Source organism: Pagrus major, chromosome 5 (genome assembly GCF_040436345.1).
Source record: "Pagrus major chromosome 5, Pma_NU_1.0".
In the NCBI taxonomy this organism is placed as follows: Eukaryota; Metazoa; Chordata; class Actinopteri; order Spariformes; family Sparidae; genus Pagrus; species Pagrus major.
Genome location: NC_133219.1, coordinates 9,585,511 through 9,729,689, shown reverse-complemented (window position 1 = coordinate 9,729,689; position 144,179 = coordinate 9,585,511). Strand labels below are relative to the sequence as shown.

Genomic DNA, 144,179 nt, shown 5'->3' with positions numbered 1-144,179 from the left:
AATTTTAATGAATTATTTGAACATTTTAAACTAAAATTCTCACGTATCGCATCTTTAATCATTTTTGCAAAGTCACACTTACTGTGCTCGCATCAGCTGTCAAGCTTCTCTGATACATCTGACCAGAGCAATGTCAACCAAACCTTGTCATGTATCATCTCCCTTTATCATTTGTATTTCTGTGTGTTGAAAGGCTATGACGTTGTATTTTAACATATTTTGCCAGAGAATGGACTCCTGTGGTAACACGTCCTTTGATGTAGTCATCTTACAGCAACATTCCACCTTATTTGTTTCTCGGTGAACAAAATGATGGATGAGGAGATGCAACCGATGCATCCTGAGAAAATAAGGGCAGCAATCACTGTGAAATATTTGAAATAAACATGTATGCTATGACAGACTGCTGCATCATTATGCAAGCTTTTGCCAAAGTGTGGAGTATTTGTGGGTTTGTTCTTTCATATAGAATTACAAATGGAAAGCTGAAGTTGTGTCATGAAAGTGTTGTAACTAGTTTCAGCCACTAGATGTCTCTGCCACACTGCGTTAATTCCCAGGGCTTCATTAAAAGGATGAATTTATCCACACTTGATGATCAATATCATTAATTTATTGTCATTCAGCGTCCTGCAGAGTGCTGTTGAGTTTGCACTTTATGCTCAGTACACATATTATAGAACAGGCAGATGTTATTCACTGAATTCACAAACACTCGGAGCTTCTTTTCAGACTAACACAAAATCAAAGTAGATACAGTTAATATAAATATCTTCATCGTTCTTGAAATCTTTCTCTAGAAGATCCTACATGCATGTTTCTCATCTATGGTCCAGTCTTTTGCCATTGGGTCCTTGAAGTCTTAGCATTTCCTTCACGTCTTACAGAAAGGCTAAGTCATAGTTCAAGTAAGACAAGTGCAATCGGCACTAAGGAAAGCTATGACTTATCTCTGCTGAGCATTATGCGGAACATGCCTATCTTTTCGACTGTTCAGTTGGAGAGCTGTTAAAATAGTCAGGTGCTGCAAGAGAAAGCACGATCTGAGAGCGTTCAAGAGCATTTCAACCGCTCTAGTGAAGTGACTGAATATGATGCTCAATTGGCTCCATCAGTTTGATTGGCTAAGGCAGTAGTTAGGTGCACAAATAGCATAGTGGTGTAAAAAGATTGGGACAAATTGCATTGAACCTATCACTTACTATCCATCTATCTGACTGTATTATCTGTGCAACTGTGCAGCCAGAGTAAATGTTTAGTTTAATGTATTCAGCATATCCAGAACCAGAAACTGCATTGCATTTGATTCCAAAGACAAATCTAGAGATGCTTTGGCAGCGATGGAAAATGCTCTGTTTCATCTCTTTCCCCTGCCACTCCAGCGCTTTCTTCAGTAAAATTTGATCTAATTTTCTTTCCCGTCCTTGGGTATTTCCCCACAGAAATGAAGGGATAGTGATTGCTGGGTAAGATTGGAGTGGATCTAATCTTCCACTGCTCTCAGTCATACTCCATTTCACTGCACATCTAATTTGTCACACTGCTGATGAATATGCCACAAGTTTCATGGGAAAGAGAAGGACATAATGAATATAAAACACACTGGGAGAGAGGAGAGGCAATCGCCGTACCACACTAACCACAGTGCATTGTTCATTTGTCCCATCAAATTGCTGACACTATGCATGCACTATGGACACATTGCTTTCCTCCCTCAGAATTTACCAAGAGGTTAAAACAATGACAAACAATAGCGGTTTGTTGCTTGCCTGCAGCTTGAAGGCAAAAGCTCCAGGGCCATTTATGATCACTGACTACAGGGTGCATGCATTTACCGCTCATATTTCAGAGACACTGTGAGCCTTGCAGACGGATGTATTTTAGAAATGCATGTGCAGAAGGTTCGTGTTTGGAGGCATAAGGTACCATCACGTTGTATCTGATTGCTCAAATGGAGCACAGTTTCATTACCAGCGTTAGAAAGCATTAACATCAAATTAAAAACACACAAGCAGATGGTATGAATTGCATCTGCATAATTACATTCAAATTCGGTCATTATTCATTATTACTCTGGTTGCGATTGTCAGGGCGCTGATACACTCGGCAGCAGTCCAAGCAACAGGCAACAAAGTGAATAGACAGGGTCAAAAATCTGTTCAAATGTTTCCTGGCAACAAGATGTTTCTGTGTGTTGAAAGCAGTAATTCCATCCCAATTGCTTTTAAAAGTTGCCCACTACATAGCTGCTGATGTAACTGGGCAAAAAGCCTCAGCCAGAGACAGATTCTCAAACTGACCATATGGAAACATTCAGCAGCGTTTTGTTCTGTCCGTCATGCTTGTGCTAAATTCATTGATGAGCGGAGAGTGAATGTCTCTTTAAAGGAGGAGATGATAGAATCTGTGTGCAGAGCTGCTGCATCACCTATCCATGAGACTGGAGAGCGGCTGATGAGAAAGCCCTTCAGGACTCTTCTCTAAATAGGCATGAAATTATATCTCCCTCTGACTGAGATTAGCGTCCATGGAGCCTCTTGCGTTCTGCCCCCTCTTTTCCTCAGGCTCTCCAAGCAAACAGGCACTTTGCAGTTTCAGCTCGTTTGTGCTCAAGTTTAAGAAAGTTCATTTTCATCAGGAGGTGCTCTCAGTGCCCTTCATCTTCCTTCATGGGTCCTGCAGGATTTGTCACATACTAAAGGGATGTGGTAAACCATAGCAATGTTAATGTGCTTATGATTTGTGTTTGGTAGAGCGGATACTTTATCACTCACAGGAAGGAATCTGATTCACTGCGAGTTTCAGGGTACACAACAGATTGTGCAGAACTTTCTTTTACCAAATGAAGCTCAATGAAACGGATACATAAAAACATCTTCAGGGAAAGCTTGATGGCAGATTTGAATCCACATGTGGCTCAAGTCACACTAAAGTCATGTCTTAGTCTGAGGAGGAGAAAAGACGAAGCAAATCTTAAAGTCCCTATACTGTATAGCATATTCTCCTTTTGGATAATGGGGGATGAACTGAGATATATGTGCAATGTGAAAGGGGTTGCTCAGAGTGATGAACCCACAGAGAGTTATCACGACCCAACAGTTCCCTTCAGCTCTGCCTTATAGCTTCTTTCAGCTCATTGTTTGGGTTTTCTGGTTTGTTACCACTGCACATTACCTGGCATGCAATATACAGCAGACAGGCAAAATTAGCAACTAACCCGAGAATGTAGCGGAGAATTTAGCAGCTAAAGAGACAGATATATTTCTCAGGAGTTGGTAGGGACCAAAAGCAGAGCTTAAAGGAGAGTGAATATTGGACTTAAACTTGTAAGGCAGCCAGAAAAAGACTCTAAATACAGGCTTATCCATAGGTGTTGGACAGATTCCTCATCAGAGTAATGACCATATAGGTTTACTTAATGCAGCTTATTAAGATCCACATTGATGTTTCTTGGTAGACTGTGACCTCTCGTGGTTGTAGTAGTTAGTACAGCTGCAAAGGAGAAGTATGTAAAGAGCACAATGCTCCCAGGAGACTGATGTTCGTGTCCAGTGTCAAACCCAACCCAACCAAACTAAGACCGTACGACAGTTTGTTTTGCAGATGGTGATATATGTCATTTTATGAGTCACTGGCTACCGACCTGTCGGTGGTTTTGGTATGAGGATGTGTTGTTTTGTATCAATACATTGTTTCTGCTGCCCCCAAGTGGCCAGAGAATCAGTAACTGCAGGTGTAATATATCAGTTCTCTGCTTACTTTTACCTGCAGCCATACTGAAAGCTATGCTGCTGCTACATTCCTCATGCCTAAACCTCACCAACCTAAGGCAACCAATCAGAGGCAGAGAGGGGTGGGTCTTGGCTAGAAAAGCAGTGGGATTCATGGAAATGCTGCTGCTATTGCTGATGAAGCAAGCCTCAACCCCAGCACAGACCTGAAGGTTACATTGTCCTATGAAATTGTCTCAAATGAAGATTTGGGGCACACTTGGAAAGTCTGTAGCTAAAATGTGCCTAGATACAGCCTGAGGCGCCAGATGGTTTGTTACATAGAACCATCTGGAAAGGTGGCGCTAGAAATTTTCAAAAAATACTTGGCATGTGATTGGATGATCTATTTGTTTGTCTCAGTCTATCACACTGCAACCAGTCAGATCAACAATAGGAGAGCACTTGCTTCTGTTGCTGGTTTTCACACCTAAATAACTCCCTTAACCGCCAGTAGCTCCTCATAGGACGCTGTCTGATTGAACCACTGCGATGGATTTGCCAGAGCACATTATCACCATTTTTTTTTTTTAGAATAATTCCAACTTTCTTTCAAGCTTTCACTTGAATTTCATAACAGGTTTGAGAGTTGGGGCTAAACCAGACATAGATGCAGCTCTTTGAAAGCTGGTGGGAAGCATTTGGGATGACAGCGACTTGAGGACTGAGCCTGTTTCCATATTTTATGATGCTGAGAAAATTAGAAATGCTAACAACCCTGGATATTATCATGGTGTCATGGGTGACAAATTTATTGTTGATTTTATGAAGGGGCGTGAATGAAGAAAATCCAGAGTGTTTTAGAAAACAAACTCTCATCAACCATCTGTTGGTCTCACAATACAACACTTTCACAAATGACTGTGAGTCGTTTTATGTTTCTTGTGGTTTTTGAGGAGACGAACATGTTCATAAACATCTTTTAGGGGGTGTTGTATTTGTACTGTCTGCCACTGCTGTATACAATGCAGTTACCTTCCATCCATTAAAAACACCTTTTAGACTGTAGAGGCCAAAAGTACTGGCAGATGTTGACGAAATCTGCGAGTGGTGATGGATCCAAATAAGTGAGAAAAGAACACAGCAACATGTTTCATACCATATCTTGATAAATATTTTATTTCTGATCAGCAAAAGACACACAATTGATGCATTTGTATCTTTCATGACTTTTCAGTACAGAGGAAAAACCCAAACATATACACAGTATGGGTATATATGTATATGGGTATATTTTAAAGTGCAAGTGATTTACAAGGGTCAATCATGCGTTACATAGCATCAGAAACTTCAGTAATCTCCTTAAATCCTTGATAACTTTTTTTTTAATCTGATAGTAAAATAACTGTCACTTATATATGAATACAAAATAAACTTTACAAGTCACTGAAGCTTTTTTGATTTTGTTTAAGCACGACATTTATCAATCTATTTCAAGTCTTGAGAGGAAAAGAGTACCATGAAGTGCCAGAAGTGAGGGAGTCTTTAGTCTCTAGTGTTGACAGGAGGAACAGTTTCACAAAACTCACCAGGGGTCAATTTAATAATGCTCCAGTACCACCTTAAGCACCCTATACTTGAATCAAAAAACAAAAAGTAAGTGAACTCATACTTTTTCTCACTTTTGTTTTTTTCCAAAGAGCCTTCATGGATCACCTAACCTGGGCATGTCCTCGTCGAAAAACAGACATTCAGTATACAGGTACATTCTCTGAAATTACCATTACATTTGACTTGGTGAGGAAACAGTCAATTTGCCCATGCCAAATATGTTTGACACAAGAAAATAAATATGAAGACATGGATAGACATTAAAATGTTTCGATGTAAATGTGGACTGATGCTGAGCTCACTGTGTGTTGACAGATCAGAGCGGCCACAGTAGAGGGGCATCTGGACAGCATCATACAGGGAAGTAACAGTTTAGCAGCAGCTGTTGGGTTTTGGATTTACCAATGGACAACGAAGATACAGACATATGAAGAAGCCCTGACCCTTCAGGATGCAAAATATTCAAACTGATCTCCATTCACTGGGTAAATAAAACATGTCTCAATTGCACATGTGCTGAATGTTTCAATGCCCTTTATAGTGGTTAAGATGCAAAGTGCATATTTAACATAAAATAATAAGCTTGGATATATTACAGTGTGACTCTAGCTCTTAACTTCCCAAGTGATTCCTTCAGAACTGCTGTCTTTTTTCGCACCAAATGACACAAAAGAAATGATCATATTCACAGAAACAAAAAGAAACACCAGTTTACAAAAAACCACAGAAAGAGAAAGCAATACAGAGGAACAATGCCTTCACACTGTGAGTGCAGTATGAGAGCACACATGCTGCTGCTTTATTCACACAGCATCAGCTGGCACTGAATGAAATAAAGGTCAATTTCTGTGTTGCTGTGAATCCTTTGTATGTGAGATTATTGCATAGTTTGGAATTCTTAACATAGCTGTTAAATTGACACTGACATCTGTTTTTTTCTGGTCTGTGCTTCACTCGTATCAATATAGGACAATATATAAATTCACTCTTTTTCAAACAGGACTGGGTTCAGTTCCTTTCATGAAACTATAATGGCAGTCAAAATCAGGCAAGCAGAACCTTTTTGCTCAGCAATCCATCATGATTCTGAGTCAAACTGCTTTATTGTTAACTGAAGCCAGCCCTGGTTCCAAGTTCATCTCTATATTGCATTTGTAATGTGCACAAACATATGCAGAAACTAACTCACGCCATTGATTAACTCCTCGAACCACCGTCTATCTCCCAGGTATAGATAAAACAAACACCAGCATGAAGACTGTTCTCAGTGACTGTGACTCTGCACTGATCTACTGATTCTGAATGATTGTCTCGATCTCCGAAGGCCATGCAACAAGCAGTCTTATCTGAAAAAAAATGTAGAGAAAAAATGTACTTTTTGTTACACTGATGTTCATGTACAATGTCCCTTCTCACTTTGACTTGTGCTGCTTGTTTGTAGCTAAATCCCTGTGCAGTCTTGGCAGAAAAATGCTTTATCCAAAGTCAACCGAGTGTATGAAACTTCTGGACCTTAGACATTGTCTGAGAACATTGTCTGTCGAGTTTTTTTCCCCCCTCAATTTCTTTGTCATGTAACAAAGAGAGACACCGTGTGGTCTCTTCAACCTACTGAGTGCCTGCTGGGTCGGAGCACTGTCATCCTGGAACACATCATTCCAGTAAATGCCCGGAAAACATATTTTTAACTTCTAGCTATGACTATTTTCTGAAAACTTTTAACAGTTATGGATATTTATCATGATAGATTTCAGTCTGTACTGTTGGGTCTGTGCACATCATGTACTTTCAAGCACCAATCAGGTTTTAAAACAATAAGCCAATCACGTATGATCGCATATAATTCACAAGCGAAAACATTAATTTCTGACATTGAAATTTAAATTCATATGTGAAAAAACCCAAACAGTTTTGAAATTATTCACATGTAACATTATTTGATTGGGTCATGTTAAAATTTCAGTTCACATGTGAAAATAGCCAATCAGATATGAATGTATGTAATTCACATGTGAAAAAAGCCAATGACGTTTGAAATAGCCCAGTCCACATGTGCCATTATTTTATTTTGACATGTTACATTTTTAGTGAAAATGTGTTAAAATGTGGAATTTGAATGGTTACAATCAAATTTCATGTTTCCATATGTGGCAATTCTAATCCACATGTGAAACAAAGCACATCACACATAAATGTCCTGTTGGTAAGATAGTAATACTGATGCTTCCCAACTCGTCAAGTACTAAAGCTTTGGGATCATAGGTCGGATAAGCGTCAGTATTTGATGAGTTGAAAACAAGACTCAAAAATTAACTATTTCACTAAAGTTTGAAAATCTTCATTTATATGTGAAAAAATCAATCAGTGTCAGATTGTCAAGTCCACACGTGACACTATTTTACTGTGATATATTAATATTTTACTTCACGTGAAAAAAGCCTTTCACTTGTCAAAACGTGATTTCACACGTGACAGTAACTGCTGCTTATTTAGTTATTAATATTAAATGTTGCAAGAAAATACTACATTTTCAGGGGCTTTAAAGAAAGCATGCATGTCACCTTTCCTATCTTTTTCTCGAATGTATATCAGAATCAACAAAAATCGTATAAAACTTAGACAATAAAGGAAAGAAATGCAAGGACGAGGATAATTGCTGACACTAGCTACAGTTAGAATCTATCTATATGTAGCCACCTAAAGGAAGAAAAGCACCAAAGACGAGGACAGAACCATCCAATAACCTCCCTACAAGGATCCTTGATGCTGGTGTTTGTTTTACTGTGATTATACCTGACCAATGTTCAATATTGTGCATGAACCCAGCACTGTATCATCTAGCAGCTGCAATGACAACCTTTCGTTAGAACCAGAACGTGTGTCAAAATGAAGCTATCGTTTTGTTGTGGTCCCTTGTAACACCCATAAAGTAGATCACCTGACTTGAATGACCAACCTTGTTCCCCTATGGCCAGCACAGAGTCATTACATGGGTCCCATTCAGTCACCGGAGTGTCAGCTCACCTGTTTCTTTTTTTTTTTTTTGGCATAGAGCTCATGTTCAAATAGGAGCCATGACTGAACTGCTTGTTAAATCTGTAAACTAATTAAAACTACAATAATGCATTCAAATAAAAAAAACATTAAATAATATAGTAGGAAAATAAATATCATTCCAACAAGGCTTTTTTTTAAATAGTCATTCTCTATCTCGACACTGGAAGCCGGCGTGTATGTCACGTTATTCACCTCAGAGAATGATGATCATCAGTCCAAGAAGATGGCTGCTCTCAGTCTCATCGGTGAACGCGCTAATCAGCTACTGCACATACACTACTGCTTCACGCTCGCTTAAGAACACGGACACAGATTCCACTAAACATGGTCCCACATATACTGCGGAGCTCAACAGTCATATGCATTACAAGTGTCTGGATACAAAATATGCAAAATGGACTTTTTTTCTGATAGTTAGACTTGGCCGTGACCTGGACAATCCTTATGTGCAGGATGACGATTTGAAACACGTGACCATCAGAAAGAAACAAGAACATTTATAAGTGCTATAGCTATACACTATTTTGGTATTTCATGAATAGCATTCAGGGCAGTTTGTAGTTTTTTGGTCAGTTTAAGGTAACCTCTTAAAGGTTATCATGAAACCTCTGCAGACCTCACTCCGTGTAAGCACTCTCTTTTAGAGGGCTAGCTATGGCTGTCTCAGATAACTACAGTACATTTATCTGTTATATTAGTGTCAGAAAATAGATATGAAGCTCCACATCTCATGCTCACAATTTGACTGGTCTCATCGCTGAAATATTAAATACATCTACCAATAATTCCCTATCAATAAACTACTGATTTCTATTCATGAACAAATGTCTAGATTATGAGAGTCTTTTCTTTTAAACTTGTGCTCTAGAGGCGTGAACCACTATGGCTGTTTTTTTTTCTCTTTTTTTTGCGTGGCATCGAAAGACATCTTAAGGATTCATCTCTGTTGGAGGAGGTGAAGAGGAGTGAGCAGGACCATGTTGCACAGATGCAACGAGCCACATGTTCAACACTAACTGTGAGCGGACAGTCGATGGAAGGGGGGGTTCTCTCAAGCCTAAAGTGTAGGATATACAATATAACAACAATCAAACTCTGATATCAACTCTATGGGCGTTCCGGCATTCCCTAGAGGTGCATATTTCTGTAACTTCCAGTCTAGCGGAGGAATGTATTTTGTCACCCCTAGGGAATAGAGGAGCTTTAATGATGTTTTTGAGGAGTGTGTGGAGTTTTTTGAATCTGAGTGGAAGTTAGGAGCTGTCACTGGCAGAGCGCTTTTTGCCAAAATGACTGGCAGAGTCTCTGTTTCGCAGATTAGGCTGGATCTTGTACATATGGGGACCCATGGACCAGCGCCAGCTCCCACGGCCCTCCACTCCAGTTGGGATGGCGGCAGCTGCAGCCACAGCAGTGGATGGGCAGGGCTTGTTCTGCAGCAGCTGAATAAGCATGGTCATCTCTGGGCCCAGCCGCGACACCATGCTGGTCCTGACGCGGTCCACCGTGTCCTCATCGCAGTCCATCAGGCTCTGTAGCAGCTTACCGTAAAACCTAGGAAAACAAAGCATCACAGAATGTCTTTGTAAGACGCTTTAAGCCAAATATTTTTTAAAAATGTACAGCATGGCCACATTAAGAGCATGATTAATGAATTGCCAGCTATTTTGATAATCAATTATTTGTTTCAGTCATGTTTCAAGACAAAATGTGCTCCAATGATGCACTTAATCACTTCCTTTGCATCTTTCCTATCTCTTTCTTTGCTGTTTAAAATAGAAATACAGGTGCAATGATAAGTCAATTGATCAAGATCAATCGAATTAAAATCAATTGCCAGCTGTTTTGATAATAGATTCATTGTTACAGTCAGTTTTCAAGCATAAATGACACCAATACTACAATATGTGCTCCCATGATGCACTTAATCTCTCATCTTGCATATTTCTTATGTCTATCTGTCTCTACTAAATAATATCAGAATAGAGCTGCAACTTTTAGTCAATTGATCAATTTGTCGACTGAAAATGAATCAATTAACCTTTTTTGTCCTTTTTATGAGCACAAATATCAAACAAAAGTACCGACACGATGAGCATTTTCCCCAATTTTTTTACATTTTATAGACTAAACGATTAATTAGTAATGAAAACAATCATTAGTTGCAGCGTTAGCCAAAATATATTCCTCTTGTACCCTCTAACAGTTCAAATCCTCACAGATATTTCTACGTATCTGCACACGTGCTCTGACGTCTGCTGTCATCCATATGGGAGAGACCGTACAAAGCCTCGTGTTCCACCCTCCGAGCCCTTTTGTATCCGCTCCCAAACTGCAATCCTTCAGGTATTACAACAACAATGGGAACGAAAACATGCAAACTTGATATGCCTGTTTCATTTTCTTTTCATTGTACGGAAGATTTATGAAGCAGATGGTAACCAAAACATGGAAATCAATACAAATGTATGCATGCTGCAGAAATCAGGGTCAAATGAAACGTGCCAGGCATGTATATTTATAATTTTAAGAATGATTTAAAGATGTCCGGCGGTCTCCTTCACTTATTTGACCTTAAATGGAGAAATAAGCCTTGTTTTTAGATCGAGATCAAGTTTCTGACCATCACAAGCTTCAAGTTCTGAGATGACATGCCATGCATCATCAGATCCTAACCTCGATCACCTTGTTTTCAGAGTATTTGTAAAACATATTCAGCTCACCTATTCGGGAAGTGACTTGGTAGCTGTGCCACTTCGCCAATAGCATCTGGATTCGATCGGGCCACAGTGCAGATATCCAGCTTGCTGTAGCACTCCTCTTGGACTTCAGATATCATTCTTTGGAAGGTGGAGCAGCGGCGGATGGTGGGGAATGCCTTCGAGGTGATGCCATTGGCAATGCACTTAAGGCTCTCCTTCACAAATGCTTTACCCTGTAAAAAAACAGCAGTGATTCACACATTCTTGCCCCGACTGTTACACCCATGTATTCCTACACAGCTCATGTGCACGCAGAAAACAGAGAGAAACTGTATGTACGTATGTAGTGTTTGTGGAATGAGTTTAAGTGTGTACCTGAGTGTCAAATTTAGCAGCACTGTATAGGAAGGACTTGCAGATGTCATGCATGCCATCTGTGTCACAAGTTGAGTTTTCCAGGCAGGCGAAGGCTCCGCAGCCAACTTGGAGGGCACTGTTGAGACAGCGTGCCACATCTGCTGTGGGCACAAAGAATGGACCATCAGCAGGGGAGCCAACAGTGGGTTCACTGGGAATCACTGCACACTCAATGAGCTCATTACACAAGGGTTGCCAGGGTTGCAGCGAAAAAATGTGGCGGACAAAAGAGAATTTTCATACTTTGGTGATTCACAAAAGACGTACAGTCACTCGGGGCAAATAGTGACTTGACTGGAGATTGGACACCTTACAACTCGGAGAGGCTCAGACACTATTTGGCACAAGTGCACTTTTCTCTTGGCAGCGGCCTATATTCCACTGTTTGGTTCTTTTCAGCAGAGCTTGGATGAACAGCACCAGAAATACCGAAGAGTTTCCTGAAAATTGTTGGCGTGCCTGTCGAAACACACAAACATACACTTGTACCGCTGGCACACATGCACTCATACACATGCACGCTGCCACAAGTCTTCAATTATTACAGAAGCTGCAATTGTCAAGCTGAATTTGAGGACCACTTTAATGTCCTTGACTATTAACTAAGCACACGTCACAGTCCAGTTAAACTGATACGTAATGAAATACATGTTCAGAAAATGCTGTCATGTTCATTCCAGGAGCATCACATGACTGGAATAGTTATTAAGCTGATTAACCCACAACTAACCCTGATCCCCATCTATTTAAACAGCTACCCTTCATCATCGGTCAATCCATTTCCAAAAAACTGATCTCAGCCATTAGAAGCACAGCTCTAAGTCCTTGCAACCGACTTGAAATGTTACACCGAGGCAGAGCTTTAAAACATAATCTGTAAATCAGTGTATCCAGATAGTTGGTTTCCCTTCGTCTTCATCCAAGAATCCACTGCGATGGCAAGCAGCCTGACTCAAATCCTTTGTAATAACCATTAAGAAATGTCACCGCGGAGACTAAGCCTACTTGGCAGTCTTCAAATCTGGGGCCCCATGCTGACCTGCACAGTCAGATAAAGTCAGCCTGCCACCAGGGACCAGAGATTGTTCTCAAAATACAGAGAGTGAGCTGCAAATCTTATGATGATGAAGCAATTCCTGCAGAAGCGAATCAGCATCCCTGTTACCCACTGCCTTTTATCACTGGGCTGTACCTTTGTGTTAGAGAGGAAAAGTCCACATTTGAATGAAGACATGCAGATTCTTATGCTTCGCAGTGTCATTTCTGGATGGGGTTTTAACTCTTTCTCTGCTTTGATGGATAAGAAAATGACAACTAATAGATTTGCATGTATTTGTCCAAAAGGCACAGCCCCAGTGACAAACAGTGACAGAAGCTTTTACTGAGGCACACTGAGATGGGAACATAATGGTGTAGCCTACTTCTTTTTCTGCACATTAAGGCTACACAGGAAGCTTTATGTTTAATGCTCTGAAAAAAAAAGTCCACTATAATGCAGCAGGCAAAGCCGTGAGAAAGAGACTCAGATCAGCATGACACAGCCTGCACTCTCAGGTGTCAGCACCAAGCTCCATGCTCATCTGTTGCCGGCAGGACACCGGCAAAAACCACAGCGTTAATCCCGCAGCCTTCTCCGTGAATCAACGCGCTCGTTCAGACAGAAAAAGGCTGCATAGGCCAAGAAAAAAAAATTATGAGGGATTTAAAAAAAAAACCTCCTCATAGTAACCGAGCAAAGGTAAAGGCTGTGCATTGTGGAAATGGTGTGTAAAAAAAAAAAAAAAAAGCAAGCAGTGCACTCTGAGATATGCAGATGGGAGCAGCGTGTTACTTACAAGGGCTATTGGCAGAAAAGCGTGCTCTCCTGGGCGAATAAGACTCGTTTTGATCCAGTTCATATGCAGATGCGTTCAGCACCATCAGGAGAAAAAGTCCGGTCCTCAAAGGCATCGTCCTCTCAACACAGATTATACAACTAAATGTAAAGAGACGCCTCCTGCTTTGTGTGTAATTCATAAGAATGAAACGCTCCAAAAAAAAAAAGAAGCTTCTGCAGCGCCGGAAACAGAACAAATGTAGGCTATCACAAGTCAGCTGCCAGCAATTTCTTTACATTGGACTCCTCACTATCCTTTTGACTTGCATGACAGATAGAACCGATGTCAAGTCTGCATGGGTTTATATGGGAGCGCTGAACATTACGAGTTCTGCGTTTGGACCAATCAGAACGCAGGATTCGAGACCGTGGTCCTGGTCTCTCCACTACTAATTGATAAAATCATTTAACAGCGGCCAACACTGAGGATGTTACAGCTCTGCGTGGAGAATATGGGGATTATTTCTTACGAAGACAAGAACGAGAATATAAATATCATTTTTATTCCGTTAGTTTCACATTAGAGACTTTTTAAATGACTGCATGTTACATGATATTTCACCCTCTCTGTCCACCTGTCACTGTGGCTTCACAAACACTTCCATTCAATCCTAAAGTAGATTGAGAAGTGACTTACGTTCATCTAATCATTCCTAATTTACGGAATAATTTGGCTTATAATGAATCGTCTTATGCTATAAATGATTTAAATAGCGAGGAGTTGCACCTTTTTTTCTGACTGTCCATATTGTGTGCTGTAATCCCTAAAGTATGTGCAGACTTACATGAAATCAAGTTAACAGGTAAGGGACTGTAGCTAAATTATTTGATACCTGAATGGAGTTGTGTGAATGAGTGAATGAGTTTTTGGGAGTGTACAGGAGAGTTTTTGTTTTTTAAAGGTGCAGTATTTAAGAATTTTAGCTTAAACCTTTCAAAAAATAGCTCAAATTATCAACATAATGTGAAGAAAAACCAATAGTAGCGTTATGTCAAAGACGTCTATGTATTGTTTTGTACGGATATCTACTGAAGTTAGCATGCTAACAAGCTAGCCCCGGGCACAAAAACCTTTCTCCCGGCTGTCCAAAAGTTCCTTTGCCAACAGTGTAAACACCAACTCCCTGGCTAGCTGCACGGCTAACTGAGCTAACAGTAGCTACAGTCATAAAGAGTTAGCAGCAGTTAGCTGATCTGTTGATTTGCTGCCCCTATCTGTTTGGAGTTCAACAGGTGGCCAGATTCACACATATTGCACTTTTAAATATCTGATTTCAGCCTTCTCTTCTTCTCTTGTCAAAGTGCTCCCGCATAACAGAATTAGTACATTTGAATATGTTACACAAAGTTAGTCTATAAAATGTTGGCAGGTCACGTTTCTGCAAACCACTGATACATTCACATTTGCACATGTCACAGGCTACGTACTATATTGACATTTCCACACTACCTGTCATATCACCACTGGATATTTTTAACAAGACCTCGGGACAATTTCCAGCTGTGTTTGTGGCAACAAAGCCAGGTATTTCAAGCCAAACACGATCCTTTCCAAACCAAGTGGTTTTTGTGCCTAAAGCAAACCAGAGCATGAGCACAAAACTTCATGAGACCTCCAGACATCTCCAGCTTTGTCAACTAAAACAGGTATTTTAAGACAAAACATGCCTTAACCTAACCAGAGCATAGGCAGTGTTGTCAACATATCCGTGGTGTGAAGAAACGTACATTGCCAATGTTTATTCTGTCGATTAGGTTGAATCTAAAATGTTAAGTTAAGCATCAAATGTTGCTGTCTTGTTTGTCTAGTTCGGCAACTTTTGGAATGATACGTTTGGAAGTTACACTTATATTTTCTCAGTTTGGGAAAGTAACTAATATAATAAGATCATTAATGCACCTTTGCTTCAGTCTTAACACACAAACAACGTTCGTACACATTGCCTTGTGGCTGTAAATGGACTGACAGAAATTGGTCAATTGATAGTTTCACTCTTTCTCATGTGTGTCTTGGTGGCTATTGTGAAAAATCATTATCCCACAAAGTAAAGTGCACATTTACATTTTTATGTTTTGCCTCTTTTAGTTGTCAGTTACTTTGTGATGTTGGTGGAAGGGTGGTGCATGTTTTTCTACGAGAAAATAAATTAAATTAATAAGACTAGGGACGAGCTTGCTTTTTTATGGTCTCCCACCCCAAATCATTTTTCTACACTCCCTAAAGTCAACAAATGCAAACCCATTTAACCAACTAGTATTTCAGTCAAATGTGTTGCGATCTCAGCCAGACATGAACGCCTTTGTCCAAATATCAAACCAGAATATTCAAATGATTTTTTATCACTCTGGCATTTTCCTGAACCGTGCTGAGTGATGACAGCATTGTTGCTTTAACTTAAGGGAATCTACTTAATGTGAAGATAAACTACCCGTGTTGTTGACATAAAGTGCGGGTAATGATCACTGTTGACCTAATTCTCCATTCTCTTCTTCCTAAGTTGGTGAAATGTTGGCTCAGAGTCCACTAACTTGCAGCTGCACGTGCCGGCATACAGAGGATGATGTGTGGGACTCTAAGCTATCATTAATCATGGAGGCCTCACGCCTCTTCACCCGGAGAAACGCTCGACTATAACAGACAGTATCAGACACTAGGAAGCTGAATTGTCCTGATGATAACAATGTGGAATAAAAGAAATGTTGTGCAGTAACAGATGTATAGTAAAAAACTTCTTTATTTGTGGAAGTAGCTTTTAGAAATTCGCTCATGCTGGATCAAGTGAACAGACCAACTTCCCATCAGATATACAGGTTATTACAGGTGTTACTGTGTGCCAAACACAAATCACCCCATTAGTTTTCCCATTAGTAGAAGATTTATGATATTTTCCTTGCATGTTATGTCAAATCATTTTTCCTGAGAGGAGAAAAGGCCTCTTTGTGTCTCTCCTCCGTGTTCTGGTTGTCTTTGGCAATCATTTGTGCTGTAACCCTAATTTCTCCCGGAGCGTTGTCAGTTGGGCATGATGTCAAGCTGCTGGCACCTTATCTCTGCTGGGGAATCCAAATATGGCCCCCTGCCAGCAGCACCAATAGCCTTTCTAATGGAAGGAGAATATGAACGTAACAACCTAATGAATGCACCATTATGTCCTGTCACAATCAATCATTATCAACACTCCAGTCCCCGAAGGACATACGTTACATGTCAAACTGATTTCTTCGAATTTAGACAGCTTGAAGACTGATGACTGTTTAAAAAATGACCAGACATTACGGTCTATAATCTTTCTGTACTTTAGTGGAACTATTTAGACAGTCTTCAGTCTTTTCTGTCCATATTTTCAGTTTGACTGTCCAACTTTTAGCATCTCTTTCCATTACAACAAAGGAGTTTCCAGAGCAGCCCAGTCGCCAGGATATAATGTTAGCAGTCAACGTTTCTGCAAACCACAGATACGTACGTAATGTTTGACATTAGTAGCAAACGTAGCATATCACGTTCACATTATATGCTTTTTAGCTGACTTTCACATGGCAGGTGACGGGGACGAAGGTGCCGTTATTACAACAAGGCTGCCAAACGACCGACCGCAGCTTGAGTCACACCACTGAATATGTTTAAGGACATCTGAGGAAGTTTCCAGCTGTTTTTGTGGTGACAAAAGCTGGTGTTTTTTCAACAGACCTACCGACATCTCCATCCATGATCATGGCGACCAAAACAGGTATTTTAAGCCAAACCATGATGTTTTCCTAACCCTCACCAAGTGTTTTTGGTGACTAAACCTAAGAGAGGTAAATAGAAAATCCAACCTAAACAAACGTAAAGTTGCAACATAAAGAAAACATTCAGTTTGAAGTTATCTGTGGTTTTGCAGACACACACTTAGCAAACATTTATTCTGGCGATCGGGTTGTTCCAGCGTGATGACTTGTTCTCCTCTTTGCAAATGAGGGGAGGAAAGCAGGATGTCAAAGACGAGCCCACTTGCTGATTGGTTATGTCAGCACTCCTAAAAAAAAACCTGAAGAAAACAACAATCTGAACAATGTTTAGATTTGAGTCAGATGTTGAGCTGATATTCATGCTTTCCATGAATATGTTGCTGCTCTTGCATTTATTGCTTCCCTGTGCTTTTTTCTCACTCAGGTGGGTGGGGGTTCGGAGCGTCTCGGCTGAAACTGAAGGCGTGAATTGAGAGTTTATTCATGAGTTTGGAAGTCGGTCTCGTCCTTGTTCGCACATCACTGCAGATTCTTCCTTTTTGGAGCGGCGCCACACCACAAACACATTTGAGAAGACCACTTCTGCGTCCTCTGGGGGAAAGGATAATGAATTCCTTTGTCAGGTAGAAGAAGGTGATTCGTATTGTTTTCAGAAATACAGCAGACAACATTGGCATGGTGCTGGAAGTAGAGGGCAGAGTTCACTGAAAGGACAGATCTGTTACAGAGAATGAACACAGTTAAGAAAAAAAGAAAAAACGGCCTGCTGCTTCAGTGTGAGAGTTTTGCATTCATTTACATTGAGGTGGATGAACTGATTCTCTGATTAGAGGTCACTTTGCATCTAAGTTGAATTTTGCCCAAAGCTTATTGCTGTTTGCCTGACAGCAGCTTCCTCTATAATTATAAGATTATGAGATTGTTCATTATGAGCAAGAGATTTGAAAACAGTGTCATAATAAATGGGAGGTTCAACTTTTATCAAGCACAAGCTGATTAATCACAAATATTGCTAATGTCTGCTTTAAAGCTTTTTAACAAGTTTATATAATGAGTTATGTAAAAACACTCGCAAGATGTCACCTGAAGGACAGTGCTAGTCTACCTGTGTCCACAAGAGGGACTTCTGTCAGCTATTACCCACATACATGAGCTATTACAGTGAAGCAACACCTTTAAACTGTCTAATGCACTGGAGGGATGGAAGGTATGATTTGTCAGATTTGAGAAGTGGAAGTTACCCACATGTAAAACCAGTCGATGTTGATGTGTTCGCACCTGCCTTTGGATTTTTCTGTGTGTTATTTGGTCTGTGATGTTTGGTCGGGGGATAATGCGTTTTGCTTTCTAGTGACAGATGCTTGTGGTGTTCACATGAGAATAACACTTCATTTTTGTGGAAATATCCTGAACAGGAGGTGGGCTGTGGGTAGAGCTCTGCACGGTAATGAGAGAAGATAAAAGGTGCACTTCAATGCTGGAAAGATGGCCCTTGCATAAAAGTGGCCAGTCTTTGCAGTAGAAAGTAAACAGGTGCTACGTGACGCGAGCAAACAGAGAAGAAAGGTTATGGTATTCCCTTTTGCACAAAAGGAAGGAAACCTATACAAAACCAGAATGCACTGCGCTACACCGGACAAACAACAGCTCACGCAGATGGGTGACGTACAAAAAGAGTTGGGCAGGGCTTGGTTTCTGCTTGAAACAGGAAATAGTAAGGTGGCTAGCTTATAGCAAACAAGATCGTATTAATACTAAAAAGTACAGTAACGCATTTAGAAACTTTTATGATGAGACAATAGAAGCGAAGTCACCACCATGGGGCCTTATTTAAGAAAAACTCTGTATGGTAGTAAACAGTGAGAGACAAATATTTTTTTGTATCTTGTTTGAATTGTGCCATGAATTACACATATGATTGTCAATATCTATACATGTCCTACTCGTGAAAGTCGCAGTTTGTCTTAAAACTAATCAAGTATAAGACTGTGAAAGGACTACACACACAACAGTCGTGTAAGTGACATTGTCTGGTTTCACGCTCACCAAAACCTGTAACTGAAAGCTTGCAGGAGTCTTTCCTGTATATTAGTTAGCTCACAAAACTGACCGACTCTCCTTTTAAAAATTTTCTTTAAAATTGTCAATTTCATGGCACGCTTCTACTGTAAAGGGATCAAAAGTAGATTTGTATCTGGCCATTGTCTACTGTACAAGTTTGTTCCAAAATAAGGTCCCATGGGGGACACCAGAAAGGGGGGGACTTTGCCTCTCTATATGGCAGCCACTTCCCGTTCATGAGCTTTTGCTTTTGCAGCTAAATAGTATGCTAAAATATGTTTCTGAAAGCATTTTAGATGAGAAATAGGCAGTGTAGTAACAGACTATACTCTTTGTGTCCGTGAATGCTCACATACAAAACATGGAACAATCTGTTGTTGATACACTGGCCCTAAAATTCTCCAGATGACATGTTAAGACACAGCAGCCAGCAGTGCCAACAGCCAATGGGTGACCCCCAAAAGACTGACAGTATGACTTTTAAATCTCAAGGAAAGACTTGAAATAAGCACACACCAATCTGTAAATGTTTTTCTCTGCTGAGAAATTTGATGAATTGTGAGAAAAATGTTAAAAGCCCCTATAAAAAAAGCTTCCATAAATCAAATGATCCCGTCCAGTACTATTGAAAGTCTGTTGAAACACCAGAATTAGAGCAACCAAATGAGATTTGGTTTCTGTGGGCACACTGAACAGCTAAACCCATTTACTATTATAAATGGTATCCACCACTCGGAAAGGCTGACATTAGCAGACACCGCTGTGTATAGAGCTCTCATTTTATTGTGGCTCTGTGGAATTCACAATTCTTAGAAAAAGTATGAGCGACAGACAAAATACTCATTGTCACATCACCAGAATGGAGGGTGTACTGTTTCTGTTTATTTTCATAAGAGCGTTAAATTCATCTCTTCCTCGGTAGTATCGGTAGTAGTGATGGCTGGTGTTTTTCCTCAAACAGATGTCTGCATGACTTGAACATAACGCAAAAACTCAGGGGACCTGCATTCCTGAATGTGTATCCAATACGAGTTGCATAGTGGGGCTATACATCTGGAGGCTGGAATGAAAACACGCTGCAGCTCTGCAGCATGAAACATGAGGGCCAAAACATTACATAAAAAGATTCATTGCTACAGTTTGTTTTTTTTCACGTTGTACAAGTGCTGGGGAGAGGTGTAGACTTCCTTAAGCCAGTGCTCAGCGAAGGGAATGAGAGTTAAGAAAATGTAGAAACATACTTGAAGACTGTGGAAGCACACTTTTCTTAGTATCAGTATTTCTTTTCAAAACAATCTTACAGTCTTCATTTTAATCCAACTGCTGACACTTGATATGACATTGACTGCAAAGACAACAATGTATTCTAGTTAAGTACTGGCACTACATGCTTAAGGTTGGTGTGGAGCGCAAACCACAGAAAATGTTGAAACTTTTACTTATGTTACAGGTTGTTCTGCTTAGATTTAGGCTCTGAAACCACTTGGTTAGGGTCCGTAAAAGATCATGTTTTGTCTTAAAATACCCTTTTTGGTTGGCACAAATGCAAAGAGACGTCTAGACTTCCTGTCAAAAATATCAGTTTTCTGTCGTCACAAACACGGCTGAAAATTGTCCCAAGGTGTCCTTACAAATATCCATCGTTCAGTAGTGTCAATCCGTATCACTCCCTCATCATAAACATCCAGTAGTTTCTCACTTACTTGGCATTGTTCTTGCTTCAAGAAATGTTAACATTTTATTCTGGTGAATTGGCTTGCATGCCTTACCATTGCTTTCACCCTCTCAATGCTGCTTGCATTCTATCCTGAATTCATACTAACATAACTCTATACAAGCCTGCATATTTGAAGTGATCACAAATACAGATATGAATGCAAAATAGCAAAATATTATATTCAGGCTGAAAAGATGTGAAGCATAGACACCATATTGCTAGCGCTTCTTGGGTTAAAGCTCAAATGATACTGTGTACTGCTTTGACTTTTTCACATTTCCCTACCAAATTTTCTTCGTAAAGCTGCCAACAGTTTTATGACCTGACCTTTGTGTCAGGAGTTGAAGGAGATGGTGGTGATGGTGTGACCACGGGACAATTTGCAGCCATGTTTGTGGCGACAAAACTGTATTTTTAGCGAAACCATGGGACATCTCCAGCTGTGTTTGTGGCAACAAAACCAGATTTCTAAGCCAAAACATGATGTTGTCTTCAGCCTAACCAGTTTTTTTTTTTTGCCTAAACCTAACCAGACCATAAGCACAGTGTTTTACAACATGAAATTAAAAAAATTGAACCCCAGAAATATAAAGTTGCAACATATCTGTGGTTTTCAGACATGTACACTGCCAACATGTTTGCTGGCAACTTGGTTGTTTTTTGCAAGATTTTTTTCCTACTGTCATCAAAGCAATCACAACATCATTTTTTAATTATATATGTCAATCCAGATGTTCTATATATGCCTCAGGTTACAACCAGTGAGTAGTATGTTACATTAATGTTCATCCATGGCTTCAGCATGTCGGCTCAGGTAAGGTGTAAAGTCTTGTAGTCACATACAGGCATGTGTGCTGCTGTAGTGTCCTCGAGCATGACACAAAATCTGAGCTCCATCTGTGTTGTTCTCTAGCTGTCCCTGCACTTTTACTTCCCCCTAAGACAACTGAAATGACTTATGTCTCCTCAGGGGATTAAAAGGATGTTGCTCACCCAGATCAGGAGCCGGAAGACAATTTACAAGGACAAAAAAGCTGAGTTTTGCTGTTGTGTGTGCTTGTTGGGCTTGTTTTGCTCCAGTTTTCTGTTGCAAGCAGCTAATTCTGATTGGAAACATTTTAACAGGAATGCTTTTGAAGTAAAACGCTGGAAATAAGTATTGTGTTGTTGCGTGAGCCTTGTTGTTGAAGATACATTTGAGATGCATTACTTCCCACACTCTTTCCCGAAGGGTAGAGCCATTCACAGAACTCTGAATCACTGACTGTACTACATCTTTCCCAGAATTTTCTGGGATTTTATGTTTGAAACACCTGCTGCCTGGTTGGTTTGATGTGGGTAATATCTTCTGGTGCACAGGTGTGTTTGACAGCAGCAACAGTGATTTCAATGCAATAGACTGACAGTTTGTGGTTTCCTTGAGCACCCTCCACAATGGATAAAAATGACTGACACATTTAGATACTCCCGATCCAGGGAAACTTATAGCATCACAGAACTACACAGACAGTACTGATGTATCTGCCCAGTGACCTCTGGAACGTGCACATCAAGAAGTCAAAGAAATATGAAAGAACATTTTGAGATTTGCACCTTTTCAATGATTTTTCCTTGTGTCAGACCTTTTAAATCCATTGTCTCCTCAATTGAACATTTCATGCTTGCGGATCAGTCCAATGTTTAAACAACAAAAAAGTGTCCGTTGCAGCCAAAATGACCTCAACAAGAATGGTAATAACACTTAAAGTGTAACTTGAAATTTATACTTAAGCTCTCTGAAAATGACCATTTCAAAAGTTAATGCAGGATTTTCTAAGTTAAACGAGACAGAAAGGCAAACATTTAGAGGAAAAAGTGGCCATTTTAAGCAAAGCTTTGAGCAAAGCCTCCACCTAAAGGGATAGTTTGGGTCTTTTGATGTGGGGTTGTATGAGGTACTTATCCCTGTTCAGTGTATTACCTGCTGTAGATGACCGTCAGGATGCAGGGCATTGTACTGCTGTAAACTGAACCAGCAGCAAGATGTATTTTAGCCACCTAAAATAAGTCCCTCCGAATATATATATATATGTATACATATATACATATCCGTGTACATTGGCGCTACATTCCCTTAACCATACAATGTCCGTATTACTAATGTACACACAAGTGCCAAAGTTGTTGTTCTGTTGGTGCTCCTGTATTTTGTTATTTAGCTTACTGTGTCGTGTGTTTTCAATGTAAATGTCATTTGATTTGTATGTTTATTTAATGATGGGTTTGCATGTGTGAAGTTAGCTACACCACAGCTTTATCATTAATTTTTCGTCCTCTGAGATGAGCTCGTTGAATAAGGCAGTAGATGTTCTGTAATACCTCAATAAGTGTCATCAAATTAACTTTTTCCATCATGAATTTTTGATGATTTGTATGTTTTCTCTTTACATTCCACAGCCCAGGCACACACTTGCATTTGAGCATTAATGCTTCAGACACACACACACACACACGCACACACACATGCACACACGCACACACACACACGCACACACGCACACTAAGCAAAACCACAGTGTTTGTACCGTAGAAGGAGTCTGTCTGTATGCAGCATGCAGTTGTACCTAGGCTATGCTCCCTTCACCCAGCCATCTGGTTTCAGTTCAGACCCATCTGGATCTGTCTCCAACTCAGGCATCTCAGGAATACATTTTGGAGGGGTGCCCACATCCGTTCACACAGACAAGTGTTTTCAATTACTCAATTTTAAATGTCTCTAAAACCCGAGTGATTGAGCTTTTTTATTATTATTTATTTTTAAAAGGTGGCAGTGGTGGTACTTTAAAAGCGCTTCTTCAAAAGGAGACGGCTGACCAGTATGTAAGATGTCAGCTGTGTTACAGCGTGACGACTGGCAGGAGCATGTCAACGCTCAACTCTGCAAGCAGAAGCACGACCACAGCTCGCAGACTCCGGGTCACAACACATACTTGTTTGCTGATTTCAGAGCTACCGCAAATATCCTCTCAGCCAACATGAAGCAACTAGAGAGGCGAGATGTGATGAGAACCACGCAAAGGGCTCATCTAATATTGTGACTGACAGGATGATTCCACCAGCTCCCACAACAAAAGAGCTGGATTAGCTTTATGTGTAGTTGAGGTTTGTATCATGAAAACCTTATTTCATTTCATTTATACGACTGCTGGGCTCACACTAATTGGTATGAATTGATGAGTAGCTGATGTTTGTTACCAATTTCTTAATTATAATTAATGTAATTATAGTTAGGCGAATATAGAAGGGGAAAAGTCTAAAGTGGTCAAAACTCCAAAACACTGTGCAAAGTGCATAAATCAACTTTATCATTAGACCAACTCATTTTGGCTTGTGGCCTTTATCTTGGATGACCCTGATGAAGACCACAAGCCGTAATGCATTGGTCTAATTCTAAGTGCTGTATCATAGGTAACTGGACTTGTTTCAGTTTCTTGAAGACGTTTCACCTCATCCAAGAGGCTTCTTCAGTTCTAACTAACTGGAGGGGAGTTCTTCAGTAAACATCATATCCCAGTTCACTTCAAACCTACCAACACGCTGAGGCAGAAACTTGTCCATCCTAAGGACAAAACACCCAGGCATAAGCAGAGTAATGTAGTTTATGCTTTTTCAATGCAGCCAGGACTGCACAGATTTGTACATTAAGGAAACAAAACAACCTCTCCATAAACGAATGGCACAGCACAGCGGGGTCAACTCCTCAGGTCAAGACTCTGCTGTCCACTGACATCTGAAGGAGAAAAATCATTCCTTTGAGGACAACAATGTAAATATCTTGGCCAGAGAAGACAGATGGTTTGAGAGAGGTGTAAAAGTATCCATCTACGTCGAGCTGGAACTACCGTCTTTGAACAGAGGAGGTGGCCCAAGACATTATTAATCCCCCACCTACAATGCAGTTCTCTCCCCAGACAGCTTAACAACCATTCACACTTGGGCTCACCTAGCCCTAGCAACCCACATGAAGGCTGGTTGGGTCTACGACCCACAAGTGGCCCTAACGACTCTGAAATTCAGAGCTGACATGTGTCCTTAACGATTCTGTAAGGACACTCCCACGCAGAGTTTAAAAGCCTGCAACTCCCCTCCAGTTAGTTAGAACTGAAGAAGCCTCTTGGATGAGAGGTGAAACGTGTTAAAGAAACTGAAACAAGTTGCCTACGATACAGCACTTAGAATTACCAAGACGTGGATGACTGAGAACCTTCACCAACACATTGATCTAATAGTAAGTTGTTCTGTATATGTTGGATAAACGATACTTTTGATTCACCATCTTGTACATTCAAGTATTCTGTTGTGCATTTTTTTCTGATGTTTTTCTTGTATGTCTTTTGTCAGGACAGAGTCATAGCCGATAAACTAACATGCAACAAAACCAAGTCAGTTTGTATGCATCATAGACAGATGCATTTTCTGTCACCAACAAAGAACTTTCCCATTTCTGTGAGATTTCGTGTGTGTGTGTGTGAAAGAGAGACATCCTCACACATTAATCCATCCTGATGAATTCTGCTGTGTCAGAGTGATGCTTGTACCTGAATCTATTTTAAATTGTGACTTACAGCACATTTTAATGACTTCGATGACTAAACCAGCGGAGACCTTCCTCAGGATGCCCATGGGCATGTACTCACACAGCTACAGTATTTCACATGGCTGTGATAAGGGCTATAGTGTAGCACTTATACACTGTCACAGGCAGTGGCAGTTAATCCAAAGGAAATACTGCCCCTTTTTTCAATTTGCATGCTAATATCATTGCAGATTTAATCTGATATGAGCTGCACAGTGGGAGCCCTCATATAAGTTCCCCAGCAGGCATCCAGTCCTGCAGCAGCTCCCAGCACCCTATTCTTTTGTCAAATGTTGTAAAGCCTCCTTCAGACCGACAATAGCACTGCGTCAAAAATGTAGCCTCCTCATTAATTTCAATGAGATTACTGCGTTGTCATAGAGAGGGGCCTGCTAAAAAAAAAAAAGAAAAATGAAGAGTGTGTGTGTGTGTCTGTATTTTTGTTCGCTCAACATTTGTGAGCACAGTGCCATGTCATCCAGCAATGCACATTGTTGACCAATCAAATACTGTTTTGAATTAAATATGTATCATTCAAAGCAATGTATGACCATGCTGGCAGCTGCATTCAGGCACAATGGTGCTTTGAGCTAAATGCTAACATCACACTGATGTTAAAGCAACATTATTGGTGATTCGTATTTAGTGTGATTTGGCCCCCCTCTGTTTCTGAGTGCAACACAACTGTCGTAAATACAAATAGTAAACATGCATGCTCATTGCTCAGGCATTTTTTCCATGCAGCAATCAAAGTATCCACGAGTGGTGCACACAACTCAGAACAGTAAGAGCATGCCAAGCTAACATAACCTGAACCAGAGACAATAACACCTGTCTATTTCGAGGACTCCCTAAAAACAGATGGGTGTGGGTTTGCAGGACGTAGCACTGCATGTGTCAGCGAGATCCCTGACCATCTTAGCTGGAAGAGTGGAAGGTGATATCTGCCTTGTAAGACCGTTTGGTTTGGTTTGTGAGAAGACTTTACTGAAAAACCATTTGGAAAGGTTGGCCTTTAGGCGATAGAGTAAAAAACTGCTCAGCTAGTAACGTATTTGAATGAGTGAGTGCTTAATGCAAATGACTTTTGCGTGGGCGACCAGCGTTTGCGTCCCAAGTGGCAGTAGAGTTTTGTTTGATGGTTCTCTACACTTTGTAACTTTTATTGTTTTCAGGTATTTAAAAGAATATTTCTAATTTCACTCTGAGTGACACAGGACATAAGGGAGTCCCCTCCATAACTAGCGAGTTGACAACATTGTTAACACAGCCAAACATCAAGATAGAGATGCAACACAAGACATAACTTAGCCAGGTAATATTATTACTATTCAACAGCAACAAGTCCAGCTTTGCGTCTGTCTCCAGCCTCTTTATACTACTGCACTAGAGGGGCAGGGGACTTTAAAGCGTAGGACCACTGACCAGGCTGATGTATTTGACATGTTCACCTAAAATGAAGCCAATGAGACCAATATGAAACTTGTCTGCTTATGCATGGCTGTTTTTGCTTACAGTCTGTGGTTAAGTTAATTCCCACTATGATTCAGAGGACTGTACAGATGGGTGTTACTACCTGCTGGACATTAGTGCCTGTTGTACCTCCAACAGCAACACAGGGTCAGCTGCAGGGTCGTAGGCAGATTGCACCGCTCACTCTTGTTTCGCTGCTTTAACTCCAGTACATCTCCTGGTGGTGGAGTGGTGGCAACAACACAATCGCCGTACCATCCCCCCCTGCAGCTGCCTGCTCGTTTGATGGATCCCACTTCCTGTCCTTCCTCCACAGGCATCGCCAACAGCTGTGCCCCTCTCTGCCTCCTCAGCGCGTTCTTTAGTTGAAGCTTTGCCCCAGTTCTATGGTTTCCATTACGATACAGTTGATGATGAGATTAAAAGTTGTAGAAATTGATTGTGCAGCTCTTGTTGTCCACCAGAATGTGTGTGTGTGTGTGTGTGCTTGTGTGCGTGTGTGTGTGTGTGTGTGTTGCTGAAAGAGTAAATAAAGTCTAAACTCCCCCCCCCCATACACCAACAAGCCATAATTCTCGTCATTACACTAATTCCCAGTTGTTAAATGTGTTTTATACACAGCTTTAATTCTAATGACCAGAACTGAACAGAGCTTGAAATCTGGAGGATCGTTGTGGTTTTGATTTATGATACTGGAGTGTTTCTCAATGGTCTTGCGGTATTCATTACATCTATGCGTAATCCCTAATCAGGGTTATGTACATAGCACTCCATCAAGAGTCCTTCAACATCGCTCAGAGAATGTTGACTTGGTAATTGAATTTGAGCGTAGCTTATGATGGGAACATAAGCCAGATGCCAGGATGTTTATGGCATTGTTGCTTTGTGGGCAGCAGTGTACACAACCTCTGTCTCTCGCTGCAGCCAAATTTTCCATGCTCAGTGCATCCTTATGGTCAAAAACATCTTGAGTAATGTATAGTAATGAACTTGGTGTTAGCACTGATATGCATCATGTACATTAATTACTGTGTTGTATCTGATGCTGGCAAAGTACACATGTCTGATTATTGCACTTGTTTGGATGTGTTATCTTCTACAGACAGATTAAAGGGAAAGCTGAATAAAAGGGTGAAGGAACAGAATGAATACAGATCATGAGGGGGCATGAGGGTCACTGAGTTCAGCTGTAATTCCACAAATGTTTGGATGTTGTGTAAATCATAAATAAAACAGAGTGTGATAATTTGCTGACCCTTTTTTGACATAAACCTTTGACATTTTTCTAAATAAATGCTTATTCTGAATTAGATTCCATCAGCATGTTTCAAACAAGTTGGTACCGGGTCAACAAAAGACTGGGAAAGTTGTGAAAAACACCTGTTTTGAACATTCCACAGGTAAACAGGGTTATTGGTGACAGGTGACAGTATCGTGATTGGGTATGAAAGGGGCATCCTCGAAAGACGTTCACAAGCAAGGATGGGTTGTGGGTCACCACTATGTGAAACGCTCGATTGTATAAAGGACATGATACATGGGCTCAGGAACATTTCGTGACGTCATCGGTCAACACAGTTTGTTTGCAAACGATTGCATTCTGGTTTCATTTATGTTTTACTTTTTTGGAATCAGGGTTGTAGTTTGATGTGTACAGAAATCATGTCACTCATCAGCAAAACAACAAATATCTTTTGGAAGAACGGTGTTCAGTAGAGTTACCGTGACAAAACCCAGTGTTTTTAGCAATTACACATCGCTGGATTCACATCTAATACCAATGCTGAGTGTCAATGCAGGACAGTGGAAGGTGACGGTGAAAAGTTGTGTAATGGAGTTTGCATGCACTTTCCCTAATGTTGTACGTTTCTGCAAGCCACGAATATGTTGAAGCTTTATATTTCTTTATGCCGCAACTTAACATGTCTTTAGGTTCAGTTCTCAACACTGTGCTTATGGTCTGGTTAAGTTTAGGCACAAACAATACTTGGTTAAGCTTAGGAAAAGTTCATTTTTTGGCTTAAAATAGCTGCTTTGGTCACCACAAAATCAACTGGAGATGTCCTGACTTTCTGTCAAAAATATCAGTTTTTAATCCACTCAAACTTGACTGGAAGACCTGAGGTCCCCTTAAGAATGTCCAATGGTGTCACACTTATAATTGTTGAAACGCAGTCTTGAAATTTGGTTGCTGGCTTTGCAGCCTTTTAACTTAAGGTAACTCCACCACCATCCCCTCCACATCCTGACATAAAAGTCAGGTGCTTGGTGACTTGGCTGTCTTAACCATATTATTATCATTATATTATTTAATACGAGTGCAGATATTATGGAAAGCAAGAATTCTTCTCTTCTGGATGCTCATAGCTGACATGCCCTTCCTCTACACGGGCAAAAACAATGACAGCTTATGTTTTCTGAAGCCTGTGGCGATGTGTAGACTACAGTATGTCAAGGAAGCAGTCGCCTTCTCCTTTCAAAAACATTTACCTAGCAAAGCGATCTCCACTCAAACCTCCTGCTCACCGTGATTCTGCTGTTTCCAGCAGTGAATAAAAGGAAGTAAAAACTCAAAAATCCAAAATAGATAAACTGAGAAATAACTGACCTTCAGTCATAAGTATGGAGCCCAAATCAAAAAAAGAAAAATAAAAACAAACATGTTTCAGTGTAATAATACAAAACAGCACGTACAGCCTGTTGTGTAAATAACTATCAAGTTTATTTGATGAGGATTCTACAACCACCATGACAACCTCAAATTAAAGCCACATTACTACAATCAAACTACTGACATGACATGTAATTAGACCGTAAAGTGTAAGTGAAACATAAATCAATCCACATAGTCAAACTCTGAGCTGATCACAGATCAACACAAGGAACACGCAGCTCCAATACCAGCATCTACCAGTTTTGCACCCATAACAGCTGAGAGCGCAGCCACCTCTGCACCCAGTTGTTTGCCATTAGCTGTCGACTTTATCGATTCTTTTTATTGTTCTATTTATGCTCAGAACCGAGTGTGGGTTCCACTTTCCCAATGCTCAATTAAGACTGATTACACAACTTGTTTTGGGTTATGCAAAGTGCTTATGAAAGGCAAATTAGATAGTAACAATGTTGGTGATTACAAAAGGGCAATCATTCATTTAGTGGCAACATAAACTTTATAAACTGCTGCAGTGATCTCGGCCTGCACAGCAGAGCCTTGACCTGCTTTTGCAAAGTTTTACTCAAAGCAACAAAAAAAAAAAAAGCAAGCTTCTTACCAAGCCACAGCCCACTAGTTTCATGGCAGACACCCTAACCACACAACCACCGCGATGGATAATGGAGAAAGCAATGGGATTTGTAGTAAAAGCGCCGTGCATCCTCACTGAAACACAGTATTCCAGAGCCTCGGCAGCTTGGCCGATCGCTGTGAGTGAACGCAGATGGGAGCGATGCCTAGCAGTGGAAAACGGGGAATAAACTGGCTTAATGAAAGCATCATGGCACAGTGAAAAGCCAGTCTAAGCCATCAGTGAGAATGCCCCGGGGGTAGGAAGATGTGCTGGTGTGCGTGCTGGGGGCTGGAAGCTTGCCTAAATCCAGGAGCTCTGTTGGCCCTCTGTGGGCTCATGGCAGTCCACTCCCTCACCATGCAGGCCCTCCTGGGAGCAGCCAGAAAGCTGATATGCCATGTTACAGGTAAGGCCCCAAGGTACCAACTACAATATCAGGAAAATTAGATGCTTAGTTGAGAATGGCAGTGGCCCAAGCTTGTCTTTTACAGATAGAGTTGCATTTGTCTGTCCTCGTCCTTGACAGCGTCACGAGAAAAAAACTCTGAACATTTATGTCTTGTGTTACAGAACAGACACAACAGTTTTTTGTTTTTGTTTTTTTTTACAGAGCTGCACGACTGATGTTTGCCATCAGCTGTTCAGTTAACAATTTCGGCTAACCAATATTTTCCCCAGCTGCTCAAGGTTGCGTGCAATTGTCGCCTGATATTCATTTTCTTTATATTTCACAGACAATGCCTCCGAGCATTTAATGTAACTCATGCAGTAAATGTTTTACCACTGCCTTTGTGGACAGTTGGGTGTCTCATCTGGAGAGCAACATGTGAGCTACGACTTCTGATTTGTGTATTTGGCATGTTTTAAAGCTGCAGTTATCAACACTTGTATATCAACTGTATTGATACTGACTATGCCCTATTAATGCGCTGTTATGCATGATTTTTCCCACTGTATTTGTCCACTGATTCCCCCATTACATTGCTTAAAATCACATATGTTGAAGACCCTTCACAGTGACGCCCTTGGAGAGTGTAAATAACATCTTTTCAAACCTAGAGACTTTGATTACCATTTTATAGTTGTTTTTATTAATGCTTCATAACAAGTCCCCATCTCTTTCAGTTGTTTAGGAGAACACAGCGATGTTGTTTTGCTGTGAAACTCCAGAAATGTTGTGTGGAAACTTCACCAACTTTCCATCAGCATGGACGTAGGTAGATAATGACTGAATTTTCAGTATTTTTTTTATATATAGCGTTATATAATTTTAATTCACAGTATGATAAAGTTCTTATTCAGTGGAAAAGGGAAATTATCTAACGTTTAAGTATAAGTCTCCATCAACACCCTTTTAATTTAGCATACTTGGTTTTAAGTTTTTTCATTTTTTTCTCACCAACTTCTTCTCCAAGGTTCTGCCGTACAATGTACCTATTCAATGCTTTCTGCTGTCTCACTAACTTACCTCATCACCCATTTATATCCATGTAGGCTATTTCATTTGTGTAGAAAGCACATGACTATATGGTTTCACTTGAATTGTATTCTGAAATCTTCAGATACCACAAAGTATGGGTCTGAAGTGTTCCCAGAACTGTAATTCTCACTCTTTAAATCCTTCATCCACACATCAGTACATTTATATAAAATGAATGTACTCAAGTTAGATTGCTATTCCACATTAGGCTCTCCAGTAGACATATGGACACATCTGTCATATGGATGGACAGCTTCTTATTCAGTTCAGGGGAGGGACAGTTGTGCATTGTCCAGAAGGCAGAGGTGAAAGCAATGTTCAACGAGACATCTGTGAATCGTTATATTCATATGAGACGAGGATATAAGGAAGATTGTCCCCTCGTAAATGGGTGAAATTGATAGACGAAATCTAAAAAGGTGCAGGCTTAATCCTCCCAGGAGCCAACACTCTGTCCATCAACGGCCACGTGTCCTGTCAAACTGTGCCTCAGAGCCAGATGGTGTTTTTTCACTCTGTGTAAGTGAACTCAGCTAAAAGCCTTAAATGTAACAATTGCAGTATGGAGAGCTTTCCTCAGTCTATTCAGCGGCAACTCTACTGACAGAAAGGCCATTTACAACTTCCAAATATATCCTCCTGCATCTCTGTGCAACTGGCAAAGATGGTGAAGCTGCCGTGCATTTTCCACTGATCTATCAAGAACTGAATCAAACCGTGAGAGCCAGGGAAGTGCAAACAAGGCACGGCTGGGTCACAGCCTCTCTCATTTGTCTCTGTTAGCGGGATGGCGGATATTAACCCGCAAATAGGAGATAAAGCAGATAAATTAAAAGGTGACACGAAGAGAATAGCTACGTTCAGGAAAGACACGCTGGGTTATTTTTTCCCTTATCACTCATCTCTAACAAAACAATTACTCTCAAATGAGATTGTTGAAGCGGTGTAATATTTTCCAGGCTGTCAAAATGATAAATCTTCCCCGTACGTTATTCCATGCATGGTGATAAAAGTTGTTTAAGCACATGCCGCTGCCGGTTTAGAGTCAGTTTAGAGGTGGACTTGAAACAGTATTGATAGATTTCCACTTGTACAGTTGAACAGGGACACAATTGAGGCATCACTTTATAGAATTTATGTAGCAAATTTGTAAAGTAAGCAAAGTAAAAAGTTATTTACGCATCAAGCAAACATAGAGCATTAGCATTCATTTCAAGTGTATTTCAGTCAACCTGAAGTCCCTGATGCTCCCCTATGTTCATCAGCTAGTCAAAGACTTTGTTTGATATTTGGTGTTGGGCAGACAAAGAAGGCTACAGCTGTTTTTTTCGGAGCTTTTTTGCTGAAAATAGCTGCCTGCTGCATCTGGAAACGAGGTTAACAAGAGTGGTGAAAATGAGACAAAAGTGGATGTGTAATATGACAGAACACATACAGTATTTAAACTGATTTTGACATGCCATATTAAAAACAAATCAAAACAATTTTGGTTAAAGCCTGTACACAAAATTAAATTACAAGACAGCATGACTGGAAGCCGGTCCATATTCTGCATGGAAACACATGAAGGAAGCTAATTTAATAAATAACGGCGCTTACTCGAGCATTTTTTTTAACAACCTGACTTGAACACAACATACCTGACGGAGAAAGTTCAAACTGCACCTCCAAGTGAAGCAGCGGAGAGAGAACGACAGCTTGTTCATCATCATAGCCGTTACCAAGTATGATTGGCCAGAAAGAGGTAGATGCAGGATCCATCTTTTGCCATCCTGATCATGTCAGGAAATTAATTATAACAGGACAGTGCAGACTAAAACCAAGTACTAATACAAGTGTCACAAAATGGTCAAATTACCTTACACTGTGGCTTTTTTGGAATTACTGATCGTGCAGAGGGCAAAATTATCACATTTATTTTCATCTCCGTTTTAAACCCGCCTCCTGACTGGAGTTGAAGCACCCAGTAAAACGTTCGTGAAGTGCACATTGGCCCAGTCGCCAGGATAAAATATTAGCGATTAACATTTCTGCAAAACACAGATGGAGTCAGATTTGGACGTGTCATACAGTAGGCTTCGTAACGCGTTAACACACATAACGTATCATATCACGCTCACATTACATGCTTATTACCTCCGACTCTCATGCAGGGGATGGCAGTGGAGTTGCGGGCGACGCAACCAAGCTGGTGACTGCAGTTCGAGACTGTGTTTCGGCATCAGTGCTGTTCTGTTGAAAACGTTTGTTCACTTTGGAAACGTTTGAAAATTCTGGCCATATTGTACAAATTGCTCATTTACGTGTGTAGTGGTGGCAGCTTCAAGGTGTGAGAGTCAGTGTTTAGATACTTACCAACATGCAGGACTGTATGTTGAAAGGTGAAAGAGTTTGGTGGAGGGAAATAAAGCACATACAGTCCTGGTGAATGGTTCATTGTTTAGAGATTATCATGTTTCAGTTGGACATACCTCGTACGGCGGACGTGTTTGATCAAGGAGTTAAAACCCAGTGGCTTTGGCGCGTACTCTCAACATCGCTCAGTCTATTCATTAGTCCTGTTTTGGAAAGTTTGAGACCAGTTTACTCCTCACTGTCTACAGCCATTAGATCTAGAAGAAAGGGGACATGCGAGTCTCGCTGAAGGTATTTTCTTGCGTGGCTGGTGTGAGTCAAAGGGAAAGTAAATGAGTGCTGTTTTTATTACTCCTTTTCTGTAGCACTTTTGGTCCCGCGGGTTTATACAACTTTGGCGTACAAACCACATCGAACACTCAGAGTGAGTGGGACGAATAAAGAAAACAAGAGGGGTCCTTGTAACCTTTCATGTGTGCATTCTTGGCCAAATTCATGTTCACCTCCCTGAGACATTTTAAATTTCAGCTGCCCAGTTGGAGAGCTCTTGAAAGGGCCGGAGCTGTGATGCACACGTATTGCTAAGGAGCACGTGTGAAGTGCTAACTCACAGTCAGAATCATATATTCGAAGTGGCAATAGGCCTGTGTGTGTCCGTTCTCTGCTCCTGCATCTCCAGAAAGGGTTTGATAAGTTTTGGTTTTTTTTACTCACAGAGTAAATTGATGATCTGACCAAACTCTTAATCCTCGGTTAATTATTAGAGCTCAACACACTCCAACGGCAATGTTCATGGCGTTCTCGCCTGCTATTTGTTAGCGAGTGTGTTTGCATTCTTGTCTAGGATGACAGATAAACCAGCTTTGCTTGCATGGAAAGCAGCATTGAGGAATGGCTTCGTGCACAGTTGGGAATGCGTAAACCACAGTGTCTGCAAATGTCCTCACTGGACCCTGCTGAGATCCTCGCAGTTTCAAGATGTAATGGTTTACATACACAGCTGGCAGTGCGGCGGGCCGTCATTCGTAGTTATATTTGATTTGACACAAGTGGATTTCACTTCACGTTATTTATACATGGCTCTTTCTGGTTGGAGGTTTCGGTTTTTCCTGGTATAACGATAATAATCTCTTTTACTTACTTTTCTTTCAGATTTTTGACAGACATCAAGCTTTCTAATACCATACATGGACAAATCTATGACAGACACAAGACTGGAAATAATAATCATGTTTGTGAACATTCATTATAATCTAAGAGCCAACAGATTTTTACAGCAATCATAAATCTGATCCCTCATTTTCTTTAGCATGGGGGTTAATAAAGTACTTGAATCTACAATAAAAGCTTTGAAAGTCACAAACTAATGTCACATAATCTGAATACCAACAAAAAAGCAGACCGACACTGTCTGAAGAGAATATTCATCTGTGTCTTTTTTTGTTTGTCTCTTTCAGACGATGTATCGCAGAGAAAAAAAGACCTTGTAGAGGCTAATGTGAAAGTATTTAATTCAAATAGCATATAATAAGCTTTTGATAAGTAGCCCAGGCAAATTAGTGGTAGAGTTGTTTCAGTTTGGCACTCTCTTTAGTGGTTGAATAGACTCAGAGAAGGAAAAGAGAATTTTAAAAATAAGAAGGTCGGTCCCATAAAACCTTGCGAATTAACCTCCTCATGTTCAATCCACTTGCACAACATCCACGTGTTTAAGTTTAGAAAATAATGAAAAGGCATCATAATACAGTCTCATGTCTGTTTGTTTGGTATTCTTCTGTTTTGCTGCTACTTCCCCTCCTCCTTTCTCTCCTACTTCCCAAGTGCACTGACTGAGGACGAGAGCCGATAATTCAAAGGAGGTTTAACTGAAAACTGCACAATTTAGAGACGGCGGTTTTATGTGGAAAAGGAGAGGCGTGCACTTAGTAACACATCCAACAACACTGGCGGTGACTTTGTTGGGGGCGAATATTTTCCATTAAGAAATTCATGAGCTTGTAAACAGCTCAGGTCCTGGGAAGCATGGTTACATCTGGAATGATAACCAAGCCCTGCTTGGAGAAGTACCACTCACTCATTCTGTTTTCATTGACATACCCTTTTCTGTTGTTCTGAACAAGAATAGCTCCCGGCTCACTTCGCAATAAGCCCGACACTAATCCCGGAGGAAACACTGTGGAGGCTCCTGGCCCAGGATTCACCTCCACTCCAACATTTTTAAATTTTTTTAAAGACTTTTTCAGTAATTACAGATTAAGTAAGTGTTACTGTGTGTGTGTGTGTGTGTGTGTGTGTGTGTGTGTGTGTGTGTGTGTGTGTGTGTGTGTGTGTGCTCACGTGCTTGGCAGCCTGTGCCTGCGTGTGAGCATGCAGGTGCACACAGAGCGGTGTTCTGGTGAAGATGAGTCAGTACAAAGTTACTTAGCAGCTTTATAGAGGATGTTTGTAAACTTTAAAGGGCCACCTGTGAGCAGCCATAAAGCGGCCATTGTGCCAACCGTGTGTGAGCTGAGTCACATCATTTTGCAGCACTCTGCAAATTTCTCATGCCTTGTTCTTTGAGGTGACACTGCTCGACTGATGAAAAATCCCCTCATCTGCGGATGATGACTCCTCAGCTTGTATGCAATTTAAAAGGCTATGTATCCGGTTGTAAAATTAGACTGAGAATAGTTTGCAAAGTCCAACTGTAAAGACGGACTCGTGAGTAGATGGGTCTCTGTGTTCGGCGTGATGACATCTAATGTCCCAGACAACTTCTGTAGTCTCATTTAGTCACTTGTTAGCACCGGCCTTTTTTAAGACATGTCAACACTCTATAAGTCACGTGTAGTGCATTAACTGACATATTTTGAACATAACGTAACATAAAAATTTAAACAAAAACCCACTGACTTTCAGAAAAAGGGACCTGAAGTGCAAATTTACTAACTTATTTCTGGGTATTAGGACTCATTCGGACACTCTGCCTCCTCATGCTGTCTGTACAGAAAGTTGGTGATGGAATATAACGAAGAACATTCACTCAAGTACTGTAGGCACGTACAAATTTGAGGTATTGTCCTTTACTTGAGTCTTTTGTTGTCATGACACTTGATGCTTTTATGCCACTACATCTCAGAGGAAAATAGTGTACCTTTTTCTTCACTACCTTTATCTGATAGCTTTAGTTACTAGTTAATTTGCAGATTAGTATTTTCTACACACAAAGCATTTAGGGTTTATAAAATATGATGTTTTGGGCAGAACAGCTGAAGCAATTAGTCGATGAATCATTTTTTTCATATTAAACGTTTTATGGTTCTGGCTTCAACAATGTGAGGATTTGCAACTTTTCCTACTTTAAGTACTTTTAATACTTTAAGCACATTTTCCTTATTATAATGACATACTTTGACTTGAGTAACATTTTCAATGCATGATTTTAGTTGTAACAGTGTACTTTTACTCAAGTAAAGGATCTGAATACCACCACCACTGAAAGTGATGACTAACAAATGCCATGTTGGCCCATTAGATATATAGCTCTATAAAGCATGATAACACAAGGTCATAATCTGGATCCAAATCAAGTCTGCATTACAGAGTAATTACTTATTTTAGTGGATATTTTTATACTATATTTTATTTCTTTTTTTATATCTTTAATTGGGTGCAAAAGTCTGGCATTCATTTTCTGTTCCCCCATCGCCGTGTGTGGTGCCAGGGGTTTTCAAGTTAACCTTCCTGGAACGTATTGGTTATTTTGCTAAATATGAGGCCTGCTGTTACTTACTTTAGTACCTCTCATGCACTTTATTTGCATTCTGTGGAAAGTCTGGGCTTTTATGATCGAGAATAAAGATGATTCTTGGAAAAACAAATCAGATGGCAGAAGAAGAAGGTGAAATAACAGCAGCAACACACCTTTTGTTATGAAACGGTCAACGATTAAATGACGGAGTATTGCATTGTTATGTTGGAGAGCTTTACTGATAAATGTGCGCAAATACCAAGAAGCTGTGAACGACTGCCCTTTCAGCACTCAGAATCATTAACAGCAATTATTCGCATCTTGAATGGGAAGCTGGGCAGCTTCCTGTTCACTTGACTTCATTTCCTCCTGTTGCTGTTACTGTATTGTTTTTCCTGTGTTTCTTCCTCTACGAGTCTATCCATCATGAGCACTTCAAACGACTTGCCCTTCAGTCTGCACTCAATAGTCTTTCCCTTTCACACTTAAAGTTGGTTCCCATGTGTTTGGAAAGCAGTTCAATCCTCACTTGCTCATACTGGGGACTCATCAGCATCCCAGAGACTCTCTCTTCAGTCTTCCCAGGATGCACAGCTGCTTTTCTGCGCTCCACTAGCTGGAAAGTCTATTTCTGTGCAGATAATATTAGCTACATCCCCTGTTTACTCAATGCTGAAAACTGAACCATTGTATGTGGAGCAGTCAGGGTCCCCGGTGGCTCAGAGTCACGGTTACAGGCAGACAGTGTAAAGGGCGTAGGATTCCCTCAAAGATGAAAGATAACACTGTCCTACCTGCACAGAGACTCGATGGGTGTAGAGAGACTGCACGGAAGGAATGAGATCCGTGAGAAACATAAGGTGACAGTGTTGTGTCCTCTAAAATGATCAAAACTAACAAATAAACCTTTTTTTTACGATACTGACTGAGCATGCAGCTGGGAGAAGGCACAGGGTTCAGTTGTATGACTGAACAATTCTTACAAAAATAATGTCAGAATTGGTTTTGAGGTTTTGTAATGACTAACAGGCAGGTCAGTGTGTTTTTGAATTTGTAAAAGTTACTGTCTTAGATTTCCAACGGAAATCTGTCTGACGTGACAGAGGCAGAAATGTTCATGGACAAGGTAATGTGTTTAAGTTGTATTCACGTTATGTTTAGTCGCCTTCGCCAACTTCCTTCCTCTCTGATGTGTCATGTTACCCCAGTAGTATTCTAACAGGCAATCACATGAAACACACAGTCTGAATAAAATTACAGATTTCTCTGGGCCTGAACATGTTGGAACAACACACCCTCATATCTAAACGACTGAATAGGTGGCTTGCCAGTGAATCACCAAACACATGATGGTTGCAGCTTTTCAGTGACAGGCGCTGCAGATCTTTATTGTGCGCTTGAAGTTGGCTGGATTTAGGCAAGACAACTACTTGGTCATGTTTAGGAAAACATTGTGGTTTGGCGTAAAATAACAATGATACTCATGTAAGTTTGGTAAGTAATGTACGTCACGTAACGTTAAAATAACTCACCGTAGACTTTTTCTTTGCTCCTGGGTGACAGTCCTGTCACCCTATGCACTCTTTATACTGTTTCACCTGACTTCCTCCTTTGCTGGCGTAATAATTGCTATGGCCACTAGGGGTCGTCACCAAACAAGAAAAGTAAATATGGGTCGATTATCTGGACTGGCTGATAATATCAGTACACAATTCAAGAAAGTATATAATAAAGGTCATTTTTGACTTTTTAATTTTTTGTGTCCACAGTCTGTGGTGTGGTCACCAACACCCTCACTGCCACCCTGATGCAAGAAAAGTAAAATTCTGACAACAAATAGCAAATCAAGTATGGACTATTAACGATGACCAATGGCCATGCTAACATGCTAACCCTACAGGACAGTGCAGTCATTCTTCTCTTCAGGTTGTTTAAAGTCAAGAGATTTAGCTGCAGGGCCCATTTCAGTTGTTCATGGCAGCAGCAACAAACTCCCCTACAGCACCCCCATATTGATCAATACAGTAAGTTACATCTCCATCATACTCATGCTGCTGAAGATTTTAACAGTAGTTAAATGTCAGGTACTGAGATTCTGAAAGGGAAATTTCAACACAATCTGCAGAATAAATGTTGGCAACGTTTCTTTCGGTCAAGTTTAACGTTGTCACATGTTTTGGCTGACCTGGTTTTTGGTGCTGCTAACATGGCTGGAAAGTTTTCAACATCTATGACAAAAAAAAGTTCCAGTTTTCTTATCATAAACACAGCTGGAAAATGCCCCCACGTACTGTTAAAATTATCCAGTGGTTTCTCGTTTACAAATGTTGAAATGCCATCTTACTTGGCAGCTGTCTTGGCCAGCTGTCAAGCCACCACCATGCCCTCCAAGTCAGCTCATATTCATGCATTCTGAACCTGAAATGACACTTATATCCCACAGAAATGTTAAATGGCAACATTTTATTCTAGCGACTGGGCTGGGAAATGTATACATTTTTAAAAAAGTTGTTTGGAGTGATACTGTGGCAACGTGGAGTTGTTCATTCGAGCATTCACCACTTCCCTGTCGGCGCCTGATGTAAAGAAAGTGTGGAAGTGATAGAGTTTGGAGCTAACTTTATCTTGGTCAAACATTGCTTCCAAGAAAACCACAATGAGTTATTTGTAAAGTGGGAAATATCCTTCCTGGCTTCTGCTGCTTTGTGACTCAACATGAATAAGGTGGAAGTGGTACAAGGCAACAGGGAACGGTGCTTTCCTCCAGGTTATGAGTGCAAAACTTTGGTGTGTGTTCTTGTTGAGTCACAGATCCTTTTCCAAACCAAACTGGACTTAGGCCACATTTCATCTTAGCCTCAAAGCCTCTGGCCTACCTTGCTGCTCTGTATCACCTCGATGTTGGAGCACAAGCTCGATCAATGCTCCCATTTTGAAGAATAAAGAATTAAAACCAGCAACCTTTTATTAACCTGGCTGACACTGACTGGAGCATGTTGCTCTACCACCTTCCGTGGTCTGAGGATCAACAACATCCTTTGTGATAGCTGAGGAACTGACTGCTTTCCTTGGCATCATGTCACACACAGGGAGATATTTTTAGGCCGTCCTGTATGAATTAGGCAGTGTTCAGTGTTCTCTCTGTGGGGCAGTTCAGATCTACCTGATTCAAGGCTTGCTATTAGCCCTTCTAATAAAGGCCAGATTGTGGGAAAACTAGTAGTTAATGTGACCCGGCTGTGGCTTGCTGACAGACGTTCCCACCAGCGGTGTAGGACAGAGGCTGCTCCATTTTCCTATCCACAGGAAAAATGCTATCAGCTCCCTCAGTGCTGCAGACTCTTTACTTGCATTATTTTCCCTTGAGAGATTTAATAGCCTTCTATCTTACTCTTGACATCAGCTGCGAGATTCAATGACTCCATTTTCAGTATGAGTCCATTCACCGCTTCTGTGGCAGAATGACAAGAGCAAACTCAAGTCTTCAGACGTGGATACAAAAAACCAGTCATATGTCGAGATAAAATGAGAATAGAGTTTTATCCTGCAGATTATCTCCAAGGTCTCAGGTTTTTAGAGACCGATATACTCTTGGTTATGTTTTTCAGCATGCACTTGAACTCCCCCACAGGAAAATTAATTTATATTTTCAGTTTAGTCTTTAAATGTAATCTGATTTTATGAGGATCGTTACAGGAAAAAGTGACAAAACATGATCCACCGTGTAATCCTGAAGAACTTTATCATCACCACGGATGTCTTTGCTCGTACATGTCGGCACTTGTTTGGGCTGTTTCTAAACAGGCTGTTTGGGGTCTGGGTTTTATCTCACACTTGTATTCTCTGATGTTCTCATGGCTTACATTATAAACACTGTGGGCGAAATCTTCCACGTTATGAGGAGAAAGTAGGAGACACACACTTGGATTTCCTTTTAATGCATCCTATATAGCAACAGATGTATGACCTGATTTTTCATATTACTTTGCCATTTTCCCATTTTCCTTGCTTATTGTAATTTTTGACCATATATAAAGCAAGGAATCATTGTCTGTCTGTATGTCCTTCGCATAGCTCAAGAACTGTTCATCCTATCTACTTCACACTTGGCAGGTGTGTTGCTGAGGATCTGAGGAACTGTGGCATTGAACTTGGTGCAATTTGGACACGGCACATGTTCAATATTTATTTATTTTGAATGAACAGCGAACACTGCTCTCTGCAGCAGCGGGTCATGGCTTCACAATCTGGCTTCATGCCTCTGCAGACTGAAGATAGGCTTCACACTACAGGACTTTTAAAATCCTTACCGATCTTAAATTTGCACACACTACAAGATTTTAAAATAATGGCACATCACACACTACAGATAAGGTTATTGTACCAGAGGAAGCCTCATGTGATCTCATGGGGAAGCAGACGTAAACAAAATGGAGATTAGCAACACATTGCAGTGAGAAACAAGTCTGGATGAGAGGGGAGACGCTGCAACATGGGGTTTCTATTCTTCAGCGCGAACTGGTGGTGAGATTTTAAGCTTCTGTCAACAAAAGTATGCTAGCTAAGGTTAGCATCAAGCATCTAGCATTGTTAGAGAGAGATGTCTCCCTCATTGGTTGTTGTGGTCTGTCTTGGAAAGTACAAATGTAATCATCCAGGTTTAAATTGAAGATATTAAACATGTTTGATATTATCGGGTTGGCATTGTTGAGTCTGTGAGTGGTTCAGGAGGTTTACGACTGGATCTGTGAATCCCTCACAATACCAGATAATCTGTACCGAACAATTTGTTTCGAAAGGGCACTGCCCTTCTTTGCATCACACATTCGCTTTTTAATTTTAACAAGAGGGTGTTAACAATCAAGAGTCTAAGCTATCAATATCACATGCTAATATCCATGGAAGTCAGTCAAAAGTCTCAAAAATAAGTGGTAAAAGGTTAATTGATACACTCCATAGACTAGATTGCATCCAGCAGCCACAATACACTGTGGGTAGTAATATAATCTGTACCTTGTGTTTATTATGCTATTACTTATGATATTCTGTGCAACTTTGCAAGTTCCTCTGGATTTACCTGAGGCACTGTGGGGCATAAAACTGATGTAGAAGTTAGCAAAGAAAACTGAGTTTAGTGTTCTAATAAATATTTGAAACCAGTTGCATAATTAAAATTACTTTTGACAAATTTAATGGCGCCATATGCAGCGCCACGCTTCACCTCAAACGCCAGATCCTTTCCACCTAAATCACATTACAAAGCCTCTAATTGGCATCCAGCCTTGTACCCTAAAACTTCAGACACAACAGGAACACGGAGTAACATGCCTGTCTCCGTGGTCCTCTGTTAATGGAGCAAGCTTGTCTGCATAAGACCGTTAAATTCAAGCTGCTGCGTGATAATATCTTCTGAGCCTGCTTGGTGCCGGGCCAGCAGGTGAGGACTACACAGCCAGAGCATCCTGCCCCATTATCCAGAGAGGACGTCAACACACAACTTCCCACAACATTTTTTTATAATTTGACTCATTTCTCACACACAGGTATGGATTTGTTTAGATTTTGTAAAGTGGCAGCAACATTTTCCAGACTTTTTTCTATTTATAAAGAAACCAGATGGCTCTTTTGCTTTAAGCTATCATTATGAAGTAAATACTGACTGCACAGTCTAATGGCTGTAGAAAGATAACACCATCTGCATATAGATTAGTTCCCTATTAACCTCGCTTTTACTATGTTATTGGGTCTGCCACCACCTTCAACCAAAACTAAGGTTGAATTATGGCATTGAGGCATTGTTTTCCCCGGTCACTATCCCCCGGTAACAGTGGAAGAACTGGAAGAACTGTAGAAACTCTACACTGCTAAAGAAAAGGAACCCCGCTGATGAAGGAGGCAAAGAAGTCAAAAAGGGAGAGTGAACAACCGAGAAACTGAGGTGAACAGAGAGGCAATCACTCGATGGAGAGCACGGTGGTGTTGTGTCAAAGTCTGTTCCCCCTTTGATTTGTGTTTTCCTTTACCACCAGGACTAGAGATGATTCAAAACCTGCCAACCTATTAATACAACCAGGTGTTTTACTCTGCCTATTCATAGCACTGAGATCAGGGTTTCAAGGTCAAATTGGGATTCAAAATGTTATTTGTTTTTTTTTTGTTGCTTTGGACATTAGCCAGCTAGCAAAAGCCATGCTGCTAATGCTGTTTTTGCGACAGCAGTGGCAACAGTAATACCACAGAGAAACACTAGGAAGGGTGAAACTTGAAAATTGTCTATTTCTATTTAAAGTCTATATGAGTTTGTGTGATTTTGAAATGCTGTTAAGACAAACAACATACAATCCCTGCTGCTTGTGTGTTTGATTAACTAAATTGTGTTACATTTATGCTTTATTTATTTAGTTATCACAGTCCTGTAAAATCATCGCATTGTTAACTAGAAAGGCACAAAGTAGAGCCCATACCTTTGCCAAGACCCAACAGTCTCCATCATTTCAATCAAGCCTAATCCAATATAGAACTCGATAGCCCGGGATCGCTTTAAATTTCAAACCACACATAACTGCTTAACCATAATTTCAGCTCACCAGATATTGGATCCACATCAAATTATACTCACTAATAGATACCAGCCACCTGAATGTGCCTGATTTTTGCATTATTGTTAGTTTTTGTGTAATCGAACACAGGTACAAACATAACCTCCTTGGCGAGGGTAACAAAGGTGATCAGCCGGAATCAAACTCACCACTCCATTAGTACTGGATACACCATGTACTGAACTGAGAGTGAAACAAAAAGTCACTGAGCCTCATAAACATCACTCAGCGGACTGCTACAGTGAAGCCGAGGCAAAGCGTCCCTCACAGCGGGACAATGTGCTCGAGGATAATCAGCTCAATAAAAGTACATCTGCCTTTCACAATGCTGTATACTGGGATTGCACAGGGACACAATGTCCTGTTGTTTGGTTTTATATATTTCGCTCCTCTTAACAAATAATTTCATGCTGAGGGATGAACTTTAATCCATCCCTCTGTACACCAGGATTTTCTCCAAAGGATGGAGATGAGGAATGGAGTGAATTTCAGAGTTTTGGAGGAAATTATTTTCATTTCCTGGACAGTGTTTTCTTTTATGTTTCTGAACAATTATTTCATTGAAGAGCATTTAACTTGAACAATGATGTTGTCAGTATCCATTTTCAAGACAAGGGAAATTTAAATTTCATTACAAGTGAACTCAGGCATAGACTAAAGATCTCTACAGAAGAATGGAACAGATAGACAATGCAATAATGACAAAAAGAAAGAATACAAAGATTTGACACAAGACTGTTTGTGTGCTTTGGGCTGCAGATGAAGACACCGACTGGTTACAGTCTTCCCCTCAGTATGTGTTTCGGCCTGACAAAAATGTCACGCTCTGATCACATGATAATAACTGGACCATATTAAAAAAAGCATATATATTTGTAAGCAAATTTCTACTTTCTATGTCAAAAATGTCAATAACCTTTAAAGGTGTCATTTGTAGAATAAGGCTTGAATTTGAAAAAACACTGGAGACAGCATATCACCAGAGCAACTGCCTTGGCTGTAGTTAGCTACCGACTGCTAATTAGCTCATGGCTCAGTTAGCCGTGGAGCCAGTGGCCCTAAATCTTGCCTGGACCGGGACCTTGAATCACAGGGGAGTCACCACAAGAGATGGGGCCCAGCTCAACTGGATTTGGCCGCCTGACATGAGAATGAACACAGCTGGACACTGAGCTGGGACTGAACACAGCCTCCAAGACCGACTGAAGTCCGTTTATAGATGGGATAGAGGTGATAATATGGGCTCTGACCAAGATTATGGCTGTGGGGACAACAAGACACGGCAGACAAACCAAGACCGTGTTCTCTGTGTGCGAGTTTTATTCCGTTTATGTTGAGATTAGGGTGAGATTATTAGTGTGTTATACCATGAGTTAATGAGGCAGTTAAACTCATCTGAGTTTGATAAAAGAGAGAAACTTGAGTTCAGAGGTTGTATTTTTCTGTTTAGAAAAAAAAATAGAAGTAAGAGTTTTATATTTCTTGACATTTTGTGACCTTATTTTGTTCATTTAATACGCTAACAGGACTGTCGCTACAAGTGGTATGAGGAGACAGGACGGGCTGTGGCTAGCTGGTTAGCACACTAACTTCAGGAGACGTCTCTGCAATAGGTAGACGTCTCTGACATAACATCAACACTGCTGTTGATAATGTTGGTTAATTTTTTGAATGCTTTAAACTAAGATTCTGGCTATGTCTCACAAATTGCTCCTTTAAACACAGCAAGAGTTTGATATTCATTCAACTTTTACATCAAGTGTTACTGGAGTGTGTTCGGGCTACACATCAGTATTCTTGGTTGAATAGTTGATAGCATTTCTATATTTTTCCAAATCTGATTTGGACCATCTTGGATTACATCATATTAATCTGATGTTACTTCAGTAATCTTGAATTTTGGGATGCGTTAATAAGGTCTCATTGCAGTGTTACCACAGTCTGTTCAGGGTAATTACTTTTTATAGACCTCCCTTGCTTAGCGACTGGTGTTGAAAAGTGAAGATTCGGCCCCTGCTGTGGGGGATTTACTTCCTGTATGTGTGCGTGTGCTGCTTTGCCAAAAAAACCCTGCACAGCTGATTTTAATATCTTGGAATAAGAAAAACGCTGCAATTTGTCAACTAATTTTTACAATCAATCCCATTTAAAGTTATTGAATTAGCTTTGGCCAGACTCACTGTCTTGACACAGAGGAGAATCACTTTCCTGAATTATTTTTGGAGAAAGATTTCATTGAGTGGTGAGTAATAACCATCAGCATGCGATGCTGCAGATGATGGGAGGAAGACTGAAATCGGTGTACGGAGACATTGTGGACATGGAAAGCCAAGAAGACCTCCTGGAAGTTACTGACACACAAATGAGTACGAATGAAAGTAAATGTTTGTGAGTGCACAGGGCTGCCAAGGTGCAAATTGATGTCTGAAAAATTGTACAGCAATTTATTTTAGTAAACAAAAAGATATATTTTTTACAAGGGTATGTGACCCGTCAGGCAGCTTTTTGTTGGATCTTTCTAGTCCCAAACCTTTTTTTTCTCATGTCTACTTTATTCATTGTCAGCTCTGCATATAATGGGTCATATAAATACTTGAGCACAAAGGCCCTCTCAGAGTCTTTAAAACAAGCTCAGTTATTTGATTATATAGCAGCAGACGAGATTATATAATTACACAACAGAAATGAGAGAGAACTTTTCGCTCTGCTACTGTATATTTGCACTCCACAGCAGTAATCCAGATGACACCACATAAGACTTTCCCAGAGCTGCAACAATATTTCATGGTCTCCTGATTTTTGCGATGAAAAAATATTCAAGCTCACAAAAACTAATTTTATCCATGAACATACTGAACAAGTACATCTGACAAGTATCTATTTATATGTTTTGCATTAAGCCCACCGCGGAAACTAACAATATTGGCTTCCCAATTTTGTAAATTACATGGCAGAAAGTACAAGGTCTTAAATCTAAATTTGGCTGTTTTTGGCTGAGGTGAACATGTTTTGGCAGAACAAATTGTAATAGTTTGTTTTATGAATACAGTTTTTCAGGACATGGTGCCTTGGGAGCAGAGACGAGCACAGAAAGCTCGTGCTGTGTGGGCAGCAGCAGGCTGACCTCAGAATGGGACAAAAGGTCTGAATGTTCTCTTCCATGAACCAGTCAAACCAGTGTAGGAAGCTTCTCTGTCCAGCTTTGTATTGACTGTGTTAATCAACCAATATTCAGTTTAATTCATCTCTCACAATTAAAACATCAAATTATCTCTATAGTGATGTTAGTTTCCAAGACAACCAAACCAGAACATTGCTTTTTAGCCGTGGATGCTAATGACATCTGCTGACTGATTCATAACTTTGGTCCAGACATAAATATCTGAACAACTACTGGATAGTTAGCCATGAAATTTTGTATTAACATGCACGTCTCCCTCTGGCTGAACTGGAACATGTTGATACCTCAACTTTTCCTCTTTGGTTTAATGTTCACATCCCTGCAAAACATTTGACATTCCCATGAGCCTCAGCTGTAATTTGTAATTGCTTCTCATGATCAAATGTTAGCAAGCTAACCAAGTCGAAACCCTCTGTGACGTCACCCATTGGTTTGTGGACTTCCATTTTTAAAGCCTCAAATATGGCATAATGGCCGTCGCCATCTTGGTTTTTTGGAGCCAGAAGTAAATGGTAACAACACAAGTCAGCATTCACCCATATTCATACACTGGTGGCCGAGGCTACCATGCAAGGTGACACCTGCTCATTTCTGGATTATAAAATGCATTGCGATGCAGACGTGGAAGATTCAGCATCAATGCAGAGACAGAGCATAATTAAGAATTTGCAACTTATGTTGATTGGTGATTTTCCGGGCAAGGCTGGACAATAAAGTTCAGAAAGATAAGTTGCAACGTTACTGTCATGCTTTGCATTGTGGGCGGACATTAAGCTAACATTACTCATGTAAGGAGATATGTCAGAGGGACACAGAGGTCAGCAGTGAGTGATCAAAAAAAAACAAAAAAAACTGGATGAGCACAAACGGGATGAGACGCGCTCTGTGTAACTTATGCCTCACAACACGTGAGCCGTTGTCAGCTGAAGTTAACGTCTGCATCCATGAAGAATACAGCGAGCCCAGCTCATCAGCCATCAAAACACTTTGCCGTCCAACTCTGAGAGGTGTGCAGCAGAGTCATGGTTGTGATGTTTGCCACATTCAGTAAATGTCCTGTCTTAGAGCTTTTTTATGTGAAAACGATATTTTTGTAGATGACAGCACGTGTCATGCACTGCAGATGGATTTATGTTTTGTTTGTGTAATGTTTACACACTGAGATGGGTCACACAGATTCTGGTTCTGAAAACATGCAGCTTTTATATTGTAGACTGTTGAAGTGTGATTGTTGAAAGGACTTTCTAAATAAGCATGTTAGTTCTTCGTCCGTAAAAGGTGTACAACAACCCTTCCCAAAACATGAAGAAATAAGAAACAGCAGAAGAAATGAGTGAATAAAAGCTCATTACTTTGAAGCAAGTCTTTAAAAGCATCAGGATAATGTGATGCTACAAAGAAGACACACTTGGACAGTCTCAGCGTCTTAACTAAATGCTTTCCTCTCTTCATTTTAGAACAGCGCAACCAGGAGCTCGCCAAGGACAGCAGACTAAAATCTTTCTGACATGGAGGTCTCACAGCTTGTCATGCCACTAAACCCCTGTCGATGCTTCATTGTTTCCTTCAGTCATAAAATCCAGGCAAACAAAGCAGGGTTTCTGGGATGTTAACACAGTCTTTAGCTTTCTTAAAGTCTAGTGGGCACGATGAATGAACTCAGTGACTCAAACTTTGATCTCGAGTTATGGCACAATGAGATCCCGTCCTCCGTTTCGACCAATATGAAAATATTCCTGAGCTGATCAGAAGCAGAATGAATCTGTTCATATTTCTTCTAACTGTCCAGCGTCTCATTTCAGTGGTCTCCCCAGGCCTGTAAGATGCACCTGACCGCTCCTCCCATCTCCCTGACCCTGTCTGTCTCCAGCCTGTCCCCTGGTCTGAGCAGCCCACCCTCTGCCTGCCCCAGCTCTGCATGCGAACAAGTCCGGATCTCGCTTGGGAGGAAGTGAAATGTTTTTACTGGGAAGTTTGGGATTAGACAACCATTGCAGGATTTTCATTCCATCTCTCAGTAGCTGCACTCCAAAAGGAAGCCCCCTTTTTTTTTCTTACATAAGTCAGCCATCGCCAGTGTGGATTAATGAGCTTTATCCCATGCAGAAAAAAGCAAACTGGACTTTGTGTCCAAAAAATGCAGTACAGAGTGTCCAGGACTGAACAGCAGCAGCAGAGTCAGGGAATAAAGTCTCTCCGCTCTCTGCTGCCCATTGATTAACTGTCATGTAGTGAATTACAGCAGTTATCTTTTCACCGCTTGTTCTTTAAACTGTATGAAATACATTTCTGCTCGTCACTTAACCTGTGGATGAGCTAAGTCTATTTTGGTGTTGAACATGGACGTGAGAACATCCCAGTGCAGATACGATCTCCAGTTCCTGAGGTTCACTGGTATTATCTTCGAACACCTACTGTGTAATCTACCCCTGAGCTCAGTCACGGCCCTCTTATCATGCAGCATGCCTCTGTATTTAGCATGGAATACATGTGACAGGGAGAGATGGACTTTTCTTTTCCATGCAGGAGACCCCCGGGGAACTTCCTGTATTTTCGTAACCCGGATGAGAAGCTGTTGATAACATGAGTGTGTGGGCGCCAGCTGGGAAGGTGACATTAGCGACAACTCAGAGGAAGAGGAAGTCAATCAGCAGAGCGAGCGAGAGGAGGACAATAGCTATGTGGCATGAGAGGAAAGCCAAGTGGGGAAAGTGGGAGTAAACACACACACACACAAGGTATCTCTGTCTGCAGGTCAGAGGGAGTGAGGTGTCCACACATGCATGCATGTGTGCTCATTTGGGCATGGCGTGTGTCTGCACATTTAAGTGCATTTGCATGTGTGTGTGTCTGTGTGCATGCACGTGTGGGAAAGTGTGTGTGTGGGATCGCGCAGTTGCCTGTTTTGCACCTGGCCATCCAGTAGTGAGTCAGCAGTGGTGAGAGGTTGAGCTGTATTCCCTGTCACACAGCTCAAAGTTGTGTTAACCTTTAAGACAAAAGGCCGTGACGTGTGTGGGCTTCTGCTAATCCTGTGAGGAAAACCTTCTGAATGTCATGTATTCTTCTCGCTGCCATCAAAATCTGATTTAAAATGTGTGGTTGAGGTCTCTGAGGAAACCATTCAGCAAGTCTGACTGAACTGTAAGGGCATTTCAGTCACTGTTAGTCCTCCTGAAAAGTGTTGCTCCAACAACACTCAGCCTTTTCTTATTTTTTACAAGACTACCGTTCGATTTGAGCGACCCACAGCGCACAGGAAATCATTCAGTAGAAGCTTGTTCTTCCAAAATGATCTGTTGTTATAATCTGCTGTCTGTCAGTCAGTGTTTGTCTTTAATTCAAGTTGACTTAAATTTGCATTAAAGAGGTTCTGTGGAGTTTCTGTCGTGCTGGAAGTTTACATTAGCGGACTCCATTTCCAAACTAACGTTAGCTACTGCTGCTCTCTGTTAGCGGAGTGGAGAGAGGCACCGAGACGAGGAACTCGAGAACGTGAACATCCTTTGGACTGTCGCCGAAAATCTAACCCGAGTCCTTTACAAAGTGATCTACAGTCCAGCAGTGTTAAAAAAACTTAAACAACTTGTCCACAAGTGCTTTATAAAAAAGTTAGAAGTTAGAAAATCTAAAAACTAAGTTATACTTGTTCGTACTTTTAACATCTCTCCTACTTCTTTTTTTAACTTATCTCTTCATTACTTTGCACAAGTCACAGTGAAGAGTTTAAGCAAGATAAGACTCATCACAGAGTTTTTTTTTTTATAATGTTTTAAAATATCTCTTGCCCTTGAATTCACTGTCTGGCCAACAGCCACTACAAAGCAAGAAGACAATGAAATCATGAAGCAGATCACCAGGCCTATATTTTGTGGTGGCCACATTTCTTTATTTCATTAACCTTGTCAAAGCGTATTTCACAGTATAAATGAAAGAGAAAAATACAAGAGTTTTTTAAATGTTCTATTGCATAAGCATTCCTTTGAAAGAGGCCAAATCTTTCCCTCAAACATGAGTGAACTGTGGCGTACGAATGGTTATTGGTCTGAAGCTGAAGGTCACTACAGTGCCAGTGTCCTGCAGGACAGTTTTTCAACCCTGTAAAGTTTTTGACACAGAAAACGGGCGACATTCTCAGAACAGAGAAAAAATTATTTAATCAATTCATTTCAATAGCACAAACTTACCTCGGTCTGAAAAGACCCAGCGCTTACTACTCTTTGCTCTTGGGTATGCGCTTTGTGCTAATGGGTTAGCTGCTTAACGACAGGCTCATGAGCTGTGTACTGTACATTGTTGCCATTAGCGAACTGTATCCAACCACCTCATGTATTATTCACATGAAAGATATTATCTTATGGTATTTTCTTTAACCTTTATTTATTCAGGGAGGGTTCACTGAGAGCAGTGCGCTCTTTGTCAGTAACATCCTAATCAGATTAACACAGTTACACATTCACAGCTCAGTGCAACTACAGACTGATCTGTTGGCCACTGAGCAGCTCCACTGAAGCAGTTGGGGTTAAGGGTCTTGTTCAAGGGCACCTCAGTGGAGGATCTGAGGGTGGAGCGCTGCCTTTCACATTCCCCACCCATTCTTGTGCCACTAGCTCCCTTACCTATGGCAGTATATCCGTGCCCCGTGCACCAAACCTAAAGGGCTTTTCACACCCCTGTGTGGTAACCACCCTGACAATCGCCTCCCTGCAGGAGGATTCCCACAGAGAGCAAAGTGTTTTTAAAAAGCAGTTGCTGTTGCAGTCCAACGCTATGACAGGCAGGTGCTTCGGTGAACGTCACAGCGTTGGTTCAACCAACCAAATATCCACACTATAAATTCTAGCTTTCAGAGCTCTTTATATGAACATGTATATGTTCAATAAAGTTAGGGGAAAATTATGACTCTGTGGTTTGGTGAAAATGTTGTTCTATGCTAACACCATGTTGTACAGCTCCAGGTACTCAGACACCAACATTATCAGCTCCACCGTGTTTGCTTTTGACCAATGCCTGCTCCCTTCTTTTCTGGCCAACACCAGGCAGCTACTACCAGAAGTTTAGCATGGTGAAGTCTGAGCGGCAGAACAATATGTGCGTGTTCGGCAACCGCATCTTAGTCGAACATACCACAGTTGAAACCACGTCCCCTCTGCCGCCCTTGCCTGATTGAAATGACTGGAGGCAAAGAGTTACCACACAGTGGTGTGAAAAGCCCTTAATGGAGGACAAGCAGATGGCTGTCCAATCATTTCATTTGATCCTAATGAAATGATTGAGATTGATTGAATGAGTTACCAGCCCTAACCTTAAAGCAACACAATTTAATTTCCCGGAGAAAGATCATTGACTGTTGCAACTTGTCCCCAGGTCTTTAAATGCTTTGGCCTGGCAGCCGACCCAAAGTATTAGTGTTTGACGATCTTAGGATGAGACTCAACAATCAGTTATCTTTCTCCAGGAAGTTACATTTGTTGCTCTAAGTACAGAGCCACTTGCACGGCTGTAGGCCCTGAGGACGTCACTGGTGACTCATCAAAACTGGCAAAACAGAGTAATTTGAGCAAACATGTGTCGACAATCTCCTACATTTATTCAGCCAAACACTGGAACTCACAGGGCTGCGGGGAGGAAAAAAAACCATCAATCAGACGCAGAGCCGGATATCTATGTCGTACAGCACAGCATGATGCATCACATATCTGTATCACAGAGGCCAAATGTCACAAGTTTTCCCTGGAATAACAAAGACTGCAGTGTGACGTGTGCTTTCCTGTCAAGGCAGTGACGTCATCTGGGCTGCATCATCAACACTGGCATCAACAGTAATTCTACACCTGAAAAAGCAGCCGTTAAAGCTGGATGTGTGTGTGTGACAGCTTCTTTTCAGTTTTTTTTCATGTGGGCATGCCGGTTCAGTTGAGTCAGTGGGGAGGAAGTGATAAAGTTGCTGTAAGATGACAACATCAAAAGCCTTTAACCTGCTCTGACAGACCGCAAAAGTGAGGTACAAAGAGGAGCCGGGGGTTGAGAGAAATGATTTGAGAGACGGGGTAGGTGAAAGACGAGCTTGATGTCTTGTTTAACGCCAGGAAAGTGAAGTCTGAAAAGCCACAACACAAGGAATGTTGGCTACGTTTGCTTGTGTTTAAAGAGGCTTCTATGGAAACCTTCCAGATGGAGGTCCTATAGGAAGGATGATTCACCAGTCTGGAGACGATCGTGTCGATAGGAGAGGTATTAGGAACATAATAGGTAAAGAAACCTGACCCCTGAGGTGGACTGACGTATATTTCTGTACATTATTTTACACAGACCATTAATTGATATATATTTTTAATCTATTCTATTTTTAATTTATTTTATTGGTTTTAACCTGGTTATTATTTATATTGGTCAACTACTGTTGGCCTTAAAGGAACAGTTCACCTAAAAATAAAAATTCATTCATTATCCACCCGACCCCATCCCGATGAGTAGGGTGACTTTTCGTAGTCCACAAAACATTTCTGGAGCTTCACAACAAAAAAAGTGCTGTAGCATTCTCCTAAACAACTGAAAGAGATGGGGACTAGTTTTAAAATGTAAAATTCAAACAGAAAAACAAAACATATAATAGCTTCAAACAGCTTGTCCACTGTAATCTAAGTGTCCAGAAGCTCTGAGATCCACTGAATTCTTCACTGTAGCTGCTAAACTTTAAAAGAATTTTTGGGTGGACTTATCCTTTATTTATTATTTTATTTATCTTATTTTGTTCTTATATTGTAATGGATTGAATTCATGTGTCTTATGAATTTTTACTGCTCCATTGCTAGTCTTAATTTCTTTATTTTCTTTTATAGTTTTCAAATGCACATTATGCAATGTCTACAATTAGGGGTCTAATTGACATGAGACATAAGTGTGGAATCATGGGAGTTGTAGTTTTCATTGATAAACGAACACCATTGACAACGCTTCCAGTGATTAAATGAAACATAACTTTACTTTGAGTAAACTTGCAGATTTCTCTGGACTCCAACATTTTCGGAAACATTTGGGGTAATGTGAGTACACAGCTCAACAAAGTACATAACACAGGTCTTATTTTTTGACATTTTAATGCTTAAAAGTTACATATTGTATCTTTACCTCACACATATTGCTATGTGCTTATTTCAATGGTGTCTACTTATGTTTTATGATTTGACTATGCATATAGTTTTTGTGGCTGCAACGTCCTCAAGGAGTATCTGGTCTCAAATATTTATACACATACACAGAAAGAAAAACAAGAGAGCAAGCCAGAGTCACTGTCAGACTGAAGCTTTATTATCTGCTATAGACAGATTTTAGTAATTGGCAATGATAGACTGGTGATAACAGAGTTTTTTCAGGATATATAGAGCACAAATCGAACTGAGGGTGAATCCAAACCGATCAGTAAGTGAGTTATGAAGCTGTTTCTGACCTGTGGGTGTGTTTGATAAAGATAGTGAAGTCCAGATGAGCAGAAAGTTTTCAAACGCCCAGAGTCACCTACTGCACTGCACGACCCATAATTCCCAGCTACGCCCGTCGTGTGCACGCCAAAGACAATCAATCCTGCACTGCTGCCATCATGGGTGAGAAAAGGTCCTGGCTTTGCTTGGCTTGAGGTAAGCAGCAGCATCATAAATTCAATTTTGAAATAACAGAATCCAGGATATCCTGTGGTTAACCACCGAGGCAAGATGTCCGATTGTCTAACCAAAAGGAGAACCCACGCCTGTAATCCTGTCGGCTCTGATGGATCAAACGTGGATGTTTGAGTAGATTTCATGAAAACAAGAGTGACTCCAGATGCCCTTTGCCCAGAGGAAAAACACTGATTTAGCTTTCGGAGTTGATTCTTAAACCAAAATGTAACTTTATAACTAAAAAACTGACCCTTTACACACTTCTCTTATGTGTTACATGTCACAGCATTATCAGAACAACACAAACGATTCGGGTGTGTGCGTACATATGTGTGTGTCATATCCTATATTGAAATCAGCCACTGTTGTGACATGAGGTGAAACTTCAGCGTCGGTGCAGGCCCAGCCCCGACTACACAATGAAGACATCCTTAGAGATGGCCTGTGTTTACTGTCGGGTTGTCAGGGAGTCCTCCACAGTTAAGCAATAAGGAAGGGGATTATTTGCGTTGGCTGTGGAAGAAGGTTCTAATCAGATCACTGTGACATGTGAGCACACTGTTTGTCACCACCACCACCCAACTCTCTCCATCCCTGCGGATATTCTGTTCACCTTTCACCTCCTCACCTCAGTCTTACTGTCATGTTCTAAGACCAGGTTATGAAACTCGTCTGAGTGAATGTATTTCAGTGAATGAACGACAGCCTAATGAATGAATGAATGACAGCCTAATGATTACTCAGTTATAAAAAAATATTTTTAAAAACATTTAAAGGGTAAGTTCACCCAAAGCTTAAAATTCAGTCATTATCTACTCACCAACATGCTAACTGGAAGTCGGGTGAAGTTTCGTAGCATTTGCAGCAATCTCCAAGCAACTGAAGTAGATAGAAACTATGTTTTTACACGTGTCCATTTGTTTGTTGGTTGGTTTGTAGGCAGGATTACACAAAAACTACTGAGCGGATTTCCACAAAACGTAGCTGGAGGATTGATCTCGGCCCAGAATAGACCCCATCAATTTTTGGTGCAGATCCAGGAATTTTTTTCTCAATTTCTTTAACATTGAGGCCTTTTTTTTGTTGACAATTCTGTTTATTTCTCAGGGAATAATGCATGGATCCTGATGAAACAAATCTGGAATATCAGGTACCTGATACCCATTAGTGAGTACAATTTGTTGTGGATCCCAATAAAAATCTGGATTTAGGGATTTTATAAATGTTTTCTGAGAGGGTAGTCTTTCTTCACTATCTATATGGTAACAAATAACGATGGAAACCTGCAACTACCACCGATGTGCAGCTGAGATCATTAGGATTCAGAGGGGTACCAATGGTGATTAGGCTTGATTGACTTAAAATGGACTGTTGGGCCTTGGCAGAGGTATGCATTCTATTGCGGGTGATTCTAGTTTTAAAATGTAAAAGAAAAACCAAACATAAAAACATAGAATGGCTCCATACAGCATGGCCGGTCTAATCCAAGTGTCTGGAAGCCCCGGGATCCCAAATTGATTTGAAGATATTATTTACACCCTTCTCAACGCCAAAATCTTCAATGTAGCTACTAAGCTCAAAGCGTTAGTGTGCACCCCGTCTATAGTTGGTGCACGAGCTCGAACATGCATCAAGGGTGTAAATAACAACTTTTCAAATCAATACGGGATCGCAGGGCTTCTGGAGACTTGGACAAGTCCCCATCTACCTCAGTTGTTTAGGAGAATGCTTTCCATCAGCATGGGGGTGAGTAGATAAAGACTGAATTTTATTTTTTTGGGTCAACTTGTCCTTTAAACAAATGTCTCTGACACTAGAATCTTGACAGGCTACATGTGTAATAGTTTAATCCTCGCTTCCATTATCTTTCCTGCTACCCAGCAATAGACAAGAAAGAGGGTAGGAAGAAGTAGATCCTGCACGTTTGAGGGGAGTTGTCATGTCTAATTGCCACATCGTCTGCCTTATCTGATCTTGCCAAGCTGCTATCGTAATAAAACACCGGTGGAGACGAGCCAGGAAAGGTGAAGCTCTCACAGCGTGAGCCATTCATGACACAATCCATCCCTTCATCGCTCTGGGTTTTCCACACTCCATCCAGGAAGTATTGTAGGGCATGTGAGGGCTGGATGTGGGCTGGAGGAGGATGGCAGAGGTGCTGAGGTAACCACCCTGATAAGTGATGCATCTCTGCGCTGCATTGTGCATTGTACTTCGACATGACAACCCCATTGTAAGGACACAGTGTGGAGTAAAGACGCAACAAAGGCTGATTATTTACAGAGAGGGAAAAGGTCATGTTCCAGCCTGCTTTAGTGTGTCAGGGTGGGTTTCAGCTAGTGTGGGTTTCACACCTCGTCAAATGACTGTCATTAATGATGAATACGTTATTACATCAGTTATATCACAAGCCTTCATGCCTTTGGGACTCAGGTTTTGCCCACTGTTTTAGCCTTTAACAGACAATCCTCCTTTCATCTGAATTGTAATGCTGCCCTTTAGTGCCCTGCCATGGTTTAACAAGGTACTGCAGGATTTCAGTTTTTCAAATGATCCATTTTTTGACAGCTGCAAACTTCTCTCACTTATCTGTTTTTACTTTAGGGTGATCAAACTGAACAGATAACAGCTGCTATTTGTTCATGTTACAGAAGACAAACTCTCTTGTTCTCTAGTCCAGATTAAAGAAGGAATCAGCAGTTGAATTTCATGGAAAGTTAGAGCAACGGTTTGAATTAGGATTTGGACTGAATGATGGGTATCACTCAGAGCTGAGGTTTGTTAAGGAACACAGCAAAGCTACGTGAAATGCATCCTTTGAATGACATATATGCAGCAGACACTGCTCACACATCAGCTCTGGTGCTTCATTTCTGTTCTTCTCTCAGGCAGGAAGGCGTTTTTTGTCTGGTCCCTCACAGTCTTAAGGAAGGTCATGATGCCGGAGCCACCAGTGCCCCTCTCCTCTAATGCTGTGGGTGCTCTGCTGATCATTTCCAGCTCCGAGTCCTGGCTCCTGTCACGAAGTTGTCGTGCTCTGGCTGCAGGTACGGTGATAAAGCGGCTGACAATGTTGATGTGGTAGCTGCGCAAAAGCAACAGTTTTGTGACACAGTGCTGAAAGGCCTGGTTTAGCCGCTCACTGGCCTGCTGCTGGACGAAACTCTTTAGAGAGGGTTGCGACGAGATGTCCTGGATCAGTTGCTTGTGTGCGGGAAGCATGTAGTCCCTCATGCGGGTTAGAAAGGCGCCTACATTAGGGCAGATACATCACAATGATTCCTCATTCCTCTACAGCACAGTTGTAGTCAATTGAGGTAAAAAAAATGGACATCTTACCACTTTTTGCTTCATGTTTAACTCCCAGAAGTTCATCAAAGCAGTGCAGCAGGCTGCTCTGTGCAGCGCTGCCACCTGAATACTCCATCGGTTCTGTCTGGACCCCTTCATAAACCAGCCCATTAGGCATACAAGGGTTGTCTTTCCACCTATGCAGGTGTGCATGGACACAAACACACACGTTTCAAAAACATCTTTTACTTTACAGTACGGCTGCAACTGACAATCATCTTCATTATAGATGAATCTGCAGATTATTGATCGATTAATCATAGTTTATAAAATGTCAAAACATTATGACAAATGCTCATTGGATTCCAGTGAGCAAAATTGTTGTGGACCAGATCTGGCCCACACCAGACATGTTCATCTGGCCCACATACAGGGAATAATGGCACTTGGGCGGTCCACTCCTGTTTGCCAGATCTGAACCACAAGCAGGCCATACTATGGCCACATGTCAGCCAAGAGCGAACCAAATAAAACAGAACTGGCCCAATCTGTGGCCTGGACCTGCTTGTGGCTCAGAGTGGACCACCCAAGTGCCATCATTCCACGTGGTCTGTGGGCCGGATTAACGTGTCTGGTACAATTTTGCTATCTGGGAACGAGCCCAAAGTGATGTTTCCAGATTGTTTCTTTTGTCCAACCAGTCAATAACCCAAAGACTGGAACAAGCAAATGTTTGACATTTTTGCTTAAAAATTACTGAAAAAAAATTGAGATCAAATAGTTGGCATTTGAGTTTCTTTCAACCGACTTATTGATTAGTTGACTAAAAGTTGCAGCTCTACTTTACAATTAGAAGACTAAAGTCAAATGAAAACAAAGAGAGTTCTGTACCCTGACAGGTAGATCCTCATGATGCCATAGAAGACCGACGGTTCCACGTACACTTAAGAAAAAACACATTAATCCAAATTCTTGTTGATGTGGTAATATGAATATTTTTTTAAGTTATGTTTGAGTGATTACCATGCAGCAGCTTGAGTGCATCTGTCATGTCCTGTATCGACTGGCTGATGTCCTCCAGGGCTCTGGCCACAGCCTCAGTGTCACCACACCTGACACCGTTGATCACAGTAGGAATGTTCTGCAACACAGCTCCAGTTTTAAGGTTTTTTTTTAAGTTTTGTCCATCTTATTGTTGTATGAAGGTGTTATTAATATAGTATCTTACCCTCAATGCAGGAGCAGCTGCAAGCTCCACCAGCAGAGTAACCATAAAGAAACCTCGGACACTGTCTCCACCTGGGAGGCTGAGCAGCAGCTCCAGGTTCCTGCGAGTAAAACAATAACCTTTGCCTACATCCGAATATCAGGGTACATTATGTCTTGAGGACCATAATTCAAGTGCACTTACTCCATGTCAAAAGGCCTGGCACAGGAGACACAAAGATGAACATAGAAAAGAAAAAGAGCAGATTTAGACTTGAAACCAGTTCGGGAGGCAATCAAACCACATGCAGAAGATAACTGGCCTCACCCCTCTGGATTCTTCTTCCTCCAGTTAGCTAGTACTGCATCTGCATGGGTAAGGATTGGTGGAAGTCCCAAACGCTGTGACACCTCCCAGTACGGGACAGCCAGGTTATGCGGTAGCATCTAAGAGGAAGATTATCGAAGATTCAAAGTCAGATAAATAGAAGATTAGAGCGACTGATATCAGGGAACAGTCAAAAAGACTCAGAGATACCTCGACTGTGTTGTTCTCTCCCCCCTGCCAGGTGTAGCCCATGGTCATCACGCTGAGGGCCAGGTGGGCCAGCCGCAACTCCCGGTGTTTCTGCAGATACTGGGTGCTCAGCAGTGGCATCTGGACAGACAGAGTATCAACACTGAACCATGGCTCCATAAACACAGTGAATTGTCCTTGTCAGTTTATTGTCCCCACTCACCTTGTTAATATGGAGGCGTAGCTCGTGAGAGTGCACGAGCTCTGTAACTCGTAGGGCAATATCCATCCATGGCTGGTAGTACGGTGGGAGCTCTTCCTTTGAAAGTCAAGTTAGAGCACCGTGTGCATGGTAAGGAAATGTTGATCATCATGGCAAATGGAAATGAAACAGCACTTCTGAGCACACCTGCCAACCTTGACACCTCAAAAATAGGGAGGATTTTGACAACCGAAGCATTTACAGAATAAGAAATAACAAAATAATAAGTAAAATGCAAGAGCAAGAGAAATTTGTTAAAATCTTCTTTCTCCTCTTTCGTTCTCTATCCGTCTGTCATTCACTGAGGAGGATGAGAAGACACAGTACAGCAGACTACACGCTGTACAGTGCCAGAAACAGGTTATGATGACTGAAAGGGGAAAAAATATGACAATTTCTCATTTATTCGGAGAAAAACAAGATATTTCTGACCTCAGGAGGAAACCAGAAAACTACGGAGAGTTGGCAAGTATGCCTCTGAGCACTACAGATGCGAATCAGCAAAATTATGGAACAATCTTACATATTTTCATTTGTGATTTTAAGGCCTCATACCTAAATTTGCATTTTATTGTTTTACATTGCTACATGCAAAGTAACCTTGGACTTGGCAGAGGGATTAAACAAAATGTGGATTTGTAAAAACACAGTGCTGTAGGAATAAAGTTCATCAGACAAAGCAAACAGGAACAATGCCAAATTTTAACTTCCCTCAGTCAACTCAGTGTCAATCGATACCACAAGCTTAAAGTTTGAGAACTGCCAAAACTACCATTTTCATTTAATGTGAAATTACCTTATTTTCAGTTAAACAATCTTTTAGACACAGATCCAATATTTCATAATGACGGCTTGTGTATAAGGTAAAATCCAAAAGGTAGAGAAGGACATTTATCCGCTGAGCTTTTCCACCTACCAAAGGATCAGGGAGGATGAATCCAAGCTCCTCGGAGACATGGTAGGAGTCCAGAGAGAAAAGAGATTCTGAGTCAGCAGCCATAGAGAATGTGACAGAAACCCACTGACAGCAACAATCCTGCGACTATCTGAATGCTTCAAGAGACCCCAACCTGTGTGGACTCGGGCACAGAGTTCACTTTAGGGCCTGTTGTCAACAATGTTGACAATTGCTTACACAACATTTGTGACTCACGTCTGCTATTGCACCATTCTGAGTTAAGTGTGGAAAATCAGTAGCTATGGCTCGCTTTGTGAATCATTAAGTAGTGGAGGTCCACAGTTGAACACGTGAAAAGGGTTTTTATTGTATCACATTTGATTTGACCAGCTCCTGTTATTCTTTTACTTTTCCAGTGAATTAAAGGATAAGTTCATCCAAAAAAGAAAATTCAGTCTTTATCCACCTAGCTCATTGCCAATGGAAAGTCGAGTGAAATTTCTTAGTCCACAAAACATTTCTGGAGCTTCACAGCAAAACAGCATTGCAGCATTCTCTTAAACAACTGAAGTAGATGGGGACTTGTTTTAAAATGTAAAAAAACAACAGAGAAAAGAACAAAGAAAAACATAAAATGGCTCCGTAATCCAAGGCTTGAGTTCATGAGTTCCCAAATTCATTTGAAAAGATATTATTTACACCTTTGATGCGTAGTAGAGCTCGTGCCACCACTTCAGACAGGGTGCACACTAACGCTTTTGGCTACAGTGAAGATTTCGGCTTTACAACATCTTTTCAAATGTATTTTGGAGCTCAGGGTTTTTGTAGACTTGGATTACGACGAACAAGCTGTATGGAGCCTTGTCATGTTTGTTTTCAGTTGTTTTTATTAACAATTTAAACAAGTCCCAATCTACCTCAGCTGTTTAGGATAATGCTGATACGCTGTTTTACTGTGAAGCTGCAGAAATGTTTTGTGGACTACGAAACCATCAGCATGAGTGTGAGTAACTAATGACAGAATTTAAATGTTAGGGTGAACTGATCCTTTAATTAGTCATGTGTACTTTATACATAAATTCCATTTTGTGTATGTGAAAAACTGCACTCTTATTTACGTTCTTTTTATGTGTAACAATGCTGGTTTTATAAAAAAAGAAAGCTTGATCTCAAATTGCTTTTGCAGTGGTTAAAAGCAGCCAGATGCTTGGTATAAAAACAATACTGTAGATAACAAAAGTCAGAGAAAAGTGTCTGAAAGAACAAAACATTGAAAAGATGTTTAATTCTAAGAAGACAGGGAAGAAAGAAATACCAAAGGTTATCTGCACCTCCAAATCCAGTCCTATATCCTCCTCTTTGGCCATGTACAGACACCAAATTCAGGGTTTCATTTACATTATTTCAGTATTTTATATTTATTATTCCCTTACAACACGATTGCATGTTATCACATTATTATGTAATTTGTGGCGTGTTTTGAAGCAGATTATTCAACCCTTTACTGTCTTTTTTTATATGTTCATGTTGTGGCTCAGTGTTAGAGAGGATTCATGAAATTTAGACTGTCAGCCTCACCTGGTGGAGCAGACTGAACATTGCAGAGTGACTCAATAACACTTGGTCCTCCACCTCCAGAGCAATCTCTCTGTATGAACAGGTTATCATTTTGTGTCCACTTAGACAAGCAATTCAATAAAATGACACAGAATGATGCTTGTGTGAATCAAATCAACAAGTTGAGGCTTTTCTTTAAAAATAATTGCAGTGCAGCTTTGATGCTTTCTGAAAGTTGTGAAGATCAGTCGTAATTTGATCCTCTTGGTCGTTGAACAAAGTTAAGATGGCAAACAGATTAAATTGTTGGACTGTGTAATGTGATTGACGTCCTTCAGAGCGACACAGAGTGACGGAGCTACAAGATAAACCAACTCTGGAGAATTTGGTTTATTGTGGATTGAAAGCCTTTCCTAACTGAAGTGGAAACAACCTCTATGTAACAGTGGAAAAGCTGCCTTCATCGGTGCGGCATGGCTGTCAGTGAGTGGTAAGTAGCCTTTTGTTTATCACAGACCAAACATGGCAAGTCATTTATTTGCTTTACTAATTGCATTGCCCCAAAGTGCTAAAAGACAACTAAACTGACTGGTAACACTGGAAAGACAAAGACAAAACAATTAAAAAATAAAAATGAAAAACAGGTAATATAAGGTGTTTCTTGTTTGTAGCCTAATGAGCAAAAAAGCATTCTCCTAAACAACTGACATAGAGGGGGACTTGTTTTAAAACATTTTTAAAAAACAACTTTATGGCTTGTCGGCCATAATCCATGGCCTCTGGTTTCATTATGAGAAGTAAAAGACTGATTATTTCAGGAACTTGACCTATAGGAATTGGAAGTCAGTAAAGAGTAGGAATAAAAGAGCAACAACATTTTTTAAGAAAGGGGGGCATCAATCAGATTTCCATCATCTTTGCTCATCATATTTCCTGTATAACTATACATCAACATTTCTATAAAAATGTCACATTTATTTGTTGGATACTGTTCTCTACACCCAGTCAGTGAGTCCAATGATAGCAAAAGAGTTTGGCTTGATCGATATAGTGACACATCAGAGGATCTCATGCAGTCATAATGCAGTTTAACAGAGCCAGAGGAGTTAATTTAGTACCAGGGAAGAGCAGATTATTTATATATAGCTCCACAGCTATGATGACTCATGCATTTTTTTCTCTCTCTTTACAGTGCTCCTGAATGATACAGTGACACATGAATAAAAAAAACAGAACATTTTATTATCTGATTCATTTTTTGTTTAATTTGTGTCATTCATCTTCAGCTATGTGTGTATATAGATTAAAGTGAACACACACACACACACACACACACACACACACACACACACACACACGCCCAAGTTAATCTCTGTTGGATACCTGTCCCAGGTGAACATGTATAGACTTTCCTCTGGATACAACACTATCAATTAACGCTGAAGGCAGCTGATCCTTCATGCTGTACACGCTTTATTTAACCCAGCCTGGATGCATGAGGCGTGTATAATGTATTTCATGGCACTTAAAACATAATAATAATAATAATAATAATAATAATAATAATAATAATAATAATAATAATAATAATAATAATAATAATACAAACTGTGCAAAGTAAAACCCAGATTGTTTTTAAAGGAGAGCTAGAAACATGAGCTGGACTGGAGGCCGGTCTCTCCGAGCTGTAGGAGCAGTGGAAGGAGATTTGTGCGACTTTAAAGTGGATCAGTGTTTTGTAATGAATGGGTTTTTTTTCGTCGGTGCGCCTGCCTATTATTAGCTACGGAGGCCTTACAGTAAGTGGAGGTGGTTCCATGACGGTCAGAGCTGCAGCTCTGCAGCGCACCGACAGGCTTCAGATCGGCGGCGATCGTATTTTTGGCAATGAAATCGGACTAATCGCGTTGATCCAGAAGAGCTTTCCTGAAACATCTGCGGCTCGACCGGTCTATTTTCAAGCCTCGATCACCTCGCCTTGAAGATGAAGTTAAACGCCAGCCGCCGTCAGGTGCCAGCCGCATCCGATGGAGCCCTGCTTTCTGTCTCGTTCATCGACCAGCCAATCCATGCAGCACTTCCTTATGTTGCGGTAAGAGGGACGTTTCCCTGCGACTGTTTTTTTATTTCCTTATAATCGCTGTTTTCTGCGTTGAGCCAGATAAACAGGCTCAGGAGTCAGTGACGGGGTGTTACATAACGTGTAATGCAGCAGAGCCTCATGACTAGTGTCTCGGTGGCGGAGGGACTGTTCGGTCCTCCTGGTAGGAAATGCACAATTTTATCATCTTTGCTGTGGATGATAACTGAGGCTGCACGCTTATTTAATGGCGATTTAATGACGGGTTGTAGTCTGAGGGTGCTGTGTGGGTTATTTTCAATATGTGTCCATGTGGAAAAGATGAATTAATTCGGGAGTTGCGCAGTGGAGCCAGAAACAGAAAAGGGCATATGAATGAGCAATATTAGAGGCGGTGTATCTGTATAGTGTCATACAGGCCCAGCCTAAGGTCACAGATGCTTTTGGACATAATGGAAGTGAGGGCGAGCCTACAGGATACAGATTGTGCATTCAATGAAAGGCTGGGTTTTATGAATGACTGCAAGTGACCGTTTGAGAAATAGTAGCCCGTAATAGTAATCTCTAGAGGACTGTATACACATGAAGATATCGAAAAGCTACAAGACTGTTCTCTGATTGTGGAACATCATCCTGGAGAACCAGAAATGTGTTTGTGGAGCAAAAACTGGGTCTTGAAGAAGGTGGCAGATATTTTTGTCAATCATTTATTTATTTATGTATTTTTTTGGCATCTAAGGAGCATCTGACCTCATTCATAAGAAGTACGCTCTGTCTAAATCTAAATATGAATGACATCTGATCAGAGGTTGTCAGTGCAGGTCTTTCAAAAAAAGGGGAGGATGCTGCTGGGGTCAGAGCTCAGATGGTGGTCTGCTGGTGTTTGATGACTCAGTGACATGACAGAGCTCAGCTCCTTGATGTCCTGTTTGAAGTTAGAGCTACAAATAGATCTGGACCACACTACAGCACGGCCGCAGCCTATCCCAGCAGGCATGATTGTCATCTGCTGCTTATGTTTTTGTTGAATAAGGACAAAAAACCATCATGGATGGAGGATATTGGCTGTGACACAAAGACACACAGGCTACAGTTCCCTTGGAAACGGGCTACCTAATTCATCAGCCACCATTTTCAAGAGACAGAAATAGTCTATTTACCTATTCCGTCCATTTCATTTAATGAGGGTTTATTTGTGGATGTCAGATTTCTAGTACTCATTGTTCTGATTCAGCTGTCATTGTACTTATAAGCTTTAAGGTGAGGTTGTTTGGATTATAACATAGGAACCATACATAGGGAAAGGTATTTTAGGCTTGCAGAAGGGGATTAAAGAAATATCTGGATATGATTGCATCAGCTTTTATTAACCCATAGCATGCAAACTAAAGCATTCTGGTTCGAAATATTGAATGTTTTTCATTCAATCTCCCAAAATCAACCCCTTTCTGTTTGCTTGTTCCTTTAAATTTTTTTTTTTATCAGGAACAAGGACAGGGAACTTGTGAATGGGCACAGGCGAGTCACGAGACCATCCATTGATAGCTCTGCAGGCAGAACGAGCAGTGCAGATGAGGAGTAGTCACAGTGTCTAATATCTTTATTGATCAATGTTCCTGTACTGTTCAGGACGATAGTTTAGGATTTCAGGTGCTGATGATGCAGCTTTCTCTGCTTCTTCATATCTCGTCAGGTCCCAGTTGACAGATTCTGATATGGACTATGAGAGGCCAAACGTTGAAACTATCAAGTGTGTGGTGGTGGGAGACAATGCCGTCGGAAAGACCCGACTCATCTGCGCCCGGGCCTGCAACGCCACACTGACTCAGTACCAGTTACTTGCTACACATGTGCCCACAGTCTGGGCGATTGACCAGTACAGAGTGTGCCAGGAGGTGAGTATGCAAATTACACAATGAGAACAATGGTTGTTGAGGGTTTTTGAGGAATTAAATCTCTGTCCACGCAACTGAATAAATCTATGCATGAGGCACATTTAGCTGTGAGCAATTTATTCACTAGTGACTTGCAGAAAATATCCCTGAATGTGTCATCTCTTATTAGGTATTAGAGCGCTCCAGAGATGTGGTGGATGACGTCAGTGTGTCCCTCCGCCTCTGGGACACTTTCGGAGACCATCATAAGGACCGGCGTTTTGCATACGGCAGGTGAGATATTATAAAATTTAAAGTTAATCTACCGGAACTTGCCAAATGTCCAAATTTGCTGATCTCATCTTCTTAAATGTGTGAATATTTTCGTGACTCTTCAGCTCTCTATGGCAGTAAACTGAATATGTTTGGATTTTTGGACAAAAGAAGACAGTTTAGGACATGATCTTTGCCTTTAGGAATCATTGACATTTTTCAGCATTTTCTGACATTTTACAGACCATCTAATTGATCAGTCAAGAAAATAATTAGCAAATTAATCATCAAAGAAATAAGAAGTAGTTGCTGCCCTACTCTGGTACTGCCTGATTTGAGAGAATTTGTCGTGTTTCTTTCGTTCAGGTCTGATGTGGTGGTACTATGCTTCTCAATCGCCAACCCCAACTCTCTCTACCATGTGAAGACCATGTGGTACCCTGAGATCAAGCACTTCTGCCCCCGTGCTCCTGTCATCTTGGTGGGCTGTCAGCTGGACCTGCGCTATGCAGACCTGGAGGCAGTGAACAGGGCACGGAGGCCTTTAGCTAGGTAGAGTGGAGGTCAGAGATTGTTTGAGATTTGTGTTTGAGTTAATCTTTTGCCTTCAATATATTCTCTTTAATTTTCAGACCCATTAAATCCAACGAGATTCTTCCTCCAGAGAGAGGACGGGAGGTGGCCAAAGAGTTGGGAGTGCCATATTATGAAACCAGTGTCGTTGCACAGTTTGGAGTCAAGGACGTCTTTGATAATGCTATCCGAGCTGCACTAATCTCACGCCGCCACCTGCAGTTTTGGAAATCTCACCTCAGAAATGTGCAGCGGCCTCTCCTTCAGGCGCCCTTCCTGCCACCAAAACCTCCCCCACCTATAATCACCGTGCCTCCTCCCCCAACGACCACAGAGGAGCATCCAGTCGGTCTTCTTGAGGACCCACACTGTGCTGACGTCATCCTGGTCCTGCAGGAGCGACAGAAAATCTTTGCACATAAGATATACTTGGCGACATCCTCTTCAAAGTTCTACGACCTCTTTATTATGGACACACAGACTTCAGAGGAGACTGAAAGGCCCACTCGTGGTCCTCTCTCCGGACGAGAGCTGTTGATGCGTGCTGCTAGCTTTGATGTCTGCGAGAGCAACGATGATGGAGACAGGGCCAACCTGAGGGCCTGCACTAGTGATGGGACCTTGAAAGACTCTGATGGGGCCCGACGTGGCAGAGTGCTCTCCTCATGGAGCCGAGCTTTCGTCAGCATCCAGGAGGAGCTGGTAGACGACCCTGTCACATACAGCCCCAGGCCCATGACGGTAGTGCACATGGACCAGTCCATGCAGCTCGGTCCTTTCCGGGCAGTTCTTCGCTACCTGTACACAGGTCAGCTAGACGAGAATGAGAAAGAGCTAATGCACATTGCACACATTGCTGAGCTGCTGGAGGTCTTTGACCTGCGGATGATGGTGGCAAACATACTTAACAATGAAGCCTTCATGAACCAAGAAATCACGAAAGCCTTCCATGTACGACGCACAAACAGAGTCAAAGAGTGCTTGGCCAAAGGCACCTTTTCTGGTGAGTAGAAATCATTAAAGGAGACATATTATGCTCATTTTTAGGTTCATAATTTTATTTTGGGTTACTACTAGAATAGGTTTAAATGCCTTAATGCTCAAAAAACACATCAGTTTTCTCATACTGCCCGGTGCTGCAGCACTATATTCCCCCTCTGTCTGAAATGCTCTGTTTCAGCTCCTGTCTCTTTAAGGCCCCCCTGCTGAATACCCAGTGTACTCTTATTGGTTGACTAACACACGCCTGAGTCAGTACCACTAACAACAACAGAGCAGCTGTGGTAAATTAATCTTAATGTGCCAAACTAGCCCTTCGGCATATATTATGCACATGTGACATGGTGACGTAATGTGATGTCAAGGAGTCACAGAATAAAAGGAGCAATATTTTCTGTGGGAGAGAGGGGCTTCTGTTGGTGTTGACTTTGACCTTTTGAACTTTCAAGATCTTTTTAAATGCAGACGAACATATATTTTACACTGAAGGAGAGGAAAAAAAAGAAAAAGCATAGTTCTCCTTTAAGCAATGTTTATTTTTGTGTTCTGCTTGCCGTAGAGTGGATTTTAGTGTGAGTTAAGTGTGATCAGTGTCTCACCTCTTTATTACAGATGTAGTATTCAAGCTAGACGATGGGACGATCATGGCCCACAAGCCTTTACTCATCTCAAGTTGTGACTGGATGGCAGCTATGTTCGGTGGGCCTTTTGTGGAGAGCTGCACCAAAGAGGTAAGCTTATGTCACTGTTTCTGGTTTTTTTTTGGGCTGTGAAATAGGACCAGCAGAGCTTCACTGCAGACCAAAGTTAGCACTGGATAAAACTTTTTCTGCAGTAAAATTTAAAATTTAATTACTTTAAAAAAGCACACTAATGCAGCAAAGATCAATACATGTACTAGCTCAAGTAGAGCACCAATGCACGATGTGGCCTGTGTACAAAGTATAATTTAATTAGAGGATTGCATGTCCGTTGTAATACAATTACGCTGGCTTCTGTGATCCAAACATGCTATAGTCCCATTAGCCCAGTTACTTTGTTTTCCTACAATAACAGAACAAAATGCTATTAAAAGATAATATATGTAAGACAACTTTTGCAGGTAGTTTGAAATTTAGATGTATTTTTTTATTTAAAATGATTGAAAATCAAATGGCTCGTCTGTGCTATTTTTAGATGTAATGACCAATTATCAGCTTGACATCACAAGGTTTTTCTTTTTTGTTTATCTTGTTGCTGCAGCTAGAGCAGAACTGGAAAGAGTACAGAGTGATACAGCAAATAACTAGATTTTCTTTCATTTTAGATTTCCTCTGGCTGTTCTATTAAATGCAAAACACAGCAAAAGCATTGGGCAGCTAAGTCATGCTGTGTCACATGTTCCTGTTTCTAAGGTGCTGTTTCCCAACACAACTCGCAGCTGTATGAGGGCTGTGCTGGAGTACCTGTACACGGGAAGGTTTTGCTCTCGATCTGACCTGGATGCAATGGAGCTTATTGTTCTTGCCAATCGTCTTTGCCTCCCCCACCTGGTTGCACTTACAGGTATTACATTTGGTATATTTATTATCCTGACAACCACAAAGTCATTGTGTGTGATCAAGGTTAATGCTCACACTGTAGTGACTGGTTCTGATGTTTCTTTCAGAGCTCTACACAGTAACAGTATTGACGGAGGCAGCGATGATGGGGGCTGACATTGACGGAGATGTGCTGGTGTACTTGGATATGGCCCAGGTAGTGTGACCTGTCAGCCACCACTAAACAGGGATGGCACTTGAAGCTCTTATATAATGCTCTGGCAAATTGGATTTTTATTAATGAGGGCATTTCTCAGGGAAAACTGCTCTGGAGGATGAAATAATCTTTACACCTAGTGGGTGGAGCCAAAGAAACACAGTTTTCAGAGTGCAAGTCAGCTGTTTGGCAGAATAAATGGCAAAGGATGTTTGGGGCAGTGGGCATGTAGGACAGAGGAGTCTCAGCATGCAGGCTCAGCACTTTAGTTTATCTCATCATTCAGACTCAGATGTGCTTCTGGTTCAGCTGTATTTTCACTTCAGCTCAAGCTCATTAGTGTCATGTGCAAGGCTGGATTACCAAACAAGACCCTCAGGGGCCACCCACATGTTCATTTTGTGGTGATAACTTAGATAACTTGCTAATTTCTTCAAAATGCACCACTGAAGCACAAAAACAAAAATATAAATTGAAGTGAAAGACATTACATGCATTTTTCACCTCATCTTTATGCCCAGTCTTGTCTGCAGCCAACAGAGGGTTAATACGACCCTGGTAATATGTAGCTACTTTGTCAAGGTCAAATATACTTTGTCACTTTCAGCTGTACTTTCTCAGTTGCCATACTAATCCAATGTGCTAAGATTAGCATGCTAATGCTAACATACTAATAATAGTGTTAAGGTTATAAGTGAATCTCCTGAGTGCAGCTGACATGCAACAACTGAGAAGTTTATCAAAGCAATTTTTTAATATTAGCTGTATTTATGAGGTTATAATATAAACTCAGGAATATTTGTTTTATCCATAACTGAATAAACAAGCTGTTCTCAAAGGAAAACAGCTTGTTTTCTCAACACTGTTTGAAGCTAGAAAGGTGGCAGGGTCCGCCAAATATAAAACAGTATGAAATTGTTTTGTCCTTTTAAGGTCAGTTTGTTTATTCAGTTTATTCAGTCATAAGAAGGAAGAGTTTGATTATTTAGTTTGTTTGGGCATAAAAAATCAGTCAATAAAGATCTTTCTCCTCTGATTAAAATTTCTTTCCCAAAACTACATAGCACCTTTAAGGGAAAACTAAGCCAAGCAAAGCAGAAAAACATGGCAATCTGAACCTGAGGTCACCTAAAATGGCCTCTGCAATCTTGTCAAATATGAGTAAAAATATTTTTTTCATTCATGCATTAAGGGATAAGTTCACCCAAAAATGGAAATTCAGTCATTATCTACTCAGCCCCACGCCGATGGAAAGTCAGGTGAAGTTTCATAGTCCACACAACATTTCTGGAGCTTCACAGCAACAGTGTTGCAGCATTCTCCTAAACAACTTAAGTAGATGGGGACTTGTTTAAAACATAAAAAACATAAATGTTTTGCTGACTTACCATCAACATTGGGGGTGAGTACATAATGACTGAATTTTCGGTTTTGGGTGACCATTGCTTTTTAGTCATGTCCCTTCAGGATTACCTCAAATAATGAGGTGTCTGCATACAAAGCAACACATACACAAATGAAAAATAATGATTTTTTTATGTTGACAGTTCCACGGTGCCCAACAGCTCACCGGCTGGTGTCTTCACCACATCTGCACCAACTACAACAGCGTCTGCCGCAAGTTTCCCCGAGACATGAAGTCCAAGTCTACAGGTATCACACATATCGACCTTTAATGCCCTCTTATGCTTACTAAACGCTAAACTGGCATGCGGTATGGCAAACACGGGTTGCTACAGTACATGGAAACTTGTGTGTCTGTGAGGCCAATTGGATTATAACAGCATGAAATAAAAATATGTTTAATAGGCTTCAAAGGAAATCTTTAAAAGCAGTATTCCACTTCAGTAGGAGTTATATTTAGTTATTAGCGCTTCAGAAGCAAAATGATTATTTAATGATATAGTCGAGGACTCCTATAAATGAATGATTATTGCCTACACTGTTTGAGCAATAATCCACAAAGATGATGACATCACTTGGTTTTTAGATAGCCTCTTAGTCCACTTTTATTATTCAATTTAAAGCAACACTGTGTATCTTTCTGCAGAAAGATAGTTAATTGCTGAGTCTCCATCCATCCATCCATCCATCCATCTCAGATCATCAAATATCAATCAAAATCAAATACTAAATCGGGTCTTTGGCGTTGGACCGGAACAATTAACCCAAAGCGTTGGTATTTGACAATATGGGGATGAGATTAAACACTATCTTTCTCCAGAATTACTTTAAAAATGACATGGCGTTGCTTTAAGATTTACATCATGATGTATCGGTAGCACAATTATTATTTTCAAATTCCTAAAACAGTCTATTCTACTGCAGAGAACCAAGAGTACTTTGAGAAACATCGCTGGCCACCTGTGTGGTACCTGAAAGAGGACGACCACTACCAAAGAGCACGCAAAGAGCGCGACAAGGAGGACTACCTGTACCAGAGACGGCAATGTAAACGCAAATGGCTCTTCTGGAACCTTCCTTCCTCCCCAAACTCAAACTCTTCTTCTGGCTCGTCCGCTGTCATTTGACCGAGCGGTAAGGCCACGCTGAAGTGAGGAACATCAGTGTGGATGCAAGTTGTGAAAGAAACAATAGAAGATAAGCACTGCTGGCTAGAAACGCCCCGATTATTCAGGCACACAGTTCCTCCTCCTGTTTGTTTGCCTCTGCAGTCAAACGGCACACCTCCAGGTCTGCAAGGTCAGCTCAATCCAGCGGTTAGAGTAATGAGTTTTGTTCCTTAGATTTTTAGCTTGAGTGTACATGAGACTCAAACCTCAGTGATATGAACCTCACTGACAAATGGCACAGTGTAACTGGCGCAAATAACAACTCATTGTGATTGTTATATGTTCCACTACCTGAGTTTTAAAAATAGGACTCTGCTGGCACAGAACTTTCCACCTATGATCATAATTCTCATCAATTAACCAGAACTGATAACCAAGTGCTGCTTATCAGCTGCAACAACCAGCAATTCAACACAGAACTTCTCAGTCTCAGAGATATAACACTTTGCCCTTAAGTGTTTGTACAATCTACCAAACTATGTGTACAGTATGATCTCATCAACAGGACATAACAATGACATAGCCTGCCAGGAAATCCGTTATTGAAGTAGTTCACACTAACCATGCTGATTATGATTCGCATAAATGAAAATACTGGAAAGGTCCACCCATTTCTGTCCAGTCATTCTATTTCTGAATGTTTGTGTATGGCTTATAGAGCTAAAAGTCATGAGTGTGGACATGCTCTGCATTAATGTATTGTGATCGTGTGATTTGTGGCCTCCTGTCACAAAAGGGCTTTAGTTTACATGAATGCATCCAGTGTCCTGAAACACAGGAGATCCAAAATCAAGGAAAATAACTGTATTTTCTGTAAAAATGCCAGCAAAAACAAACCAGATCACTATTATTTCCTATGTGTTGCTTGATGAGGCTTGTTAGCACACATGTTTTCCGAGTCCTTCAGTTTTAACTTACATGAATGCCTCCGTCAGCTTGATCACTGTCATCCTGGAAAGCAGCACATGATGCATCTCAGAGCCTATAGCGACACTTCCAGAGCTGAAGCGACCACATGTACATTACCATCCCTCTGTGACGATGTGTCTCACGCATCTGTCGCTGGATGTGATTCGGCCTTTAGAGATTTACTTTAGTTGATCAGAGGACGCCCCCCCGACTGTCTGCAGTTGGCTGTGTAAGACTTGTACATGCAAGAGGCTTCCTCATGCCTGGGCGAAGTCATCCATACTCTCCTACACACCTCGAGCACTTTCTGGACTCTCCTCCACAGAGACACACACAAGAACCTCCAGTAGCAGCATCCCGGTGAACGGCACTAAAGACAGTATGGTGTCACGACACGCTGCGGCAAATGTGATGAAAGGAACTCTGGGAGGATACAAGACCATGATATTTAAATGTTTAAAGAAAAGAGGTTTCGATCAAATCATTTGTCATGATTTGTTTTGCACACCTCAGAGTACCGTATGTTCAAGATTGTCATCTACTGTTGAATTTGATTGTAGAATGGACTTGTAAGCATGGTGCTCAGTGAAGATGGGTAGTATTGTAAATTGTACAGAATATCAGATGAACTGCACTTGCATCACTCTAATGTGCAGTTACCTAATATTGTGCACTGCAGGCAGTGAGCAGAATCGTACAGTATTACTGAGTAATACATATACTGAATACAGACTTGACTTATCCGACTTGCATTTAATTACTGTGCAGCTACAAAGTGTTGTTGAAAATAACTGCATACTCATTGTGCTGACCTCCATCTACATCTATTATATACCGTAGTATAAAGTACATTACAGGTAGTTTTAACAAACAGTTGACTAATAGTGAAGCCGGATTACAGTGCAAAGTAAAGTAGACACATGTTTATATAAGTGACATCATAAAGACTCATGATACATCCAAAAAAAACAAAAAAACAAAAAACAAGCCATTGTTTTTTGGAAAAGTAAATTGCAGCATTTGCTTTTGCAGCATATGTTAAAGACAGGCTTGCTTTAATCCTGCATATGATTAGTTTAACTCTTCCATACCATCTTTGACTAGATATTTAGAGCCCAACAAAGAGCTTAAAACGATTTTGTGGTGTGAATCAATTCAGTGACAAAACCAAAATTCTTGCTTATTAACTTTCAACCTAATAACTACAATGCATGAAGAGGGCTCGCCAAAATAAGTAAGTAAAGTAAATAAGTTGGTTCATTGTCATTTCAAGTGTAAGATATAGATTAGTAGTGGTGCTGGTGCTATAAGCAGTAGCTCTAAATTGCTCTCAATTACATGTCATTTCAAATATTTTAATTGATCAAATGTTTTGGCACACGTGGTCAGACAGTCAGCAGGAGTATTGTTCTCTTTTCAGAGCCATCTTTTTAGAGTCAGATCATCTGACTAATAAAAAAAATAACGGTCGGTTTTCACCCAAATTACAGCCTATTCTAATAATTTAATGGCAGGAGTGTTATAATTTGCCTTGGTGGTGTGATTGAAACATTTCATAGACATGCATTTCATTCCTCAGTGCATTGCATTTATCAATGAATCTTCTGCTGATGTTTTGCATCAACAGCACCTCATGCCTTAATGTACAGTGTAGTGTATGTATGGTATCGAATGTAAAGTAGTGTTACTGTGGTTACTAGTTTGTTTGCTATATGTTCAGTTACCATGGTGCTCTCTAGGTTGTGTGTGTGCGCGTGTGTATTTGTAAATGTACTTAATCCATTATTTGGATGTAAAGCAGTCGATTCGGGGATTTCGATGTGTGTGCTTTAGTTTGAACACTGCGCAGGTTTTATGTTCTTTTAAAACTGTCATCACAAAATGAATTAATGACTCTGACCATTGAGGCCACATTAGATTAACACAATGACAAAACATACATTTGTGACATTAACCATTTACCCATGAAATGAATGCAGGGATTTCAAATTAGTTTCATCATTTTAAAATTGCTTTATGCTAACGAGTTCCAATTTTGGAGTCTGCATAATAAAAAAAGTAATAAAAAAAAACAAACTGCTGAGATATTGCAGCCACTGGAAGTTAAATTGTAACTCAAATGTGTAAATAGTAATTGTGTGATGACTTGCAACTCAAACTTGGCAATTGATACAAGCTATTGCATAGTTTAAGATAGATACTGTTTTTGTACTATGCATACTGAAATGTCTGACTTTGAAACTACAAACTTGCACTGCTTTGTAGCACCAGGTTCTATTCAAATTGCATTAGAGGGTATAGCAAACATCATTAGATATGTAGACAACATCAGGTAGAAAAAAAAAAGATTAGATCATAAATTACAAAGAAGTTGTCACTGGGGCCCTTTTCCATATGTGTGGGTGCTAATATCACCGCTGCAGAGAAGCACAAACCAAAGGGAGCTTTAGCAGCACCAGGAATATATTATATATGCTGCACAATCACTACTGCATAGTTTAAGAGGCCTTGTTCAGAAATGGTTGAAAATTAAATAAATAAAACAAAAATAAATAACAGAAGAAAAAAACTTGAATGTTTTCTCAGTGTTCAAAGCCTTGATGACATTTTCCTTAGTCATCAGGTACTTTTGTTCTTAAGAGCTGTTTTTATTATTTGGGAGCTGTAAATCTGAAATTCTGTAGCATGTGTTCTTGACAATGTGTAAATAATATTTACTAAATAAAAAGAGGAGCAACATGTGCAGGTTGGGTATGGCGCCAGACTCTTTTTTTAAAAGCCTTCTCACTCATGTCATATGAAACTTCTGCAGCCTCATAGGTCAGCAGGAGCGCGTGCACACTGCGCAGAGGCGGCAGGCACAAGTTGGACCAGAAGAAGAAGAAGAAGAACAAGAAGCAGAAGAAGAAGAGGAAGGAGGAACCTGCTGCCCAACAGAAAAGAGATGGTAATATTAATTAATTACAAATTAATATAGCTGCCGTACGAAGACTGCAGTGATGTTTAGTCATGTCTATCTATTTCTCAACCGACACTTGATAAATAGCACAGCTCTTGTCGACATGTAAAGTGTCATAGGCTAATGTTCCACTGCATAAATATAAACTAGTTAATGTTAGCCTAAACACCTGAAGGCTAGCTTCAAGCTAATGTGAGTGTCACCGCTAATTAAATTAGGCTACTTCTAATACTGTCTTCACGGGTCAAGTGAATCGTTTTATTTTAACTATGGATAAGTTATCAGGAAATACATAAGTGAAAGTAATGACACTGCTGGGTGTAACTTTGGCCAAATGACGCTAATGTTATTGATTTAGCTAATTATAGTTAAGCATTAGCAGCACGTAATTAACTTTTGGCAGTGTGCATGCTTTAATTTAAGGTGAATCAACGCTCAGTGATATTGTAATTTAACAGTGACATTGACTGTAACGTCAGAAATACTAATTGAAACCAGTGTCCTCAAGCAAACCAGGATGAATCTCATGCACATGTTAGTGCTGCTGATGTGTCAGACTAGTCCGACAGGTTTTCAGGTCAGGTGCTGTGTAAATAAGCTCCGACTGGTTATGACTGCGCAGAACAGCAGGTGAAATCTAAAACTTTTATAGGATTCATACACACATTTTGAGGTATTTTTATGTAAAACATGCAAAAAGTCTAATAGTTCCAGCCTCTGAAATGTGCTTTTCTTTGTCTAATATGATAATATGCTACATATCAATAGGTTTTGAACTGTTATGCAGACTTTTGCTCTCTTCTTTCCTTCAAATATTCTTATTGTTTTAGGCAAGTTTTATTTTTTAATTCAGAAACTTGGTCTGGCATTTAAACCAATGTTGGCAATATATACATTGATCAATTGATTATGAAATTCAATTTGGTAGATTTTCGATGATGAAAATAGTTGTTAGTTGCGGCCTACCTTAAGCAGGCCTACCTTAAGCGGGCTCTGTGTTATTTTTTTATGTAATTTATATTTATTATTCACTTGTTCATTGTCCGTACGTGAGCAGATTGTAACATGACATGAAAAATGAGACCCTCCCCGTCTCTCTTGGTTGCCTATACAGGCCTGCGGATGATTTGTTGTTTAATGCTGCTGGACTGCGGACAATTCTTTTTGAAGGACTTGAAGTGCCTCGTCTGAGTGCCTCTCTCTTTACTCACTAACAAAGAGCAACAGTAGCTAACGTTAGTTTAGAGATGGAGTCAGCCATCATAAACTAATGACAAAACACGCAAGTTCCATAGAACTCCTTTAAAGCATTAAGGTAGAAGCACTTGAATTACAGTCATGGCTGCACGATTAGGGTGACCAGGTGTGCATGGTATTTTTATTCCATCTCCCACATATTGAGATGATGTCCCTTGTTTTGATTGGTAATAGTTTTCAAAAGTCAAACCACTGCAGAACAGATGCTTTTGACATGCCTTTCTAAAATCTGACTTTTATTCAGTGGCAGTGATGAGAAAACAGGGAAGGCAGTATTCATTGGGATATGTTTTGTTATATGTCAAACTCCACAAATGTAAGTAAAAGTACAGGTTAACATGTCACCTTCTCTGCTGCCTACACTTCACCCATTTATTTAGGCGATGATTTAGACAGAATATGAGGGAAGCCGAAACTTGTAACAGCAGCTAAAATAACTAGTATTTAACACACTGTGCAGATTTCCCATCGATACAGGTCAAGTCATGACATATAATCATGTAGTTATGCATGATATTGTTATAAAAAAACATTTTGTGATTATTTTAACAAATAGTGCAACTGCAGTATGATTCATCATTAGATGGAATAATTTTTCACCATCACACTACCATTGTCATCATCACAGTTTTCACTTTCATTGAAAAACACCATTAAAATCATGATGATGTGACATATTGCAATTTCAATAATATTTCAATCAAATGTGCAGCCCTTGTTACAGTGACTCCAAACAGAATTTTTATTTACCATTTAAAAGCTATACTGCTTAACAGATGAATGATGTGCAACTTAAATTGTTACTGAGCTGTCATTCATTAAAAATGACAGGCAGTCTGTATCTTCGTCTTTGACTGTCAGGATATAATCGGCTGTGTTTCAGTCAGACCTCATTACTTGGCAAATGAAGAATACTATTTAATTAAAAATTAACAATTCCTGAACAAAAGTTATTTGTCTGTTGTTCTGCAGGCTGTGCTGGCACCTGTTCTGGTGTTATGTGCTTGTGTTTTGGGGTTTTACAATGTGGAAGCACAATCGGACACCCTGAGCTCTCTGGATTCTTCTTTCTGTTAGTAAGTAGCCCATAATGCCTCACAGAGCTGTGGTCATAATGTACTTGCAATGACAGATAAACTATAGTCAAAATGAACATGGCAAAGACAGAAGAACCTGAACTAAGGTTAATTTGCTCACTCATTGTGGCACTTCTTGCTCATGGCAGTATTGAGCAATGTTTATCTCACGTTTATCTCTATGTTTATCTCACGATGTGAGCCCTAAATACAGACTGGAATACAAAATTGTGTAGAGTGAGTTTCATCATTTATCTTTCTTCCATTAAGTGGTGGACTAGAGGTGATCTATCCAGGACTGGACATTGACAAATGCCTCGTGATTCCAAAGAATCAGAATCTCCGACAAAAAGTCAGCACAGTTTGGAAAGCTCCGCAGATTTACTACTCTGGAGCTCACAAGGTAAGAGCACGTATATGTAGTGTTGTAAAAAGTACCCAAAAGGCATACTTGAGTAAAAGTAAAGATATCTTGTTAAAATATTACTTTGTTAAAAATGACAGTCACCCACGTGATTGCACTTTAGTAAAAGTATCTGATTAAATGTATTAAACTATCAAAAGTAAATTATACATATATTTACATGTACATACTGTATACAATGGGTCAACGGATTATTGGCCTGGATGATTATCTGATCCCATAATCAACATTTCTGTGTTTTTCTTTTTTAATCTGATTGCAAATAAAATAAAATAAAAAATAAATAAAAATGCACTACTTTGGCTCTGATGCAAACATAATCTGCAAACTACTAACTAAAGTTATAAATAAATGTAGTAGAGTTAAGTACCAAATTTCCCTCCAAATTTAGTGGAGTGGAAGTATAGCAGAAAATGGAAATACTCAAATAAAGTACAAACATCTTACATTTGTACTTAAGTACAGTTTTTGAGTAAATGTACCAATTTACTTTCCATCACTGTGTATATATGTGTGTCAATGTGTTTTTGTGGTTTGGGCAGAGTAATCAATTAGTTCTACTTGGCCTGTATTTACATTTTCATTGATTATTATCCTACCACTGCAGGTTGTTAAATAAGAGACTATCACCCACTTTTTCACCTCGAATAGTAGACTGAACTGTCACAGAACAGAAATATTTTACACATTCAAACTGATCCATTGGTACATCAGTATCTCTGAATACTACAATAGATTTTAGATTTTGTTCCTCATACCTCAGACAAAGAGATCTGCATTATGTTTCTCTGAGTCTCTTGGGCCATTTTTAGACATTTTACTGTGCTTGAAATGTTTTCTTTGTGTAGTCAGTGTTATTTGGCAACCATGCACGTGCTTATTTGCACCACTAGAGTGCAGTATTAGATAAGACAAGCTGCAGCTATTTCTCAACAGAACAGGATTTAAGTTATTGCCAAGAAGAATAAAAGCTTCATAACATTTAAAAAAGTATAAGCATTAAATAACATTGAAGTCATATTTTAAATGTCATGATGTACTCCAGTTTTGAGCTTCAGTGCCACCTCATATTATCGAACCTGTACCGACCACTGATAGTTTGCAGTCATTTCTGTTGCCAGAGGGTGGTGCTAGCACATCATACTTGTAAGCCTTACGGAGGAACGATTGTGTTAAACCATGGTTATGTCCTGTCTACAGTTTATACTATTCTGAATGTCAAATAACAAATTGTAAAGAAGATAATACTGTCATTGTCGTTCTTAATTCAGTCACTGATTTTGACTGGTAAATACTCTAATCTCTGTTTTTAACTAGTGAAGCCACAAACAAGAAACATCCATCCTCAGTTAGGTTTCATTACAGTAATTATTTTGAATATCAGCAGACAGCACACAAAGCTGTTTATGCTTTAGAGGACCAGTGTAAGAACCTGTATTCTTTAGTGTAAACTCATGTTTAATAAATACATTGTTTGTGTAAAAACTCAAACCATGACCCTAAGACTGAAAAAGATTATAATTAATTTATCTAGAGGATAAAGCTGTTATTGCAAGAAAGACAGTAAAACTATAGTTTGAAGTTTGAGTGTTTTATTCTACTACGCTTGAGATAAAAATGATTTAATAGATAACAAATTATGATAAAACAAATTATTTTTTTGAGAAGAAAATTACAGTGACTGTATAGATCATAAATAACTTCTATACATACATAAACTGAAAGGAAAAACATGTTTGGAAAATAGGTTGGCAGGACATGAAGTAGGGCTTAAATGACGTGTTGTATGTTCCTCTTAAAATACTTGCTTCTGTCATCATGCCAGATAGAGAGTCATTCAAATGATCTGTGCAGCATTCATTTATTTTTATGTGGATTTTTCAGTGGATCATCTTCAGTGTAGTTTTCTTGTTGAGCGACAAATTGAGTGAGAGATACTGTTCCCAGTCCACAGAACCCCTGCTGAAGTTGACAATGAAATCACATCGAGCGCACACCAAATCCTATATCAGTAAATTGAAAACTTAAATTGAACGCCACCTCGATTTAGGAGCTAGTTTGTGAATTCCAGAGCTAAGCAGTCTAGCTTGAACATGATCTATTGCCCTTCTCCTGCCCAAACTCCATTTGATCTATGGTCGTATTATCTATAATGCTGTCTTACATGATTCTCTTTTATTTCCAGAATCAGTGTCAGACAGCAAAACAGATTACATGTTGGATTAAATCAATACAAACTTTATTTACTGGGCTCTGAAATGTAATTCTCCATTTCTTCTGACACTTTAGTAAACACGCACTATTGAAGGATCAGATTGTTGCCTGTGGTTCTGTGGTTGGTCTGCTGGTCCACCACGCTTTCTGTCACCGTGCCATACTGCCAGCGCTGCTGCTATTCTCTGCCACTCAGCCCTTGTACCCAGTAGTAGGAATACAGAATAGTGGCCGCTCATGCTCAAATCCACCCACAGTAACACCCACTTCATTACTGGGACGGGATGCATGCCTGCTGAGTAATTGTAATGGAGCGCAATGGGCAGAAGTCCCATACACCCGCCTCTAAATAGGTGCTCATGACCAAAAACAAAAGCAAAGGGCCACAGAAACTGCAGATTTCTGTGTTCAAACTTCAGAGCAACGATTCACCACTTGAACTTATGTGTTAACAAAACCTGGCATGTGTGTTAATGAAGCATTTTTAGAAATCCTAATTAAACTCAAAAGCTTTAAAAGCGGCCACAGTTTGAAGCAAGTGAGATATGTATTGTCTAGTGGGATTTACGGCACTATAACAACATGACTTGGTTACAATGAGTCTCGTGAATATATTGATAATAAGGATTGGAAATGTAACAGATATGACTATATTCTTTTATTGGAAGATGTTCAGAAATGATTGTAATAGGTCTGAGTACAGTCTTTTAAAAGACTTTCCCTCACTTAAGAGAAACTTTGCTGATTTTCAACCTTCGTATCACTATAATGTTGGTATTATACGCACCTGAACAATGGAATACCACGTCAGATTTTAGGACTATTGTATCTACTACAGATTGTACTTCCACATTTTTGTATCAACGCATCCTCGGACACAAGGAGTATGGTCGGATCTTGAGAGACAGCCGCCCCTCTCTCTCTCCCTCTCTCTGTGTTGGATTGAGTCAGGGGCGTTTCACCAAACTCCGATCAAACTAGGCAGTGCTGATAAACTATAAACCAAGATTCTGTTACAACACTATTTCTGGCCTTAAATGTTTTCAGAAATATATTTTACCTTATTGTTTAGCTGTAATAGAGAAAGACCGTAAACCGAAAGTTTACCATATTGTTCCTGTACGGTGAAAACTGAAGCTGAAAAACTCTGATCACACTGTAAAACAAGGCAGTGCCGATCAAATATGAACTTGTCTTTTCCTCTCCTTAACTGTTTTCCGAAACATGTTTTAGTATTCTGTTTAGCTGTAATACGATATTGTTGTTTTCCAGCTGGCCGCCTTACGGTTTCCTGTTTCCAAACGAACGAAAACCATGTACTGCCCAACACGCAGTACGTCACCCAGTACATTGTAGTAGTCTCGGTTTTCTCTGGTCGTAGCACCAATTTCAAATATATTTATATCTTTCTACTGCATAGACAGCCCAGTGTTATGCAAGGGCCATCTTTCCAGCGATGACCTACTACTACAGAACTTCACAAAGAACATCAGTAGAAAATTTAATTTTTGTCAGTCTCATGTCTTATTCAAGGTTTTCAAATACAGTAACATGATTGTACAAGAAAAGTTTTGCACTTAAGGATACGGCTGAAGTTTTAAGGGAAATGCACAATATACAGTAAGTCCAATTACAATGTATTCACACTAAATGTTAAAAAACATCAATAAAAAAGGGTTATACCCAAGCAGAGACAAATGATAATAACTATGATTTGCTAAAATGAGACCTATAGCTTTTTCTTGACTGTAGTTGACATATCCAAAATTACATAGCACATCGACCTCATGATGAGTATCTTTATGTAAATTAAGGTCAATGATACTTGAGTTGAAAAACATTGCTTGTTGTTACAGTCTCACACCCTGGTATTTTTTCTCAGTAGGAACTAGAAGTATCTGTAAACTTAAATGTAATCCAGAATATTTTGAAACAATCAAAATGAACGACAGAACACACTAATAAAGCAATCTCTTTGCGTAGACACAATTACTGAAAAATTGTCATATTTGACATATATACTGTAGAAATGACTCCGACACAACCAGATAATAATGATCCCAATTTGTATTTGAACTCTTGGAGTGACACTTGGATAAAGAAAGTAGCTCTCACCCTCAGCAGGTATAACACGAGACCCAATGCAGTGCTGTCATGACACCTTTCTTTGTTTTCCAAACCAATTTTTATATTTGATCCTTACTGACACCTAGCTGGTGTGAAGTGTCTTTGAAGATACTTGTAGACTTGAGGAGCCAAAGCTGTAATTGGGAGATTCACAACATAAATATCTATAGTTATATCTATCTATCTACAGAAACCAACTGTTAAAATCAGGTACTTGTGTTGCTGTAAATTGGGTCTCAGAGGTCAGGAAGTCAGTTCACTGTTGAATCATATCGACAAAAACATGCTTGGCACTGATGATTATCAAACTTTGCTTTACTTTCACTTTCCTGATACCTATACAAAAGACCCCTCTGCACATTTGACTGCAACAACATTACTGTTGATTAATTGTTTAAGAAAGATGCACATTAATTATGAATTGCTGAAAGTAGTTTTGAGATTCAGAACAATGTTACAACACCTTGCCCTGTTCAAAATCTAGACTCTTTCAGTTCAACATTAATATCTACTGTTAATGCCAAAATGCTTTTAGGAATTTTCTTTTCACAGAAAGGAAAAGCTACATGAGTGTTTCATGTTGACAGAGGTCTTTGGAAAACCAGCAAACTTGGCCAAAGGACAGAAAACCAGTCAGATGAAGCTTTGCCTGCAGAAAAGAAGAAAATAATAGTGAAAATTAAGACTCCAAAAATAACCAAAGACCTCTGAACTAGAAAGGATTAAAGAACCCTGTGTATATTTGGCATCCAGGTGTGCTTTTGGCACACACAACCAAAGAATGTTGAAGTGAGTTTCTACCTTCTTAAACCATCATAAGAAGGATGGTGTTTGATTGAGCTTTTAATTTGCTCTGTGCAAAGCTCGATTGCAGTTATTACTTCAGTCAAGGTGGTTATGTTTGCATCGTTACCATTTATTGGTTGGTTGGTTGGTTGGTTGGTTTGTCAGCCAGATAACACAAAAACTACTGAAGAGATTTCCACAAAACTTAGATGGATGACAGCTCAGAATAGACCCCATTAACTTTTGGTGTAGATCAGGATAAAGGGACAAAGCCAGGAATTTTTTTCTCACTTTCTGTAATATTGCAAGATAGGGTGTTTTTCGAAATACTCGTTAATTTATCAGGGAAAAAGGCATGGATCTTGATGAAAAAAATCAAGTGTTTTTAGGTGCCTGTCATGAGCGAGTACAATTTGATGCAGATCCAAATAAAAATCCTGATCTACCGGGTCTGAATATGTTTTTATTTGATATTGGATTAGCCTTGATTGAATTAAAGGGGACTATTGGGACTTGGCAGAGGTATGTGCTTTACTGAGTGCCATTCTTGTTGTAGAATTTTCACTTGCAAGACATATTTCTCTGATAATGCATATAGTGTAATTAGGCTATAAGGTTGTTGTGACTGATATATGTATCATTAATGCCTGCATTTCTTCTGGATAAATTTCCCTGGACATTAGTGTGACATTTAACAAAATAAAGCCAAATTGATGAAAATTGAATTCACTAACTTATTTATTTAAGAGGGCAGAGAGTTGGGTCTCAGGTGGATCCCTGAAAGTATTCTCATGTTTGATTCCTCAGCTGAGATCAATGACATTTATGTATGCTACAGTTTACTTAAAATAATTATCCTTTCTTTCAATACAAGCATACTCGTCGTTCCTCGATGTAGTCGGTGTAAACAACACAGGCCACAGGAGCTATCTTTACCTCATAGTTATTCCAAAAGTGGAGACAGTTTTGGAGTTGTTCTTTTCTTTTTTTGTCAGTAAGGACCATAGCCACAGGGCACATTCTTAGACATGGGGGATTTCAAAGCCTTGTTTTTTGGGTAGACATTTCTGCATCTGGTGGATGGAATGAGGGTTTAAACCATTACCGCGATTAGAGCTGCCTCACTATGATCTCTTGAGCTTGCTTACTGCTGCTAATAGCTGTTTCCTCTCTATTTCCCTCTATCTTTTTCTTTTTCGCTTTCTCTCTCTCTGTGAATGATTTTTATGCTTTGCTAAAACATGTGGGGGCGTTGAGAGAGGATTTAAATGCAACGATCCCCCTCCTCTTTTTTTTGGTGAATCTCAGCGTTCTTTTCTGCAAGCCTCTGATGACGACAGGGCAGCTTTAAGCCTGGCAGTGCCCACGGCAGGCTGCCGTCTCAGCGCTGCCCACTCTCCTCTGTGTTGGCATGCTGGAGAAAGCGAGGGTGGGGTTCCTCTTTAGCAGACCCTGTCATTCCTAGGAAAGCCTACATGTCCACCCATGCAGGATTCCTGATAGGTCTTCATGTTGGGGATGTGAGAACGCAAAGACGGATTGTATTTCCAGTAGGCGATGGTCTTCACTCAGCGAAGAGTCAAAGATGTATATTTAGATAAAGAGACGAGGCACTTCTTTGAGCCCTCATATGACAGGGAGGGTCAACAAGTGAAACATGTTCCGTAATATCCATCTAATTGCTTATTCACTGTCATCAGGTGGGTGTTTTTGGCTCTGCTGGATTAAATCAGCGCTTTTGGCCAAGACTCAAGGAGTTTATTTCCTTAGCTAATGTTCCCCTTTGTCATTATAACACCCTGTTAAGCTGACCCGTGTCCCGCTTCATTCAGTCATTGCCCATTACTACACAACATATATGATTCATGCGCGCTTCTGAAGGGGAAAGAATTACAACCCTCTGCTACCAGGAGCACTGGATTGATTATACATATTCAGTGGAATGAAGAGAGGCAATAAACCTCCTAAGCCACCTTTCCACACTGAAGAAGAATAATTTGCACCTTGTGAAGCATGTGTGTGGTATGCAGACCACTACAGGTGCACAAGTACTCTTACAGGCCACAAGGTTTAAGTTTCGCCTTCAGTTGAGGGGCTAAAGGAAATGTCTCTCATGGAAAAGTAAGATTGCACCTGACACATTTATATCTCATGACCAATGTTTATATATTTTCCTTTTTCTCTCACCTCCTTTTCCTGTTTTTTTCTTCCCTCCACTCACCCATGCCTTGTCTTTTATACTGACAGTATATTTAATATTTTGAAGCTACCCTTTTGTACCCTGTTGTTGCAGTGGCATGGTATTTCTTCACCTTACATTTGGTCTAAGAGCGTAGGCAGCAATACTTTTACTCGCTGGCTGTGAGTAAAATATGATTTCAATTACCATGAAAATGTATTGTATTATCAATGGGAGGATAAGAACAGATTAAAGAAGCTCTGGGATGCTCTTACAGATGACAATGGTCAGGTTTCTATGCAAAGAGCGGCATTGGAGAAAATTATAGATTTTCACCGTTTAACAAAAGCTCTCAGGAAAGGAGGTTGTTCAACATGTAAAGTCAACTGAACAGACCTTGATATGTTTTTGAGATGTGATTTGTTTACATCCAAACTTTTTAGTAAATGATGGAGAGATCAAATTTTTAAAATAGAAAACTAACAAAGCAATAAAATTGCTACATCCATGGATGAAAGAAGATGTGCATAATTTCCACATGTTAGAATCATGTGCAAATTTCCCACCTGAGACTACGCATGACAATTATGAAACTCATTAATTAGATCCAAAACGAACAGGATTCACAGAGGCAATAGCAAAGACTTGGAGAAGCAGTGTGTCTTTAATAAAAATACCGACTGAACCTGTGCCTCCTGATTATTATTCAGTATTCACACAGAAATTCTATCTTGTCAGTTCATATACATTGACGGCAAGATCTGTTCAAACAAAGATTCATAATCTGCATGGGAAGTGCATCTGCTGCTGTGGATACTTAGACAAACATACAAGATTAAATTTCTATTTATATGAGCCACAGAAACCTAACATTTACCAGGGAATCATTGTAAGATCTGGGGTAGACTCCATCGCACTTTGGCACAGAAAGAAACTTGTACCTCTTTATTAATGTGATCTGTCCAGCGGGAGATCACTGCAGCCCCATGCAGCTCGGGCTGTTAAGCTTTTTTATGAGCTCCATCCTAGGTGGCGAAGAAATTGACATATAAACTTTAATTTAGATTCTTAGTTGTATCATAATTTATCTTAACTAAAAAGAGTTTTGATGTAGACACTTAGGACTTTATGGACAGGATTACTGGTTCTTATGTTTGAAACTGAGGTAATTGACTTCTTTTTCTTTGACAGCCTCTTCTCTTAGAACTAAGTAATCACAAAGTTAAAAGGGATCACTCGAAGTTTACTTAAGATCCAGATGCTTGGCTTAGTGGCATTTTGCCCAAAATGTTTTGTACTTCTCATTTGTGGTCAGGCACAGGGTTTAGTTACAGTTGTGTCCCAATCCTCTGATTCACCTTCTTTAGGAACAGCTTCAGGGCTGCTCACAATGCTTAACTCTCCATAATGCCACCCCCTTCATCTCCTCAGTGGTCTTATTGTCTTAACTCTGGATGGAGAGACAGTGTTAAGAAAAACAGGTTAATACACGTTTGGCACAGTGAAAGTAAAGTATCTTTTCAAAGATGCACTCTATTCAAGTTTCTTTGGGTGATGTTTTTCATCATATGATGCCTGTTTCCCGCAACTGGTTTATTTATCTCCTTGGCTTGTTTTGACTATTTTTTTAAAGATATATTAGCAGTAATTTATTTAGCTTTTGACATTTAAAGGCTGTCGCTGATGGTAGCAGCAATCCGGGGTCCATTGATTCGTTGATTGATCTGAGAACAGGGGATGATAAAACTGCCTTCCTTGTCATTTTCCTGATCCTGTAGTTTGGAAGCAGAGAAAATGTTATGCAAATGATTTGTTAATCCCTTTACATTATTTGTTCCATTTCTCCCTTTCGTTTTCACACTCAATTTCTAGCACAGCGAGCTGACAGGCGGACACCCTCAGATTGCTAATTCTTAAGATAGAAAAAAAAGTCAGCCATCTATTTTTTATTTAGAATATACTCGCTTCAGTTAATAAATTTGACTTGAATGATTTACCTGACAGGAAATGCACACAAACATCCCAAAAGGCCTCATAGTACTTTACTTTAGAGACCTTCAACTTTAACCTCTTTCTCTTCTTTGTGTATGAGTCTTAAGTCTAAGCTGAGAGAGCAGTGGCACATGTGACCATTTTTTCCTATAGTTTTGTTGTCCCAAAGGTTGGTGTTAAAAATAATAAGAAAGAGGTGGGATGGTCTTAGATTCAAGAAGCTTAAAATGCAAAATCTCAAATAAGCCCAATTTTCCCTAGCCAATCGCGTAGCATTTTGGTGGGTTTGTGTTGATCGTCTCAACTGACTCACACACCGCCCCTCCCCAAATAAAAACACTACAGATTTACGTGGCTTTTCAAAAAATGTATCTAGACATTTATCCAGCTTAATCTTCTTAACATATTAAAGTGATTTGCTTTACCCTGAAGTGGCTGAAGCTGCAAGCTCACCGCCCCTCATGGCACTAAGACCTGAGAGGCATTGTGGACATCTTACCGCTCTTGAATAAGAGAAAGGTGGGCAGAAGTCAACCTGCTTCTCAGCTGTGGAGCTGTGGCTGTCCCCGCTGTGCGTCCATTTTATTTTTTTTGTTCTGTTATTAGTCCAACTGTTGCACTCAGTCAGTGTTCTTAGGCACATGGCTCTGCCAGAACTGCCCACACTGTGGTGTGGAGGTTTGGAGCTCTCAGCTTTTGAGCTGAACTGAAAGAGCTCTCTCACAGAGTAGGTGTTGGCAGGATGCTTTGTTTCTTTCTGTGAATGTCATGAGAGGTATGGATAATGAGAAAACTGAAGCACATTGATGGCATGATTTAACTGGGTGCCAACTTTATGCCTGACTGCAGATCTGGGCATTTTCACATAGACGATGTGCTTAACCTTTTCTTCAGACGCGACACAAATCTGAGAATCAGTAGTGACGTTTACAATGTGTTTTTCCTTAAAACACCACTTCACAGGCTGGGCAGCTAAAAGGTCTTGGTCAAACTCAAGTACTGCTAATGTCCTTATTTGGCATAATGCTCTATGGATGTGCTTCAGGGCATTATATTTGCCAGATTGCATCAGTAGAACTGTAAGCTTAAATTTGGAGACATTCATTGTAGCTGAAGCCTGAGTCCATTTATTGTCTTCGTGGTATTTAGCTTAATGTCTGTCAAAGTTAAATCAGACAGGATGGGGTCAAAGTAAATGTGGCTGTGCTACAAGCATAATTTATTTTATTTGTTGCCTGACATGTAAAGACATTTTTAATCTTAAAATTTTTTTTTTTTTGGTTTTATTTCATAAGATAAATGTAATTTATTTTCTTATGATAAATGATGAAGAGCATTTGATGAGGGACTGCTACCAAGTTAAAGCAGCCGAAGCAAAAGCAGTTCACCAATTTTGTGAAGGACAACAGTACTTAGGTTTGACCACATAACTTGACCAATTGACCTGATCCTATTTGGAGAATAATACATTTTATATTTAGTGTTCATTTGGCCTTGCTTTAGCTTTGTTTTTCTCAAGTAACATAATGCTTGTATTTACTAGCTTTGCTCACCAATTAACTGCACTTAGCAGATTTTCTCACTTTTGCCACATCTCTATTGTGTATTCCAGCTGAAACATTTTGAAAGGAGGCAGATACATCAGTCCACTATGGCCCGTCATAATGACAAAATATCAGAACATAGTTTAAGCTGGGATTGGTAAGATGGTAGAAAGCAGCAAGAGCAAGCTACATTTTGAAAGTATCCAACTGAAAAATCCTACCCCTCCTTCAGGCCTCCCTCCAAACCACTCCTCCAAAACAAATGAACATGCACTACCTGACTGCACTGACTTTCGCGTAGCTCTCACTAGCCAGCTTGGAGATGTGTGTTAGCAGATAGTTCACTACATTTAACAAGCTGTCTTAGCTCAATGTACTTTAGTTCCAAAATGCTACCCGGTGCAAACTAGGTTAGTCGCTGAACCAGTCTTTTGCTGTTGCAGCAGATTGTCCTTTGGCTCAGGGGCTTGTGTGCCGTGTGCAACTAGGTTATCCACTAAATGAGAGTGTTGCCACTGCAGCGGCTTGTTCTTTGGCTCTGTTTGCTGTGAGTGCAGCGCATCATTGTCATTGCTACCAGTATCACACTACAGTAACAAAATTAACATGAATACAACTAATATTACCACAATAATGTAAACAACAAACATTGCAATTGTTAGCACTCACCACTGTCAAACTAGTCTTTTTTTAACATTTGATTTATTGATTTCCTAAAGTGCAGGGCATCATCTTTACACTGCTTATTTAGTTCAATCCGAAAGCCAAGAATACTTAGATAACTATGACATTAGACGAAGAAATGCCGCCAATCCTCATTCTGCTCTTTCCAGAAGCTGGAACAAAATAATTAAACAAATCAGTGGTTATCAAAAGGATTCATGGATTCAGGCCACTTATTCGAATCATCACCTCTGAGTGAAGAGCCTATGCAACTTACCTGTGGTTCTCATCAGCTAAAAGTCCTGTTGGACTCTGGAATAGCAGGAAACGTTTGGATTTATTGCTTACAAAACAATGGTTTATCCCCTAATCACATGTTCCATGAAGCTGAGAGCTCAGATTGTTGATGGCAAACCCGATGGCAAGATTACACAAGAACTACTGAATGGATTTCCACTAAAATTGGATGGAGGATGGGTCTTGGTCCAGAATAGATACCATTAACTTTTAGTGCGGAATCAGACAAAGGGATGCTGCCAGAAATTATTTCTCACTTTCTTTAACGTTGTGAGATGGGGTGTTTTTCTGACATTTTTGTTAATTTCAAAGGCAATAATGCACTGATCTTGATGAAGAAGATCAGGCCTATTTAGGTGGCTGGTATCTATGAGTGAGTACAATCAACCATGCAGGACAATCAGCGAGAATACATTACTCTCTACATTCTTGAACCCTTTCATTCGTGGCTACTCTTGGTTATCTCTCTACAGTCCTCAGTTCTCTTGGGCTACAGCTTCTCTCCTGGGGTGACTACTGTTTTTGTACCTTCTGTGGATAAGTAAGACAGGGCCTACTTCTTTTCATTGATTATTGCAGCTTGGAAAAGGTTACCATCAGGAACAGCAGTGTAATTTTTCTGAGACAGATTACATTTCTGAGCCCATACTGCCAAGAGGAGGCACAGAAGCAGGAACCAGACCCAGGAGAGGGTCTATCAGGCTGCCTGTATGTACCCCACTCAGCACGTACCCAGGTTCTTCAGTGGGGTCACTCCTCCTAACCTCTTCATGTTTTCATTCTCAGTACAATGGCCAAACAGAACCTGTCGATCAAAAAACCAGGAGAACTTTTTGCACTGCTTTGCCTCAAACCAGCCTGTGAAGAAATAAGCTGTTTGAATTTGAACCTGGTTGAGGTTCTGTCAGTAATGCACCCTATCCTATGCTGCAGGAATTTGTGGGGAGGGACTCGAGCAATGCTGGTCAAGAGCTCAAAGAAACAATAGAGGTGGGGGAATTGCAAGAAAGTGCCCGTCACACTGGTCCATCCGGGTGAAAGAGTGTGACTTCCTATAAGAGACCTGCCCCTTGGAGTACATTGACGTAAACTTGCCCCCTGCTTTATTGTTCCCCTCAGGATTGCTGAAAACATCCGTCTGGTAATCTACAGGCTTGTGCAGGTTTATCCATGTTTTCATGTTTCTTAACTGAAACTTTGCATCCATCTCCCTCTACTATTGCACCTGCGCTAATTGATGGGGTACTTTTTTGCCTGGTTCAGCAGCTCTTGGACTGTTCACTCAGAAAAGCCTCAGATACTTGGCTGACTGGTAGGGATATGGACCTGACACCTCTGTTAAAAACATAAAAATATTCTAACTCTGTTGGTAGACAATTCCAAAGTTTTGCTCCTTTAACAGAGAAGACTGATGAACGTTACCATTTATTGAGGCCCATGTGTTGACTCTGCTGGAGTCCTTGTGTCTTGTAATAAATTCAGCAAACAGGGATGGAGCGTGACCATGTAGGCATTTAAAAATAGGCTTGGATTGCAATAGCTTATGAAGCTTTTAAAGCTGAATATCATCGCAATCATCATCGCAAAAAGTCATCGCAGTGGTGCCATCTCATTGTTTTATTGTCCATGATTTTTATTGTCTTGTTATAATTGTGATATGATGAGTTTTACAGTTGATTCTGAGGCTTATGGGATGTAATGCAGTATGATAGATGTAAGAATATCATGTTATGCATGTACAGCTGGGACATGAAAGATACTTTCTTATGAGTCTGAAGCAGTTGAGATTGAACTTTTTTACAATTATTATTCACTTATGTATCACATATTAGATGTGATTCTACTTGACACTGTCAACCTCACAGATGACCTCATTCTTTATTTTTACGATGATTTTTTCCTTTTTGTGTTGTTTATGCACAGGAAAACATATTAAACCTGTTTTTCTTTACGTAAATATTCAGTGTTAAATGATAGGACTTAAGCCATGGTGATATAGAGTGTAAGGATTCAGTGAGCTGGTCTGGAGCTTTCCTAGTTATTGTTGTATAAATAACTGTATCATCAGCATACATTTGGCAACTGCAGGGCATCTTGCAGGTAGGTTGTTGATATACATGCTAAATAGTAACTGGACCCTGGAGTATCCCCATACTATTGGTAGGAGGGTGGACTTTTCCACATTGACCCTAACAGATTGCACGGTTTTCCTGAGTTATGAGTCAAACCATTGTGAGGCCTGATCAGAAAATTGGAGTTCAGGAAGTTTGTAAGTATTTTTCTTACATTTTTTGACAGTGTCGAAAGTTTTTGTTCAAGTCAATAAAGTCAAGTGTGCAACATGACCTTTATCCAAAAGACCTTTTATTTTTCCCAATTAGATAACAGTCTGCAGTCTCTGTTGAGTGTTTGGGTCTGAATCCAAATTGTTGTTGATGTGGTAACAGATTTGTACTATGAATTGCTTTGCTGCAATTTTTTCCAATATAATGTGTTACTCCCCGAAGAGAACATATTTCACTGTCCTATATTTGCTGTACCATAATGATTCAACTGTGATATGTTTCTGTAAATGTGTCCACTTATTGAGATACCTCATGAAAGGAAATGTAGTGTTTTGCCTGATCCCTTCCCTTATTCAGACTGGCAGGTACTTGACCTTTTGTACTTGGACTTAATGTCTGACAGGTGTTAAAATCATACACTGAAGCTGTCCATACAAAATGTTGTTGAACATGGCACAGCTCCACACAGACGAGCACTTCAAACAAACTATGAGTGGTTGCTTCTCTTCATATCACAGAGAATAGGATAAATTGATTGGAACTGGGAGGCTTAGGACTGGATTTTCCTCAACCATAATATTTTTTCTTTAACAACTGCAGCTTAAATTTAGATTTTTTTCTGGCTTTGTTTTTTATTTCTTTGTCCAAATCCTATCGAGTGGTGCTTCAGGTTTTTCCTTGAGTAAAAGTTGATATTGTTGTGGGGAGAGAGAAAGGACTTTTTTCATGTGTGCAGGAATGTAGATTTCTTCCCCCCGTGAAATCCTAATTGTGCCTTGGAGGGCTGGTAGGGTATCTCTGCTCGGCTCAGCTCAACAGGATTTGTGTCTGTGTATGTTAGAGTATGTCTCTTAGCTTGAATGCGGATATAACCCTTTCATTGCACAAGCTGCTGATTTTTCATTTTTGCCGATAGGCTGATCCTGTGCATCCATAGCTTTTTGCGGAAGACGTTGAAAGTTTTTGTTTATGAGGCTTCCATATTTATTTTTTTCCTTTAAATATTTGATATTTGTTAAGAGTTAATGCAGATAACACGTGGACCTCTATCTGTGGATCAACCATATTTGAAAATTAAGCTCCTGTGAGCGCATCTTGTCAATAGGGAATGGTCAGATTGAGAATATATCTCAGGTCAAAACTACATCTGTCCCGTGTGCTTCTTGAATTATTGCTGTGCATTTATCTATGCAAATCCAGGATAAGATCCTATCTGCCTGCAGCGACATATCCCCCTGGATTTGGTCTATGTGAGTAAGTCAGGTTATGGTTGACAGTCAAAAAGGAATTACAACAACATATATGCGAAGATTATTGCTGTAGTCATTAATTGTTGCTTGAAAGGGGATTAGGATTACCAGCCTTATAGAACACTCTAACACCTGTCCTTCCTCATATCTAACAATGTGACTTCAGTTTTCCTTATTTCAGTATCAGTTCAAGTTGGCAAAATAAAAAAGGCTGATTTATTCAAATGAATCATCAACGCTGGAAATGATTCAATATGTGCCACATTCAGATGGGTGATATATTATTCCCTTGGGGAGAGGCAAAGATGGAGCTGTGGAGCTGTTTCATTTGTGCTGTCTTTATCAGTGTGTCAGGCAGAGAGGCTGAGCTTGTTCTCTATGAATGGACGAGCCCTTGAACCATAAACCTGTACCTCCTCTGATAACAGTTTTTGCATTGTGATATAAGTGCCTTTCTCTGTGATGTCCTCTCTGACAGCGCTAAATATATCAACATACACAAAATGATCTGTCAGACGAATTATTTTATTTCAGCCAGTTCTCCAAAACTAAGGATTTTCAGTGCTGCATGCGCAGTGTGTTTTTGAAGACATATTGTGGATTTTGTTAAGGATTCAAAGCAAAGCGCAGTATTGTGGTTGCATTTCACCAAGCTTCGCTATTCATGCTCTTAACGTTTTGCCCGTAGGTGAACATTCCTACTGTACTTTTTTGTCTTATATACCATGTGCTGTATTTTGTTTAATGCTATTTCTGCTGCTGGGACCTCAGACTGCTCTGACGTCTGAGATTGCCACATCTTCTAAGGTGATAAGAATGCTCCCTGAATTACTCAGAGCCCGTGTGATGACATGGCCCTGATTGTCAGACGGGTGGGCTGGTGACACTGGAACACAGACGGTGCTTGTCTGTTTGAAATATTCTGTTTCGAGCTTCCAAGCCCTGGGCAGTCCTCTCTCCCAGTCTCCCAACACCCAGCATCGCCCACTGAAACAAGACTCTTCCATACTGGAAAATCTGGCCCTGTCAACTGGCAGTCTTGACTAGGTTCAGCCCACACGCCAAGCACCCCCCACCACCACTTCCACCCCTTAATAGGCACTAGAGTTTGCCACCCCATGTAGATGCCTTTTGGTCGCCATCCATGGATGGCGTCAATAGCATCTTCCTACACAACAGTGACTGAACGGAGGGCACAAGAAAATGTGGGAATAATTTACACTTTCTCACTGTACTACCATCAGAAACCATAATTAATCATGATAGAAAAAATGTGGAAGCCATCTTGGCTGGTGAAACACACAGTGCCTGTGAACAGGCCTGACACCTTTAACAGCTCTGATGGCCAAATAGGAATGGGTGTCAGAGTGCTTACAACTAAGCTCCCTTCATGGCGGCATGTATCCCATCGTCTTCAGAACTGTGTCTGCTGCGTGATGGTTCTCTGTGAAGTGGACCTGTTAAAAGCCTTTCATATATTTCATTTAAATAAAGTCTTGAGTCCCTAAAATATGTCAGTAAGTCTCAAAATAGATGCAACAATAGCCGTTAATTATCCTATTAAAATAAACAAGACTGATAATTTTGCTCAAGCTTCCACTCTTCTCTTTCCAAATAAGAAAAATGGAACAGTTGGTTTCCATAAGAACGAAATAGCTGCCAAAATGAAATGTGATGACCCAGAAAAAGTTAATTTTTAGAACACGTGATAAATATGAGGTTTAGGTGTTAACAGCTTTGAAATCTAATGTCATGCACTGTGTAAACTTGCTATTTTCAGTTGCACATACAGTACAATAGCCAAATACAAAGAAATCCACTAATCTCAATAGATCTTTATTATTTTCCTCTCTTTTTCTCCAAATTCCCCATAGTACTTTTAGAATCAAAATAGTTGACTTAGATTCCCAAATCCTGGTGAAGTAATTAGAATGTGCTCACCATTAACTTTTATAGGCTGCACTTGGCGGTGAAATAGCAGATCCATGTTTTTCAGTGCGTGACATGCTTGACAGACTAATTATGGATATGAGTCCAGTGCTGTAATTTGCCCTGTTTGACTGTGTTGTGTTCTCAGCAGCCAAACTACATGACAAAAATATTTTCCTCTTGCCTCATTTAGCACGGGCTGGATCTGAGGCTCATATGCCAGCGCCTGGCTGCATGTTACTTCATAGTACCTGTTAGTGGTAGTTACTGTGTTTGAGCATGTGCATTTGCAGCAATGCTTTCATGGCAGTGAGTAGGTGTATGTGTGTAAAGCCACAACTAGAAAGTGTTGAAAGCCTCAGCTAGCAAGATCGCATCCAGGGTGACTAATAAGCTTAACATGAGCACGGCTGTGTTCGCAAGCATGGTGCAGTGAAAGAAGACTTCAATGTTGAGAGAAATGCAGAAATGGTTCCCTAGGCTGCTACTAATTCCTTCACCCCCCTCAAGCTTCAATCAGACTGTGAACCGTCTTACTGTTAGCTATGGCTTCATAGCAGTTCCAAGCTGCAATGTGAAAGTACAAGGTTTTATAAACAGAGTTCAGGACAGGCTGCATTCAAGTGTTTATCAGTTTATCAGAGCTGTTTATTTGTGGTTTTAGAGACAAAATTCTAGATTTTTTTAAGAATTTGCTGGTGACACACAGACAGAGAACATTCATTTTGAATACACAAAACAATATTGCCTGGTCTTGTCTTACCTTCTGTCATGTGTTAATTTGATTAAAATGTAGAATTGTAATACATATTTTTATGTTCAAACTGAAAAAAGGTGTTAATGTGATTATGTAATTATGTACACTTGTGCTCCATATTCCGCTGTGATTCCTCTTGAACCACTGCCTCCTCAAACTGTAGCTCACTCCTATGTTTGGCTACCCAGCGGGGATCTAGTAGCTGTGTTGTCTTTAGGCCTAGACTATGTGTTTCTATCCACATGTGACTTTCCTTTGACCATGTGGCTCCTCGAAGTGTGGATTTATAAGCCACTTCACACTCCACTCCTGTGTGGGAGGGAGGCTGAGTTAAAAATAGGCAGGTTTGGAGGTAGTGAGCAGCCCGCACTGTGTGAGGCGCTTAAGAACACACTGAGGAGTATTGGCATTCTCTTTGCCTATCATTTATATATGTCAATAATCACTATAAACCTTAAACTAGTGCCTGTATTTGCTCGAATCATCTTGTATTATCGTCTGAGAAGCACAAATAGCACTGAAGTTGCACCAAAGTGGCAAGAAGCACTGAAATTGTGTGTTATGGAGTGAAATAATGCAGAGTCAAGTGTTCTATGTTTTATTACAATGACAAAATACCACCTTCACTCATTTTCCCTATGTGCAAGCTGTGTTTGTGTGTGAATGAACAGTGTGTGTCTATAATATCTATATTTCTTTATAATATGATATGCCATAGTAAAGAGACTTTGCAGAGATTTAGTGTTTGTCTTTTAGTAACTGAAGGTCTTAAGACTGATAAAATAAAAAAAACATCTAAATCATGGCAAAGGAAGATGACTTTAAGTCCCTTAAAAACTCTGTCCTCCGAAATTCAGTTTTTATATTGCTAATTAGTCTTGCCAAATATGGATGTGTTGTGGAAAATGTAGCTGCTGCTACTGCTGGTGCTACATTTTTTGGCGTAGGTGACAGACATACAAGTGCAGGACTGTGACACTGGAGACTGGGGTTAGTGTCCTAAATACCCTTTGTGGTTAGGTTCAAGCAACAAAAGCACTTTGGTAATGTTTTTACCTCCGCCAAGATTATGTTTTCTGTTTGTTGGTTGGGTTACTTGGGTGGAGGATGGGTCTCGGCCCAGAATAAACCCTATTAACTTTCATTGTGGAACCAAATAAAGGGTTGGATTCAGAGATAGGGTTTTTTTTTTTTTTACTTGAATTTTTTGTTAATTTCTCAGTGAATGCTGCATGAATGAAAAAATCTGGCATATTAAGGTGGCTGGTATCTATGAGTGAGTGCAGTTTGATGCAGATCCAAATTATAATCCAGATTTAGTGGATTTAAATAGGTTTTATTTGATATTGGACTTGGCCTGATTGAATTAAAGGGGACTGTTGAGCCTTGGGGGAGGTTTGTGTTCTACTGAGTGCCATTCTAGTTTCAGGGAATGTTAACCAAGTGTTTTGTGCACCCAAATATAACCTCAAGATACCCTGTGGATTTTATGACCACTAGAAGCATAACAGAGTAATGTTTTGTTATAATTTATCTTGTATGGGATCTTTAAATCAGAAGAATGATAAGATACTGTTTGACAAGATTTTTTTCCTCTTCTTGAGAAGAAGTTTTTCATCACCTGATTCCTCTGTGGCAAATTACAGATCTGCCCTTTATGAAAAAGGTTTTATAATACTGCTTGCAGCGAGGAACAATGAGGTTTCAAAGCTTCTGCAGATGAGAGGTGGGGGGGCAGCTGTTATTAATGACAAATGAGGACCTTCTCACCTGTAAGGTTGGTGACCTCTAGGTGAGTGCCACAGCCCCCCTCTATCTCCATCTCATCTTTGGTTCTGTGGTGCCCCACTCTCTGGTCAGGATTCAATTACTGCTGCCTGGCTGACCCTTGACCTCCCCTCCACTTGGATGAACCTCCTCTTCCAAACCCGACGGTGGTACCACTGTTAACCTTCTTCATCACTCGCTCTTCTGCCCCTCTCTCTGCTTTCCTGCCACCGAAATGAAACCTTGTTACTTTGTATAAAAGTCCACACATCTTTGCTCCTTGAATTCAGTTAATACTAGGTCGTAAATTCAATTTTTAATGTTTGGCTGCAAAAACAATGAAGCAGGGACTGAGAATAATTTTCTTCATTGTCTGAAAAATGTACTTCTTGTTTTAGAGTTTTTATTCTGTATTCATAGATCAATCTTTCAACCTTGCTCTAAGCTTCAGTCGATGGTTGTTAAGCCATCAGCGTCTCTTAATCACAACACAGATACCTGTTAATTACCAAACGAGTTCAAGTGTTTTTGCTACTTAGACAGGGATTTGAGATCGATGCGTTGCTTTGCCCTGGGTCGAGCGGTGCGCACAGTTGACCATTTAATGAATCATTGTGGGTTCTGTGCACAGAGGCTGAAGGAGATGAAGAACAAGGAGGATAAAGCAATGGGTATATTAATAGGCAGCTGCACGGACGACATTGTTTGGGTATTGGGTCAGGGATAAAGCATGAACTTGTAAACTCACAGAGGGGCCTCCTCTCCCTCCCTCCCTCTCGCTAGCTCACTCTCGCCCTTCGTGGTGTCATCAGTTAGCAGAGCTGGGCTCGATAGCCAAGGCAGCTCCACGAGAGCAGCGATTAGACATCTCACTGATTCTCATCCCCAGCAGAGTTCACTCAAAGGTAAGCCAGTAGTTTACATCCTCAGAGACACTCGTCTTCCTCTGCCTTTGTTCTTCACCGTCTTCTGTTTTGAGAATACTGTATCTATTCGATGCTATTGGCATGGAGTGGGAGTTTCATGTCATCTCAAAATACAACAATATAAAAATGTATTTTAAAAAAAGCTACATATGCATTTCTATGCTATATAATCATGAGGAGGTATTGAGTTCATGTATTCAGGAAATGACAACCCCCTTCTCTCAGTCTCCATAGGTGTCGATGAAGAGAACACCTCCCCCTTTCCTCCCCTCCACTGACCAGCAGCCGTGACAGAGGCGCCCAGTCGGCTGCAGAGTTTATTCCAGCCGCCTGGCGTCTAAGGTGTGGTCCCAGTGGGCCGTTTTGCTGTGATCACAGCAGGCAGTGGGAGGTTAATCCCAAGAGAATGCAGGCTCAATCTCCCCCACCTCCAGCCTGCACCCAGGAGCCTCACATGCCCTCCTGTATAATGGCCCGATGGAGCTCTGTGGTCTGTCGCTGACACCTACCCAGATTTCACTTCTGCTCTGAGCTCTGGTTTTACATTTTATAAGTCCTGTAGATACATTACAGAACATAACAGAGTTGGCAGATGACCTTTTATCTCTTTTGCATAATGTAAATTAAGTAGATAAAAGAGATTTAACACAGCAACATTAAAACAATTTGAAGTATTTACCAACAGCTTTGTGTGTCCTCCAAAATATAGAAAATGAGCTGTGTCAAACCAAACCTAAATGTCATTCACCAAGGCTCATATGTTAAGTTTCCTCATTAGTATTAGTGATTAATACTAATAACATATTTTTGGAAAAAACGTGTGCCTTCCAGTATCCAACTTTGAGAATTAGCCCTGTTAAAACGCGTTTTTATATACATATAGTTTGTTCGAGCCCTGATAAATTATTTCAGATGGCAGAATATGCATCTGTTTTTCCCTGGAGTCTTTCACACATATCTGTGCGTAATTAATGTGGATTTTGACAGATGGAGAAAAAAAAAATGTCCCTGTAAGAGAGAAGGGTACATGCCACAATGTGTGAAGTGCAAGCATGGAGGGAGCCTCTTGTATTATTTGCTGCCCGTGCCAGCTGGACGAGCCAGATTCTTACAGGTAGAAATTCAAGCACTAAAATATGTGCAGAAATCATTAAAATTCTGTGCCCACCATAAGTAGGCCACTTTTTTTTTTGTTACAGTTGGAAATTAATGTGAAATGTTCTTAATGTTGTTCTAAATTTGGCTTTTGGAAAATGAAGCTTGTCCTATACAGTGTATCTCCATCCATGGTAACTTTCGTGAAATATCCAATAAAGTGCTATTCCTTTCAGTGATAATTGTGACTGGAGGTCATTTTTAATTTAAATGCTTAAAATTGCCTTTAGTCTGTGTGTGTTTGTGTGTGTGTGTATGTGTGTGCGTGCGCGTGTGTGTGCGTGCTGTTGTTTGAAACCATGTTATTTCTGAATGCATCAGGGTCTGACTTAAATATTAGTGTAACTACATTATCACAGTGTCTTTGCCTGGTAGCAAACATGTACAAATGAGGATTACAACTCTTCAGAAGGCAACAGGTCATGGTTGGTAAGCTGCCCGGGGGGGTCACTGATATAGAGTCACTTTTGACAGGCTGTGGAGGAGGCTCTATTGTTGCTGGTGTGTCTGGATGTTACCTGCAGGCACTATCACTGAGACTACAGTATTATCCTATTATTAGGCTTAGTTGTTTACGCTTATTACTGCTTGTCAGGTAGGCAGAGAATCCTTCTGAAAATGAGCATCTGCAGAAAAATACATGACTACCTCTTTATCTCATTCAAGTACATCGGCTTACGATAATTTTCAGAGGCCTTTAAGAGTGTCTTGATAGGACACAACAAACAGAAATTTAAGGTTTATGTTTACATGCGAGCATTTGATTCTATGAAATGGCACCACAGACAGCGTTGTTTGGCAGACAGTGTAAGGATGTGAGAAGCGCTGCATCTGTTTTATATGTATTAAAGCTGATATCATTATGGTCTTGCTTCAGTTGAAAGTACATATACAGTATCGTGGATTGAAACAGCCTTGATTAATGTCTCTGTTTGTAGAGGAAGTGAACAAAATAAAAAAAGCCCATCATATGGTCTGGCAGATTTTGGGCACAGGACCAGGGATGACAAATGTGCTCTCGCAATAATTCAATCTGCTCTCATAATTCTCTAACTTTTAGGGACAGACAGAATGAAGATTTTCCGGCAGTTAAGCCGCCAAGTCACCGTCCAATAACTGTGATCAAGTGTTAGTTAAGATGCTTTTTCTCTCACTTTATCTATTGACAGATTGAGGGGTACAAAGATACTGGGTAAGTGGCAGAAAGTTACTGTGAATATGTTAACGAGAGGATTTGGTCTCGGATCCAAAATGTTGTCATTTTATTGATGTCACAGTAATGATTTTAAGTTTAAGAGACAGAGCTGTACTTTTGCTATGTGTGTGCTGCAGTCGATGATTAGCATGACTGCAGAACATCGTGTATCGTTGCCTTGTTTTATTTCATGCTATTTATAACAATATTGTCTCATGTCATTTTTTTTCTTAAGCAACATTTTAGCCTTGACAGCTGAAGTTAGACTGTGTTAAGATTATGTGTCAAGCCAACAAAAGGCAAACTCAACCTTCTGTTATGAACTGGGTTTTGCCAGCTTTGCGTACAAATAAAGTGACTTTGTAAAAAACAAACCACACATTTTATGAAAAGAATAAAATTCACACTTTCACAACATTTTTTAGTTAAAGCTAAGAAAGTAAAGTGAAGCATCTCTTTTGATGTATTTAAACTAAGCATTGTTAGCTGCAGAGATGTCTGTCAAGCCGTGGGCAATGTGACGAACAAACAGCTCATGACTGCATTTAGAAAGCGAGAGGGATCAGGTACCGCTGTTGTTACTGGAACTGCCTCTGGGCCAATCACAATGTGTGTGGTACTGTCATAAAGCCCTTGTGTTAAAAGTAATAATATATATGAATCTCCTTCTGTTTGCAGAAAAAGATGTACATTCTGGTGATGGTTGACCCTGATGCTCCTAGCCGTACTAAACCAACATCTGCTTACTGGAGGCACTGGCTGGTCGTGGATATAAAGGTACAGTAAGTCTGCAATAACCTCTGCTCCCACTCAAAAACAGCCTTATGTGTTTTGGTGAGGGCGACACGGACAGCATTCGTTATTGGATTAGGAACTCAGATGCTACAAATTTATGAAGTAGTGCTGGGATTTTTTTTTTTTTACTTGAAAATTGTGCATTTTCATAATCTTGGGGTCTCACTTGGCATGTCTTGTGTTTACATCTGCACTAGGGCCGATCGCAAGGCTGAAAAATTATGAATGGTTTTTAAGCCTAACTTGGTGAAAAAAAGGATGCCAAGTTCAAAAAATGTTAATTTTTCATATCATGTATCTTGTGCAATAAATGCCTGTGACAAAAGTGTGGGTGTAAGTCTTTCTAAATGGCTGTGAAAGTTTGCAAGGCCCTGTCAGCAGCAATTTCCCTCTGCTGCAGAGAGCCTGGGACGTGTCAATGCAGGCGTGTGAGACTGAGATTGAGGAGAGCAGCATGCGAGGCACACACTCTTTCTCCCATAGAGCTCCAGTCCCTCAGCTCCCCCTCCAGTGGAGAGATCTTGGCAGAGTGTCCTCCCTTCATCTGTTCCCCCAGGCAGAGCAGCTCCCCCAATGATCCACACTTCTCCATATTTTACACCCCCGAAATGGGCACGGCTCCGATCCCCTTATTTCTCTTCATATTTCACTCCTTTTTATCCATTCGTTTGTGTGTTTTCACAGTCTTGCATTCTAACGCCAAATGCGTGTTGAGTTGTTGATTGCCTCAAATATTTGGAGGTTTGCAGACATTTTATAATCCCGCGGGAACCGGGAGATCAACCCAGTAGATTAAGACTAGTGGTCTGAAAAACAACCACACAAAGACGCTTCAGCGATGCTCCCGTTTCATTTTATAAGGCATACTCGTAGACGAAGTAAATGCCACTTTGATTTAAAGATCCAACTGTGATGTTTCTGGGATACATATATTTTAGTAAATCTTTCAGTGGGTATAAATTCAGAATTTTGTGATTCAGCTCATCGGTGCTGCGATTTAGAGATGATTTATGCAACCAAATCCCTGTTTGCCTGGAAGAATATTTACCTCATATCACTCTCATACATTAATGATATACAAAAACACAAGTAATTTCCACTTTATGAAATTACATTAGGCATCACCTTTGCTTCTTATTTTTAAGCCCATAAAGTCTGTCTGGCCATGTGACCAGCTGTGAATAAACAAATGTCTTTCAAGTGCTCAGACAGACCACATTCTCTGTAGCAATTCAATTTCCTGTCACTTGTGTGGGTGTTGACCTGCATTGCCCATGTAGGGATTGGCCAATGTGACGAGATGTTTTTCTGATTGTGACTGGTGGTTGGTCAGAAGGGTTAATGAGCCTTTTGAGTGATGCCAACCCGTAGTAGGAGGTGTTTAATTGACCAGTGTGGTGAGGTGACATCACACAACCTCAGTTTTGTTCTTTCAAGTGTTGATGTGCATGTGTTGGATTTTGTTTTAGTGCAGTTGTGATTTTACCAGCAATGAAGGCCACTTTGTGAATTGTGTGTGTGTGTGTGTGTGTGTGTGTGTGTGTGTGTGTGTGTGTGTGTATACATATATACATATATATATATATATATATATTTATATATATTTATATATATTTATATATATATGGTTGAGAAATGCTTCATCATTTGTTCTCTGTAATTTTATTTAATCTTTGTATAAAGTAAAAAGAGTGAAGTATTATCAAATAACAGGTTTAGCATTTAAATCGTTCTTTTCTGATGTTTCTTGTTTCTGATGGCAGATTGTTTTGTAAGAAAAGTATTTTCTTTAGCTGAAGTCAGAGGTCATGCTTTCAGATGTCAAATGGATCAGTGGTTTGATCCTCACTCGTCAAACAGTACGAGCTGCAGCAGCCATATTTTTTTCATATATATTCATTAGTCCAAGGTCATGCATTCTTGCCCTAGTTTGTAGATGTTTCCATAATTAGTGTGCGTTCTTTATCCGTAGCCACAGCTATGAAGGTAAAAGATTTCCTTAATTCAGCTGAGAGTGAAGTGAGGTCAGGATGGACTGAGCAACACAGCGCCATAGATTTACACTGATTCTTCAAGTGAGGTCTCATTAGAGAGGCGATGGTAACAGAACAAGGACGCACTGGACTACTCCGTGTATCTGAGACTCATCACTCACCTTGATTTGAGCTGCGTTATGTAGCTAGCTCTTCACTTGTCAAAACACGTACTGAGGATCTCCTCGCTATGTGTCAGCCACGCCAAAACCGTTTGAGAGCCTGGAATTTGTTGCCACATACTGTACAGTGCCTCTCATACATACAGTATTCATCCACAGCTACATTGTGGAGGCTTGTGTGAAGCAGAACTAAGCTTCAGCTAGCCTGATGAGAAAAGGCTTTGATTGTTGTACTTACTACACCTAGATGCACAAGCTCTGCAAACCCCTTCTAATGCTCAACACAGGTAAAACAATGATGACCCATATCAATTTCCTTAGTTATTTCATGCATGGCTGTGTGTTTCTTTGCTATATCATTTAAAATCACATGGTTTCATCATTTGATATTTCAAGTATTTATTAGACATCTTGTTTTTGATTACAACAAATCATTACTGCATGACCCATGTATACAAGTGTGATTTAAAAAGAATATATACTAATAATAATTTGTTAAAATAATTGATGCAGCAGTGATTGGTCCAAATCACATTTGTAAAACTTTAAAAAGCATAAAAAACATTCAAACATATAATATTTGAAATATGTTTGTCACTTTGTTTAATAAGCCAAATCCACCAAACCACAACACCTCACTGCCTCACTATAGTTTGTGGCAAAACAGGTAAATTAGGTCTTAAACCTACGTCGGTGCTAAGTGTTGTTAGTATATGAATGCATCAATATGCATTTTAGATGATTTAGATTTTAACCAAACATTGTGATTTGTTCTATTTTTAATTCAGTAAACAGCTACAGGAAGTACTGTTGGGGGGGCAGGGGATGTAGCTTTAGCCACGGATAGCTGTTGCTGTATCAGCAGTAAGCTTTAACCAAATTTGGCTTTTCTGTTTGGTTTTTAGCGGTTCTCCTTTCACACATTTTTGTGGCATAAAAAGAATTATATGTTTGAACAAATGTCAACAAGTCAGACTCAGGTCTTAACCAGGCTACATTTTGGCTTTGCGAGCCAAAAATGTATCAGCTCTGCAGAAGTATTGTTTGGTGTCTCATTAGTCCATGTGTGCTGGGCACCTGTATGTGTATGGTGGAATAAATAAATAACTGACTACATGTGTAGTTCATCCACTCAAGCGTCAACTCACCTTTTAAATATGCAGAATAACCACCCCACTAACTGTAAAATATCACTTTGTAATGTTCATGTCAGGTGTCAAATCTTCTATTTAACTGGGTATATAATTTATCACATCATTACTTTTGACTGCCAAGAACAATTTAGCAGTTAAGTGTAAGCTGTGTGGCTGTGTGTCTCGTCTTCTCCCACCAGCTGTCCAGTTTCTTTTAGGACTCCCATTATTAGATGCTTTATGTGCATTTTCATCGAAACTGCCCATTTTCAATGACCCCCAGAGCTACAGAAACCGTAATTTAGAATCTTCTGCAACACATTCTGTGTTTTACATCAATTATGGACAATTACCAAAATAACCATCAACAGATTGTTGTCTAGCTCTCGAAGTCGAATTCCAGATTGTGTGCCTCTCCCTCCCTCTCTCTGCTCTCCCAGAGTCTAAATCAATGCAGATGTTCCGGTATGGTCTCGCAGCGATAATTACTGTAACAAGCAAATCATTAGTATGTGAATAGAGGCAGCTTATATAAATACAGCACTGGGTGTTACTTTTACTTGTTAATACTTATTCTCTCATTATAGTTTTGGTGGTTTGTGAGTCAACATGATGCAATATGAACTTGCAAAAGAGCGCTACAGTTAAAGCTTTTCCCTGCTCTGAGAAAAGCCAAGGTGTTCATTATCTCTGTTAAATCCCATTTAAACTGCAGCATATAGCCCTAGGTTTTAATGGATTTCTTCTTACTTTTTGTAATGTATGAAGTTTCTCGGCTGAGGGTTTTTGTTTTGTCGAAAGGTGTCCGTTGTCTGAAATACATAACCTTCTCTGCACTAATGCTGTGCAGAAAAGTTAATATAAGGATAATTATTGGATTTTCGGTGCCTCAAATTATATTTTTAGTGCAATGATTCTATAAAAAATCAATTGTGCAAATATATGTGCTGTATAGTACATACCAAAGAAGCTAATGCTTTAAGGCTATCAGAGTTGTTGTCGACAATCTACATGAGATTCCTGACCCATCATGATCTGTTTTGACTGTGGTCATTCCTGTTCAATCAGTCTGGTCCTTCTTTTTCAGATTCACTTCAATAAGGCCTTTGGTTTGGAAGCCATCATATGTTTGTTAACTTCCTCTCCCTGGCTAATTGAGGAGCAGTTGGACAGTTGAGCACACATCGTACTGTGCTCATTATTATGGTGCATGAGGGATATGAATGCTTTAGCATCCATCTCTGTTGTAGCAGCTCCCAAAGGCGGACAGAGCCTGTGTTCTGCTGCTGGTCAGGCAAATACAAACAGTGAAGTATTGTGACTGTATCAGACCAGCTGGCTTTGTGTTTGTGAATTCTGCGGCCTGCCGAGATCGTCTGCTCCACACCTCAAGATGTCCTTTAACTGCAAACTATTAGGCGTGTAACTCCTTACTGCATTTCATTCCAAAAGAATAGCACTGGTGTTATTTTGTTTCTTTGTCATTGTCAGCCACTAACCTTAACAAGCCAAACACAAAACATATGTAGCATGTTGGTGTGGCTCTAGGGGTGGGTGATCTGGCGATTTTAGGTCAAGATTGATCCACAATCCACTTTTCAGGCGAATTTTAGAGATCACAGTATTTAATGTCCTCTAACTATTGTTTCCAATGCCTCATTGACAAGCAGTTCCGCGCTATGTGAACAAACCAAGAGAGTGATGTAGCCAACCAGATGGATAGTCAAGGTGTAAATCGACAGTTTCATCAAGATATGATACGATATCGATGCTCTGGACAACAAAACGATATTTGCCAATGTCACAAAGTCTGCTACCATACAATTTCGATTTGATTCATTTCAGTCTATGGACTTTTCCTCTACTCATAGTTTAACAAATTACACTTAACTCCACTTTTACGTTTTCTTTACTCACCATTGGTTTAAGTCGCTGCATCTCCTGACAGAACTCCATGTACGTTTTTACATCCAAGCATTTTTAAAACAAAGCAGCTAGTAGCGATAACAATAAGTTAGTGGTCTGCTGAGTGAGATGTTAGTAAAGTAAATATCCTCATGGCCTTGTTCTTGGCTGCTTGCCTTGATCCGCCTGGTGCTAGTACTGTGTCAATGTTTAGAGAGGAAGTGCGATTGGAAGGAAAAGGTGACACAGATGTGCCATGGGAATTTCAAAATAAAGGCATATCCTAAACATGATTATACAGATCGATGGTTTCACTTTTCATTAATGGTGTTGGTTTGTTAATGATTAAATCGATATAGCTGTCCAGATCGGATCCTTACACCCCTAATGGCTATGCTGAGTAGAAAACATAACTTCACCTCCTTGGGTGACGTTTATACAATACAATGTGAGTTATAGCTCGCAACATGGTTGTGTTTTGATAGTTCAAATTTATAGGCTATTTAAGTCTAGCTGTTTTCTACAGGGCATTTTTAAATTTGAGATAAAAGATTGCAATTTAGATTTTGGATTGTGATGGCGATTCAATAAAACTTGATATTTTTCGGCCAGATCTCCAACCCTTACCTAGCTTTGTTTAATGACGAAAGACTGTGTGTCAAGCATTCTAACGATATGGCTCTTTTATTGGTAGTTCGTGTTTTTAGGAACAACAATAGTTCATGTCTCAGAGGAATAAGTTATATGAGGTTTTTTAGTAATACCAGTACAAAACAATAAACACTTCCTCTTTGTTTTCTCACAGAAACATTTCTGCATACACACTGAGTGACTAGACTATATGTTTTTATCTTGTTAAGTTACAGTTGATGTCAGGTTCTGCAAAAACAGTCACAGTCACCAATCATTAGTATCTGAGCAGCAGCAAATGATGGTACTGAGTGTTGAAATCACATCTTTAACCTCTGCAATAGCCTAAGAGTTTGTTTTAGCAAAATACATCTCCAATATTGCAAATAAACATACATAATTGCATTGTTCTTTATCCTGTAATTATCCGTTCTGTGGCATGTAACGATTTTAAGTGTTTATTTTTGACAGACAGCTGCCCCCATATGGAAGCCAAAAACAATTTCCCAAAGGCCAGGCGAACCATAGCTAGCTTCATTGTGAGAACAAAGAACCATTGGTATTATTCATAATTAAACTCTTATTGTGTACTCTGCTGAATATTTCCATTCTTCTGCCTCTCTTCTGCTCACTCTCGTTTCCCCTCTCGGTACTTTGCACCTCGTGCTGGGAACATCTGTCTGGCGTCAGAGTGGAGCCTGGCTGTGCAGATTGGAGCAGGTAGAGGAGCACATTGTAGCCCAGCTAATGATGAGAGTGTCTGCCCTCTCTCTTGGAGGAGACGCAAGCTGCTGCTTCACGCTCGCTCACTCCACTCATACGCCCAGGGAAACAGATTTCCAAACATATGCAGTATGTTTTTAATCCAGTTGAGCACTTCATTTCCCAGCAAACACAAATAACCTTACGGGACATCCATATCTTATGACAAGGGGGTGGGCGCAAAGGAATTGAACAATTTTCCTTTTTAATGTGATTTTTTTTTCCCTCCAAAGTTGCTAAACATGCTCATAACCCAGGTTAACAGTTTGCTTGTTTATGGTTTCACAAACTTTTACACAGACGTGCCTCCTGGCTTCAAGTCATATGAAGCAACTTTATCCAATCTAAACTCAACTCGATGCACCTGTCGTCATCCTTTGTTTAAACTTAAACTGACAGCATAAACGTGTGTTCTTTTTGTGAAGTGCCATAAAGAATTTGAACAGATTGTTGTCAATAATGTATATGTGAGAAGCAAGTAAATTAAGCACTTGTTTACTGTACGTGATTATAATTAAGAGTTGTGGCGGAACTTAAAGAAAGTGTTGTACGAGTTGAGAGAGAAGTCAGAAAACAACAACTATTTTGTATTGTACTTTTGTTATAATGCAGCTTGAATTAGTTTGTGCCTGATAAAGTTTACATGCAGGTCATTCATCTTTTTTTCATACTGATCTGAAACCTCCCTTGTTACAAGTCAACAATAGCCCCTTAACATGGAGGCCCAGCTGGAGGTGCTTAACATTTAGAGCGGTGCTCATCCTGCTGTCAGCTACAGCCAGACAAATGTCAGAGGTGGTACTACATGGAGTTCAGCTTTTTGGAAGTCATTCCCTCGCTAAATCTCATCAGACTCTCCTCACAGCCTCTCAGCCAGATTAGGATGCTAGTGTTTGTTAGTTTGGCTTTTTTAGCTTTAGCGTGTTTTGGTTTTTTTTTAGCTTTTGGAGTGAGGCCTTTTTCTAATGTTGTCCATGTTTGTAAGTATGTGGTGTCTAGGGATGGGAATCGAGGACCGGTTCCAAATTGTCCAATTCATTAGAATTGTCTGCCTCTGAGCTTATCAGTTCATTTTATTGGTGCCGGCATGTTTCTCTGACAGTTGCGCATTGCAAAACAAATCAAACTTGTGCGTCTACACTGCTGGAAACTCGCAACAAGAAGGCGTCATAGCAGGGAGGAAGGAACAGTCCAAGTGTTGCTTAATTTCAATAAGAAAGATGACAACAGTGGTAGTTGTAATGTCTGTAAAATGATATCTGCAAGGAAACACCAGAAATATGCTGAAGCATCTCTCTACGCAACACAGCTTAAATTTCAGTGATGCTATAATTTGCTCGATGCAAAGTGCCTCTGCTTCCCAGCCAAAGCCGCACGTCCATTACTGATCCTATGTTATAATATCATTGGCACCATGCAGGCCGATTTAGCACTTTTTTCCCTCACAGAAAATTCATGAGGGAACAGTACGGGAATTGATAATGAATTGAGCCGATAAACAGCATCTATAATGGTCTTTGGAACTATAAAATCTCATTAATTTCCATCCATAATGCCGTCTGCACCCATGTATTTGTGTTCATGTGTGAGAGAGTTTAAAAGAGGCTTATAGAACAGGAACCAGTGACTTGTGTGACATGCCCACTTCATACTTGTCACTGTGGCTGTGTCCCTATCACTCCGCTACACCCAGACACCCCCTGGTCTTGTGTATAAACGGCCTGTAATAATCCTATCGATCTCATCTTACTTGCAGCTTATTAACAAACAGGTTCTTCTTCAGTGTGGGCTGCTGCTCTCACTGTTCTCCGCCACCTAAAGGGAGAATTACATAAGAATCCTCCGCTCAATTGTCAGCTCCATCCCCCGTCCACATACACATATACACACTCACACACACACGATGCTGTAGCTGATAACCTACCAAGCCTCTTGCCTTCTCTATAACAACTGACCTCCCTGCTTTGGTTGCCGTGGTGAGATGATTGAGGAGGTTTCACTGCATGAAGAACGTGAGCTGCTTTGGTTTCCTATCAGAAGCCGTGAATGGTGTTTGAGCGAGGTAACAATCATCCATAAATTATTCTTTTCGCATGTTGCCTAATAGTTTTTTTCTAGGAAACCTAATTCACATTGACTTCACCACGTGAGCTTTACCACGTGAATTTAGTCTCAGAGAGAGAGAAATTCATAAAACATTTTTGTTTTATTTAAAGACATAGGCTTACTGTGTGTTAGTGTGCTACATTAATGTTTACCCTGCACACTGTCCTGGATATATCACGATTACTCTCCAAGAAAACAAGGACAACCTGGAAAGCCCTTTTTGATCCAGTCTGTCACACTATAGCCTAGAAGGGTAAAAAAAAGGAACAGATTGGACCTTCTCCATGCAAATGCAGTTTAAAAACCAGTAGCTCTGCACACATAAAGGCGCTTCTTTTAATATGTGCCCCCTTTCTTCACACCCACGACCATTGTGTATAAAATCCTGTTTTTCCTGAAAAGATTTCTAGTCGCAGCCGCAGACAATGTTCCCCCACACAAGCTGTCGTCTTTGTCATACCCCCCCCTCCCCACCTCCCCTCCAATCCAGTCAGTAAAGCAGGATCTCTGGCAGTCGGCCCTGCGTGCAAATTCATGTGTTTCGCCGTACAGGTGGGGGGCTTGCCGGAATCTGCCTACCTGTTCCCCTGTAAACGGGTCAATTTTGACAGACATGGATGGGTGGGGGGGGGGGGGGGGGGCACGGAAACGAGAGGGGCGGGTAAATGAACAAATGTCAGGGTTAGTGGGGGGTTGCCGGGGCCATGGCTGTGGAAAATGCTTCCTCTCAGGGGTGTCTCCAGATAGGGTACGGTGAAGGGGAGTGAAGCCTGCTGATAAAAACAACTCACTAACAATTATGCTCACCTAAAATAGCCCTTACTTAAGTATATAGCATGCTTGCCAGTTAATTGTACACAGAAACAAAGACTTCACAAAAGACCTCCAGCAGCCAATGTATTTTCTTGTATTTTGGCATGATAATTAAGTGTGACAGCTATGAATGCAAAGTTGGCAGATATTATAGTGGCCTGTCTAACTCTACATACTGATTTGTTTGTATTCCAAAAGTTATAATGAACTATAAAATTAGAAGAGTACAGTATAGTGCAAAGAGCTATATTGTATAATGAACAAACAATTAATAATTCTGTACTCACACGCCAAAAACACTAACATCTACCATGTTTGCACAAATAACACTGAAAATACTCTGTCCTTCATTGTTACCAAAGCTTGCTGCTGGAGGTTTGATAGAAACTGGAAAACAGAGCTCTGCTTTATGAATATTTAATAATAATTCCTATTTTTGTGAGTTTTTTTAAGTACTTGACAATTACAAAAATTGTCCATTCTGTGCAGATTATAGCCCATGTTTGTTTCTAACCAAGCAACTGACTGCATGGGATTTAATGACAGCGTTCCTAATATGCTCAGAAGATAATGCTTTTCATAATGGCAAGCGAGAAGCCACTATCAGTACAATGCGTTCAGTCGAAGCCAATATTTTATCCGTGTTGCACTTGAATAATTTGTGTACGATTGCTGCATTTCATCTGAATTGTTCTCTGGATTTGTTCAACTTGTTCTTATTGATATGCTGTAGGACTAACAACCATAAAATCTACTAAGACCTCTGATCTGTACTATTGACCATTATCATAGCCAAGAGGTTTGTTACAATGTGGTATTTTTATGCTACAGTTGGTGTGAAACCTGTTTACATTCCAGGGTGCTGTATAGTTCACTTCTCTCCGCAGCTCAGTCGGATTCCAATGCACTGTATAGATTTCTTTCAGCTGATGAAATTAAAAAGACAGCAGTGTGTGTGTGGTGTGCCTTCAAGCAACGCGATTTGCCTGTGAGTTCACGATACGGGTTGAGAGGGGAGTTCCTTTGGGGGGGATTAAATAGCTCCCTCTCTTCCTTCCCTCCTCCCGTGCCCTCCATACTTGCAGAACACAAACAGCTTGCAGGGCTGTGCAGTACTTGTACATGTTTGCCACAGTGCTGCTCACAGGTAACAATAAGCCAAGGTCAAAGGTTAAGAGGGATTGTGGAGCTCGGATTCTTGTGTGTTCCTCTGGCAAACATTGTGCACACAGGCACAGGAAATAGTGCCCATAGTATCGCTGGGAGAAAGAAAGATTGAGAGACAGGGAGAGCGAGTTGGCTCGGAAGAGAGGGGGTATCAAAACGAACAAGACCAGGGCCGGTTTCATGGAGATATGTTGGACTGGCCTATAGGTTAGGGCAATCTTAGTTTTGCTCTTAGACTAGTCTAATACCTGTTAGAGAGCAGCTCAAAAATAGATACTGATATTAAGCTTAAAAAGAGCCAAGAGTGTTCTTTCCATCGCAACAATCACATAGACTGTCCTGAGACAAAACATTACAGGATTGGTGGTTTTTGAAACCATTTAAAATGACCCATGTTTATTGGACCGCCTTAAAGGAGGGCAAAAAATAACTGTATGGAAAGTGTTTGAATTTAGTCGCTGTTCTTGTAGGTGTAAGAGTGTCTTTTAGCCAAGAAAGCAATCTTTCCAGATCCTGAACTTATAACTTAACTATGGCGTTTTCTGATCTGTTTGTAAGAGCTAATTAAATGCACCCCAATGTTAGAAAACATCTATCTTCATTTAATTCTGATTATCTACATGACCTATAGGAACACATGAGACCAATAGCAAGAAGATTGGCTATTTCTGTACAATTAATAGTCATTTTTAATGCCTGTCGCCAGGTCAGATTCAGTCAAGTCAAAATAAAAACTATTTTTTATCACGGAGTGCTGAGCATGAATTGAGGAGTCTGAGAAAAGAAGCTGCTCAACCTTGTTGTCTTTTGTCCAAAGGGGCCACCAGAATTAACAGAAATGATTGTAGATTGTAGATCTTGCAGTAGTTTTAAGTAAAAATAGCAATACTAAGATGTAAAAATGCTCCATTATATGCCCTGTATTCATTTACGTTTTAAAGCATAACTAGCATCAAAGTAAGTGTCAAAAGTCATTTAATGTGCAGCATTATGGTCCGTTTTTGCATTTGATTCTGATAATATAAGCATATAACTGCAGGTACATGCACATGTATCATAACAAGCATTTTGATGTTGTAGATGGTCAGATTGGCGTTCATTTTAACAATTAAAAATATTGTAATTTAATCTGTACTCATGCATCATATTTCATACACTGATCATATTTTTTATTTGAAAAATCTTGATCTGAAAGGTTACTGGTAACAGTAGTAGCTAAAAGAAATGTAGTCATATGAAGTAGCAGAAATGAGGGTTGCAACTAACAATTATTTTCATTATCCCTTAATCTGACGATTATTTTCACAATTAATTGTAAATCTCAATTTAATGTGGGAAGAAAAGGGGAAAAGTGCTCATCAGAATCTCCCCAAACCAAAAGTGATCAAATTCAAATTACTTGTTTTGTCCAACCAACAATCTAAAACTCAAGGACTCCGTATTTGCTGTCATAAATGACAAAGAAAAGCATCAAATCCCTTCATTTAAGAAGCTGGAAAAAACTGACTGCTTTAAAACTGAAAACTGAAATGATTACTTTTTTTAAGTAGTAGGCAACAAATTCTGTTTTGATTGACTTATCAATTAATTGAGTATTCGGTTACACTTAGTTAAGTAATGAAGTCCTCAAAATTATCTGGTGCTATATACATGTATAACTATAAGTGCATTACGTTCCATAGATACCTTAAATAATCCATCTCTTTAGCAAAGTGGTATCAGAAAACGTGTCATTTATTAATCCAATTACAAGTTTTGTTATGATGAAGAGTTATGAAGGGTCAGTTAATCATCAGTGTCACTGGCTGACAAGAAAAGAGATGAAAAGTTGCTGAAGATGCTTTGAAATGAATTAAAATGAATGTGTATTGTTGTGAAATGCCTCTTAATTATAAGACTTATTTGTCTTTGTGACTAAAACTAGTCATATTCACCCAGATCCATCCATATACACAAAGATCGTTGAAAACTACCTAGTTCTGAGCGAATGATGGACTTGGATGTCTCTCTGAACTCTGACTGTTGGTTAGATTTAAGCCATAGTGAAAGTCTGTCTTTGTGAAACCAGATCCCTGCCTCCGTCAGCCTCTTTGAATGGGAGGGAGATTATCCATTTAATCTCTTAATCAGGCACACTGTATACATAGTTGGTCCTGTGCCTAAAACCTCTGTCCTGATCAGATGTATCATAGCCACCTTTTGGGATGATTCCCTCTAACCCACAGACTAATTCAGGTTAGCGCTGACACTGTTACTCATGTTCCTCTCCAGCTGTCAGTATATTATACCCTCGGTGCCCTGTTAAAATGAAACCCAGACCAATGGTGCATAAAACCGAATGTGGAAATATGTAGATTTTAAAGTACAGCTTTTTAAAATCCCTCATTCCCACAAATGTATTCAGGATAAAGGCAGATGTTTCATAACATCAGGTTACTGTACATTTTGCACAGTATATGTTCCCCAAAAGTAGGAATTAATAATGAAGATGCTTTTTGGCCTGAAATTGCTATTCAAACAATTATGTACTTAGTTTCTTCCAACAAATGCATTCCACATTATTGTTTTGCCTCATAGCAAAGCACCCAAAAGACTAAAACCTTTCATTTCAGCAAAGGCCGCTATTGGTCACCGTCAATAAAAGCATAAAAGCATTTATTTCCCACGTTTGTCAAATTAACAGCATACTCCATCTCCCATAGGACTTGTAAGGTTCATTAACCTTTCTGTGAAGTGGGACAGGTTTCCAGCAGTTACCATAACCTCTGTCTCGCTCCTGCCTCAATTATAATAGAAGAATTAAACATCCAGCGATTCAAAACAGTAATGCTGCCTCTTAAATCCCTTTGTACCAGCTCTCAGTTGTTAATGACTAAAGACACTGAATGAACTATAGAGTTATCAACAGATGTAACCGCGGACAGAAGCATATCAAATGGCTACTCTTAACAGCGGGGATTAGTGACTATACATGTACAGTTTTTGTTTGATGGCCAGATTTTACTGTTTTTAAAATTATAATTATTCAGTTTTTAAATGCTAAATTGCCTTTGTTTTCCATGAATTACACAGTATTGGATTAATGGTGCATTAAACAGTTATTATTTAATTGGAAAATTATGCCACATCTGTGTGTAAACCCTTGTGGCTGTTTATCGGTTTATTAATCATTGCAAATTGTAGAATTTTTCACCAAAATTTTGCCGTCTAGTTGCGCCGTGGCCCACCTTCCTTCCAAAGTCAAAAGAATAGACTGACCTTGAACTAATTAAGTGGTCAATTACACGCCTGTTGATCTCTTCTAATTTCTTGATAATTACATTAATTGTGAGCAAAGAGTTCGTTCTCTTGTCCACCTACTCCTTACCCTCCTTCATCCTCCGCCTCTTCCTCTCACTTCTCTTTCTACTCCTCCTCCATGCCTGGGCCCACAAGGTTTCCATTCTCATTTATTTTGTGTCAGCGTTCACTCTTCAAAAAACAATTTTAATTCTATGCCATTTTAATAAGCTTAATCTTCCCACCCCCTTACATCTCCCCCATTCTCTCATGTATTAATCAAAATCCAGCACGTGCCTGGATGTATTTGTAGGCATACAGCTCCATTATAACCTATCAATTGAGTATTGCCATGGGTTTATGGTCTTACCGCCGGAAACTGCTGTAGCCATGGAGCAGTGAGGCCTCCTGTTTCTGTGTGCGTGTCTTCTGATGCTAGTCGTAGGCAAGCTCAGGCTGGGATTTTCCAGTGCCACCCCCGTTAGTGGGAAGCCCTATATGGGGACATGTCAGCGCCTTGTTTGCTTGTTGTGCTGATGAAGCTGGGGGTGGGGCGAGTGGGCAGCCTTGTTCAGGTTCCAGGATTCCCTTCAAATGAGTCAGCCAGCCCCCACTCAAACTGACTGTTACCTTGGGAACTCATGCTTGGGCTTCCCTCAACACTACTTAAGTACAGACTCATCAGCACCCATACTCACAAACACACACAGGAGCTGTAAGGACTCGGAAGCAGCACTCAGGTTGGATGAAAATTACCTCATTAAAAGACTGTCGCTTTGGCCTGTACTCTGGCCTGTTAGGCCCAATCTGCTCCTTGAGAATAAGATGACCAACCCAGCACGGCCACTTTGTTAAGGCGAATTTGTAATGTATGCAAATTAAGACTGAATAGATAGAGTGTGATAATGAGTTTGGGTGGCTAGTTTCTTAAACCAGTGATTTGAGTAATGGTATGCTTCCCTGCTAATGAGCATGGCCAATGTAGTGTAGGTTTGGTACATCACAGTGTCGGGCGATGTCAGTGATGTCTGGAGTTCACTTAATAACTGGACTGTTTATGTTTCCAACTCAGTTCATTACCATAGCCAAATGAGTTTCTTTACTGAAGCCATTAGCTATTGTTAAGTGGGTTAATTTGTTGATGCACTGAAGCGGATCATGGGTGACTCCCCCACTGGCTATCACCCTGTCCTGCTGAGGCCAATCCAACCCGCTCAGCTGATAACCATTAGGTTGCTCTACCAACCAGTCACCCCAGACTCGAGCCTATTAGGCTCACACAGGCTCATTTACCGTTGACTGATTATTAGGGTTGTGTTTGATTTAATAGGGGTCAATATGAACTGTTGTTTTTTATAATGTAGCTATTCATCTTGATGATTCAAAACTATGTGTGAAATTGGCATTTTACCAGCACAGTATTATTCATTTATGTGTAATTTAGTGTTATTTATTAGTATTCTTACATTTTCTCTTTTTTGATTAAGGGTGGTCGTGATGGGGGAAAAAACATCACCAATTGTACTTTTCAAAACATAAAAAAAATAAAATAAAATACCTTGCACTCACTTTAACTGACATATACCTCGACCAGCTGCTCAACCTAGAAGTAGAGATGGCCTGCTCTAAAATAAAGACTGGCATTACTCCCAGCTCAGGCAGGCACCAGGCTTTGCCAAGGTCTGTTTGTGTGCCATCTTGATCTATCTGAGAAGGAGAAGATTGTGACCTGCAAAGGCCACACACCAGCTTTTGAAGAGCAACAGAGAGCTTCCAGGAGAGGAATATTGTGTAGCTTGAGTTTGCAGTGTAGCTCAAAAGGTGAAGCCATCTGTGAGCTGAGCTCTGGTGATGCTCTTCAACACCTGGTTCGCAATCCTCAGTTATAGAGCCATATATCTGGGCTTGATGCCACAGTTTCACAGAGATGAACTGTGGCCATTATCTATGATAAGCTAAACCATCAAGAAAAGAGCAACTCTAGGAAGCAGGTTGTGATGGACCCCACAGAAACCGTCTGAAAGCATTGGTAGTATGCTACACTAAAGAGCTTACTGGAAGCCTGGGAACCAGACAAATCTGCCAGGCTCATGTTTTATTTGCTCTGGCAGATGCGTCTATCCCCCTTCCAGTTCAGACAGATTTCCCTGAGATTTGGTTTGTGTTGGGCCAGACACAACCGTTTAATGGAGCAGGTTTGGTATGTTGACTGGCAGAGGAGCGTCACATGTCCAGATTTGAAAAGTCCCACCTCACACATTTGACAGTCTGCAGGTCCTTCCAAGCTCGCAAAAATCATATCAAACTGTCAAACTATTATAATTTGAGAACATTTGTGACCAGGCTGCCATTTTTTCCCTCTTGAAAACGGACCAAGAATCACCCAACTTGCATGAGTCACTCAGCACTACGGCACATGTTTTGTTGCTCTGATTGGTTGTAGCTCTATCCGATTTGTGTCCAGAGGCCTTTTGGTCAGTGCCTGTTGATCACAACCCTTGCAAATCAAGAATTAATTTAAAGGGACCAGACTAACATGCCTGCCAGGCTAGGTCCCTGTAGATGTAATTTCAGATGTGCTTTCATGTCCTGGCTGGTGGGAGTGTGGTTCGTCATGATGGCCTCAGCATGTGTATACCACGCCAGAACAGATTGGTCAACTTTATGATTCTTATGTGACCACGGTCAGCCTTGACGAGGATGCATGCTTCTGTGCAACTGGCATTAAACTCCAGCATGACAGCTGAACCTGACAGAAGTTGACTAGTCCTTGTCAGATCTTTGAGGGAAACCTGGCAAAGATGGACCAAAGCCGGGAGAGTTCAGGGTCCTACTCAAAGGCCAGTTGGAAGAGTTGTAGGGAAACTTTCAAGTGGAGAGCAGAGCATCTAAATACATTTGTTGATTGATGAGGAGTGCCACAGGAAAGTATGATTGTCACCAGTTTCTTTCAACCTGGAGTAATCTGCAGAATGAAGAAGCTGTACCAACTAGCAATGAATCCTAAGTGGTCTGTGCCTTGTGCTGGATGTGGCTATAAGGCTGCAAGGATGAAACACTGGAGATACAGAGTGTGGTTGTGATAGTGGTAGCCTGGTGCCTGGCTTCTTCCTGGTTAGCAAATCTAGGGACCAGACTTTGCCCTGCAGTTTCAGGAGCGGCTGCACTTGTGGTATAATGATGAGATAACCATGTACATGTCAGGATCGAGGGCTGACTGATGGTCGAAGGCTGAGTGGCTTTTGTCAGTAAATTGTTACACACTGTGTCAGTAAACTCAAAAGTCGGGTGATCTGGCTTGTATCTTTTCACTCATTACACTAGAGAATCTTGCCACTTGGTTATTTTAAACTCAGAAGTGGCAGATTACACTAAAATCTGCCATTTCTAGCATCCTCAAGATAACCAAGTCCCCTAGTTGAGCAGTCATGTGAATTCTCTCTTCCACTTTGGAAAAAGAAACTGTGTTTAACCTGTAAGCGGTGAGATTCCTTGTGAGACACAGACTTTTAATTCACAATAACCCTGCAAATGAATGGGCTGATTACTGAGGCGAAGATGAGGAGGCAGTCAGAAGCACTTGGCTTGAGTGGAATAGGCAGGGGGGAGGGAGGGAGGGAGGGTGGCTGTGGCGGTACAAGTCCAGCCTCAGAAATAGAGCTGTGAACACCATCTGTCATGCTCTCTCTCCCCGTCTGTTAGCCTGACTGCAAGTAAAAGGGAGAATGATGCTCTCAGAACTGCATTAGAAGGACGTGGGTGCTGATTGTCGTAGGTGTGGGTTTACAGGGTGTGCAAGGGAGGGGGAGGGAAGCAGTGGATATACAAGGAGGTGCATGAGTAACCGACAAAGGGAAGCACTCACCCACACAGAGAAGGAGAAGGGTTGTTGGGCAAGTGGGTATTCCTGGTGAAACCGCACCCCTGCACCCACCCACCTCCTCCTCGCGGACTCCTACCTATCGGCTCTTGTCAGAGGATTCCTAGCGGAAGTTATGTAGACACGTTACACAAACCTACTGCTCCTGAGGCCTAGAGGTATTAACAATTCAAGTATAATATTAAGCTAAATGTTGTTAAATGTTGAGCAAGTTTACCCCAGTGATACCTGTATTAACTGATAAATTAGGATAAATTACTTGGTCTGGATCAGCTTCGGTTGTACTTCACTGGGAACAGAAGTGTTGTTGCGTTGAATATCAGTGGTTGGAGTGTCAGGCTATTATGTGACCCACAGAAAAAAAGCTCTGCTGCATTGCTTTTTCCAGATTTTCAGAATTATTCATTGCTCACAACGTGTAGGTTGTTCGGGATCCTTTCTGCTTTTGTCTGAGTCAGAGTGTGAAATGGAGTCAGTAAAACATGAAGGCAAGCTGGGCCACGATGAACAACAAGGGAGAGGCAGGATGAAGTGTCCATAACACCACAGCTGGACTTAGATCTGGTATTTAAGGAGGTAACTGAGTCTTATATTTGAACAGAGTGGAGACAAATGAAGAAATCTTTAGGGAAATTAATTTTACGTAGACAGTTCACCCTAAAATCAGAAAAAACATATTTTTCATCACCTGCAGTGCTATTTATCCATCTAGATTAGTTTTGGTGTTGCTGACTTTCAGAGATATTGGCCATAGAGATGTTTGCCTTCTCTTGAATATAATGGAATCAGACACTCAGCTTGTGGTGCCAAAAAGATTCAACAATGTCTCTTTCAATAAACCATGACCGGGTTACTCAAGATAATCCACAAACCTTATTATGAGCATTTTTATGTAGGAACTATTTTCTTTTAATGGTATTACTTCACAGAAGGAAGCATGCATCTACTCACAGACGAGAGGCTCAATCTTGCGACAGGGATGGATGTAAACATTAACAGCACCCTCCTCAGCTGAGCTGTAATGTTATTGGTAGTTTAATTGGCTTAGTTAGCTAGCCATGACTAGATGCATGCTATCTTCTGCGCTGTGATACAGTTAGCAGTTGTAGTTTGGTTGAAATGAAATAGACTCTTTACAGCCTATATCTCCAAAACTTGGCAACTTTCACCAAAACAATACATCGCTTTACTAGTAACAGGAGAAATGTGTATTTTAGATTTTTTTTGGGGGGGTGAACTGTCCCAACATTAACATTTAGGAACAAGCAATGGATGATATATTTAATCAATTCTTCATATGGTAATTTTTTATATTTACATCAGCATGCTGTTCTCTCTGTTCCCCATGACTGTCTTGCACCGGCAGATCAGCTGTCAGGATCAGATGTACCACAGCTTGTGAGAACTCTTGTCTTTTTCATGGGCCATTTAACAGGGCACATGTTTCCTGTTTCAGAGTCATGAACTCGTGCCCTTCATTTTGAAAGGTGGTGTCCCAACGTGCTACACCCCCTGCTGCCACAAATACATCAAAAGTCTGGGCAGTCTCCGGCAATGTCAACACAGTGCACCAAATATTTAGCTGATCGATAATCATACCCCTGACTAGATTAACAACTGTGGTGACATTTTCTAGACAACTCATTGCTTCAGTTAGTTTGAATTACAATCAACAAACCATAGATCTGTCACTGCCAGATTTTTCAATGGTATTGTTCCTATTTACTTTTCCATTTGATATGTAAGGGCGAGCTGACAACTGAGACAAAGCATGTCCAGGCTTCCCCTGATTCAGTTGCTATGATTTCTCTCCTGTTTATTGCTCACTAGTTCTTCATCTCCCAAATCAGAAATGATGCTCTCCTCTTAAAATATTGACACACCTTTATGCCTCAGAGTATGTTGTTCTTTTCTGTTAAGTAAAATAGTAAACAGCCATTTTGACGCTTTCAGTTTTTATCTCTCTGACAGTTTCTGCCTCTCCCACACTGCTCAGTGTGTGATTCACCATCACAGCTTCAAGAATGGGTATTCCCCTAGTATGAGGATGCAAAGCGTGGTCACATTTTGTTTGACTTAATAAGTCTCACATTAACTCGATCCAGGTAGTTTATGTCTTTCTCTGTTTGTTGCATTAGCATTTAAATAAAAAAACGTTTGTCTTGTCCTTCAGCTGAATGAAACTAGACTGTTACATATGGTAACTATAGATAAAATGATTGACATACTTCTTTCTGATGATCCCCAAACGTCCATGCTGTCACCATTACTATTATGAAAAAATGACAGTTTGACTGAAAATCAAGAAATATGAATATTTAAGAAGTGTATTGAAAATATACAATTGATATCAGATTGATATTCAGCTTTATGAACATATAAGAAATGTTGTGACATTTGACACTCATAAACGTGAATTCAAATTGTAGTGCCTAGATGAGATATTTAGAAACACTCATGGTGTGTTCCTTGGTAACTGCATAGATAATGAAGCAGTTCCTAGTCTTTTTCAACTTTCAGCTGTTTAAATGACATAACTTGCAAATTTCTCAACAGTTGAAACACTGACGCAGCAGTGAGTAATCTGCTGGACTCCTGCGGTAAAGATTCACAGCACATTTTTGATGTTCTGCTTCAAGTTCAACTAACTGCTTTGTTGGCTAGTGGATCTTTATGTTAACTGTTAATAATGAAAAAGCTGTACAGTATGCCTTGCATTTGTATTATAAGCAAACATACTGTACAGTTACAACCATCCAAGCTATTGTTTTCTCTGACATCTGCATTATGTAATGTTACTTTTATCCTCAGCTTGAGGCCAGCACAGACAAGCCAAAAATAAAACTGTTTGCAGTTGGTCAGTATGTATTGTACTGCAACAGGGTTTATTCTTAGTGTGTTTAACAATTTGAAAAATTGATGTATAATGTTTGTTCATCAAAGCTTAAATAGCGCTGCAACTATCGTAGTCATTGATTCATTGATAATTGAGTTGTCAACTACTAAATTAATTGAGAATCTTTAAAAAAAAAAAAAAAGTCTGGCTTACATGTAAATATTTTCTAGTTTATTTACTCCTCTTTGAATGGATATCTTTGGCTTGTGGACAAATCAAGACATTTATCATTTTGGGATTTGGGAAACACTGATCGACATTTTTCACCATTTTCTGACAATTTATTGACCAAACAACTAATCAATTAATTGAGAGAATAATCTACAGAATAATCAACAATGAAAATAACAGTTAGTTGTAGCCCTAGTATGATGTACTGGAGATTACAGTACATAAGAATTAACAAACCAGCACACTTGCTTCACATCAGATTTTAACCTAGACCTTAATTACGTATAAGTTATCTTATAATTTTCTCATGATATCAGTCAGGCTAACTTTCATTCAGGATGTGTTTGTTGTCACCTGTCATGGTATCCATATTAAGATAGTTCTCCTGAGTGTATGGAGTGTTACTGTTCCTGCTTTTATTGGGGAGCTTTACAGTGTGAAGTCTCAATGCTTTTGACTTCTCTAACCCTGAGCTCAGAGTATCATCCTAGCTGAGGTTATCATTGATCCAAGATTAACTTCATCAATGCGCTGTGTGGCTTTTGATTCCCCCCTAACAAAGCTGTAATAGATTTACTATATGAAAACTTTCTGTGGCGCAAGCGGCCATAACATCGACCATCCAAGCAGCTAAACTGCAGTTGAAATAACTTGAATGAGAAACCTTTGCGTGTGCTTGTTCACCATCTGGGTCTGAGTCAAACAAATACTTGATTTTTGGGGGCCAATGCTGATATCAATATTAGGAAGTAAAGATACCTGATATTGATATATTGGCCAATTTACACACATTTTTTGCAGTTATCTCTAAAATGTGAATTGTAATCACTTTTGTTAAAGATATGTAATGGAGGCAGGATATTTTACAGTTTAACATTAAACTTTACCGTCTAAAATAACATCACTGCACTGAAACAGTAAACATCACCAGAAATGTAGTAATTATACATTTTATGCCCCAAGCATGTTTTTCTACATTATAATCTTTAAAAAAAAAGTTTTCCTATCGGCGCATATCAGACAATACATAAGTCGATAGCAGTGTCTCTGCGCTAGGTCAATATACATATACATAATTTTGGCCAACAAACATATCGGTTGGCCTCTACAAATAACTGTTGAATTATTGAAGTCATTTAAATTTTCGGTGCTTCATTTTATTTTTGCCCACATATGTTTTCGTAATATTAAACATTTATTAGAAACTCTGCAAGTGTATTTCTAATGCTATAAAACACTGCAAGAACACAATGATACACACATTAAAACCCATGCTTTAACCTTTCTTAATACACACAATTAACACAGCAAGCCGCTGTCAATCATTCAGCGGTCAGAACTTTTCACGCTTTGTGCCCCCGCCCCCACAGCAGGGTCCCCGAGGGAGGCCGCCCACCATGTGAGAATGTCCTGTAGATTAGTGTGAGCGAGTCCGTCACTCCCCAGTGAACACCAAGAGTCAGCGACCTCAACACGGCCCTGCCCTGTCACAACCACTGTGATACCAGCTCTGCTCCGGAATAGATAAAACACTACCACCACGCAACTGATTATTTTGAAGATTTTGATATCCTGTGAATATTAATATATGTTATTATTCTATGTGCGTTCTGCATGTGCCTGACTCGTCTTTTATTGTTTGGCAGAATTTTCAATATCGCATTCATTTGCTGTTGTTTTTACTCTATGTATTATAATGAAATTAAAAGGGCAGAGGGTGCCATGGAGAGTGAGCGAGAAGCGAGCATTAAGATGTGGGAAAATGTTGCACGCTCAAATGTTGACTACCTGTTGCTATGGCAATGGGTTTGGATCCTGCAGGCTGCAGGACTCTTGCTATTTCTAAATAAAGCTTTTTTTCTCACTGATCAGTGGATGAAGATACTCACAGTGGAAACTAATCTTCTGAATTTTACCAGTCTGTGTAAACACTGGTGCTCTGCGCTTTAATGCTTACTGCTAAACCTCCTAAACAGCAGCTAGAGCATTATAGATTAGATGATGCACAATAGAAGACACGTGCTTTGTTACTGCTACATGCTTCTTACTGAAAGACTCAAATATAAATTATAATGTTGATAAACAAATCTTTAGACTGTATCTCAGTCACACTGTGTGCTTGTGACTATAGAGTTTTAACATTCAAATTGACACTGAGCACCATGGTCACCTCGAAACAGTATTTCATCAGCTGCCAAGTGACAGCCAGGAGTGGTATTTAAAAAAAAAAAAAAATTGTGATCAGCTTCCTTTGTTCCACAAAGTGGAAGGACTAGGACTAGAGAGCAACATCTTTACATTTCCTTGTGATATAAATGGAAACTAAACTTAACATTAATACTGTAGTTAGTTATTAGATTACTGAGAAAGGAGGATCAAGTTCAAGTCAAACAAAGAAATCAAAATGGCTGAGTGTAAAACACTAGGGCTGAACAATTGAAAAAAATAATATTGCTTTTATTTTGACAGATATCACATAGATATTGCGATGTGATTCACAATTAATTGGAATGATCAGTTTTCCGTCACGATTGTCATTTTCTCTAGAAAAAAACTGAAAAATAATGATGATGTAACATTGGTTGGGGTTTAAATTTTAGTTAATAGTTATTTCACTGATAACAAACAATGTAATGACCTTTAAGCTATTTGTCAAGCAAGTGTAAAGGTTCATAAACCTCAGTTGCAACTTTATGATGGCCATCCAAATTATATTTATAGATGAACTACACAACTATGAACTATGAACTACGTATTTATTACCTCCAGCAAGGAGATTATGTTTTCACCCATGTCTGTTTTCTTGTTTGTTTGTTTGGTTGGTTGGTTGGTTTGTTAGTGTGATTACACAAAAATTACTTTTATCCATCCGCCAAACTTGGATGGAGGATGGGTCTCAGTCCCAAGTAGACCCCATTAACTTTTGCTGTGGATCTGGATAAAGGAACGGATCTGGAAAAAATTGAGTAAAATTTGACGCAGATCCTAGATCTGGTGAGCTTAAATTGCTTAAACAGTTATGAGTGGTTTAAAATTTAGAGTGATACAGTGCTATCAAGTGTAATATTGGATTAGGCTTGATTGAATTAAAGGGGATTTTTGGACAGAGGTATTTATTTAACCATATAAGTATTACAAACATTAGATGCAACTTCATCACTCCAGCACTACAGTACTTATAATGCTGTATAAGTAGAATAATACATTATGATGCTGTTTTCTCACATATTTGACCTTTATTTAAGAAAAAATTGCAGCTTCTGGGATTTGGTTATCGCTGTAGTGCGATTTCTATAATATTTGGTTAATTGTGCAACCCTATTCCCAAGATACACAAAATTCCATTGCATGTTCTGAGTTGAGAGACACAGATTCAGGTTTCTATACTGTTACAAACTGGATTTTATTTGGTTCTTTCATCCAGTAAACTGAATTTTGCTGAGACAAAAGCTCCTTGTCCTGCATGTCTTTTGTCCTCACATGCTGTCTAGTAACACAGTACCTTTGTCACCCTGTGGGGGGAGCCTGTGTGTGGAGAAAAAGGTGCTGGGACCAGAGATTTGATGCTTGTGATGGGGACTTCCATGCTTACCTCAAGTGGGTTTTGGGCCATTTCACAGACAACATATTTAGTCCTTTTTTCCTCCCACTCAAGGATGCAACCGTCTTGCAGTAAGCAGCCGAGTCTATTAAACAAACATTGCTGTGTGCAATTTGCAGTGTGAGGTGCCTGACTGTGTGCTTCCTGGGGATGAGGGAGTTTAACCTGACAAATATACAGTAGAAAATGCTTATGAAAAATATCCACGCTTCACATCGGGTTACATGATGTCTGTTTCTAGGCAACAGGAAGTTAATATACAAATAATAATATGGAAAAATTATCACCTGCTCAGTGGTTTAATTTGTTTGGGAACTGGCTTTTGTCTGGAAATGAATGTAACAGATCTTTAGATATTTAACCTTGATGTGTTTGAACCAACAGTTTCGATGGAGTGACGCTTCCTCTAAATATAAAGTTTTTAATTACCAGCAACAAGTGATCGCTTTTTCCCAATCATCATTTGAGTCTGAATGTTTGTTGCATCTATGCGTGCTGAAATCCCTTGCTGTTACAATATACGTCTAACTTAGCTAGACTATAACAGAATTGGCTCCAAATAAAATTGGCTTGGGAATTAAATGGCGTCTGCAGCCTCTCTCTAGTTGGTACAGTGGGTGCTTGTTCAAGGACTGACCGCTGAGCTAAGCGAGCACAGAATATTTGGCTGCGAGAGCACAAAACTAAGAGATGAGTGGCATTATGTTAGTGTTGTAAGAAGCAATGTAATGCCCACTTTACTGTCTGTCTTGTCAAATTGTTTTTTAGATTGTTCTTCCAGATCTGAATTAACTATCCTTTATAAATCTGCCAGATTACTTTGACTGACTGACTCTTTTTGAATAACCAGGGAAATGCACTCAAGAAAGGCGACATTCAAGGGACGACCCTCACTGGTAAGTATGGTTTTCAACTGGCCATTTTGTAGCCCTTTCTTACTGTACTCATTACATCTTTAATTACATACTGTAAATATCTTGTTTATTTACTTTGTGTAAGCTGTACAGTATACTCTGGGAGATCATATATATTTTAGTTGGAAAAATTCCACAGTATTATTTTTTAATTTAAGCAATTTAACTTAGCTTTTTCACTGTTTGTGTTCAACATTTAAATTGCTCATTTTTGACCCTTTGCATCAGGATTATTTTACTCCTTACCTATCATTGTATTTAGTTTAATAGATGTAGCAGTTGCAATGTAGAGTTGAGTCAGATGTAAACCCAAAGAAAGTGTGTTGATGATGGTGTTTTTAGCAAATTGGTGCTAATTCAAAGTTACACAACGTTGCCAAGCAGAGGAATTACTGTTTCCGTTAGACCTTTTTTTTTTTTTTTCACATGTGTACCTTCGGGGCATGTCTGTCAAGTAAAATTACATACATCAGCAACGAACAAACACATACTGGCGAGGATCATAGAGAAGGAGGGGGTTTCATGTAACAACAAAGCCAGCTGGGCTTGCGTTACAATATGATGTTCCACAAAAAGCATCATGACCCACATCAAACCTACTACTCTGCTTTCACAGAATTTCTCATGGACATTCTGACTTCCCCTTATATTACATACACTGACATTGCTCCGGCATGTGGGCTTACAATCAAAGCGAGGCACAATAGTCGCCCAACATGCTAATGCTAAGCTCAATAGGCTAACCTGCAAAATAAACAGTAAAACAACATAAAAAGGGGCGCCCCAGTAGCTCAGTTGGTAGAGTGTGCTGCAGATTTGAATCCGATCTGTGGCCCTTTGCTGCTTGTCATCCCTGTTTCCTGTCACACTTCATGCTGTCCTATTAAAAAAGCAATGAAAAAGGCCAAAAGGAATAATAACCAAAAATCATTTTTTTAAAAATGGGGAATGGAGTTGGACCTTGGGTCACGGACAGTCGGTATCAATCCATCTTGAGCTTCAGTTCTGAAACGCATCCTGCTTTGTGCCAGCCCTCGTTGAGAAAGAGCTTTCCAGTTGCTGTCGACACATTTCCTATTAAAAATACATTTAAAGATGCTAGATTAATAATTTGTAGCAATTTACATGTATTAATCACTTCTTCATTGTCCATTTGTGAGCGGATTGTGAAGTGACATGAAAAATGAGACCTACCCCGTCTCTCTCGGTTGCCTATACAAGCCTGTGAATGACAATTTGAATGACAACATGTCAATTTTGTGTTACCAGAGTTGGTAATAGCGAGGAATTAACAATGGCGGACAGCAAGGTAGATTCACACTGGTCACCTTGCTGGGGATGGTGCTTAACAAACCCTATTAGGACATCACCTGGGGAGGCAGTTCAGACGGGCTATTTGGAACACACATTTGCTGATAGTTGTAGCAAAATAAAAGAGGGAGAAGGTGGTGTTTTCTAACATTTCGTGTGTCTCTAGACACACAGCCTACACATATTTATGTTAAAAAGCCATGAAAAAGTGCCTTTTGCATAATATCTGATCTTTAAAGATTTATCCAAAGAAAAACTGTAGCCCACTGTATCGCCCACAACCCAGAGTGACTGAAGAATGCTAGGAATGACAATTTTTGTGGATCTACAGCCATGCCAGTTACCACTGTTTTCTTAAAATCTGAAAATCATTCCACATGCATCAAGAGGTTTTTTGTACACCTTGTACTTTTTTTTATTTCTTATTCTTTTATCTATTTATTTACTTATTTATAGTTTTAAGGGCTGAGAAAGCAAGGACACATGCAGGTTATTGCATTTGAATGTACATGGTATTTTCTAAGTATATATGACAATAGACCTGGACCTTGACCAAGGAAAATAATTGAGCCCATTGTTAGATTTTAGTTGCATCTTTGGAAAGAGATCTTGCTATGTACAATCTCAGCTCTCCTAATTCAGATTCTCTGTTTTTCTGTGCAGACTATTCTCCTCCAACCCCACCACAGAAGTCTGGTTTTCACCGCTACCAGTTCATGTTGTTTGAACAGCCTCCAGACACACCAGTGTCACTCACCGAGCCGGAGAAGTCGTCCCGCGGTAATGACTCCACACGAGCAATTGGCAGTATCATCTATCATATACCAACACTGATCAACACAACTGCCAACAGTTAGTTGTTGAATCAGCAATAGAAAGATTACGCCAAGGCATTAAAGGCCCAAACATTTTCTCATGATGGTTTTTGTGGTTATAGGTTTTGTCACCTTTATAGGCGACTGCATTTATTTTTGGAGCAGTAGAGAGTAGATTATTCTATTTTCTGACATACAGTGGGAAGTTGTGTCATTTTACAACATTATATTCATTAAGGTATTGCATCATTTGTGTGAGTGGGCTTAATCCTTTATTTAGAGTGAAATGTTTCCATATTAGGTTCCAGAAAATGTATCCACGATGCTACTGAGGCTGCTATTATGAGTGATTTGATTTTTTATATATTGTCCCAAGACACTCCAGCCAGACTCCATCTAACCACTTTCAAGCCCAGGTTGTGGTCTGTGACTGTGTTTCATCTGGGACACGTCATTTCACAAAATCCACAAACAATCATGAGCATTTAATCGAGCATTTGAACTTATTTATAAATTCTTAAATTTAACAAGGGAAATGTTAATGAGGTAAGTGAGTAAGGCTGCTGCAGTGTTAATGCCTGCAGGGTCAAGACATGTATTGTTGGCTCCCACACACACCTGCATGAGTCTGCCTGACCATGTCTTGTTAACCTCTCCCAAACCTGAAGACCTTATCAACCATGTCAGTTATCATTAACAGTGGATATGTCAGGTTTTTCCTACCATTATCAGGTTTAGGCACAGCACCCAAACCGTTTAAGGCACTCCCTAAGCAGAATAAATGAAAAATCGATGTGTCAACACTAATTAAACTTAAACAGACTTCTCCAAGATCTAAGCATTGTAGTTAGTCTTCAGTGGACTTAATAACCCAGTTATATCAATAAGCTTTTTGGGTGTCGTTTATTTATTATCTGCTTTTCCATCTTTTGTACTCAGATATGGCAATAGTAGTGGTCCAAAATGATTCAAGGTTCCAAGGGATTTATTTTTTTCATTATACAACACTGGGTTACACAACAAAATGAGAGTTTATAACTGCTGAGTGGTTAAGTTGCATTGTGGGTAACGTAGGCGCCAGGTTCTGAAAAGAAGTGACATCACTGGAGGCAGTTTATCAGATTACATGCTGCTTGCTCTTGCGCCACAAAAGGCTTGGTGCCCTTTGACTATTGTTCCTGTATTATTTTTATTTATTTTTGGATGCCATCAGATGAAGGGACTGCTGATGAAAGCTAGCTGTTCAGCTAACCTGGGTGCATTTAAATTTGTTTTGAATGTTTGAATGCTGATCAATGTACACTGTACACCGATATATCGATATCTGAATTTTTTTCCCCCTAATATCCATATCTTTATTGGCCCCAAAAATCTAGTATTGGTCGGGCTCTAATGTACTCATTTCCTTGATCTCTCTTCCTGTTATTATCAAAAAATGTTTTTGTTTGTCTCTGAAAAGACAACTGTGTTTGTCTTGCAGAAAGCAGACTTATTGTTTTGTTTAAACTTCAGGTGTTCTCTACTTTTCCTCCCCCTGAAGAAAAGTCTCCTGAAGGTGGGCAACTGCACTTGGATATACAGTGGAGTAGCTCACAGGGGGCGTGCCCGTCTGTCTGTTCAACTCAGGTCACAGCCAGTGATTTGAGTTGAGATCGGGGCGGTTTGAGACTTCAATCGCTGCGGCCCTGAATGAGTGGAGCTGCCAGTCTCTGCTGTTTGAAGTTTTGACAGCAATGTCAGCAAACAATCCAGGCACATTAGGCTGAGGACTGTTTGATGTTGAATACTATGGAAAAAGAAATGTCAAAAGAGATGTATTTTGGAGTATTTTATGTATTCAAACTTACATTTGGGGAGGTTGAGATGAACTCTTATCACATTGTTTGGGTTTTCACTGTGTCAGAACTGGTTAAGATGAAGGAAAATAATAGCATGAATAATAGCCTGCTATTTAGAATATTTTAATATATTTTTGGTGCAAAATCAACTGTAGCATACTCATTTTCTGCTGCCAGCTCTGATACAGTAGTTGCCCCCACATTATGAAGCGATTGAACTGAGTGGATCCACCCATCCTTAATCTACTGGATGAGTTTAACTCCCGCTGTTGTACTTCCTCTCTCCTGCAAACTGTTCTCTCTATTCAAGGGAAATGAAATTAAGAAATTCACTCTTGGCTAATCAAATGTTTCATTTGATGGGTCAATTCTGGAGAGGATAACTGCCCTTGTAAAGAGGCTAATGGAAATAGACTCCGCATGTCATATTAAGAATGAAAGCCCAGTCATGGTTTATGAATAGAAAAATATTCAATTTTCACAGTTTTGATTGGTTTGGCTGATTTCAATGTTGTACCTGCTGTATTATTATCGCCCTCCACTTGGCCATGATGAGGACGGTATTCCCGCACAGACAAGAGGAACGGAGGGAATCCCATGTCTCCCCACCTCCTCCGTTAAGTATGTTCACTTATTAGCGTCTGTCCTCCCTCCATGTGGTATGACACAGAGAGCATTTTTCATAGCCCATGACATTAATTGATGTGATTTGCAAAGGGAGAGCATTTAGTCGTGGGTGGGAGACTCCTAATGATCGTTTTCCACTTCCAGTAGCGCAGTCATTGACTCAATTTTGTCGCAAATTTGTCGTCTTTTTTCTTTTCATCTCTGACCATCACTTGAGTAGTGAACGGGGGTGAACAATGAGAGGTAGAGCAGGACTGTTGTTGGAAACCGTGGGAGTCTGCTGTGCCTCCTGTGTTAAGGTTATGAATGTGGGTCAGTGATCTGATGGAGACAGCTGGTTTGTTACACAAGGAACCACAGGGGGGCTGTGCTCTTGGCACTGGGCACAGGGGCGTGATCGAAGGGAATCCCCTTCGCTGTGGCTCAGGAAGGCTGTCCCTGACTGAAGGCTGCCCCTGTGCCAGGGTGGGGGGCAGGCGTGGGCACACAGGCCCTCGTGATACTTGTTAGCCACTTGGCAAGCCCTCAATATGTCCTGCTACTGTCTAGTGCCGCCAAGTCAGTTTGTCAAGGGAAACAGTGTTACGAGGCCGGGAAGGGGAAACGCTGAGGCCTTGAGAGAGGCTATCTGGTGTTGTTTCAGCCCACATACACTGTTCACACATCCAGCCCCGTCTTCTGAATGGGACCTCAGCAGATACTTTAGATTGATCAGAAACAAAAGAATAAAGGAAAAGTCTTAAATTAAAAATTGATCACTTCTTGTCCTTTTTCCTCAATTTTTTCATGGTAAATTACAAGGCAGAGGATGTACGTGACGATCATGTTGTGTGAATGAATGGATCACAGTGGAGTTAGCTGCTGGATGGTGCACGTTGCTCATCTTGCCTCCTAGAGCCCCTACTGCCAGCTCAGCACACTCCACAGTAATTGAAGCCATTTGCAATGTTGCAGTGTGGTAATGGGCAGATCCATGTCTACCACCCACCCACAGCCTCTACCATTAATCAGAGCTGCGTGGAGTCAAGAGAGCCAGGATTTGGTTGCTACAGCAGGCCTGAGTTTCAGCCAGGAGTCGGCTGCCTTAAAGGGAACACTTTGACGTTACGGATTTTGGCTGGTTGTGTGTTCTTGTTTTTTTCTTGTTTTTTTTTTGATTGTCAGGTTCGAGGTAAAAGTTTCTATATTTTTCCTCAACTTCCCTCATCTATAAATATATGAGAATTACTTATTAAATTTATAAGTAGTCAAAGTAGAGCTAAAACAATAATCCAAGAACTGATCTATCATTCTTTAATTGTTTTTTAAGCAAAAATGCCAAATGTTTCTGCTTTCTGTTTTTCTGCTCTTCTTTGTTATATGTGATAGCAAGCTGAATTAATTTGGTTTGTTGGACAGATATAAAGAGGATGGAAGAGGGTGAGCTAGCTGTCTGTATCTCTGCATTTGTAGTGTACATTTGTTTATGTATTTGTTATGTGTTTTATTTTGTATTTGTGTCTATAGGACCAAATGAGATGCTGCAACTCAGGGGGCTATCCTTTCAATTAATCCAGTGTCAAAACATGGTATTTAATGATGATTAGGAAATTATGATGGTCATTTTTGCCGTTTTCCTCACAATTTTTAGACCAAATGGTTAATCAGTTAATCAAGAAAATGATCACAGATTAAAGGGACAGTTCAACTGAAAAATCAAAAATACATATATACTTACCTGAAGTGCTTTTTATCTTTGTAGATTGTTTTGATGCAAGTTGCTAATTTGGGAGACATCTGCAGTAGAAATGTCTGCCTTCTCTCCAATTTAATGAAACTGGATGGCCCATCTTGTGGTGCTCAAAGCACCAAAAAATACATCTGAAAAACTCAGCATGTGTTAGAGGATTGTGCTTCTGACAGCAATAATGGTATCCTCCTTGGCTAAGCTGTAACGTTAACTAGCTTCGTTAACTAGTGTCTCCATGAGTACATGCAGGCTTCCTTCTGCGTTGTCATACGGTTGGCAGGTGTAGTTTGATAGAAAGAAAATACTTCCTACATGAAACTGCTCACAAGTTCTGTGGATTACCTTGAGTAAGCGGGTCATGATTCCTGAAAAGAGAGATTGCTGTCAGGTTTTTCAAATGTTTTGTTTGTTTGTTTTTGGTTCTTTGAGCATCACAAGCCAAGTGCAGTCTCCTTTCACTATATTTAAGAGAAGGCAGAGCATTTCAAAAGTCTGAAACTCACACCAAAACAATCTAGATGGATAAATAGCACTACCGGTAAGAGGAAAAATATGTATTGTTTGATTGTGGGGTGAACTGCCCCTTTAATTGATAAAGAAAGTAATGGTTAGTTTATTCCATTAGCTGATTGACAGCAACGACAATTCTGATAATTGATTAACCATTTGGGTCATTTATCAAGCCAAATGGGAATTGAAGGATAAATTAACATTTAACATTACCATTTTCCTGCTATGTGACAGTTGAAAAATGCTTAGCAACCCTTTAAGATTGAATATGGAGTCCCCGCAAAGCGACAGCATTTTGTTACTGCTATACTGAGCCAGGCTGTGAACTGAGATACAACAGTGTGAAACCGATCCTCGACTCAGGTCCCTCGACAGCAGTCATCTGCCCTGCTGAAGCATCTCTAAGTGAGCTACGACTGCTCTGAGGCTGACCCCTGACCTCTAACATCCACAAAGACATTCACGATTTTAGGATCGCATTATTATGACTATGAATTTTGTATGATAAAGCTCAGTAAAGCTCTTACCCTGATATGGCTCCTCTCACTCTACAGCGATGAACAGGATCACTTGGTTTTGAGTATTTTTGAGAGACTATAAGAGGTTTAACAGGGACACCGCCCACACCACTAAATGTAGCAGTTCTGTGTCACCTCACAGCAGTCCTGATCTTCCTGCCATACCCAGACGGAGACGCAAGGTGGAAACAAAAGGGGAGGCAGGAAGACTTTAACATCGCCCTCAGGTCCCACACTATCTGTCCTTTCCATGAGCCGGCAGATGGGAGAGGTGGAAACACGTCTCTGCACTACAAACAGACACCAGCCTATTTTAAGGTCACTTGTAAGTCTAGGCATTTGCAGGGTACCAGCCAGCGTGATAGCACCAGATATTGTGAATTTGCCTCCTTTTGGATTGCGCCCAATGATTGCACAGCTTTAGACAGGATTATGTGTGTAAAGCCTTACAAGCAGCGCCTGGTTTTGACTCTCCGTCTGATCGTTAGTCTACAATAAGATGATCTTCAGTGTGACATTCTTCGTTAGAGGAAATGTTGCCATATTCCAGTGTAAGGCAGAGTCTCTCTATGAAAAGGGAAAGCGAAAGTTTGACTATTAATGCATGACTGTCATGAGAGTGAAATCTGCCACATGACTCGTGAACTATATCCCTATATTCAGTGTAAAGTTTGTTGTCCCCCAGCTGCCTCACCCCTCAGCTAAGTGCTACCTCTAAGGGGTGAGGGACTTTGTTCTGGACATGCAGGAGAGTTTAGGCATCTGCAGAGGCGGTGCATTATCTCCCACTGAAGCATAGGCCAGAGGGGCCACTGGGGCCATGCCCTACCATACAGACAGGTCACTTGACTCCATTGCCCTCACTTGATTATTGGAGCCCTTTCTGCAGGCAATCCTCATTCACAGAAAAGAGCTGGCAAGATTACAGGTACTCATCTGCTCATCCAGTTATTATTCATTAACTTCCCCAGCTGAGCTCAGGACCTGACCTTACCTCATGGCAAACCCCAGACACAGCAAGGGTGTCAGTCCCATAAGCTAAACTTGTAGGGACGACCTGGAAGGGGGCACTAGCCCGAAAACAGTTAAATAATAATGTGGTAATACTGTCATTTCATATTAAACATTCTACTTTTCCATTTGAGTTAAATACAGAAATATATTCTGTAAAAACCTTGAAAAAGTACATGATTATTGGCCAATCTTCTCCTTGTTGACTGCTATTGGCCAATTGGGAAATAGGATGACAATCACTGATGGCATTGGCCGATTTTTATCTGTTATATAACATAGTTTTTGTGCTATCACATTCATGAGCCACTGGCTCATGACATCCCTGCCATCAGTTTGTAAAGGGGCTCTGTGGAGCTTCTGTGTTGTACTGGAAGCGAGTCATCTCACTCCATTTCTAAACTAACATTACCTACTGTTGCTCTCTGTCAGCGGAGCGGAGAGAGGCACTGGAGAGTGTGCATCAAGTCACATCCTTTGGAGTGTTGCAGAAAATCCGACCCGAGTCCTCCAAAAAGAAATCCAGGGTCCAGTAGCATTAAACAACCTAAACGAATCGTCCACAGGGTTGTACAGACAACCGAGAGGGACGGTGAAGGTCTCTTTTTTCAAGTCAAGTTACAATCCGCTCACATATGGACAATAAAAAAAAAAATTAATATATGTAAATAGTTACATAGAGCCCCTTTAAGGCTATGTAAGTACTGAAACATTATTTTCATTAAGTAGATTGTTGTATAGCGGGCTTAAAAGGCTGTTGAAGCAGTTACTTTGAAAAAATATTTTTAATGTGGAAAAAGGTTATAGTAAAGGATGTTGTATACATTTGTGTGATTGAATTTGTACTGAATTTGGCTGAATGACTTTTTTACCGTTCCATTACTTTTATATAATGGAGATTTCTGTGTTTCTCTGTCAAGAAAGTAGAGCTGGATACTGCCACTGATTTCCTGATTCAATTCAATCTCTGATTTGGACGTTTACATTAAGAAGTGAATTAAATGGCCTCTGAGATTTGTGCTTAAAATGTGTCTATGGAGAAATGACCGGGATAATGTTCTGATCTTAGCACCTTATTGTTAGAAATGCTGTGCCAAAGAACAAGAAAGTAATGAAAAATGTATGCCTTCCCATTTTAAACAACCTTTGTGGCCATTCCAGTACAGAGTTAACATGGTGCATCTGAATGCACCATCTAGTCTCCGTCCCTGTGATGTGTGTGTGTGTGTGTGTGAAACTCTGACAGAAGTGTGTCTCAGTATAGTTTTTAATTACATGACTGTTTTAGTGGTGGCCTGCATTTGGCACTTGGTGGTTGTCAATTTTGGACCTGCATCTACGGGATAAAGGATATTACAAGATATCATCATATGTTTATCATAAACATCGTTATCAGCCCAGAATTTCCCAATCGGTGCACTGCTGCTGAAATACAAAATAATCCTTGTGATTTGTTTCTGCATTGATGGGAGGTGAGTGTACTTGATGTGCGTGGCAGCAGCAATGTGTATTTCTTCTCCCAGATCTGCTCCATGATGACCGAGGATACAAAATGTGACTCCCTGATGGCGAAAACAGCCACAGCGAAGGCCTGTAAAGCAGCTGCAGCCAGAGGTGAAAAGCAGTAATGTTTCAATCCAGGCAGTCAGACTTGAACCCCTAACTGTGAGACCATTCTCTCTACAGATTCAGACCATTTCAATAGTTGGCTTTCTTTTCAAAAGATTAACTTTCCTAGCCTATTCTTGAGCATCTGTTAATGTAATTACTCCACATACGGAAATACCAGAATGTCAGCGATTCCCTGGATTACGGAGCGAGTCATTGTCTTATGTACATCCAAACATACACTCATCCTCTTTGGAATCTGTTGAAGTTTGCAAGTTTAAAGCACGCAGGGTTTTGTTGCCTTGGAATGATAATTGTGAATTTGTCCTTTTTTTTTTTTTCTAAAGGGAGGGGAAGCTGCAGGGAATCAGCGGTTGTCAAAATCTAAGAAGTGATATTGTCATACCAGCCGGATGGCCGTCTGGTGTTTGTTTAAAAGGGGAGGGAAGAAAAAAAAAAACAGTCCAGGCGATTGAATCATATCTTCTTGCCAATACGTCCTTGCGTTCCCACCTCCATCATTACAGCAACATGTTTTATTTTCAGCAGTGCTGTTCTCAGTGACTCACATCCCAGAGCCATGTGCTGCTCAGTTAGGCCTCAGATCCCTCAAACATGGGCCGAGCGGTCATGAGAAATACTCTTGTCATGCACCAGAGATTGCAGTCAGACTGAACTAAATTTATGTAGGATATTGATAGGATGAAAACATGTTGTCTAATAAGCTTGTGAGGTTTAACTGTTTCAAGTTATTTTGATCAATCTGCATGTATCGGACTGAAAGTAAACCTGGGTTTTGAGTTAATTACATCTCCAAATATCTCTTTAACCTAATATATTTATTTGTTTATGTGTCCTCCTGCTCATCTACAGGTAAATGGGATCTCCAGGCCTTCATCACAAGGTTTCATCTGGGAGAGCCTGTGGCTACCCTGCAGTTTCTCACTCAGAACTACAAAGACTGAAGATGCTCAGATGCCTGAACGATATCAATACAATGATAGTAAATAAGATTGTTTCCCCACTTTTCTCTGAATTAAAAAGCATCAGTTCTTCAAAGCTTGCAAAAGGTCAGCCCTCTTTGCCTTTATCTTATCGTCAAGTTTGATTTTCCTCTTTGTGTTACAACAGCTTCTGGGTTTTGATGTTGCTCTGTATATCTGTCGTGTGGTCTGCAGCGAAGGATTTGGGAGATAGATTTTGACCTCACAGGGGATTTCTTATTTGTTTCCGAACACTCTCGGCAAGAGAAGGAAGACGGCCTGATATCACAACTTAGTGTGGAAAGAGTTGATTCTAATTCAGGGGCGGAAATACGTCAGGGCCAAAAAAAGGAAGTGGGAGGTGAAACCGAGACCGCAACACAGCCGGATGCCGCAGTGGAACTTGAACCAAAATACTCTACAGAGTGACAGGGCAGGGGGGAGGGGCTGAAGGGCCTGTGGTGTATTCGGTGAAGGGAAGTTGCTGTTTGTGTAATGTTTATCATATTTCCATTGACCACTCTTACCCCGATTGGAAACATTGAGCTACTTTCAGGTTCTTGATTGATTTTTTTTTCTGAAGTGAAAGCTGCTCTAACACGTGTTGAAGTGTCCTTGAATGTAACTTTGGGATGATGAACCTGTTCTGAACTTTGGACAGTTGCATAAGAGGCCCACCTGGCAGGTCTGCAGAGGATGCTGTGGATAAACTTTTCAACCCTTTCACAAGGAGATACTTTTCAGACTTCACGGGTCTTTGTAGAGGGTGGGTCAGAGTACCCCCCATGAGGAATATTGGTTTCTAACCAGCAACTCTCCTCTGGGAGGGGGTTGTATCAATACCCCAGATGTCTGAAAAAGGCTGGATTTACATGAGGGACTTTGATGTTCTCATGATCAATCTTTAGTTGGTGGTTTCATTGACCCTAGTTTGGTGTCTCATCAGTGGGCTCGGCAGGAGTAGGTAATGGAGGTTTTTGTTCCTTTGGTGGTTAAGCCAGCCTTGGTAAACCCCAATGTGCCCTCCCGATGAACTCTGGGAGATCATTGATCAGATTGTCCTGCCTCTGCTTTGTTTGCTTCCCCGACTTAGCAGTCAAAGCAGCCGTGTCCACAAACAAAGCAGCCAAAACAACGCACAGTTAGACAGACAGTCCATTGCTTTTTAACAAATGTTAAGTATCCGTCGGTTGGAATATCGCTCTTGACCTTGATTTACCCATTTTATTTGACTTATGAAATCACATTTTTAACAATTGGCAAGTGGAGCATAATTCCACACTCATTGTGAAGCATGCCAAGTGGGAGAGCATTCTTCCAAAAAACCACCTACTTGAATCCATCAGTACACCACTGAAATGCCAAGATTTGTACTTCCAAATACACTGTGCATTTTTTTTTCTCCTTTATATCTCGGAGATATCCTGCCAAAACAGCTGGGCTTTGCCACTCAGCTTCCTTGAATGTGTTTATTTTTACTCCAAATGTCAGGAGAGTTGAAATATTGTGATTAAGAAAAACTGACAGCTGTAGTTCAACGGTGCACAGTATATTGCCTTCTCTGAGAAATGTAACGACTCACATCCCCTGATGATATGTGAAAGGCATTTAATATTTTCTTAATTTATTCAAACTTACATTAATTAAAAGGAATTTGTATAATCAATTCAATTGCCTAACCGGCACTAAGTGATCTAATATGCATATGATGACTTGAGTCTCCGTTCTCCTTTCCAATCTGCTGCTGAACAAGATTTATTTCACTGGAGAATTTCTGCAGTTTATCACTTATTGTGAGCTGTGGTGAGATGGATTTAGGTGTGTATTCAACTCATGTCAACAGTATTGTCTGCTGACCACTTTGCAGCATTTTTAGTGTGTGTTTGACCCCGACAGACTGGAATTGTTCTGCAAATCTGACCACAGACATTCAGCACAGTTTCTGTCCACCTGGAGATTTGAATCCTGCCTCTGAAAGAAATTCACATGAATATCTTTGTTTTTAAACTCAAGTGCCGACAACCTTTTGACCTCTAAAAGGTGCAATTTTGCTAAAGTACCTGCACTGGCTTTGTGTCTAAAGTACATGTTTTATCTCTCCTCTCAATTGTAGAAATTAAACTCTGCACATATGTAGAAGATAGCAGTGACTGGGCACAAGCTTCATGATGTTCACATGTATAAAATACTGAGCTTAATAGGAACAATTATGTGTAACAATTACTCCCTTTATGTCATGTTAAAAGGCATTTTTGCTCACAATTATACTATTTTTTTATACTATTTTTTGGATCATTACTGGCAGATTGGTCAGCCTAATTAGAAAATATTCCTTAGTACACATGGTCATAATAAAAATAAAGGTGTATATGTAAAATAAAGGATGTGAAGTTACTGGTTGCATAATAACTGAAGATTTTTATCATTCCAGCTCTTTAATTAAGGAACAACAATTTCATTCTTCCCTATGAAGCTTGGAAAAACAAAACTAATTTGACTATATATCCACAGCCTGGTTACTTTTCCACTGTGCTTTAAAAAGAGCTTGTGCTTCCATGGAATCCCCGTATGCAAAGGAGCCTGTCGACAGACACTGCAGGCCTGCCCCATGTGACCCAGTTCACAGTCGAGGAAATAAACCTGCAACAGGTAGGTGTTCCAGCTGGGCTGGCCAACTTTCCAACCACAGAGGGACACTAAAGCCTCCCCGAGTACAATAAGTCCTCAGGCTCACCTGAGGGGATCCTCTCATCGCTTTGCATCCATAAACAAAACAGTTCAGGCACCCTTTTTCCATGGATTCTCCCACTACATCGATTAACTGTGCGACTTCATACTGTAGAGTGGACGTAATAATAGGAACAACAGACAACGTCAGGCATGATGCAGTAAACCTGTAACAAATACTACCTTCTATAAGCTTATAATATTTTTATGAGGCATAGGTCATGGCATTGTTTTGCATTACATTGTTAGGCTCTTGTGACTTCAAACCAAGTATATATATAATACATTCCTGGCTTTGTTTAATTATATCATGGTACACAATTAAGAGATAAATTCATATGTTAACACATTCACTCTCCAGAGATCTGTGGTATTTTGTTGTTAAAGCAACATTATGTAACTTTTTAATCTTAAAATAACAGCTTTGAAATCATTTTGATGGTACAGTGTCTTGTAATAGGGTGAATGGTGTGTCTGTCACAGCCACACCACATCAAACTCTTGATAAGTTGTCCAGAACTGTTGCGTCCCATCCAATCCTGTTCTATAAATATTACCATTTCTAAGCTTATAATCGTCTTATCAGGCCATAGGTCATGCCATCGTTATGCATTATATGATACTGTCACGCTTCCCTGTTACTTCGTCCAACCAAACATATCTGATACATTCCTGGCTTTGTTTATTTGCTTATAGCTATACAACTCAGGGATAAATTCATATGTCGACACATCTTTCTCTCCAGAGATCTGTGGTATTTGTTGTTAAGCCAGTTCAGAGGGTATTTCACCATTAACACTGTAATATTCATTTGTCTCTGAAGCAGAGTGCTTGATAGAAATCAAACGTTTAATAAGTTGTCCAGAACTGTTGTGTTCCATCCAAACATGCACAATGAATACCTTTTCTAAGCTCAGTCCAAACCACCTATATCTCATATATTACTGGCTTTGTTTATTTATGTATAGCTATACAATTGAGGGATAAATTCACATGTTAACACATTCACTCTCCAGAGATCTGTGGTATTTGGGGTTAAGTCAATTCAGAAGGCATTTCAAACTTTTACAATGCTCTTCTGAGCCATTGTGTCCCATTCAAAGTATGTTTGTCTTTTTATGTGAATGTATGTTACAAGTAGATTCGTAACAATGTTAAAAGCCTCTTCAACTGATTTGACGGTGACTGCATCAACAAGCTAAAACAGGGACAAACCATGTAAAAATAGATACAAACTAAACCATTTGCCTGGACGACAACCTCCAGCTTCAAGCCTGTAGACAGCTCAAACACATGACAAATGACTGTTTGAACTTGTGATGCCTGGATCAGTGTGCAATAAGTGAAACAGAACCAGTTTACAGAGTGAGTCAGAATGATGAAGTCAACTCTTAAAATCTATCTTTGGACCGGACATGAGAGTTGAATTTGGAAAACAGTCAATCAGGATCACTGTTGTCTATTCTGCTGATTGAAGGTAGAAGAAGAGGAGGGAAGACACCT

At 40.2% G+C, this 144,179-nt stretch overlaps 4 protein-coding genes across 5 annotated transcripts; 2 read left to right on the top strand and 2 right to left on the bottom strand.

The window, feature by feature from the left end:
* Nucleotides 1–9,631: 9,631 nt before the first annotated feature.
* stc1 (stanniocalcin 1) lies at nucleotides 9,632–13,513 on the bottom strand. The gene is made up of 4 exons (XM_073466944.1): nucleotides 13,333–13,513; nucleotides 11,456–11,598; nucleotides 11,102–11,313; nucleotides 9,632–9,932 (listed from the first exon to the last, which is right to left on the bottom strand). Exons 1-4 carry the CDS (start codon nucleotides 13,511–13,513, stop codon nucleotides 9,632–9,634), a joined length of 837 nt encoding a protein of 278 aa, XP_073323045.1.
* Nucleotides 13,514–54,892: 41,379 nt separating this feature from the next.
* On the bottom strand, nucleotides 54,893–61,606 carry ido1 (indoleamine 2,3-dioxygenase 1). 2 transcript variants are annotated; one of them, XM_073465421.1, is made up of 10 exons: nucleotides 61,454–61,606; nucleotides 60,499–60,594; nucleotides 60,297–60,416; nucleotides 60,087–60,205; nucleotides 59,964–59,978; nucleotides 59,781–59,880; nucleotides 59,576–59,693; nucleotides 59,444–59,495; nucleotides 58,601–58,749; nucleotides 54,893–58,512 (listed from the first exon to the last, which is right to left on the bottom strand). In XM_073465421.1, the coding sequence occupies exons 1-10, from the start codon at nucleotides 61,535–61,537 to the stop codon at nucleotides 58,115–58,117; spliced, it is 1,251 nt and encodes a 416-aa protein (XP_073321522.1). In that variant the 5' UTR covers nucleotides 61,538–61,606; the 3' UTR covers nucleotides 54,893–58,114. The 2 variants fall into 2 exon arrangements, with proteins under 2 accessions (XP_073321522.1, XP_073321523.1); XM_073465422.1 differs by having other exon boundaries at nucleotides 60,499–60,590; nucleotides 61,454–61,539.
* A 3,413-nt stretch (nucleotides 61,607–65,019) lies between these two features.
* LOC140996449 (rho-related BTB domain-containing protein 2-like) lies at nucleotides 65,020–73,059 on the top strand. Its single transcript, XM_073466861.1, has 10 exons — nucleotides 65,020–65,084; nucleotides 66,766–66,967; nucleotides 67,137–67,240; nucleotides 67,586–67,771; nucleotides 67,852–68,795; nucleotides 69,404–69,522; nucleotides 70,186–70,336; nucleotides 70,440–70,528; nucleotides 72,076–72,181; nucleotides 72,857–73,059. Exons 1-10 carry the CDS (start codon nucleotides 65,020–65,022, stop codon nucleotides 73,057–73,059), a joined length of 2,169 nt encoding a protein of 722 aa, XP_073322962.1.
* Nucleotides 73,060–77,486: 4,427 nt separating this feature from the next.
* On the top strand, nucleotides 77,487–139,950 carry LOC140995477 (phosphatidylethanolamine-binding protein 4). The gene is made up of 7 exons (XM_073465479.1): nucleotides 77,487–77,546; nucleotides 79,199–79,302; nucleotides 79,573–79,705; nucleotides 103,471–103,569; nucleotides 128,936–128,981; nucleotides 130,974–131,090; nucleotides 139,840–139,950. Exons 1-7 carry the CDS (start codon nucleotides 77,487–77,489, stop codon nucleotides 139,929–139,931), a joined length of 651 nt encoding a protein of 216 aa, XP_073321580.1. The 3' UTR covers nucleotides 139,932–139,950.
* Nucleotides 139,951–144,179: the final 4,229 nt, after the last annotated feature.

Bases quoted from the DNA above. Each gene is read 5' to 3' on its own strand.
- stc1 (XM_073466944.1), bottom strand. From the start codon at position 13,513: ATGAATTACACACAAAGCAGGAGGCGTCTCTTTACATTTAGTTGTATA. The intron at 11,314-11,455 runs GTACACACTTAA...GTTTTTTTACAG, and splicing joins CTGCTAAATTTGACACTCAG to GGTAAAGCATTTGTGAAGGA. The intron at 9,933-11,101 runs GTGAGCTGAATA...TTGTTTTCCTAG, and splicing joins CCAAGTCACTTCCCGAATAG to GTTTTACGGTAAGCTGCTAC.
- ido1 (XM_073465421.1), bottom strand. From the start codon at position 61,537: ATGGCTGCTGACTCAGAATCTCTTTTCTCTCTGGACTCCTACCATGTC. The intron at 58,750-59,443 runs GTACAGAACTCT...ACACCTGCATAG, and splicing joins ATGAGGATCTACCTGTCAGG to GTGGAAAGACAACCCTTGTA. The intron at 58,513-58,600 runs GTAAGATGTCCA...GCCCTAATGTAG, and splicing joins TAAACATGAAGCAAAAAGTG to GCGCCTTTCTAACCCGCATG.
- LOC140996449 (XM_073466861.1), top strand. From the start codon at position 65,020: ATGGAGCCCTGCTTTCTGTCTCGTTCATCGACCAGCCAATCCATGCAG. The intron at 67,772-67,851 runs GTAGAGTGGAGG...TTTAATTTTCAG, and splicing joins GCACGGAGGCCTTTAGCTAG to ACCCATTAAATCCAACGAGA. The intron at 70,337-70,439 runs GTATTACATTTG...TGTTTCTTTCAG, and splicing joins CCACCTGGTTGCACTTACAG to AGCTCTACACAGTAACAGTA.
- LOC140995477 (XM_073465479.1), top strand. From the start codon at position 77,487: ATGAATCTCATGCACATGTTAGTGCTGCTGATGTGTCAGACTAGTCCG. The intron at 79,303-79,572 runs GTAAGTAGCCCA...TCTTCCATTAAG, and splicing joins CTGGATTCTTCTTTCTGTTA to TGGTGGACTAGAGGTGATCT. The intron at 103,570-128,935 runs GTACAGTAAGTC...TTGAATAACCAG, and splicing joins GGCTGGTCGTGGATATAAAG to GGAAATGCACTCAAGAAAGG.